The 102,508-nt window shown below is 42.1% G+C and overlaps 7 protein-coding genes across 10 annotated transcripts; 3 read left to right on the top strand and 4 right to left on the bottom strand.

Moving 5' to 3' along the window:
* Positions 1 to 8,331: 8,331 nt before the first annotated feature.
* LOC134206816 (bifunctional arginine demethylase and lysyl-hydroxylase PSR) lies at positions 8,332 to 10,411 on the bottom strand. The gene is made up of 5 exons (XM_062682546.1): positions 10,099 to 10,411; positions 9,679 to 10,037; positions 9,262 to 9,606; positions 8,934 to 9,122; positions 8,332 to 8,870 (listed from the first exon to the last, which is right to left on the bottom strand). The coding sequence occupies exons 1-5, from the start codon at positions 10,178 to 10,180 to the stop codon at positions 8,658 to 8,660; spliced, it is 1,188 nt and encodes a 395-aa protein (XP_062538530.1). The 5' UTR covers positions 10,181 to 10,411; the 3' UTR covers positions 8,332 to 8,657.
* Positions 10,412 to 16,934: 6,523 nt separating this feature from the next.
* LOC134206815 (zinc finger protein 2-like) lies at positions 16,935 to 18,830 on the top strand. The gene is made up of 3 exons (XM_062682545.1): positions 16,935 to 17,152; positions 17,372 to 18,352; positions 18,408 to 18,830. Exons 1-3 carry the CDS (start codon positions 17,045 to 17,047, stop codon positions 18,780 to 18,782), a joined length of 1,464 nt encoding a protein of 487 aa, XP_062538529.1. The 5' UTR covers positions 16,935 to 17,044; the 3' UTR covers positions 18,783 to 18,830.
* Positions 18,831 to 35,917: 17,087 nt separating this feature from the next.
* On the bottom strand, positions 35,918 to 36,967 carry LOC134212982 (myeloblastin-like). The gene is made up of 2 exons (XM_062691401.1): positions 36,877 to 36,967; positions 35,918 to 36,675 (listed from the first exon to the last, which is right to left on the bottom strand). The coding sequence occupies exons 1-2, from the start codon at positions 36,934 to 36,936 to the stop codon at positions 35,929 to 35,931; spliced, it is 807 nt and encodes a 268-aa protein (XP_062547385.1). The 5' UTR covers positions 36,937 to 36,967; the 3' UTR covers positions 35,918 to 35,928.
* Positions 36,968 to 37,027: 60 nt separating this feature from the next.
* Positions 37,028 to 38,495, bottom strand: LOC134212974 (uncharacterized). Its single transcript, XM_062691388.1, has one exon. It carries the CDS (start codon positions 38,151 to 38,153, stop codon positions 37,206 to 37,208), a length of 948 nt encoding a protein of 315 aa, XP_062547372.1. The 5' UTR covers positions 38,154 to 38,495; the 3' UTR covers positions 37,028 to 37,205.
* Positions 38,496 to 47,479: 8,984 nt separating this feature from the next.
* Positions 47,480 to 48,443, top strand: LOC134212968 (GATA zinc finger domain-containing protein 14-like). The gene is made up of 2 exons (XM_062691375.1): positions 47,480 to 47,982; positions 48,069 to 48,443. The coding sequence occupies exons 1-2, from the start codon at positions 47,971 to 47,973 to the stop codon at positions 48,330 to 48,332; spliced, it is 276 nt and encodes a 91-aa protein (XP_062547359.1). The 5' UTR covers positions 47,480 to 47,970; the 3' UTR covers positions 48,333 to 48,443.
* A 924-nt stretch (positions 48,444 to 49,367) lies between these two features.
* LOC134206807 (ubiquitin-conjugating enzyme E2 H) lies at positions 49,368 to 96,990 on the top strand. Of its 4 annotated transcripts, none has more exons than XM_062682537.1 (3): positions 49,368 to 49,476; positions 65,295 to 65,576; positions 93,383 to 96,990. In XM_062682537.1, the coding sequence occupies exon 3, from the start codon at positions 93,451 to 93,453 to the stop codon at positions 93,997 to 93,999; it is 549 nt and encodes a 182-aa protein (XP_062538521.1). In that variant the 5' UTR covers positions 49,368 to 49,476; positions 65,295 to 65,576; positions 93,383 to 93,450; the 3' UTR covers positions 94,000 to 96,990. The 4 variants fall into 4 exon arrangements, with proteins under 4 accessions (XP_062538521.1, XP_062538523.1, XP_062538520.1 ...); XM_062682536.1 differs by lacking the exon at positions 49,368 to 49,476 and adding an exon at positions 54,350 to 54,751 and having other exon boundaries at positions 65,095 to 65,576; XM_062682539.1 differs by lacking the exons at positions 49,368 to 49,476; positions 65,295 to 65,576 and adding an exon at positions 54,348 to 54,751.
* Positions 69,325 to 70,347, bottom strand: LOC134207220 (uncharacterized protein K02A2.6-like). Its single transcript, XM_062682941.1, has one exon. It carries the CDS (start codon positions 70,345 to 70,347, stop codon positions 69,325 to 69,327), a length of 1,023 nt encoding a protein of 340 aa, XP_062538925.1.
* Positions 96,991 to 102,508: the final 5,518 nt, after the last annotated feature.

Below are 102,508 nucleotides of genomic sequence, written 5' to 3'. Positions count from 1 at the left end.
CACACATAAATTTTGACTATAGCATTTCCCACATAACGGCTATATGAATTTGCATAGCATATATGTGTAAACACACATAACCCTTATTAACTAATAACCTTTATGTGGATTTTCCAATAGCGGGTGGTTATTAACGCACACATAAAATTTATTTAGAAATTTCTTTAGATTTTTGCCAATAAAAATGTGTGGATTTTTATTAGTGTAGGAAAATTTGGAAGAAATCCCTTATGCAATCTCTGGAAGAATTTATTTGAAGAATTCATAAAATAATTGCCGAAGAAATTCATGAGTATTCATTTAAAAAATTGAAGAGTTGCTAAATAGTTTTTGAAAAAACTCCAAATGGAATTTCTTGAGAAATTGATTAAGAAATATCCGGAGGAATCGCTAAAGAAACTTCCGAAGGAATTCCTTAACGATTCTGCTAAGGAATTCTTAACAACATTTTCGTAGAAATTACTGAAACAATTTTTTTGTATGCATTCCATAAGGAATTTTCGGAGAAATTTTCCGGAAGAATACATAAAGTAATTTTCCAAGGTTTTTTATTGAAACTTTTCGGAGGAATATCTGGAGGAATATACTAGGAAATATACCAAGTGATTTTGGCGCTTTGGGGATGTATTCAAGCCTTCGCAAAAGCTTATGTGCCACAACAAACATAATTTGCGAGTCACCTACAGGCAGTGTTGCCTTACACTCTGTGCAAGAAATTCTGCTCTTTGATTTTACTCCATCTAAACGATGGACATTTAGAAAATTCAAATAGCCTTGTATTAGTTGCACTTACTTAGTTAAGATTGTAAAATCGTGTGGATGGAGTAAAATCAAACAGCAGATTAGTTTGCACAGAGTGTAGGACAACACTGTCTACAGATTTAGGTGCCCGACTGAATGAGGCTTTGGCTTAGACGATTTCCAAAGACCATTTCAAAAATTTTTGTATTATTCTACTTAGTAGATTAAATCTACTAGATACAGCCTAATTCAAATTCACAACTAATCAACCAACCAATTCATTATACAATGTTTGTCACCACACTGTCTTAGAGGCACCATCACTTGAGGTAGATTTGAAATTGAATTCTGACGAGTTCCACCTCAACAACATTCTAACAACTAACTAACAAAAACAATCATAACAGGAGTTTAGTACTATTCCAATCAATTCCACCACGTTGTATTGTCTTACAAATAAGTATTTCGTCTCTATAAGGCCATCTTCAGTGTCTCTTACTTTACTCGACTCGACTCAAGTCAATTGATTTTTTTATTGCGATTAGTCATCGGCGTGGCAAAATTATGATCGGCGGCGCGCCGACCCAAAATCGCCGGCGGCGGCGGCGTGAGTAAAACCACCGGCGGCGGCGGCGCACAGGTCTAATTTAACATATTAGACAATTTACGAACTCCATTTCTCGCGCTTAGTTTCATAGGGGCGTAACTGTATTGATCGATTTCTTTTCGTCGATGTTTTCTTTTTATTATTGTATCGAATTGACATAGTTTGTCGATGATTTAATGGTTTGGTGTGATAAAGGATGATTGTATCTTGGACCATAATCAAAAATCACGGTTGTAGCTTTTGAAACAATTGAGTTATTAACAAAATATAAAATCGATTAAGAGAAATCGATCAATACAGTTACGCCCCTATGAAACTAAGCGCGAGATTTGTTTTATCAAAACCCAGATTAATCCACCTAGCGGTGATGGTAAGTATTTTGGACATAACTTCCAATCCCATAGTCCGATCTGGCCAATTTTCAATAAGAAACAATGGGATAGAAATCTGCGTCGAATGCAACTTGTTGCGAGGATAAGTGCCCGAAAAATGAGTGACACTTTTGCTACATTTTGGTACGTGGGTGCGCACACACACACACACACACACACACACACACACACACACACACACACACACACACACACACACACACACACACACACACACACACACACACACACACACACACACACACACACACACACACACACACACACACACACACACACACACACACACACACACACACACACACACACCGGTGCAGCAGGGACTTTGTCCGAGGGCTTGACGACCCCTCCCCTCCACTGCGAGTTAGACCGGGACCATCGTCCCTAACCCCTAATCCCAAGGCGTCAAGTGACCCGTGCCGAGGGGATGCATGGCCAGGGGGGTGAAATAATAAGCTAGGCCTTTAACGGAGCCTGTGGGGTACCTGGGCACCCTCCACAGTAATTGTCCCTTACCGCGTCATGCTGGGCTCTGGCGTGGTGGACCTCTTTTCCCGAGCAACTCGTGGGACCAAAATGGAAAACCAAGTCAATTCTTCAATTAGTGGTAGTAGTGTAGGCGACAACCCCTTCGCAAGAGGTGGGTTGTTGAGGTCTCCGCCTAGGAGGCCAGAGGCACTAGTCGGCAGCTCAGTGCGCAGCGCCAGCGTGGGTCACTTAATCTTCCTCTCGGCTAAAAAAACGCCGGTAGAGGTTATTGACGGCCCATGGCTTGTGGAAGCGATAAACCGCAAACGCGATGGGCTTTCGGCCTTCGAGGTGGTGACGCAACAGCTGGACGCCATCATCGACTTTGCGTCATCTAAGCATAATATCAGTAAGGACCTCAAGAGGAGCTTGCAGAAACTTCGAAAGACGATGCTGGACACCAAGCTGGAGAGGGCGGTCGGGACGGCCAAGTGTAAACCCGTGAAATCGGTGGAGTCGAGGTCTACCCAGACTGAGGCCCAAGGATTCGCGGACTCGGGCAAGGTCGAATCGACCGAAGGCGTGGCAGCGAAGACGGTGGTACCAAAGTCTACCCAGACTGAGGCTCAAGTATTTGCGAGTACGTCGGGGGTGACTGCTCCAACGGAGCAGACACAAAAACGGGGGAGACAGTCTCCAGGGGATGAGCTCCCTGGGGGCCGCTCCAAAACGCGGAGGGTTACTACCTCGAACAAGGGTAGTGGGGCTGGGAAGCTGAACCCCGGCCAGGTACCTCCAAAACCGGGGGCGGAAGGACCTGGAAAGGTCCGTCCACCCAGGAAAGACGGCGGTAAGGGGTTACGGCAGGCTGAAAGTTCTCAGCCGCACCAGACCAGGGAAATAGAGGGAGATGACGCCTCGTGGACCCTGGTCAAGAACAAGAGGAAACCGAAGACGTCAAGGGCCGAAAAGAAGGCCCAGGCGAATGAGGGTAGCAAGAAGTCTAGGGTAGGCGCCAATCGCTCCAGGGGCGATGCCCTAGTCATCAAGGCGGACGAGGCTAAGTACTCGGACGTCTTGAAGGCGATGAGGAGTGACGTCAAGCTCGGTGAACTCGGCGCCGACGTACGTCGAATAAGACGTACCCGGATAGGCGAGATGATCCTCGAGCTGAAGCGGGGCGTCTCGCAAAAGGGCGCCGCCTACAAGAAGTTGGCGGAGGAAGTCCTAGGCGAGACGGTCAAGGTGAGGGCATTCACTACGGAGGTGAATCTAAGGGTTAAAGACCTGGACGAGATCACCGAAGTCGAACAGCTCGTCACGGCACGGCGGCGACAGTGTGAAGTGGAGACGCCCACCGCAGCCGTTCGGCTACGGAAAGGTCCGGCAGGGACGCAGGTAGCATTGGTTCGGCTATCTGCAGCGGACGCCTCCAAGGTAGTCAAGTTAGGGAGCGTCAAGGTGGGATGGTCGGTATGCCCTGTGGACATATACGAGCAACCTGAAGTTTGCTTCAAGTGCCTGGAACCGGGGCACAAGCAATGGGACTGCAAAGGCCCTGACAGAAGCAATCTCTGCCGACGCTGCGGATTGGAGGGACATAAGGCACAATGCTGCACGAACCCTCCCAATTGTTTGATTTGTTCCAGCAAAGCTGTGAACAGCAAGCACCCCATGGGGGGTTCGATGTGCCCGGCGTCTAAGCGTGTTGCGTTTTCTCACGTTTTCGCGCAATGCGTGACCACATGCTTGCCACATGTGGTCTGGATACTACCCCAGACAACCTAGTTCGGAGGATGTGTAAAGATGAAGTTGGCTGGAACGCCGTTTTATCGGCTAGCGCCCAAATCGTCTCGAAGCTACACAGAAGGTGGCGCGTGGACTCAAGGATGGCTAGTTCAGGCGCAAATAAAAGGTGGTCCAAGGGATCGGAGTCGGCTTCATGGGTCATACCGGTGGTGGTCATGCTCTGTGGTCGAACTCGATACTTTTATCAAACAAGTGGCCGCGCGAAGAACAACATGGTATCGTCGCTTTCGCGGCGTCGGTCAACCGGGCGGGTTCCGAGCCCGAGGACGGAAAGGGGTCCTCGTCAAGGCTGGGGCAGGCGTAAGCACCGCGTTGGCATGTCCCTCTGTGTGCTGGCGAATAAGCCCTATCGCAGAAAGGTCAATTTGGGGTGCACGCGGCATCATTATTGTTGATACCAGTCGTGCAGAGGGAAGCAGGCGCGAAGTCGACCCTTCCCACTTTCCGAGGACATAGGGCGTGGTAAAGCCACCTGGAAAGCCGGCAACGCGCTGGCACGATACCATGGTATTCTTCTAAGCGAGTTACGATGTTCGGTGCTGCAAGGAGACGCAGCTAACCTCGAGGGTGCGTTGTGCACTGGCCCCCCTTTGAAGCATTACTTTCTGGTTGTACCGAAGGGACTATGGGCTTGGCGGCAATGGAAACGGTTTAGCGGGTCGGGGATGTAGTCCTGCCTCCCTCGTTTGCTATTGGAGGTGATCCCCAACCCCGCACTTCCTGGACAACCCAGGATGTCTGTTGAGCAGATTCCCCCTCCATTGCTTAGGAAGAAAAAAAACACACACACACATCGGAGCAAGCGCCTTCTTTAAAAAACCCTGATTGATCCACCCAGCGGTGTTTGTGCCTTTCTCGTACATTAGATATACTAAAAAAAATGAGTGAGAACGTGTTTTTTGTATATAAATCGTATTTTGGTCTTTGGTGACTTTTGATCCCATAGTCCGATCTAGCCAATTTTCAATAGGAAACAATGGGACAGGATTCCCCGTCGAATGCAACTTATTGCAAACAAATCGGATCAAGATAAGTGCCTAAAAGATGAGTGAGTTTTATTTTGCGCACATACATACACACAGACAGACATCATCTCAATTTGTCGAGCTGAGTCGATTGGCATATAACGGTTTAGGGTCATTTGGCCAAATGCCGTTTGGCCGAAAGGGTCATTGGGCCAAACGGCATTTGGCCGAATGCCTTTTGGCCGAATAGTTGAAATATCGGACAAGCGCTTTCTTTTGAAGAATATCCACCATTATTTTAATCCGGGCAAGCGCAAACTTTTAAAGAAGGAATCACATTCACCATTTCCTTAATCTGGGCAAGCGCTTATTTTTAAATAAGGGATCACATTCACCATTGCCTTAATCCGGACAAGCACCTTCTTTTAAAAAGGAATCATACTCACCATTGCTTTAATCCTGGAAAACGTCTATTTTTAAAGAAGGGATCTCATCAACCATTGTCATAATCCGGGTATTGCCTATTTTTTAAGAAGAAATCACATCCACCATAGCCTTGATCCGGGCAAACGGCTATTCCCGGCTTATGTATGCTTGCTTACGTTTTATGTATAAATTACGTCTTTTCAATTCTATTTTCGACCGGTGTGGTGTTATATTATTTACTAAAAAGCCCCTTTAAAAATTATGAAAATGTCCCTTATGCCTAATGACCCTCCCTTTTGACGGGAATGGTGCATGGTAATGGTACATGGTACATGGTACATGGTGCATGGCAATGGTACATATATAACTGTATACAGTTATGCCAAAATTTCATGGCGATATTTAAAAAAATACAAGAACTCCGTCTTCGACCAGAGGTTGTACAGACTGAATACTTAACACTTAGCATTAGACAATGGACAGGACACATAACACCCAGTGTCTGACACATGTGTCTAGACGATTGACGTCGCTAACCGCACGGTCACGAAGCCCGTTATGAATTATTGTGCATGCTGGGCATGCATGGCAAATAGGAAATGACCGATTCTGGGGAATGTTGCATTCTGGCAAACGGCCTTCTCGGGAATGGTCTATTTTGGCAAAAGACCTTTCTGACAAATGACTTTCTGCCGAATGTCATACAATCGGTTCGGTGTTATATTCCTCACTAGAAAACAACTAAAAATAACAGCAAAGCAAAATTATGAAAAATGTCCTATATGCTAAATGACCCTCCCTTTTGACGCTACTCACAGTTATGCGTTTATGCCAAAAGTTCATGGTGTTATGAATTATTACGAATTTACTTGGCAAACGCGTGCATAGCAAATAGGAGATGACCAAATCTGCGGGGAATGGTGCATTCTGGCAAACGGCTTTCTGTGGAATGGTCCATTCTGGCAAATCGATTCTGGCAAATGACTTTCTGGCGAATGTCATACAACCGAAAGATCAGCTGCTTGAGTATTTAAATGGTAATAACTGGCTGATCGGAACAATCGGGATATTGAGAAGGTCATTCTTGTGATACCGCATTGAACTTGATATTAGCTAGATAGAAAGAAAATGTAGAGCGTAAAAATACGATTGTTGCTGTGTTCTTTGACATAAAACGCACTTCTAAGACAATTTCTCGGCCCTCGTTGTTGAAAACCGTGAAACGCTTTGGAATTTCGGGTGGTGCATACAAATGGTTTAAAAGCTATTTCTCTGACAGATCTCGAAAGACTGCTTTTAATGATTCTGTATCTGTTTCTAGTCCCATGGAGAACACGCTCGGAGTGCCACCGGAACCCGAGGAAGTCCTCTTCCGATTCCGCGCCACACTGGATTGTCTGTATTGGATATTCCATTTCCGGTTCCACTTCTACCGACAGCAAAAAATCACACCAAGGAAATACAATCGTCGCTCGCGAAATGTAAAAACAAATTAACTACAACTATCTCTCAGTTCACGGTGTGATAAATATGCGAACCAGAGTCTATTATATATAGAGTTACGCAAAGAGTGAAGCCAAATCTACCTATTGAACTGTCAAACCGTCTACCTATCGAGCAAAGTAAACAAATGATTGTTGGTAAGCCGGAAGTATTGTTATCGCCTGATGATTATTATGGCGAATTAAAACTCATGAATTGAAATGTATTATATTTGTTCAAGAAACAGCTTCAAAAAACTTCAATACACCCCCCAATAAAGTTGCAACAAGAAACTCACGTGTTTGCACTCTGTAGGTGACTTTGGTTATCGAATTAAAAAGCTTTAGAAGTGATCACTCCCGTGAAGTCACTTGAAGGGTTGAACAAAAATGAAAGTTTTCAACATAATAACAAGAGCATCATTCAGAATAAGAGTAAGAAGATCCTCTTTGCGCAACTCTATATAATAGACTCTGATGCGAACATCTTTTGCCCGACCAGTGAATTTTGCGGCATAAGTGTCACATTCGGGGTTTGATAGAAAAAACGTTGAAAAAAATAGTTGTTTTTGGCAATATTTCAGTCCGGCCCAACGAATATGAATATTCTTCTATAGTTTATTGCGTTAAAGTCAATAAAAAAGCGAAATTTTGCGATAATAGGATGAATGCATTTTGAAACTTCAAATGCGTTTTTTCATTTTTCTCGTTTGTAACATGTGACATTTATGCGTCCGACGGCAGTGCGGGGGTTGCCTATCCGATTATGTTTTTTAGCACTTGTATACAAGTTTGATAAATTTTTTATCATGGCTTGTTATGATTCGGAACAGTTTTTGCCTTTCTCTTATCGTTCAAACCCTGGAAATTATTTATGATGTTTGATGTGGTGTGGATTGGACATAAGTGACAGATCGTCTTCACATCCTTGTTAACCACCGATGGCGTGAGATGTGATATCTTATGAAACAATTTACAATTATTGCTTCCCGAAAATTGGCAAATTTTCTATTCCGTGTAGTTTATTCAATAATCCTTAACCAAATTTCTTGTCTATTTTTTTTCCAACAATCTTGATTGATGCGATTGTTCCGCTTCATACTTTGTTTTTCTTGCATACTCTCAAGGCACAAATACCGATTTCATATCGAATGTTTGCTCATGATTGATTTTTTCTTCGCGTCATCCGGTCAAAAAACAGTAATGAGATGATAACTTTATTTGAGTAGGATGATCATTGGGATTGCTGTTGATTTGCTTGTTTCATATACTGCCGTTATACGCATAACTGTCCCATGTATACAGGGAATCCCAGCAAACATGGGACAAATATGCATATGATGGCAGTATATGTGTACCTACTTGTCATTAAATGAATGCTTTAAATCTCGTAGATACCAATTTGTTGGTGTCTATTTCCATATCCTAATTTGGCTACGCACTTTGCTTTGCTTCCGTTTGCTTTATTTTGTTAAATTACATAGTTTTGCTAAACTACTAGGGGTATCATCATTGTTGTTATCAAATTCATATTATTTTACTATTTTGCTTTATAAATTAGTTCCTAAACCTAAACGATTTTCACTTCAGTAATACTCGGGGCCATTTTTCCACACTATCAGATAGAACCAAGGCCCTTCATCAATAAAATCAAATTCACGTCCTGCCTGAGGAAAAAGCACATGAAATGAAAGAACTTTGATTTGATTTCCGCTCGCCTCGTTGGCCACGCGTCCTACCGGCTGATTATCAAATTTCACAGTATCAATCAGGCCATCATTCCGCCGGCGGTTTTCCGGCGCTTCTTGGTCTTGTGGGCCGAAAGCGATTCCTGACCGCTGTCGGTGTTGCTGCTGTCGCTTTCATCGCTGCTCGAGCTGGAAGACGATGAGCTGGAGTTGCTCGAGCTATCCGACGCTACACCGGTGCTCTGCCCCACGTCGATATCGACCGCTACCTTGGCCAGCTCCGGCTCCACTTCCTGTCGGATGTTGTGAGATCAATTTAAAAAGGCAAACCTTATGATTTTGACGTTTCACCCTACCTGAAGAACTTTCAGCCACTTTTTGGACAGTTTCGGCCTTCCCCGCACAGTTTTGTGCCACACGACGGGAAAGTTTGTTTTACTACAGAAGTTCTGCGTCACCGCTATCGTGTCGTCCATGTTTAGAACCACGTGCCACCACCCACCAGGAACGAATACCGTTTCACCCGGTTTCTGGAGGATCTCCAACTGAAAAATATGATTTTGTTTGCAAATGTTCTCCCACCAAAATGTTATGTCCCAAAACGTTATTTTCAAACGAATCTTCCGCTATCATTAATGCAAAATTGTAGACTTTAGACAGTACCTACATGTGATCGAAACTTACCGGCTTACAGTCGCTTGGCCAGTCCAACTGTTTCGTTTTCGGATAGATTAGATTGAACCACGTAATTGCTTCATCTCGCTGTTTGCCTCCTACTGCTCCGGTTACTTTAAGCAAATCCTTGGGTGTATGTGTGGGAAACAGGCACCACCGTTTGTGACCGCCAACCAGTGCGTTCCAAGCACTGGTCCCCAGCGGATCGATGTGAATTCCCGTCCCGGAACGGGACGGACCCATCACAAACCACCGATACGGCGGTCGGCGCTCTTCTCCGGCATGTTTGAACAAATCATCCTTGAAGTACAGCGGAATGTCGTAGTCCTCCAGGAGTTTTTTTCTTCTGTGATGCTGCAATAAAAACGGTAATAAAAATCCGGAGCTATGCGTTGAAAAGTATCTGTAGAAAGGAATGAGCCATACCTCACCGAAGCTGCTATCGAAAATATACAACGGACTGTCGTCCGTCGTACTCCGCATATACTCGATGTAGTACTTCATCTTCATCTTGACACTGTACCCATCGTTGTCCTCACCGCACTTGAACTTCTGGTTCCGGTACTTCTTGGCGAGCCGTTCCAAGGTCCACTTATACGCCGCCTTCCAGCCATCCGTAATCCCCTCGATAACCACCGGTTTGTAGATCGACTCGAACCGGTCGATGAACTCCTGCGGTGACACATCTTTCACGTGAATTCGTTCCACATTGTCCTCGAATTCCCGGAATTTATCAAACTTCCGGTGGTACTCCAGCTGCACCCAAGCCGTCTTGTCAGCCAGCTCTACAAAAACCACCCAAAGATTAACAACACTCTTGCAGAATAAAATTCATAAAAAACATACCTGGTCGAGCCTTCCTTTTGACCTCTCGAACGCGTTTTCTCGTACGATGAGACAGCTTCACTTCGCCTTCCACCAGGGACATTTCGCAGCTTCCGCGCTGTGATGGAGCTTTACACAAAAAAATTACCTTACCTTGATACTCGGGACTACTTCACTCGTATATGGCCGAATTCCTGATTTGATTTGTCGCAATTTCCCACCGGAATAATGGTAATTTTAATGAGGAGCAATTAGCGAAGCGATGTCCAGTGTTCTTCCCCGAAGCACAGTCCGTCAGTATGTGCAATTTCGACTTTTGATAATGGCGGAATGACAGTTACTCGTATACGCACTGATGATGATTGATGGATGACAGCCGCGTTTGATCGATCATCGGCATGCACTCGATGATGGTTTGTGCACTCAGAGAATAGACCTGTCCACGGGGCTCAAAAGATTACAATCGCTGTTGATTCAGCCGGGTTCCGTTTGTGTTTACCCGTTGCGCTGTGTCCACCTCTGCCCAACAGGTTATGGTGCCCTGGCAAGTTCCGGATAGAGGAGAAAAAGTAATGAGAAATTGTGTGTTCGATCGAGTTTAGAAGACTATTGTGTTGCGTGCCGTGAAACGAAATGGCGGACGTGAACAAGATTTCGTTTGCCAGATTGAATAATCAAAACTGGCAAATATGGAAGTTTCGAATGGAAATGATGTTAACGCGAGAAGAATTGTGGTACGTCATCGAAGACGAAAAGCCAGAAACGGTGTCGAAACAGTGGACGCGAGACGACAAGAAAGCTCGTGCCACTATCGGATTGTTTATTGATGACAATCAGTTCGGTTTGGTGAAAAACGCGGACAGTGCGAAAAAGTTCTGGGACAACTTGCGAGAATACCACGAGAAGAACACGGTTACCTCGCGAGTGTCTCTGTTGAAGAAGCTTTGCGGTCTGAATCTGCAAGAAGGAAGTGATCTCGAGAATCATTTAATGGTGTTGGACGATCTGTTCGATCGATTATTGAACGCGGGATTGGAACTGCAAGAATCCCTTCGAATCGCAATGATTCTCCGGAGCTTGCCGGATTCCTACAGTGGGTTAGTGACGGCTTTGGAAAGTCGTGCCGATGCCGACATCACCATGCAACTGGTGAAGTCGAAGCTCCTCGACGAATTCGAGAGGAGAAAAGAACGAGCTAGTGAATCGACGGTGGACAATAGTGAAACAACAGCAATGAAAAGTGTGGCAGTGCAACGTGCGGCAACGTCGGAGCGGGTGTGCTTCTTCTGTGGAAAGCCGGGGCATTATATCAGAAACTGCCGGCAGTATTTGGCGAAGAAGAAAGAAGGAGAAGAAGACGATAATAAGCCGGAAAACAGATTGAGTGAGAAGCAAAATGCCAAGCGAGTGAACAACAACAACAATGGTGCCGGTGTATGTTTTATGGCTGGATGTGGACAACAACAAGAGTCGTGGTTTGTGGACAGTGGTGCCAGTTATCACATGACTAGTGATAAAAACTTTTTCAAGTCGCTGAAGAGCGTGGATGGTCCCGATGTGATTTTGGCCAACGGGAAGATTGCTGCCACTGCGGGATGTGGTGAAGGCTCTATTCAGTGTTTTGATGGGAGCGGCAATGTGATCAAAGTGAAGCTGAGTGAGGTTTTGTACGTTCCGTCGCTGACGAGTGGGCTGATATCTGTTGACAGGCTGACGTCCAAAGGCTTCACAGTAAACTTTAAGAAAGACAGCTGTATGATTTGTGATGCGACCGGGAAAGAAGTTGTGGTAGGAGAGAAGTCGGTGTGTTTCTACAAGCTGAAGTTGGCCTAACTTACGGAGGACGGTGAAGCACAACAGCAGCCCTGGTGTCGTGTTGCTGAAGTCAAAAGAACGCAATTGAAGCTGTGATGAAGTGAATGGTGAGCCATGACGACAAGGAGGAGTAATCGTTATTTTTTTGGTGGAAAATGTGTATACGAGGCCAACCATTGAGAAGGAGTGTTGGATTAAACAATGTTTGTTCCTCGTACAAACTGGCGGTCTGGCAACACTGTACCCAAAAGTTGTCGGTTCGTAAATTGACCACATGGGTACTAGATGTTAGTGTATGTGTTTCTGATGACAAGACTGTGGGACTGGGGGATACTCCGACGCAACGGAACAACGTAGTTGGCGAAAGATAGTGGCCATAAACTCCGGAAATATATCTCGTGAATAAAAAAGCACACGCGGACACGAGTTACAACTTTATTAATCAAAACGTCAAAACGAAAACAATACTAAAGGTATATAATAAAAAGAGGTGCACGCAAGATGTGCACTAGAGAGGCACGCATTAGAGAGGCGCGCCGTCGTGTATAACGTTAGGGTCGACCGTCGCTCAACTTCATCACTCCTCCTCGACGGTAAGCCCTTAGACTCCTCCTAGCCCCAGCAGCTCTGCCAATTGATGATGCTTGACCGCCCCAAGTGGCTTGGTTAGGATGTCTGCCTTCATCGTCTCGGTTGGGCAATACCGCAACTGCACCAGCCGTCGTTCGCAGAGGTCTCGTACAAAACACTGCTTCGTCTCAATATGCTTGCTCCTCTTACTGGTCCGTTCAGATGTCCGAAACTCAAGCATCCCTGATTATCCTCGTAGACGACGGTGGGTTCTGCCTGTTTCTCGCCTAGGTCTGCCAGCAAACGTCGCATCCACAGAACTTCTTGGCATGTCTCGCCAAGCGCCACATACTCTGCTTCCATTGCACTTTGCCTTGAAAACCCAGCGGCTACCGATCAGTTTCTTCCCCGGAGGAAGGTCACACAGCTCCCAAGTACCGTTTTGCGCGTGCGACTGGAGTTCATCTTTCATCGCTCGCTTCCACGATTCACTCTCAGGACACTTCACTGCCTCACTGTAGCTAACTGGTTCAGCCATTAGCTGCGTAGCCACACCCACTACGAAATCGGAGTAACGTCCGGGCATCTTTCCACGATTCCGACGCGATGGTTCCCTGTCCGCTGAAACACTCTCTGAAGTAAAGTCATTGTCTGGTTCAATTTTCACATCAAGAGGGTCGTCCATCAAATACGAACCACTCACGTCAAAGAAATGTTCGGTCTCACTTTGTTCACTCTCCGACCTATCATAGCACTCATCTTCTTCAGCCTCTTCATCACTCTCCATAGGCTCCACTTCCTCGTCCGCTTCAGCATTCGGCACTGCGCCACGCTTCGGAATTTCATCTGGAATCCACTGAACCTCGTTCTCGACAGGATCACACTGCGCCTTCTCCGGAGACGCTGATTCGCCGTCCATCTCCATGAACTTTGCGTCACGGCTCACCGTAACCTTCTCTGTTGTCAGATCTACAAACCGATAAGCCTTATGCTGCTCCGAGTATCCGATGAAAGTAAGCTTTCGCGCCTTGCTATCGAGCTTCTTCCGTTTCATGTCGGGGATATGCACCCATGCCTTGCAACCATACACCCTCAGATGATCCAAGTTGGGTTTCCGGCCGAACCATTTTTTGAACGGAGTGACGTCCACTGAACGCGAAGGAAGCCGGTTCTGCAAGTATGCAGCTGTCAGCGTCGCTTCGCCCCAGAACTTTTTATCTAGCCCCGCGTCTATGAGCATCGTTCGGGCCATTTCTTGAAGATATCTGTTGCGTCGTTCGGCTACGCCGTTCTGTTGGGGGGTATACGCGGTAGTAAACTGCGCGCGAATACCTTCCTTCGCATAGAAACTCCGCAGCTTTTCGTTCGCATACTCCCCGCCACCGTCGGATCGAATTACGCGTGGCTTCCTTCCGAGCAGATTCTCCACGTAACGCACATACTCCACAATCTTATCAGCGGCCTCAGATTTCTTTGATAGCAAGTACACGACGCAATATCGACTATAGTCGTCAATAAGTGTCATAAGGAACCTGTTTCCACTCGGTGTTGACGTTTCCATAGGTCCACACAAGTCTGTATGCACCAAATCCATAATCTGTGTCGACTTCCGCTCGGCTTTCTTCGGGATCGGTGTACGTGACAGCTTGCCTTCCATGCACGCTTCGCACGCAAGTCGAATACCACAATCCTTAACCTCAAACCCTATTGCAAGCTTATCTTTGGCGATTTTATCCACCACCGAAGGGTCCCTATGACCGAATCGACGATGCCATCGATGTTGGCAAAAATCATTGTGGTGCTTACCTTCAGTTCCAGCGTGCAAACCCGTCTCAACGATCTTCAGCTGGTACAAGCTTCCCGAACGGACTCCCTTGGCGACAACTTTACCGTCACCATCGCAGATGTCACAGCAGTTGTCCTTGCAAACCACCGTTAATCCCTTGGAGGCCAATTTCGTTACAGACAGCAATCCACAATTCAACGACGGCACATAGAGAACATCAGTCAGCGTGATCTCCACGGTACCACCATGTCCATCAACCCCGTACACCTTGCCTTCACCGCAACCAGCCGACTTCACAGCAGTCCCGTCTGCTAGGAACACGTCAGGAGCGCTTGACTCGTCCAACGTTGCAAAAAAACGCCTATCGCTGGTCATATGACTGCTTGCGCCGCTGTCAATAATCCACTGGCTTCGGTGGTTCGATCCGACCATAAACAGCACGGCACTGCTTACCTGCTTCGCTTTCGGGGTTTCCCTCTTCTGGCCTTCACCACTGTCCTGCTTCTGCTTCGCCTGGAACAATCGGCAGTTCCGTCGTAAGTGCCCTTTCTTTTTGCAGAAAAAGCAAGTCTTCTCCGACACAGCAGAGGCACTCTGTTTTACACCCGCTTTCATGACCTTGTTGTCACTCGATGATCCACCGGAACGATCCTTACGCCGCTCGTACTCGTCCAGGATCTTTGACTTTACGAGCTGCAGCGTTAGATCCTCGTCGGGTCGACTCTCCAACGCGGTCACGAGTCCGCTGTATGAATCCGGTAAACTTCGCAGGATCATCGCTATCTTCAGGGACTCTTCCAGGGCTTGACCGGCGTTCTGCAACCTCTCGAAGAGCTCTTCTACGCTGAACAAATGGCTTTCCAGGTCGCCTCCTTCGAGCAGGTTCAGGTTACAAAGTTTCTTCAGAAGAGAAACTCTCGATGTGACGGTGACCTTTTCATGATACGTTCTCAACTGCTCCCAAAAATCCTTGGCAGTAGCAGCAGTCTTCACAAGGTTGTATTGATTTTCGTCGATACACAGTCCCATGGTAGCGCGAGCCTTTTTGTCGTCCTTGTCCCACTGTGCTGCGCCATTTTTGGGCTTCGACGTTCCGACGACGTACCATAATTCCTCGCGGGTCAACATCATCTCCATTCTGAACTTCCAAGAAGCCCAGTTCTGGTTGTTCAGTTTGGTAAATTTTCTGATCGCTTCCATCCTGCACACCAACACACGATCACGCAACGACACGTTCGACAGAAGAAAATAAAACTTTGCCGCACCGACCGAAAACTTTTTCGCGTTTTTACCGAACCGAAAACACTACTTTCGCGCAACCTCCACTGGGCTCATAACCTGTGGGACTGGGGGATACTCCGACGCAACGGAACAACGTAGTTGGCGAAAGATAGTGGCCATAAACTCCGGAAATATATCTCGTGAATAAAAAAGCACACGCGGTCACGAGTTACAACTTTATTAATCAAAACGTCAAAACGAAAACAATACTAAAGGTATATAATAAAAAGAGGTGCACGCAAGATGTGCACTAGAGAGGCACGCATTAGAGAGGCGCGCCGTCGTGTATAACGTTATAGGTCATTGCGCGCGGCAAACCTAACCTCACTATTTTGACAGGTACTGGTCCTGTTGTTTACGTTTCGGACTTAGAACTTTTTTGATTCAAATTAAATCTGCATATTTCACGATGTTGAAGACATTCCGTACATTCCGCATTCAAATATTGGTAATTATCGATAAGTTTAGGTAATTATCGATCAGAAAATTCAAAGAATGATAGAAGTATCTCAAAGTTAAAATAAAGTCGTCTGTAAACAGCAGGACCAATACCTGTCAAAAGTCGTGCGTGACGTCACTGTGCAATGGAGTATAGGGTCGACCGTCGCTCAACTTCATCAAAGACAACTATAGAGACATGTAAATAAACATATATTTTTTATTATGCCACCATGACTCGTACTGCGTAGTTGTTTTATTTCGTCGTCCCCGTGAAAGTTCCCGTGTTGTGTTTTTCTTTCTCCCGCGGCCGGTTCCGTTTGTGTTTACCCGTTGCGCTGTGTCCACCTCTGCCCAACATAAAAGACTTATTGTTGTATTCAACAATATACTTTTTTGGTTCAACCTCACGAAATTTTGCTGCGTGCAGAGCTACAATTTGTCAAGAGGCTCGCTCTAGCGGAGCGACTGAACTAAATTTTAGTCGTTAAGGGATCCATTACTAGCACTCACTCCCTAATAAGAAGTTCAAATTAAAAAAATAAACCCCGTTATAATATATTAAATAATAAATGAATATATTTATGAATGAGGTATTGCCTGATTTTCTCAAAATTGCACGCGGCGAACCCTTGATGAAAGGTACCGCCGCGCTTTCTGCATCCCGTTTACTTGATTCTTATGGGTGAATAGCTTTGCGGTGTATCGTTTGGCGCGGCCGTACCTTTCGACAGTCATTCGCCGCGTGAAGTTTTGTGCAAGTACCCATTTGGGAACATTACAAACGCCGCGCAGTGTATCATATCCAGAAAATCTGACAATATTTACCGTTCATACTATCGGGGATCCACGGTAATGCTTGAAAAGATCGATCAAGGTTCGAATACCAGCTAATTACTTCAATAATTGTACCGAAGTACTTGCACACAATACTGATGATGATCATCAGAATCTTGTACGTCACCAGCAAGAGCTCGCAAACATCAAACGCAGTACAAGATGTCCGACTAGCGATTAGAGTGCTGAAATTTTAAATTGAACATATTTCTACAAGTTTTGCATCCTCAACTCATCGAAATGAGTCTCCGAATTGACATCAGCGTGTGTCGCGTTTGCTGCAAGTCGGATGCTTCGAATTCGATCCTGAAGTACGCCAAAAAGTTTTATTACTGCACATCAATTGAGGTAAGATTTTTGGCTTGTTTATGTTTGATAAGGGGCGGTAGTAGTTCGGGGTGCTACAAGCGCCGGGCATCGAATCGCGGCACGACGACGTTGGCGTCGTGCTAAATGAGGACTGGGCTGCTGAAAATCTGCCTAATAGATTAGGCGCGTCCCGCGCAATATAATACTAGATTAACACGTGTCTAACAGTTGCGCGCAATCTAAAATATTTGATTTTAGGTGGAAGCAAACGATGGACTTCCGGATAAGATATGCGGAGCATGCCTGGACCGGCTGAAGATCGCGGTCGAGTTCAAAAAGAAAAGTGAATTCTCCGATCGGCAGCTTAAGAGCTTCATCAGAAATGTGAACAATCAGTTCATGGCCCTAGAGGGCTCGGACGCGGGAGACATGGAATGTGATGAGGATGAAGAAGTGCTGCAGATGCTGAATAAAGAGCCTCAAAAGCTGCCACAGGATATAATGGTATCAATTCCCAAAAGGAGCGCCAGCTCAATGTGTTCGTCGAATAAAGTTGAACGGCAATCGATATGTGAGGAAGCTGTTTCTACTGAACCGGAAGTAGAAGAAATCGTTGAAAGTAATATGATTCCAAATCAGACATTGGAACCGGATTTGGAGCCTGAATTGGAAACTGAGACCCTGGGGGAAGCAGAACTGGAGAATGAACCAGAACCTGTCCCGGAGACTGAACCAGAGCAGGAACAAGAGAAGTTCCGCGCGGTTGCGGTAATTCAGGAAAAGCCGGTGGTTAAGCCGGAAAAGGAACTTTACGAAGTGGTTGAGCTAGAATATGACGATAATATGATTCAGCATAATGATGTCATTGTTGTTGAGGAACCACAAGTGGAACAACGGGATTCAACGCCAAATGGTTCCGAAACCGGAGAAGAGTCGCAACAGGTAATTTACATTGGATTTACCTCCGATTATCAGGACAACGAAGATGAGGAGGAGATGGATGTCCGAAATTCAGAGGCCATTTACGATATCGCCGAAAAACAAAAGGAGCTACCTAATGCGAATATGGTAAAAGAAAATTATGACCTTATTTCCAAGACTTCGACGGTCAGCTCCTCAACAGGCGGAAGGTTTGATTGTCTCAAATGTCGCAAGTCATTTTCCACCAAAACGAATCTCAACCGTCATGTGCAGTCGCACAATGGAAATAAGCCATTCGTTTGTCCTTTGTGTCAAAAGGTAAGCTAAACGCCTATTTTAACACAAATTACTTAAATAACCGATTTTATTTCAGGGTTTCACCCAGGCAGGCTCACTCAAGCAACATCTGCTCATCCACCAAAACCTACGTCCATTCGTTTGCTCGGTTTGTGATCAAGGCTTCACCCAGCAAAAGTCGCTGACTTTCCACATGCGACGGCACACCAACGAAAAACCGTTCGTCTGTCCGCACTGCTCGTACGCGTTCCGCCAGAAGGACGGCCTGAAGCGTCATCTGCTGGTGAAGCACTCGGCGAACGATGCCAAGATGTTCGACTGTGACCTGTGCGAGAAGTCCTTCAAGACAAAATATGCCATGACGGTGCACCGGAAGCGGCACGACGCAGGCCTGTTGGGTAGCGATGGCAAGAAAAGAAAGGTATTGACGGACGAGATGGTAATGTTTTAACGTAATGCGATGAGATCTTAATTTTAAATAAGTACAATTTAGTTGATACACGTTTGGATTCATTCATTGATCCGAAAGATGCCTTGAGGCTTGTATTGCCTTGATAGATAGCAATATGTGGTGGTGGAAGCCGGGTATTACGAACGATTGCTTTCATATAGAAATAAATTTTGCCTGCCGATTTCGGTTATCATAGTGAGGAACCGGAGACGTTGCCCGTGTCGAACAAGATTTAAGGATAATCAGAAAAAAAAAAAAATTCCGCGGCCGTAGAATAATTTCGGATAAACGAAGTAAGTATACATCGTAGGAGAACAAGCGCTACCAAAGCAGTCACCAGATGCACGGGAGACCCTATAACGGTAAAGTCGCCATTGAGTTAGGTCACGCCAAGGCGTGGGATAAAATCGTTCACCGTGTGTATGGCGGGTTACAAATAATTGATTGGATTCTGAATTGAATTTTTATTACTCCATAGAAGGTAAACAAAATATTTGGATTGTGTTTGGGTTGGATTTGTCACTAATTCAATTCAAGACTACACACATGAATCATATAGGAGAAAAGACGGCTTTGGCAGGTTTTGTTCTGTTATTGTCAGGGGGGGTTTGTCGACCAAATTTTATTAAATTTGGCCACAATATTCTTTGATATGCAAAGAATGTTTAGGCCAAATTTGAGCATAATCAGTCATACAAAACCCCCCTGACAATAATAGAACAAAACCTGCCAAAGCCGTCATTTCCCCTACTTTATTTTTATTTTGAATTGATTTCGGATATCATTCAATCAGAGTACACTGAAACATATTCATCACTATTTTCACTATGCTAAGAAATCGTCGTGATAATATCACAATGAACTTCTCACATGCATGCTGCATGTTTTCAAAACTAATAATTATCTTATTTTTTTCGTCTTTTTGCTTCATCTACTAATCGTTGCGAGCTACAACCCTTAACAAACCACCCCCAATATCGCAATAGAGAAAAGAAGAACTATTATGCGAATACAATCCAATATCGATGAGACGCGAGAAATAGAGTTAGCCAGCCACCACGAGTTGATATCGGTGTTGACGAAATCGAGCTGCCTAATGGGTTTTGTTTTTCGGGCTTGCCGGTGACACATCACAGCGTGGTAAGACAAAAAAGCTATGGAAAAATATCCAACAAGGATACCATAGAAGCAAGGTAAATAACAACTGACTTTACTATACGCTAATCAAAATTCTCCCCACAGCACCTATGATCAATAGAACCACACATCCCATCCCTCTCCCATCCTACTGCTACTCCCTTAGGCAAAATATACTTCCCGTGTATGCCGCAAAACTTGCCTACTATCACTCCCCAGTACATTGGTGTATTATGGAAAGTGTAAGTTCTCGAATTTACGCATCATGTGCATCAAGAAAATGAAAATGAATTGGATTTGGAAGGATTTATATTGGATTGGATTGCGAACGAATATGGATTGGATTTGTATTGAGATAAGATTCTATTAGAATTGAATTGGATTCGGACGGATTTGGATTAGATTAACCCTTTCCCGCCCACGACTTTTTTCAAAGATTTCAATAGGAAGGAATCATCTTTGAGAAAAATGCTAGAACAAAAGTTATTTGGCATAGCCAAAATTAGTGGAAAACGAAAAAAAAAAGTTTTTGATTGTAAATCAATAGTTAATTGATTGTTATCAATAGTTTCACTATTTGTACTCAAAATTGATTATATTTGCAGTCTAATGGAACCATAAAGATGTGTCAAATATTCCTTTTTGTTGTTGAAACAATTCGATTAAGGTTAGAAGGTGCAAAACTCGATGGTGCTCCACAGACACCATGGGCGAGAGAGGGTTAAATTTGAATCAAATTTGGATTGGATTTTGGTTTGATTTGGATTTAACTAAAGTTGGTTTTGGATTTGATTTGAATTGATTTTTCATTGGATTTGAATTGGAACCTGGCGTAGCGACCCGCTTGAGCATCATGAAAATGAAAATAAATTGGATTTTGGAAGGATTTAGATTGGATTCGATTGCGAACGAATTTGACTTGGATTTGGATTTGTATGGGATTGTTAGCCCAGTACAAGCTCCACGGGAAGCTACTTGTGTAGGAGCTTTGGTAGAACCGCTATGTCTGTGACGAGCAAACTGAAGGCCAATGGTTACAAAACTGGCGACGTCCGATCAGAGTCTCTTAATTCTCGTGTATACTGTAGAGTAAATAAGCGACATGTAGAATAAAATTGTTGAACTAAATTAAATTGTGTTTAAAATTATTTAACAACGAAAGAAAATTATAATTTGGTTCCTTGGTCACCCTATTGCATGCAGTTCTGCTGAAAACGAAAAAAAAAGTCAGATGCAGCCCAATCGGGTTGTACGCAAAGGTGACGTAGGACTACGTAGCTATTCGAAATTGATAGTATTTGCCATAATAATTTGTGTCGTTTTATTAACATTGAGCAAACTGCTCGGAGGCCAACTGAATCAAGAAGTCGAATAGTTGTTCCCAGTTGGATGGGCTTTGAGTCTCTAACCGTGGTATAAACATGACTCATTGGCCGCTGAAGCCACTCGACTGGCTTTCAGTCGGGGACATCACAATCCTTACTTTGCCACGAATGCTTACATCGCGGGGGAAGACCAAACTTTGCATATAAATATATTTGTGTTTGGTTTCACGCCACTTCTGATTCTGCTTATTTCTCCTTTATTTCGGCCATTTTTGAGGATGGTGTCCTCCAAAAAGGTCTTTATGCATACAAAAGAAGGTTGATCCGACAATCCGATATGAACTTTCTTTAAAGTGCAAAACTCAATCGTAACTAGCAAATTTGATAGCGCGGCGGAGGGAGATGATGCAATTAATTTGAACGGGTGGAATCACTAACAGCAACCAAGCTACCACGCAAAACCCGATGCCGCCGAAACAATCCATTTTCGCAATTAACTCTTTTTTTCCATAAAATACTGGTCCTGAGAAGAACCAATTTTCTTTTCCCAATGCGTCTTTCCAATAACTAACTGCATCCAAACGCTTGACAGTACCTTGCGTTGAAATTGTCCGATCGCCTTCGTGCTGCTGTGTCCGCTCCGCTGCATCGAATGTCGAACCGAATTCCGATCAAAACGGCTCGCGCGCGCCGAATAGCAGCTTTCTTGTATTTAATAAATTAGGCCCGTTAGCCCCGCCCCTTTGTGATCTAATATGGGTGTAAATAAAATGTGCACTCATAACGATTAATGAGGGGCGGGGCTAATGGAATTACTTCATTAGATATAACAAAGCTGCTTTTTGACGCGCGCGAGCCATTTTGATCGGGATTCCGCAGCAGACAACGGACCTTTCGGAGAATGACAAATTCTAAGAATCTTATGAAATTTTCTCGCAAGATTCCGAATTTGGTTATGAGCTGTTGGTTATCTAAAATGCGTATTGTTGTGAAGAGTAACAGCATAAATTAGACTCAAGACGAAGTTTCTTAATATTACCAATTATTATCTCTTGCCATCTGTCTGTCCGCGCGACGTTCACCGATGGGTGGTTGCTGTAGATAGTTTCCACAGAGGTGGCGTCTTCATTGATTTTATACAAAAGAAGGTTGATCCGACTATCCGAAATAAACTTTCTTCAAAGTACAAAACTCAATCGTAAATAGCGAATTTGATAGCGCGTCGGAGGGAGATGATGCAGTAAATTTGAATGGATGGAATCACTAACAGCAGCAATTAACTCTTTCTTTCCATAAAATGTTGGTCCTGAGAAGAACCAATTTTCTTTTCCCAATGCGCCTTCTGTTCAATAACTAACTGCATCCAATCGCTTGTGTGACATGTGCAAAACACATGTTACAAACTATTTCTAAAATAACGTTCATCAGGATATCCAATTCAAAGTAGACCACCCTAAGGGTTCTCTTGAATATAAAATTCCTTTCTTCCCAGAATCATCCAACTGCTTACGCAACGAGTGCATACGAGTGCATAAGCAGTTCGATGACTTAAAAAGCTATTACAGCAATTCCGACCCGAACGTGTCATGTTGTAAATTATTGTCACCAAGCCAGATGTGGTTCGTTGTTGTCAAGTACCTTATTCGCCTTTCTCCTATTTCAGAACCCATTCAATATGCCATAGCTATTTGTCTCTTTCCTACTCTTACGATATTGATCACTGATTGGTGATCGCCGTTTTCTCCTCAAACCAAAGTGCTTCAAGTGTCTCCAGTAGTTTACATGTTTCAAGAATGGTTTCAATAAAGGAGATCGTTGTCAACCGTCAACAGTGAAGGTTCTATTTTTCTAAATATCACTTCACGGGAAATTGTGTATGGACTTCACATGGCGACCAGTGACTAGGAGCAAATATTTAGCCTTCTCCATTTTTACGAGTTGGAAAATCTGTGTAAAGTGCCTGTTACACAACTAATAAACACTTAAAGTGATGTGATCGCAGTCTTCCAATACTTCTGGAGATCCCAAAATGTTAACGCAAAACCAACTAGAAGTGCACGAAAATCTTCAAAAAGTTTAGTGCCTGATTTAACCAGATAAACTGTTCAAGTGAAGTGATGGGGAAACCACAATCAAAGTCTTCCAGCATTTCTGGAGACCTCCAAGTGCAAATACAAAACCAACTGGAAGTGCATGAGGAACTACATAACGAGCACGAGTTCAAATTAACAATCATACTAGTGATAGTAAGCATCCATCTCGCTATTACTGTTTACAAGCTCTATAAAGAGCACACTCGCACCCAAGCACTAAAAGCAGCCAAAACAGTTGCTGATCTTACCAGCGTGGGAATTTGAATCGTGAAAAACCAAAGTTAAATAATCGAGAACAGTGATTTCTCAGCAACATGGAGCGGCCCACAAATTGGCTAACCGGCAACATGGAGCGGCCCATAATTGGCTAACCGGCAACATGGAGCGGCCACAGGAGGTGTTTGAAGTAACTCAGGAGGTGCATCGCTGCAAAGTAAAACCGAAGATTCGTCAGCAGAAAGTTAATTAGATAAATGTAAGTAAATTTTTATTTATAACCAAATCAAGTGCATAAATGAGTGACATAATAAATGAGTTAGAAATCTTAATTAGTAAAATCCACCAAATTAAGTTAAATTTGAAAAAATCACCCCAAAGAAAATACCTAAAGTTCACCTTAGATGAAAAAGTAAGAATAATTAGGAACACTTATAATAATATTATTGACTTACTGGCTAAATTTGAAAGCAGCATTGAAAGTAACCATTTTAATTTCCTCATAAAGGCAGCTCGTCTCGAATTCGACGAAGCAAATAACTTAGTTATCTTGGAGATCGATAATTTGTTCTATTATTTTTATTAATTCTCTTAAAAATACAGCAACTAGAAAAAACCTTGTAAGCGATAAAATAGTGAAGATGCCAAGCGTGGACATTAAATTGGGAACCGCTCTGGTTAATACCTACGACGGTTCCCCTGCTCAATTAAACGCATTTCTCGACGCTGTCGCACTGTTTGTAGACACCGTCGATGCAGCTTATGAAAATGCTACACCAGCTGAAAAAAACGCAGCTCGAGCTATAGTAGTCCGGTTCATTAGAACAAGGCTTACTGGAGCTGCGCGACAATTCATTGGAGAGTTAAACGACCTCCAGGAAATATTAGACGAGTTAAAGTTACGATGCGCTTCAAAGGCAACATCGGATAGCATCGTAGCCAAATTGAAGGCAACGAAGCAAATCACTACCACAGACAATTTTGCGATGTGGTAGAAAATTAACAAACGAGTTAAAGTCTGCATATTTAAATGAAAAATTCCAACAGACACAGCTGATAAAATGGCCACAAAGCGAGGAGTTGAAGCTCTCATTGGTGGCATAAAGAATCCAGATACGAAGTTAATCTTGAAAGCTGGAAACTTTAGTAAATTTGATGATGCAGTTCAGAAATTGCAAGAAAACGATGTTCCGGAGTCGTCATCATCAAAATCACAGGTATTGTATGTGAGAAATTACTCGAACAACAGAATTAGGGGACGTGGTTACAGTACTCGAGGAAGTAGACCTCGTGGTAGGCAACCATTTAATAATGATCGTTATTACGGGAATTATTTCTCCAATCAAAATAGAGGAAATTTCAACAATAACTGGCGTGGAGGAAATCAGAGAACAAGAGGAAGAGATCTGCGTCAATCCGCTTTTTATGCGCAAGCACTAAACCCAAATCAAAATATGCAACAAATTCATCCACCTTCGGTACAACCCGCAACACAGTCGAATTTTCAACAACCTCATAATGTGAATCAAAACGGAAATATCCACCCTTTAAAGGTACCGCTCGGGCAGCATACACAATAAATGTATCTGCCACCAACTATGTACAGCTAGAATTGGACATGTCTGAGACACGAAGTTCGTTTATTGTGGACTGTGGCTCTGACATATCCGTAATGAAAGCTAATAAGATAAAACCCACACACATTTTTTACCCAGGTGAAAAATGCGATATTGTAGGAATAGGACAGGGTAAAAATTCCACTATGGGTACAACAAACGCAAATTTATTTATAAATGATACTAAAATACCACATAAATTTCACATCGTTGACAAAGACTTCCCCATTCCGACCGACGGAATTTTGGGAAGAGATTTTCTAGTGAAATATAAATGCAACATAAATTATGAATCATGGTTACTTGGCATAACGATTGATATCGATACTTTCGAAATACCAATCATAAATAATCAATCAAATAACATTATATTACCCGCAAGATGTGAAGTTATAAAGCATCTAAACACAATTTTAACTGAAGATAGCGTTGTTTACGCTCAAGAAATAGCTCCAGGGATTTTCTGTGCAAACTCAATAGTGAATAAACAAAATTGTCTTGTTAAATTCATTAATACAACGTCTGAAGATAAAGTATTACAACCAAATTTTACCCCAAAATTTGAACCACTTGCAAATTTCTACTATTGCACTGCTTTATCTGACAATACAAAAACTAGCTCAAATGATCGAGTTCAAAAATTGAAAAGTGAATTAAAAATGCAGAATAATGATCCCAATATTACACGTAAGCTCGAAACTCTATGCGCAGAATATAGTGACATCTTTTCACTCGAAGGAGATGTGCTCACCGCAAACAACTCCTATGAACAAAATATCTCACTTAACAACAATAGACCAGTTTACATAAAGAACTATAGATTACCAGAAACCCAGAAAAACGAAATTAATAATCAAGTTCAAACGATGTTGGATGGACACATAATTCGAAATTCAACATCTCCGTATAACTCACCTATTCTATTAGTTCCTAAAAAATCTACAAACGACGAAAAAAAGTGGCGTCTGGTAGTTGATTTTAGGCAACTGAATAAACAAATCATCCAGGATAAATTTCCACTTCCACGAATAGATGAAATCTTAGATAATTTGGGGCGAGCAAAATATTTTACTACGCTCGACCTGATGTCAGGTTTTCATCAAATTCCACTAGATGAAACATCCAAAAAATATACAGCTTTTTCAACCGAAAATGGTCATTTTGAATTCAATAGACTTCCTTTCGGACTGAACATTAGCCCTAATTCATTCCAACGCATGATGTCAATCGCGTTGAGCGGTCTCTCACCACATTGCGCGTTTCTTTATATAGATGACATTATCGTAGTAGGATGTTCAGTGAATCATCACATAGAAAATTTACGCATAGTTTTCCAGCAGTTACGAAAATTCAACTTAAAATTAAACCCAATAAAATGCAATTTTTTCAAGAATGAAGTCACCTATCTTGGCCATCATATCTCGAAGGATGGTATACAACCCGACAAAAATAAATATTCAACAATTACGAATTACCTGTGCCAAAAAATGCAGACGAAGTGCGACGATTCGTTGCATTTTGTAACTATTATCGACGTTTTAATAAAAATTTCGCGGATATTACCATGCCATTGAACAAATTGCTACGCAAGAATGTAATCTTTGATTGGTCTGACGAATGTCAAAATCTTTCGAATTTTGAAACAAGAATTGTTATCCCCCCAAATCTTGCAATTCCCAGATTATAAAAAAGATTTTATTATAATAACGGACGCATCAAAAATAGCCTGCGGAGCAGTGCTCGCACAGGTACACGATGATATCGAGTTACCAATCGCTTTTGCGAGTAAAGCATTCACGAAGGGTGAATCGAACAAGTCGACTATCGAGCAGGAATTAACTGCAATCCATTGGGCAGTTGATTACTTTCGATCTTACATCTATGGTCGTAAATTTATTATACGGACAGACCACCGTCCATTAATATATTTGTTTTCGCTCAAAAATCCGTCCTCAAAACTAACTCGTATGAGATGGGATTTAGAGGAATATAATTTTGATGTGGAATATAAAAGGCAAATCCAACGTGCTCTCAGATGCTTTGTCTAGAATACAAATCACATCTGACACACTCAAACAAATGTATATAGTTACACGATCGATGTCTAGGAGAAATAACACTAAAAAACCAGACCTTCATACTAAAGAGACTGATCAACTCCATGTGTATGAAGCGCCTAGTAATTTAGATGTTTTTGACTTGCCAAAACTGTCATTTTCTTATAACAGTAATAACAAAAATTACATAAACATGATAATATATGATAAGAAATTTCGGAAGAGACTATCTCCAGTGATAGCGCTCGCAATAGACAATGCCGAAAATTTAAAGTTACAATTAGAAAATATTCTAGAAATAATAGATGGCAGGCCTGACCATGAAATAACTACTGATAATGTAGGTATCGATAATACACGAAAAAAATTCATAATACCCAAGAAGCTAGCAATTCAAAATAACGATATTTTATTCAATCATTTCAAAATAAATTCTTTTAAAGACTTAGGTAATGCAGTTCTTAGGAACGCTACCATATTAATTTATGAGAAGCCCGTTCAAGTAACAAATGCGGAAGAAATCGACAACATATTAAAATTACACCATGACGCTCCAGTGGGAGGTCATCCGGGTATAAATAGACTATATAGAAAATTGAAATCATTATATTCCTGGCCAAACATGAAACAAATAGTTTCAGATTACGTCAGATCATGCGAGCTTTGTACAATAAACAAGCATGCAATATCAGTAAAAACACCGCTATTATTACAACTACACCTCAGAAAGCATTTGACGTGGTGTCCATTGACACGGTAGGACCGTTTCCGCTCACAGAAAAAGGAAACCGCTATGCAATAACACTGCAATGCGATCTTTCCAAGTATGTGATTGCAATACCTGTACCGGACAAATCAGCTGTTTCAATTGCCAGAGCAGTTGTAGAAAAATGTATTCTAATTTATGGCCCTATGAGATGCATTAAGACAGATCAAGGGACTGAATACAAAGGCGTATTTGATGAAATATGCAGTTTATTACAGTTGAACCATACTTGTTCGACAGCTTACCATCCCCAAACAATCGGTGCATTAGAGCGTAACCACAAATGCCTAAATGAGTATTTGAGGATATTCGCAAATGAACGTATAATTGATTGGGATGATTGGCTACCTTTCTATTGCTTCGCTTACAATACGACACCAAATACAGATCACAATTACACCCCTTTTGAACTTATTTTTGGTAAAAAACTCAAATTTTTTAAATTTTGTCAAAACTCACAAATAGATCCACTATATAACTTAGAATCCTACCAGAAAGAACTCAAATTTAGACTCCAAGTAACTCACAACAACGTAATGCAAACAATTTTAAATAGGAAACATAAACGAACTTCTAGTTTAAATAAAACAATTACACCCACAGATATACGCATAGGAGACATAGTATACTTAAAAATCGAAAATAGTCATAAATTACAACCAGTGTACAGCGGCCCATATCAAATAGAAAAACTGAAAAACACTAACGCTATTATCCGAGATAAAAATAACAAAACGACAGAAGTACACAAAACAAGATTAATCAAAAAGTGATGAAAATTATAAAGTTATAGTCACCTTCTCCGTTAGGGGGAAGGGGTGCATTTAAAATCCCATTATCTCAAAATTTATAGTAAATCGTTTTACAAGCAAATTAAAATTGTGAGAGGCATTTGAAGCATAACAAAACAAAAAGAAACTTTCGTTACACTCAACTTTCTTTTTCTCCGTAGGGGAATGGTGTGACATGTGCAAAACACATGTTACAAACTATTTCTAAAATAACGTTCATCAGGATATCCAATTCAAAGTAGACCACCCTAAAGGTTCTCTTGAATATAAAATTCCTTTCTTCCCAGAATCATCCAACTGCTTACGCAACGAGTGCATACGAGTGCATAAGCAGTTCGATGACTTAAAAAGCTATTACAGCAATTCCGACCCGAACGTGTCATGTTGTAAATTATTGTCACCAAGCCAGATGTGGTTCGTTGTTGTCAAGTACCTTATTCGCCTTTCTCCTATTTCAGAACCCATTCAATATGCCATAGCTATTTGTCTCTTTCCTACTCTTACGATATTGATCACTGATTGGTGATCGCCGTTTTCTCCTCAAACCAAAGTGCTTCAAGTGTCTCCAGTAGTTTACATGTTTCAAGAATGGTTTCAATAAAGGAGATCGTTGTCAACCGTCAACAGTGAAGGTTCTATTTTTCTAAATATCACTTCACGGGAAATTGTGTATGGACTTCACACTTGTCGACACCTTGCGTTGCAACTGTCCGACCGCCACTCGATGATTTTTCGCTAAGCCTTCAAAAGTTGAAATAAATTTTCAGCATTGCCACCCACTTCGTGCTGCTGTGTCCGCTCCGCTGCATTGAATGTCGAACCGCTCTCTGTGGAATCCCGATCAAAATGGCTCGCGCGCGCTGAACAGCAGCTTTCTTGTATTTAATAAATTAAGCCCGTGAGCCCCGCCCCTTTGTGATCTGATATGAGTGTAAATATAATGTGCACTCATAACGATTAATGAAGGGGCGGGGCTAATGGAATTACTTCATTAGATATAAGAAAACTGTTTTTCGGCGCGCGCGAGCCATTTCGATCGGGATTTCGCAGACAACGGACCATTCGGAGAATGACAAATTCTAAGAATCCTATGAAATTTTCTCGATTCTGAATTTTGTTATGAGATGTAGTTTATCTTAGATGTGTATTGTTACGAGGAATAACAGCAGAAATTTCACTCAAGACGAAGTTTCTCCATATTACCAATTATTATGTCTTGCCATCTGTCTATCCGAGCGACGTTCACCGATGGATGGTTGCTGTAGAAAGTTTCCACTGAGGTGGCGTCTTCATTGATTTTATACAAAAGAAGGTTGATCCGACTATCCGAAATAAACTTTCGCTTTGAAGCAAAACTCAATCGTAAATTTGAATTGATAGCGCATCGGAGGGAGATGATGTAGTGAATTTGAATGGATGGAATCACTAACAGCAACCAAACTACCACGCTAAACCCGATGCCACCGAAACAGTCCATTTTCGCAATTAACTCTTTCTTTTCGTAAAATGTTGGTCCTGAGAAGAACCAATTTTCCTTTCCAACTAACCGACACCACAATTTGTAATAAATTTTCAGCATCGGCACTGGCGGTGCGGGATCGCCACAGTGCTATTTTTATGGTCAACCTTTTCTTCATATGAAATTCTGATTCGTTGAGGTTGAATGATCTGCAGCAACACATCGAGCACCACCACCAATGCGATGGATTTCCTTTGAAAATGTCATTATCGCCTCCGTGATGCTGTGTCCGCTCCGCTGCGATCACTTTGATGCGTCTGCTCTGCGTAAAATCTTGTAAAACTGAGGTTTAGATCCAAACCCGCAAGTGATTGATTTTTGATGTCTGTGCTAGTGATGCATGTACGTGATTGGTTGGTTGACCTATTTCTAAACTTTTTATCAATTTTCGATAATAAATAGTTAAAATTCAGTATTTTCATATAAATACAAAGAAGCGTTGACTCATCCTTGATCGAATGGTCCAAAAAAATGAAAATCCATCGAGAAACGGCTTAGATATTAAAGTTTAAAGTCTATCATATTTTCGTGACGGTCCCCGATTTTCGCAATCGTAAAGTGTACCCCAATATAGAAAACACAGACGTAGTCCTACGTCAAAACAAACAAAAATAAGAAGAAAAATAATTTGTTTGCATTTGCTGTTTCCCCTCCGTTGATGCTGATTGGTCAATCGTGTCAGCCCGCAACTATATTTAGCGAGCCGTTCCGTTGTCAAGCTCATTCATCAGTCAAAAGCGAACGACGAAGCATCGCAGGAAGCGGAACGCCCGAAGGAAAACGAACACATTCGACCCCTGTTCGTGTGTTGGCATTGGAGGACTGGCAGTAGCGCGGAAACGAAAAGCGGCTGCCTTGCTGGAGTCGAGCCCGAGAGGATAGCGGCGTTGAGCGGCCATACACATCCAACCCCTGCTTGTGTTGGCATTGGAGGGAGGACTAGCAGTAGCGTGGGAGCAAAACGCGGAGCCGAGCCCGAGACGGCAGTGGCGTTGGAGGTGAATCTCATTGTGTCGCATTCGTTGAAGTGAGGCAGCGGCAGCTTCGTTATACCAACCCAACGGTCTTCTGTCAAGCTTCGGCGGCGGCGTTACTGCTGAGAGAAAAGCATCGAAACAACGGCCCTTATCAGGGCCACCGAGGAAACGGCTTGTTGGCAGCACACAAAAAAAACCACAAAGGCCCTTTGTCAGGGCCACTGAGAGGAAACGAGTACAGCGGCAACAGCAACATGCTGACATCCGAATACGACATATACACATGGATGAGACAGTGTGCCGTGAGCTTCAAAAGCTCACGTAGCACCGATTCAGTGCGACGAGAGAATGTAGCGCGTGCATGAAATAACTACGTGAGCGTGTCTCAATGTACGTCTCATGAGACACATCTCATGCGCTAGAAATGCATAGCTGGCGTTACTAAGGCGACGATATTATTAAATGAAAATTTCCCGCCCAAGCTGTTTTACGCATCTCCGCTGTTGTTTGCAAAGGTTTGACATGGCAAACAGCGCATGAGCTGATCGCATTGAGATGTCTCAATGCGACTCACCAATGTTAATATGAGGTACACAAGCTTCGTGAGACTCGCGCGCGCTAAATTTTATGTGCGCGTAGCAGTCGTTGCTCAATCTCATTTTTTTTGTACGCGTGCATGATGTCTGCGTCCGATGAGAAGTGGCGGTGTGCGGCGGTACTCGGTTCAAACTATTGAGAACGGTAAATGAGAACCTGAGACCTGGGACGGGACTTGCAAAGAGGAAAAAATGTAACTTCATCTGCAACCAGCAAGCGCTGTCACGAATTGTCAGATGCAACCAGCACCTTTTTGTGTAAAAGTTTTGGTATCCCTCAAAAAGTATTCCGAATGATTTTGTTTTACGAGTACTTTTTCACTTTGAAAAGTATTCTAGAAAAGCCGGACAGTTAATATTGAACTGTTATGAATACGTGTTTTATTTCCGATAGGAAAATCTTTATAAAAATAAGTTTACAAATCCGTAAATCACAAACACTTTTATTGTGCTCAGAAGATTCTACCCGGGATTTAGGTGAAACACTCAAGGAAACAGTTGAGAATCGATGATCATCGTCTTTGCAGGTCTCGTCTCAGGTCTCAGGTCTCAGCCTGAGACGAGACCTGCAAAGACGGCTTCTTTTTCCTTGTTTTGACACTTGTTCTTCTTTTCATCACAGTTGATCATCGATTCTCAACTGTTTCCTTGAGTGTTTCACCTAAATCCCGGGTAGAATCTTCTGAGCACAATAAAAGTGTTTGTGATTTACGGATTTGTACACTCAAAATAATCAATCCGTTAACGTTACGTGAAAAATCACGTAACCACAAAATCTCAATCATACCACTCACTTTACCTGATGCTCATAAAACGTAAGCGGTGTAACATGATTATTATTCAAATTTTCGTAAAATTCAGCTAAATAAACTATATGATTTACGTGAATTTCATGTCACTGGACATGTCACTTAGATGAGAACTCACTCAGATTGTTTTTTGTTCTGTCAGAAACATTCATCATAACCCTAGTCAGTAATTAGATATATTTTCTTTCCAAGTTCTGATTTCCCATGTGTATGCAGAAATCGATTGATTATGAGGTTTGTACCATTTGCTTGCAAGACCTTTTTATACATTCATACATTTTAAAACATTTTTCAATTATTTGCAGCGAAACATTGCCGAACCACGAAGGAAAAGTTGCCAACAGTAAACTAACCTCAACTGATCATCCCGTAATATTTCCACACAATGTAAATGATTTCCTCCGGCGTTGATCCAGGGGACAAGGGTGGTAAATAGACGTTGGGCATCGACGCGGAGGAATATTGCGGACGTCATGACGAAGTTATGTGAAGGTCCTTTTCCCACATCAGGCATCCAATGGTTCAGTGGAACTGATTTTGTGTATGAGGCCGGTACCGATCATTCCGTACGCATATATGGCCGAGTAAATGAAGGAACGTTTCGTTTTCCATGATGGGAATCACGGTGGTCAACGGTAATCAACCGGTGAAAGAAGCTGATAGGAATAATAGTTGCTGTTCAACGGTTTGTCGGAAATTGTTAGCAAAAAGCCAATGACGGTGATGACCTTCTGAAAAAAAACAAGGCGACGTTGAGGTCTTTCCAGCAGAGCGAGATCCATCAAGCAGAGGAAGTGCTTTGGAAGCTAGTACTGGTGCCCGAACGAGTTGCATACATTGCAGAAAAATCTAGTGAAAGATGCGACTGTCGAATCGGCCAAGCGCATTGTATCAGATGGAGCCGACGTTGGCTGAAGAGGGAGTAATGCGAGCTGAGAGGTGGCTGAAGGAAGCCGAGTACATGCTATACGATAAAAGGTTTCCTATTATACACTGACAAGGAACCACAGGATAACGGAGCTGCTCATCCGAAGCTATCACGAAGCGGCTAGTCATTAAGATACATCGGTGGCTACCGTCTGTCCATAGCTCTGCCACCGGTGCAGCTTATAACTTTACATCAGTAGCCGATTAGTGCGGTGGGTGTTGTAGACTACCTTGGGCCGGTTGCGATGACGGTCGGCCGTCGGGAGGGGATGCGCGGTTCTCCTGCAGTTCGAGCAGTCCACCTCGAGGTACGTAAATGCCGTAAGAGTTTTTTTTTAAACGGGACGAAAACCCCATACGCCAGCAAGAAGATCGACAAGGTTGCAAGGAGGAAATGTACGAGACGAGAAATGTACCGAAAATTTTGTGGTTTCCTAAGTCGAAGGTTTAAGTTCTCGAAATACCTCCCCGCAAAGGGGCGGAGTCTTGTAAACAATGGAAACAAGTAACCCCCCAAGTAACCACTAAGTCACTTAAATTCGATTTTATAGCCGCATTTAAAGAATGGTCAACAGTGCTATTAAGACCGTAATAAAGCTTTAGTGCTACTCATAAGCCGCTTTTGGCGAATTATTCGGCTTATCCATGCCAATACCTGAAAAGTCAAAATATTTAGACGAGTGAAAAGCAAGAAAAAAAAATTAAATGAAAAATATTTATCTACATTTTGTTGCGTTCTTCATTTTTTCTTCCCGTTGGGGACTCGATGATTTTTTTGCTAATTATTTCTTACCTCAGCCTTGAACTTGTGATGGGTAGAAGGATTTGGTTTATGCTGACTACGAGAGTTTGCTATCTGATCCATATCCGAACGATGCTGGGTCATTAGGCCGAACGGTCTACGCAGAAACAAGGCACTATCGAAACGTACGTAAACATAAATTTTCACTGTAAACAATTGACGTCACTTCTATCGCTGCTAGGGACGAAGCAAGCCAACGCTCTACGATTGAGTTTAGCTTTCTTTTGCACTCGTTCATACTGATAGCAATCACGTCACTTTTGAACTGTCGTTTTCTTTACGAGCCTAGGGGCCGTACACTAATTACGTAAGCATTTTTTCAGGGTTTTTCAACCCCCCCTACCCCCATGTAAAATTTTTCCCATACAAATTATTTTTTATTTATATGGAGCGTAAGAAAATGGCTGACCCCCCCTCCCCCCATAAGTGCTTACGTAATTAGTGTATGACCCCCTACCTTGATTCTGTATACCGTGCACATGTCTTTTTCTGCTGGCGAAGTACCACGATTGCTTTGATTGATATTTTGGTGGCTCTCCGATGTTGTTCATACGAAGCTTACTTCGGTGCTTTCAAACCAATTAGATATTGCCTTTTCATAATTAACACCAAATGCAATTTCACTGCCACACACACTCCAAATAATCTAAACGTTGTTTTCACCTGAATTTTCAGGTACATTTTACGTGCACACGTAGCTGCAAATGCTTCAGAAAATTCAGGTGAAACTTACGTGTCCGGTGAATTCTATTCAAAACTCAGGTAGAACTTACCTGATTTTCACGTAGAATGAAATTTCTATCGGAAAATCAGGTAAAAGTTACGTGAATTTCAGGTGGAAAAAATATACGTATTTTTTCAGGTGGAAAGAACGTGCAGATTTTTTTGGGTGCAGGAATCTTCCTCGGAAATGAGAAACAAGCTCATTTATTGTCTTCCACTCATTATGATTGGGTGAATTTTGAAATGGAAGATAACGCTATTGTCTTCAAACTTTTTCAGTAAATCACTGCTAAACTAATTTTTCAAATCTTAGGAGGTCTAATTTGTTTTCCAGGGAGAGCTAAGCCACCACCTTACCCTTCCTTATTTACGCCAATGATTATGAATATGATTAGCGATAAATGATTATATGTAAAATTCTATGATTAACGATTAGTTAATAATGATTAGATCATATTTTTCATATGATTATGATCAATGAATAATGATTAAATGAGCCATTATTCATTACGCATGATAAAATCTATGATCAATCACTTATGCTCTGAGGCAGGGCACGCACAGAACTGCCGTTTATTGAAGTATTCAGTGCATTATGCCAGGTGGATTTTGTAATGAAATGATATTATAATTATAATTAATAATATTATAATTATAATTAATATAATACGCTATTTTTCGTCATTGTTAATAGACAATATATTGTCTTGTTGCGCTTGTCGCATATTCAAGGACTCACATTTATGTTCAAAAAAATAAACCTTTTAAAAAATAATTTGAAAGCATTGCAGTTTATTTCGTAATATTCAGTTCGACAGCCATCAAATAACAAAGAATCAGCATAGATGTAGTCAACACCCTATAATTTGCATCATTAGCTGCTGCTATTTGGGATCTGATCCACTCCCAATGAGTGCGAACACTGACAAATGTTGCCACCTCAATCCCGCATTTATCAGGCTTCCCAAAAAGAACACCTGACAGTGAACCATCGCAAAGCAAGGGCATGCCTGTGTCCCACGAACATACTCCAACGTTCTCCTTACCCGTGCTGGTACAAATCATAGAATCGGAACATTTTTCATCGACAATTCTCACGTATACTTCCTGTAGTCTGTCAACTGGCTTGTCTTCGGTACTGTTCGCTCCCCACCCCGTCAGAATACATTGTTTACCAACATCCTGTTGAAATTCGTTCAGTATCACTGCCCTCAAGTCCAATACTTCCTGCACAAGCTTCAGAATCGCTAGGTGGCCATCTTGGGTAATCCAAATCCGCTCCGCTTGCACCCCAGTAGCACCGCTTGCATTGACCCTGGAGGTTGTTCCCAGAACCAAGCTTAACTCCTCTGGAAAGCGAAGTCCACTGCCATTCAGTACACATTCACCACTGGTCAGGATGGCTTTTGGTGAAACAAGAACCCCTTGACAGTAAAATCCGTCACCGAAGCCCGTAGTTTCCAATGAAGTCAACCGGATTGACACCATATATGGATAGGACTCCGTGGGTGCATTGGTTCCGCCAACAATGCGAGATATCTGAGGAACGGTTATGGCCCGTTTACATATGAGCTAGTTCTAGCGGACAATGCACTGTCCGACAACACTAGCACGAAATTAGCATAATGTAAACGCATATTAGCGTGGACAATTCCTGTTTACATGATGCTAATATCGTGCTAGTATTGTCGGACAGTGCATTGTCCGCTAGAACTAGCTCATATGTAAACGGACCATTACCACTGAACTGCTGCTAGATGCAATTAATAGAGCGAGCGTTATGGTCACCGCTGATTTCATATTACCGCTTTTCAAATAAGACTGAACGTTCGGTATGTGTAGTCGATTGCTTGGTACCCGTTATCTCGAACAAGAACGATAAACAACTTGATTCGGTGATTTTCATTTTATTTATTGCGCTAATGAGTCAATGATTATGTCATTAAAGCTACACAGAGCTAGAAAATTACAAATAGAAAATTCATCGAAAATTATATTAAATTATTTTAATAAAAATCACAGCTAGCTAAAGAACAGACTCATCTTTTCTTCATTTAAAATTAATTCTTCTAATTCGTGCCATGTTTCAAAGCTAACGAAACAACGATTGGCATCATCACTATCCAAATCTGCATAACTACTTGCGAGGCCCCGCCACCTCCACCACCTGTTCCAGTACCGCCGGTTCCGGTACCTCCGGTTCCCCCTCCCGATACCTGCGTCTGAGTCCGGTTGTTGATCCAATCCCTGTGCGTAACTGTGTTAAGGAAAATCGATGTTTCGTTCACGGCTCCACAGCCGCCAACTATGGTGAGGACGCCATGCAAGCGTGTGCTGCACACCAACGGAGCTCCCTCATCTCGGTTGCACGCGCCTCGCCCTGCTGCTAGATCTCCGGCACATATCTGATCGGCTACCAATGTTGCATTCCCGTTGGCACGCGTACAGTAAGTTGAGTTGCTCGATTGAATCGTGACGTCCAATCGCTGTAATGTTGCCAATGCGCTTCCTGTCGTGGAGTTCGCTCCCCAACCACACAGCGTACAAGTTTGGTTCACTGCTGATGCCGACGTCGAGAGCTGGACGGGTGTAAGTGAGGTTGCGTTCTGCACCGTAGCGTTCAACCGGAGTACAGCCACGTTGTTGAGTCGCGCACTCGACACGTACGAAGGATGTACCCAAACAGCCGAAACGCTGCGTAGCGTGCTACCAGCGGAGCTGTTCGAGTTTGCCAAACTGCCCAGCACGATCTGAAACTCGGAAGCATTTCGGACAACATTTCCGTTGTATACGCACTGAGCCGCTGTCAGGACATCCTGATTGGATATCAGCGCACCGTTACACAGAAAATTTTGCCCAACCAATCGGATCGCAACGGCATGCGGACAAACGTTACCGGTGGCATTTGAGCCTCCAACGATACGTGAATCCCATTCAAAGGCGTCAAGGGGTACCGCGGCGAGGACACACAATCCGATAGCAATGACTGATGCTAACATTGCCGACAAACGTGGCATTGCTACGGTGTTTTATTTAGTTAACTTTAACGCATACTAATCGTTGAGGACGGTCAATTTCTAATTTAAAGGTATTACTTGCTGCGTATCTACCTCATGTGTAAATGAATCGTATCTTATCATCGTTGTCGGTGCTGATTAGGCTATTTGACGTCGGAATCAGTACTTGTAATAGTCGAGTCCCCCGTGTGAAAGCGAAAACAGGGGATTTTTCCTTTTCTAGTGACCAAATGAAAGGACCATAAATAGGTCTCCAGATAGCCTTATGAGCAAAAGCAAAAGCCTATCCGGAGATGGCGAGTTCGATTCTCGGTACAGTCTAGGATGTTTTCGTGTGGAAACCTTCTCGACTCTCTATGGGCTTAGATATGCAATGATCTATGGCAGGGTTAGAAAAGCCTTTAATTGTTAATTATTTGGAAATAGAATATTCTACACCATCAGTCGCAGTTCGGTTCCTGTATGGGAATGTAGAGCGATTATATTATCAATTCAGTAGTGAAAGAGTTTTACCTTAAGTGTATGTTTTACCTTAAAGAAGGAGTCGGTACGGAACGACAGAAAGTTTAGATTGGATCGCGTAATTACCGAAGAAGTGGGTTCCAAAGGAACATTCCACCGGTGGCAAGGTATTGTAAAAGAAAAACAAGACGCTTCCGGAAGACGACGAAAGTGACGAGTACATGCAAACCCATACACGACATTGTGTGTGTGGTTAAATTACTGCTACGGTGTATTTATTTGCACGGATAACGTGCTGCCAACGCTGAAAGGGACGTTAGTGTGTGTTCTAAGTAGAATCGCGATTCAAAAACAAGATGTCGGACGAAGAGGATGCGGCCCCGGTTGCCTCAAATTTCTCTATGGAACCGTTTGAGAAATAGAAGAGCAAATGGGCGAGATGGGTGAAGCGCCTTGAAGGAAGTTTTCGGATGTTCAATGTGCCACAAAATCGCCATAAGGACTATCTCTTGCATTATATGGGAGCTACTACGTACGATTTGCTATGTGAGCATTTGGGACCGGGGTGAAGCCATAGACAAAAACTTACGCCGAGATTGTTGATACGCTGGGTGCATTTTTCGATCCCGAACCGCTGGAGATGGTGGATGTTTGGAAATTCCGCACCCGTACACAGAAGGAAGAAGAGTCTGTTAAGGAATTTATTACGGAACTGCACTGCCCTTCTACGCATAGTTGTCCCATGTTAGTTTTCGTGGATTTTGACTTTTTACCATAGAGCAGTCTATTTTGACGTACACTTTTAGAAAATTGTAACAGATTTCGAACTTGGTTCTGAAAATCATTGAAAACAACATCAAGTCTCTTTGTCCCATTGCTTAATTTCTACGCATAATTGTCTCACAGTGATTTAATTCATCATTATGGCGGATTCTGTTATTTTATGGAGCAAGAGATCTTCCAATCTTAGCCTGTTCCACTGGTTAAATGGCGGATATTTGTACAATACTCATTCTAAGCGACATAATCACTTCAACCACGTGGATGGTTCACTTCCATGGATAAAACATGTGGCGACATATGTTAATCCACAGAGAACAGACATGGAGGCTCGAACAAAATTTCTTGTAAAACATGTGTGAACAAACACACCGAACGACCGAACCTCAACGCCATCGACGTCGACATTGCAACTCCCAATCTCATTTTGACAACACGATGGCGCTGGTATGCCCTTGCATGCATAACGACACTAGCGCACAGTGGCATTTTTTGATGACGCTAGCGCTGATTATGTACGGGATAACGGCGACATTCCAAAGTAATTTCAAAATGAACAGTAAAAAGTTATCACAACATGGCGAGTGGAGCTTCAACGTCTATTCTCTGTGGTTAATTGCAGTAGTCATTCACGAAATCATACACTGAACGGGGCTGATATGCGTGGAAACCTCAAAACAAGTGCTCTATTTCTCGGCATAACTGTCCCGCTAAACTAAATATTTTAATGATGGTTATCGCAAATTCTATGTGTGGGTGAAAAAAGAAGAATGATTCCAATGAAATTAATTTTTCTGAATGGTTCTGTGATGTAATAATCTTATATTTCGTTCAGGTTATACATCAGCAATGAAAATTAGCGTTCAATTCCAAATCCCTTTTTCTCATTTGCCGTTTTTTGAATTTGGTACAAGCATGCGCAGAACGGCAGTGCAGCGCAACGCGAAATTTTGCAAGTTCGATGACTACCTGTCGAATTCGCGAAGTCGAAGCAAAATTCTTCTTCACACAAACAATGACAGGATTCGATCACGACTCATCGAGGAGAAGCACCTTATTTACATTTGAGAAAGCTTTTGAGATCTTCCTATCGATGGAGGCGTCAGGAGAGGGTGCAGAGATTTTCGAGAAGCGACTACAGGAAGTTAACTTCACGGATAATCGATCATCACAGGTAACTAACAATACTAAAAAGAAATGTTATCGATAGGGAACTGAGGCCCACTTGGCGAGTGTTTGTAGACATAAAAAGTTTTTGCAAAAAGTTAGGGCATCTTCAGCGGGTGTGCCTCAAATTCCGATCGATGGGGGAACAGTCTTCACCGACTAAAGATTACAAACGATTGAAATCAAGAAAGAAAATGCATACAAACCAAATTAATGAGGGAAGTAATACTGACGAGAAGAGGGAAGAATTTGAGAAATCAGAAGTAGATGAAGTTCTAACTCTGGAGATTTGCAGGGTTGAAAAATCTAAATCTTTGTCGAAAGTTATTCTACCATTAAATGTAAACAAAAGGGTCGTAAAATTCGAGGTAGATTGTGGTTCTCCCGTTTCGCTCATGAGCCTTGATGACAAGAAAGTGTATTTGAATGAATTGCCATTGTGTAAAACTGATGTGGAGATGAAGCTACTGCGGAAACAAAATAGAAGTGTGCGGTTACGTGAAGGCGGAAGTTGACCACGATGACTGTCTGAATCTGATGCGGTTGTTTATTGTGAAAACAGGTCATCCTTTGCTGGGTCGTGAGTGGATGCGGTAGCTGAAAGTCGACTGGAATGAGATTATTCGGAATCTAGTGTCAGTCGTGGGAGCAATTGCTGATAGTACGCCCGGTAAACACTTGTCTGGTGCCGTGGGGAACCTGATTGAAGAATTTCCTCGAGTTTTTCATTCATCAGTGGGAACAATACGAGGCGCGAAAGCTGCGTTACACTTCAATCCTAACAGTAAAACAGGCTTCATGAAAGCGCGTACCTGAGACGAGACCTGCAAAGACGGCTTTCTTTTTCCTTGTTTTGACACTTGTTCTTCTTTTCATCACAGTTGATCATTAATTCTCAACTGTTTCCTTGAGTGTTTCGCCTAAATCCCGGGTAGAATCTTCTGAGCACAATAAACGTGTTTGCAATTTACGAATTAGTAAACTTATTTTTATAAAGATTTTCCTATCGGAAATAAAACATGTATTTATAACTGTTCAATAATAATCTGTCCGGCTATTGTAGAACACTTTTCAAAGTGAAAAAGTACTCGTAAAATAAAATCATTCGGAATACTTTTCGAGGGATACCAATACTTTCACACAAAAAGGTGCTGGTTGCATCTGACAATTCGTGACAGCGCTTGCTGGTTGCAGATGAAGTTACATTTTTTCCTCTTTGCAAGTCCCGTCCCAGGCGCGTACTATTCCGTTTGTCATTCGTGAGATCGTGGAGCGTGAAATAAAAAGCATGGTGGATAGCGGAATACTGAAGAAGTTGAAGAGTAGTGCCTGGGCGACCCCTGCCAGTCTTAAGACAGTCTTAAGTCAATTGAAGTCGGCGGGTCGAGTAAGATTGTGCGGTGACTACAAGGTGACGGTAAATAAATACCTTTTGGTAGACGAACACCCCAAGTCCGAGAAGAAGATCGAGAATCCCTTACGTTGAATTCTTGGACTCTATCAACCAACACGTCAATGTACGGTGTATCTTCGGTGCCGGCGATTTTTCAGCGAGAAATTTCTCAGCTGCTGGCCGACATTCCAGGAGTCTCAGTCTTGCTAGACGACATCAAGGTGACTGGTCCGACTGAGCAGGAACACTTGCGGCGACTGAAGATAGTTCTACAGCGACTGGAGGAACATGGTATGCGGTTGAATGTGGCAAAGTAAATTTGTTGCAGATTGCATCGAATATTGTGGATTCGTTGTGGACAAAGAGAGAATACGGAAAATGAAAAACAAAGTAGACGCTATACAGAAAATGCCGAGACCACGCAATCGTGAACAAGTTAGAGCGTTTGTGTTTTTTTCAACTATTACGGCAGATTTATGAAGAATTTGAGCAGTCGCATTTACCCTATCAACAACCTTTTGAAAGACAATGTAACTTTCAAGTGGGACGATGATTGCGAGAAGGCATTTGTGTGGGTCAAAAACGATAGAGTCTTGGCACATTACGACCCGAAGCTTCCACTCATTTTGGCAACCGACGCCTCGCCTTATGGCGTTGGAGCGGTACTAAGTCATGTATATCCTGATAAAACTGAAAAGCCGATTCTCTATGCATCCCAAACTCTCAACAGATCGCAACAGAATTACATACAAGTCGACAAGGAAGCGTATGCAATTATTTTCGGGGTAAAAAAGTTTTACCAATACCTCTATGGACGCAAATTTACTCTCGTAACTGACAACAAGGCCGTTTCTCAAATCTTTCTGAAAGATTCCAAAGTGAAAGTGTTGTTACAAGACCTTAAAATAGGAAGAAGCGTAGCAGGGTGTGACATATTCGGCATCGACCAAAGCGAATTTTCGATCCAAAAAGGTTGTCTTGCGAGAGGTCTTCGAATCTACATTCCTCCTAAGCTGCGACGCCAAGTACTGGAAGAGTTGCACACGGGACACTTTGGGGTATCCAGAATGAAATCTTTAGCTCGTTTGTATTGCTGGTGGGAGACCATCGACCGCGATATTGAGCAACTGTCAAGGAACTGCCACAGACAAACAGACATAACACATTGAACATTTACTCATCAAATCCATCGTCGTTCAAACACTAACGGCATCTGTTGATTTCAGTTAGTTGGGCAAATCACGAACCATATGGCGATAGTGAGCAAACGTCAAACTCGAGCAAAAACGATGCGAGCGCCACGGGTGATAGATTGGCGAACTAATGAGTATTTGAATTAAGTGAACAATGGATATTTGACGAGTGTTATGTCTGTTTGTCTGTGGAACTGTATAGAATGTGCCAGAATACGTAATAATCCTGTTAAAACTACACCGCACTATTGGGAACAAGCTACGGAGCCGTTTCAGCGTATACACATTGATTTTCTAGGGCTGCACTTTTTTGTGATTGTGGACGCTTACACAAAGTGGCCGGAGGTCAAAATCATCCCCGAGATGACAACCGAAACAACCATCGAACATCTGCGAGAATATTTTGTGACCTATGGTTCCGTCGATCATCGTTAGTGATCGAGGGGTCCAGTTTACCTCAGATCAATTCAAGGTTTTCATGGAACACAATAACATCACACACAAAAGGGTTGCTCCATACCACCCAGCCACGAACGGCCTAGCTGAACGTTTCGTTCAGACCTTTAAAGATAAATTGAAGGCACTGAAATGCGATAAGAAGGACGTCCAGTTCGAGCTCCATTAAGTATTGATGGCGTATCGGCGAACAGCAACTGGAAAGTCGGCGTCAATGCTGGTGTATGGGAGACAGATGACATCCAGGCTAGACTTGCTGGTTCCTGCTAGTGTTTCGGATGATTTAACTCGCAGGGGTGAAGAGAATGTGCGATGTTTCGAGGTGAATGAAAGAGTAGCAGCACGAGACTTCCTAGGATCTTCTAAGTGGCAATTCGCCACGGTGAATTAACGGATGGGGAAGCTTCACTATATGATCGAGTTCGATGATGGTCGAATCTGGAAGCGGTACGTGGATCAAATGAGAGAGGGACCATTGAAGCAAGACACCGAAACGAGTTGTGGCAACCTGGCACGAGTTGTTCAACAAACCTCGTCGAGATACTGATGCGACACTCCAGTTATCCTACTTTAACTGGCAATAACGGTATTGAACAACGTGATGTCGCACCTCATCGAATAACTGATTACCATCCTACCAATAGTTCCCCAGAGCCAATCCTGGAGGAGAATAGCGCATCTTCGAGAGTGATTGTCAAAAAGGTTCCGAGAGAAGCGACTGTGAGAACCCAGATTGTAGACAAATAGGCCCAAGACCCCGAAACCGACACCGACACCGACACACCGACTGTGAGAACCCAGATTGTAGACAAATTGGCCCAAGATAAAAATGAAACACCCCGTAGATCCACAAGAATTAGGAGGCCACCAAAACTGCTTGACCTATGAGGACCCATGTGATCTACTAACCATTTGTGTTAAACTGTATGTTAGGACACGGTTTCTGTTAAGGGGAGGAAAGCTGTTAGAGTTTTACCTTAAGTGTATGTTTTACCTTAAGAATATTTCACGAACAGTTACTGTCTACCACAATTGATTGTCATTCATATGAAGTTAAATAGTAATAGAGAGAATAAACTGTCATTCAGACCGCATCGTGCTTTCGTGCTGTGCGGTTCTTTCTCTCTTTGCGGAAGGAAGTTTTTAATACTACCCGAAGCTATTTTAATTTCAACGGTGCTTCTTAGCGCTATTTGTACCCACTGATCCCGTTACGATCTTTGCAAGGACCCGTGCTTTCGTTTTACGTTGGACCCGGAAGTAAAATTCCGACAAGCGGTGGTAATCCTGCAGGGACACCGTTCTGGGAAAAAACCTCTTGGAAGGTCACGTCTCCACGCTCAGCAATGAGCATTAACAAAAACAAGAGGAAGGGGGAGTCTCTGAATTCTCCACTTCCTTCAAAGAAACAAGGTTTCAAGACCGTCCTGCCCAAGCGCGGAAAAAATAGAAGGAAGCTGGAGAATTCAGATATTCCTTCTAACTCTAATATCGGAAATAATTCTTCTCCAATCGAACTGAGCAATCAGTTCGATTTGATTAATGATGAAATTGAGCAAATCGAATCTACCTCTAGCCCAGGTGATTCGATTCATGCGAAAAAGCAAAGGATTCCGCCAATTGTGGTATCTGTTGCCGAGTTTTCTGGCTTCCGGAATGAGATTTTGAGTAACCTTCAGGGGATCAAGGTTTCATTTCAGATTGCTAGGAAGGGTGACTGCCGCGTTTTGCCTGGATCCTTTGACGATCGCAAACGTCTTCTTCACTATTTAACTGAGAAGCGCCATAAATTCTTCACATACGACGACAAAACTGAGCGATTGTTCAAAGTCGTCTTGAAAGGTCTCCCCACACAGAGAAGAAAAAAGTTGGGATTCCAACATTTTCTACTTGTTATTTTAAAAGTAAGGAAAATCTGGTACTTTTAAGTGCTAAAATAGTTAAATTAAATGTAAAATATTTGATCTGAAAGTTTTTTTCTCAGTGTAGAACTGTGATTTTCCAGCCACCTGGCACGACGCCATGTTTCTGTAGCCAACATCTCAGTGTAAAATTCATGATGGTATGTGTTTTGTTTACAAACATCACATTTGATTCCCATTAGGATACAGAACTGTCAGTGGGATACGGTCGCGCAATGTTGGCTGCAAAACAAACCTATTGTGTGAGATAGGGATGCCACCGGGCTGTGATTTTCACAGTGAGCTCAATCATAATAAAATTTATAAAACAATCAAAATAGTTTAGATATTTCATATTTCTGGCAACCATGCCAACAAGAAATAATATAGGGGCCGTTCAAAAATTACGTCCAAGGTTTGAGGGGGGGAGGGGGGTCAGAGTTTTGTGACAGTTTGTGACAGGGGGAGGGAGGGGGGTTCGTCTTATGTGACGTCCGTCCACAAGAAAAAAATACTGAAAGCATTTTAGAAACAACTTGCATTTTAAAAACATTCAAACTGTTAGTAAGGAATAACTCACTATGTTATTGTGAAAATAGTGTACGAAAAAGATAAACCACAGTAATCGCTAAAATATAAATGAGACATGTACGTACAGGGGGAGGGGGGGGGCAATTATTTGTGACAGTTTGTGACAGGAGGGGGGGAGGGGGGTTGAAAATGCCGAAAAACGATGGACGTAATTTTTGAACGATCCCATAACTGGCAGCTCAAGACAATCTGTCAACAGAAATAGGGGAACGGTTCGCCACTTCATCTCATCCCGGCCAACCATTTCTTCAAGTTTCTTCAAAAATCTTCATATAGATCTTTAAAGGTTTACTTATCAACCATCGATAGCGATCGATGCCATTTCATAAAGAATTTTAAATTGGTCAAAAGTTACAACACGGAAAATTTATAACGATCTTTTCCAAAATATCGATACCAATTGATGCCGTTGAAACGATATGATTTTTCACCGTTCTTCTTTATCTACCTGTCAAAATTTTCGACAAAAACAAAAATCTTCAGAGGTACCTCGAGAGCATGTTCATTGTTCTTTTTTTTTTCATTTATTCGAGAATCGAACCTGAACAACTGTTGAGATGTTGTATTTTCATACAGAGATCTTAACAACTAGACCACGTTATATTCTGATTGGGAGTAGCTAAATTGCATGAACATTCTACACCATATCATTTATTTGAAATATTACTTATATGTAGGGGAATTATTTTCCACCCTTCTACCCTTCTATTCTTATAATAATCGTACACTACCATGCAAAAATAACCATACATCAATTTCGGTCATATTTGAGTAAAATGGTTTTCCATTACGGCATAGCTTTTCTTTGATTATTATAAAACGAAAGCCGTTTCATTCCATAATCCATTTGTTTACGAAAATCTTTATATCCGGGGAAATAAACCCCAAAAGGACAATCGATTTTTCGATATCCAGTGATATGAATCGATGAACTAAAAAGTGATAAAGGGTCAACGGTGTTAATCTATGAAATTCTTTGTCAAAATATATCATTGCTTTGAGATCGTTCTTTATCAGATATTAGTTAACGTTTCATAAATATTCATATCGTTATTGCGATTAACTTAATGATAAAGATGTAGCGGTGTTCATCTTTGAAATGCTTTGTCAAAGTATATCATTTCGTTGGTAACATTCTTTACATGAATTGAGATAACGAATCATTAAGATTTATATCGCTTTTGCAAATATTTTAGGGTAAAGAAATACCGACAAAATTATTTAATTTTGTATAAATAACTTTGAAGTAGTTTGACGAATGGTTGGTCGGGATAGCTCCTATTTCAATCCCATCGAAAACAAAGCAATGGAAAGGAATTTAGTTTGTTGATTATTTTTGTGATTTTTTTCAGCAGTGAGCACGCATGTTGACAAAAAGAAGCGACGAATTTGGTGCTGTATTTCTTTGTTTAGCGATGGGATGGATATATGTACAGTGAGATGGAGATCGGAACATTTTCCCTATGAGTAAAAAATTGTTCGTCACCAAGCAGGTTTTTTTTCTGTGGACGGAAAGTTTAACGGAACCTGGAGATACGGAACAATCGTAACAAATAATCGACCCGACTACAACAACACCGGCAAAATAATCTACCGGACGAAGTACAACTGGCTGCTGACGAAACACCCAAGCTTACGTGCTTTGACGACGATTTAAACGGAATCGCTCTGGTTGGTGCGGAAGAGGCATACGCTGAGCAGAACATATTGATACACTTCCTCCGACGATGATGACTAGCGGTGCGGTTCAGTCTGGATGCGTAGTCACATCGATACATGATTCAATCAGCAGCAGATGAAACAAATAAATTGCAGGAATAGAACTAAAAGATGATTATGGGAATCCACTTCCGGAGGAGGCACTGGCTGATAATATGACTTCACCGGTAAGCTAGCAATTTTTGTAATTCTCTTTTTTTTTTCTTCATTTTATCATCCATTTATACATGCCACAATTATGTATTGCTTGCAGAAGGCTCTCAGACCCTCTATACCGCAAACGACCACGGCTGGATCACTACGCTTCAGCGAAAGTTCGACCCAGCTGATTCGCAACGTATTCATCGAGAATCATCACCTTCAGAACAACGATGGAAATGGACGTGGTGGTGGTGATAAATACTACATGCATCGCCGTAATGAAGGTAAACCAAATCACCATCAGCACAACTACCGCAACAATCAAAACGGCGGTGAGAACCGAGACGGAGTAAATACGCACAATTCGACCAACTAAAGTCAAGGCGACGGCGGTAATCTGATCACAATGCTAGAGTATAAGTATAAAAATAATGGCATATCTGTAACAATGAAAATAAAGTAAATAAATAAAATGATAATGAATAAAAATGAAAATAATCAACTTTGAAATGGTAACATTTGATTATGACGACTCAAATTGAAAGCGCACACTACTTGTTTTAAAAGTATCATTAGTTCATTCAAGTATAAAATACGCATTTAGATTTAAGAGGAAAATGTTATTTTAAAAAGTTGACTCTTGTTAATGTTCTTCCCAACGTGACATTTTTGCAATTGTAGATTTAACAATTCATTACTTTCTACTGAAAATCACTAACGAATTTTCTTAATTTTACTAACGTTTCTTTGGATTTTACCAACGTTTTTTTTTTGTGTGCAGTGATGACAAATCACTGGATGAGATTAAAATTGAAATTTATCAATTACTTGGATTTTCACCAGTCCAAGCAAGGGCCTCATACGCCTGTCACTGGCGAACAAAGCTCGAGTACTCTGCATCGAAGCTTAGAACCGCTGTTAGGGCGCAATCGTTAATACGAACATTTTTATGTTCGGTTAGTTACTGCAAATTTCGAGTCCCTATAATCAAGCAGGTATCTCAAGCATACCACATCGTTACATTGCTGCATGATTGAGTGTTTAATTTTGATAAAATATAGAAAACAAAAGTGTGCATAAAAATTGACTCGCCATAACAAAAAGGTGGTAGAGAATTAACACTGTAGTTTACAGTTTAGAACCAAATCCAGATGTCGCACATGTTGGGGTAGGGATTCAGTGCTCCGCCTTCTCCCCCTGAGTCCAAGTAATTAAGATGAAAAAGAAATCCCATTCTGGTACTTCCCAGAGGGGCATTTCTCAAGAATTTTATTTAGTTCATTTTAACAAAAGTGAACTAAATAATATGAAAAGTTTGGAAAAGGCCTGTATTATGTCTCATGTCCGTGTTACATGGGAACATTTCCGCAGGCCTGGGGGAAATTTCCAAAACCCTACCCAGAAAAGATATTTTAGTTACTAGATAAAGATTGTCGCTGTCGTCGCTGTCCGGAACATCTTTTGCTGGCGAGGATAGGGGAGCTAAATGTCAAAGAAGGAAAATCCATACGATTTGACAGGTATGTAGCGACAATCTTTATCTAGTAACTAAAATATCTTTTCTACCCAGTGCCGTAAGTGCCAAAAGTGGGGTCATGGAACCAAACATTGTCACATGGATGCTAAATGCATGATTTGTGGTGGAACCTCTCACGCCAAGGACGCATGTCCTGTGAGAGAAGATTCCAATAAATTTAAGTGCGCAAACTGTGGGGGCAATCATAAATCCAATTTCTGGGAATGCCCTTCACGCAAAAAAGTTTTGACTTCCCGTGCAAAATTGATGACGGGAAATTCCAATCGGATCCCAGATTCGACGGGTAGAAATTTTTCAAACGCTCAAATTTCGAAACCGGTTACCGGTCGAGCAATTCATACCCACCACAATTCACAAACAAATTTTGCCGCTCGTCAACGAGTAGCAAGCACTTCAGTAAATTTTTCCAATGTACCTACGTATGCAAACATCTCTGCTGGTAGACCAAATTTCTCTTCTCAAAATGAGGTTTATACCCATGTCCCAACGGAAAATAACGGTCATGTTGCCGATTCAGGTAGCATGACTGCTTCCGATTTTGATTTTTTAACTGAACAATTGCATCACATGATTGATGCAATGTTCAAAGCAAATACCATTCCTGAAGCTCTTCAGGTTGGTATAAAGTACACACAAAAAATTGTTATCGGACTCCGTTTCAATGGATCCAAATAATTGTGTGAAAGTTCTAAATTGGAATGCCCGCTCTCTAAAGGGTAAGGAAGATGAATTATTCAACTTCCTTTCAGTTCATAATATGCATATTGCCATTATAACTGAAACGTATTTAAAAACCAGGACTCTCCATTAAAAGAGATCCAAACTATTTTATCTACAGAAATGATCGTCTTGACAGCGCCTGTGGTGGGGTCGCCATTGTCATTAATAGACGTATCAAACATAAATTATTTTCTTCGTTTGAAACCAAAGTTTTTGAAACCTTGTGAGTTTCTGTTGAAACAAATTTTGGACAATTTTCCTTCATTGCAGCCTACTTGCCTTTTCAATGCAATGGGCAGCAAAAGAATTTGTTGAAAGCTGATCTTCAAATTCTGACTCGCAACAAATCAAAATTCTTCGTAATTGGTGACTTCAATGCCAAACACCGTTCATGGAATAATGCTCGAAGCAATTCCAATGGTAAAACTTTATTTGAAGATTGTTCTGCGGGATATTATACTATTCAATATCCCAATGGACCAACTTGTTTTTCTTCCAGTCGAAATCCTTCTACAATTGATTTAGTTTTAACGGATTCAAGTCAGCTGTGTGGCCAATTGGTAACTCATGCTGACTTTGACTCTGATCACCTTCCTGTGACATTTGAAATCTCACAAGAAGCCATTTATAATCCAATCAGCTCTACTTTTAATTATCATAGAGCTGATTGGGATTCTCTCAAAACGTATATCGATAGGAATTTTGATGTTGATATTCCTCTCGATACCAAAAGTGATATTGATAATGCTCTCGTATCTTTGACAAATTTAATTGTCGAAGCCAGAGGCATTGCAATTCCGAAATGTGAAGTTAAATTCAACTCCATTATTATTGACGACGATCTTCAGCTACTGATTCGTCTTAAAAATGTGAGAAGAAGGCAATACCAAAGAACTCGCGATCCCGCGTTGAAAGTTATTTGGCGAGATTTGCAAAATGAAATTAAAAAACGTTTCGCTATTCTGAGAAATACCAACTTTGAGAATAATGTCTCGAAGTTGGATCCCAGTTCGAAACCCTTTTGGAAATTAACAAAAAATCGTAAAAAACCTCAAAAGCCAATTCCAGCGCTTAAAGAGGGAAATAAAATTTTATTAACAAATGGCGAAAAGGCTCAGAAACTTGCTCAGCAGTTCGAGAGTGCCCATAATTTTAGTCTAGGTCTCACTAGTCCAATTGAGGATCAGCTTACACGAAGCTTCGAAGACATTCTCAATCAAAAGAATGTTTTTGACCCTTCGTTGGGAACCAATTTGGATGAAGTGAGATCTATTACTAGAAAATTTAAAAATATGAAAGCCCCGGGTGATGATGGTATTTTCTACATACTTATCAAAAAACTTCCTGTGAGCTCTTTATCCTTTATGGTTAATTTATTTAACAAATGTTTTCAATTGGCATACTTTCCAGATAAATGGAAAAACGCCAAAGTTGTTCCAATTTTGAAGCCGGACAAAAATCCAGCTGAGGCTTCTAGTTATCGCCCAATCAGTTTGCTTTCTTCAATAAGCAAACTGTTTGAAAAGATTATTTTAAATAGAATGATGGTTCATATTAATGACAATTGGGTTGTTTAGCTCAGAAAAATATCGAATTTTTGGCAGTTTAACATAACGAGCATGCTTTTCTGATCTCCAACATATTTTTATTTTGTTTGTAAACCTTTTATTTACATTTCTATACAGCAAACAATAAGCCATTTTAATCGATAGAATGACACTAACATTCATAGAATGACAGTTAGCCCATGCAGCATAAGAACAAATTTTTAGTCCCATATAAATTCAAAATGCAAATTAAAAATAGTTCCGGGGCTCCAAAAATTCTGAAAATTTGGGGTTAGGCTCAGTTTTTAATGCAGATTCAGAATATGTAAAAACATATATACCCCTAAACAACCCAATTCTATTTTTGCTGATGAGCAATTTGGTTTTCGCCATGGGCATTCAACCACTCATCAGTTATTAAGAGTTACGAACTTAATTCGGCTCAACAAATCTGAAGGATATTCGACTGGAGTTGCTCTTCTTGATATAGAGAAAGCATTTGACAGTGTTTGGCATGAAGGTTTGATCATTGACGAATATCAAAATATATCGTCAATGGTTTGATTGTAAAATTGATGAATTTTAATTTTCCTCTGTACATCATTAAACTGATCCAAAATTATTTATCAGATCGCTCGCTGCAGGTAAACTATCAGAATACTAAATCTGATAGATTACCTGTAAGGGCTGGTGTCCCCCAAGGCAGCATACTGGGGCCCATTTTGTATAACATTTTTACTTCTGACTTACCTGATTTACCACCAGGGTGCCAAAATCTTTGTTTGCAGATGACACGGGCCTTTCAGCCAAAGGGCGAAGCCTTCGTGTCATTTGTAGTAGATTGCAAAAAAGTTTGGATATTTTCTCCACTTACTTGCAAAAATGGAAAATTTCCCGAATGCTTCCAAAACTCAGCTTATAATTTTCCCACATAAGCCGAGAGCTTCTTATTTGAAACCTTCTAGCAGACATATTGTCACTATGAATGGGGTTCCAATTAATTGGTCTAGCGAAGCTAAATATTTAGGACTTCTGCTAGATCAAAATTAACTTTTAAAAATCACATTGAAGGCCTTCAAGCCAAATGTAACAAATATATTAAGTGCCTATATCCACTTATAAACAGAAAATCAAAACTTTGTCTTAAGAACAAACTTTTGATTTACAAACAAATTTTAGACCTGCCATGTTGTATGCTGTGCCAATATGGGCTAGTTGTTGCAATACTAGAAAGAAGCCACTTCAAAGGATTCAAAATGAAATTTTGAAAATGATTCTGAAGTTGCCTCCGTGGTATAGTACCAATGAACTTCATAGAATTTCTAATATTGAGACATTGCAACAAATGTCCAACAAAATAATTTCAATTTTAGACAAAAATCGTTGCAATCTTCTATTGCAACAATTAACTCCTTGTACCCTTAGTATAAAATAGGTTAAGTTTAGTTTAAGTTGAAAACATTGTAATTCCTACATGGTTCAATTCAACCAGAGGAAAAAATTCTAACTGCCAGAGGCAATTGAAATGTATTAATAATAACTAAAAGCGTAACATAGCAAATAAGGATGATAGTGTTAAGAAAACACGGAACACCTACACTCAAAATAATCTACACATTAATGGTACGTGAAAAATCACGTAGCCACTAAATTTCACTCACACCACTCATTTTACCTGATATCTATAAAAAGTAAGAAGTGGCACATGGTTCTTGACTGAAAACTTTTTTAATTAAACCAAAATAAACGGTATAATTTACGTGAATTTCACATTAGTGAGCATAAGCTGAGAACCTTGCGCAGCTTGATGTTTAGCTGTCAAAATAGTTCAACACGTCAGTCATTGCTGAATAACAATTTATTATAATTCTAATTATCTATAGTCTAAGTCTAATTATCTATAGTCTAAGAGCTGAATGCATGTATTAGATAATTAGCAAATAAAATTAGTTAAAAAAAAAAAACCTGCCGTTGAGTTGTGAGCAAACCAACAAGCAACATGCGTTTTACTTTTTCTTAATGCCAGTCGTCATTTTTAGTGTTGGTTACAGCAAGTAGAAAACCGAATTAGCCGCCACCGAAGTTGGATTTTTTCCACAATCCATACGTTAAATCTAATTTCGGAAGTGGTGCGCTGTATAGCGCATCACCAAATGAAATCAGCGCACCACTCCCGAAGTTAGGTTAAATAAGCGTGCGTATTGTGAGAAAAATCCAATTTCGCTAATTGCCGATTTCGGTTCTCTACTGAATTGATAATAGAAGTAGAAGAAGATATCAAATAAAAGTTGCTGTGTTTTGGAGGTTTTGGATATTCTCAATTATAATAATATTGTATACAATGGTTAATTAAACGCGCTTCTAATCTTGGTATTAAACAAAATACGATTCAATCACATTCAATCACAAAATGCAAAAAGTCTACTTTCGCCCCGTTTTACCTTCGCTGCACTCACCTGCATTTCCAGAGAATGGGTACCAAGCACTCAAAGTGCGAAATTGCAGATGCCTTTTGTTTTGTTCCTCTCTCATTTTCGCCAATGAATCGTTCGTGATATTTTGTGTTTACTGTTCGCCTTCTACTCTGTTCTTCTGTCGTGCAAGTTGAACACAAATCGAATTCAGCCATCAGATCAGCCCCCAAACACGAAGCTACAACTACTTTTTCGTGACTTTGTGAGGTTTTGTGTGTTTTCAAATGAAAACGGTGCTCACGTATGATTTGGTGTTTTTCCTGTTGTGTTGGTTGATTGAAAAGTTTGAACAGTGAAGGCAGTGAAGTAATGAAAGGAAGGCAGCAAGAGAAGAGTTCGAATTTTGTTGCGTTTGAGGATGGTGTTGCTCCCAGCAGTATAGAAGTGCAACGAGAGAGAAAAGAGCAGATGTGATTGTATTCTTCAGCTGTTTTCACCCATTTGGCTATTTTTTGTCAAGCAGTGTGCAGTACTTGTGGTTTGAGAAAAGTGGAATTCAAAGTCCCGGAAGTCGCTGGTAAGTGGCATTTTTGCTCTCATTTCCATCATAGATGTGAATTGTTTTAAATGAGGTCACTGCGTAGATTCGTGAGAGGTTTGTGTATTGTGGAAAATTTGGGCTTTTTTCAATGTTCAATATTTTTGCTTTGCCATCTATCGTAACTTGCTGGGCGAACAAAGAAGCGCGAAAAAGACAGAAATAAAATGCTGACTGAAAGAAAGAATGAAACAGCCGAAGTTTATTTTGCTCAACTTGGTTTTGTGAGTACGTGTTGTGCTGGTGGTGAGTGATTCTTGTGTTTAGGCTGAGTGTTTATGGAGGGGTGGCGAGGGATGCCAGATGATATAAATTCACAGTCGAGTAAAAATGTCTTCATTGTTAAAACTCTAAATTTCAAAATCCAATAGACGAATCGAAGTAAAAATTAAAAGAAGAAGACACGGTGGTGTTAACTTTGAAACTTTGACAGATCCTGCAGCACAGCATAAGAAGATAATTTTAAAATGCTTATAATAAATTCTATACAAATTGTAATGCGGGGGTAGCAGGGACTATGTCCAAGGGCTTGACGATCCCTTCCCAGGCCATCCCTAAGTAACCAAAAGTCCCTTTAAGAGTGCTGGGCAAGATGCGCCACCATGTTATTGGGTGGCAGCCAATCAACGCAAGGATGTGCAAGCTGAGGATAAAAGACCGATTCTTCAACTATAGCATCATCAACGTGCACAGCCCACATGAAGGGAGATCCAACGACGAGAAAAAAGCATTCTACGCAAACTGGAGCAGACATACCACGGATGCCCTCTGCGGGACGTCAAAATCGTCATCAGCGACAAAAACGCACGGGGGGAATGTATAGACCGGTCATCGGACCACAAAGTCTGCACACTGTATTGAATGATAACGGACAACGATGCATAAACTTTGCAGCCTCCCGCGAAATGGTAGTCCGAATCAATTTCTTTCCCCGCAAAAATATCCACAAGGTCACAAGGATGTTACACAGAAAGAAAAATCATTTATCAAATTAAAAAAACCGTTGGTTAAAATGAAAAGTTGCGTTGGTTCTTTTTCGTAGAGAGTCCCGTGTGATTAAAATAAAAGTACGAAAACTTTTGTTACACCCATGCTTCAAAAATGGTATGCGGCTCTGAAAATAAAAGTACAAAACTTTCAAAATGACAACGTAATTGTCACATCAAAATAGTAGAATAAAAGTTGAATATTTTCAATTGCAATGAAGTTTTAATTTCACCAGAAAGGTTTTTTTATCCCTCCTCCATTCAAGTTTTCTTTTCAAATTCAATTGAATCAATCGATTTTTTCTTATTTTATCAATATTTATTCATCTGGGTTGGTTTAAAAACATGCATGCAACATGTCCTTGGCTGTCGTGTCCACCTAGCACCTAAACCAGCCCGAGAACCAGTCATCGCAGCTCTATTGAAACCACTGGGTGCTTTTTTTTAAACATGCCATAGTTCTTCTTCCCGTCAAAAATATTAAAGTAAATCTGTGAAGCAAATCAAAAAAAAATAAATTAGCGTACAAATTCATTCACGCCATAGCGAAGCACCAGATTTGGGTGGCGATTTTGAGGAATCATAATTGGTGCACATTGGTAGTACACTGGATTTTGTTTTTACGTGATTTACATTTTCTCAATTTTCCACTCATCTTAAATGTTTAACGTATATTAATTATCACGTGATTTTTCTTTGATTTATTCTGGATTTTTTGAAACATGTTCCGAAGAGTTTGGTGGCAAATTGAAGTCACACGATCAAAAACACGAGCGAAAAAAAATCGTGTATAAAAACAAAATCCTGTGTATTTACATCGTTTCTTTTAATTAAATATTTGACTTACCTCTTCGTTTCGGAATACCAGCTCAGGGATTTCATTTATTCTTGTCACTGCACAGAATAAAAAGTAATAAAAACGGCGCGAACACCACAACAAAGTTGCGACTATCAAAATTTATCGAAAGCAGCTGTGCCTGTGGCGTATGCTGGTTTCCTTGCCAATGTTTTGTTTTCATTTGCCGCTGTCATGCACTGCGAGGAAAATAAACAGATAGCCCGGCCAACCATTTCTTCAAGTTTCTTCAAAAATCTTCATATAGATCTTTAAAGGTTTACTTATCAACCATCGATAGCGATCGATGCCATTTCATAAAGAATTTTAAATTGGTCAAAAGTTACAACACGGAAAATTTATAACGATCTTTTCCAAAATATCGATACCAATTGATGCCGTTGAAACGATATGATTTTTCACCGTTCTTCTTTATCTACCTGTCAAAATTTTCGACAAAAACAAAAATCTTCAGAGGTACCTCGAGAGCATGTTCATTGTTCTTTTTTTTCATTTATTCGAGAATCGAACCTGAACAACTGTTGAGATGTTGTATTTTCATACAGAGATCTTAACAACTAGACCACGTTATATTCTGATTGGGAGTAGCTAAATTGCATGAACATTCTACACCATATCATTTATTTGAAATATTACTTATATGTAGGGGAATTATTTTCCACCCTTCTACCCTTCTATTCTTATAATAATCGTACACTACCATGCAAAAATAACCATACATCAATTTCGGTCATATCTGAGTAAAATGGTTTTCCATTACGGCATAGCTTTTCTTTGATTATTATAAAACGAAAGCCGTTTCATTCCATAATCCATTTGTTTACGAAAATCTTTATATCCGGGGAAATAAACAAACCCCAAAAGGACAATCGATTTTTCGATATCCAGTGATATGAATCGATGAACTAAAAAGTGATAAAGGGTCAACGGTGTTAATCTATGAAATTCTTTGTCAAAATATATCATTGCTTTGAGATCGTTCTTTATCAGATATTAGTTAACGTTTCATAAATATTCATATCGTTATTGCGATTAACTTAATGATAAAGATGTAGCGGTGTTCATCTTTGAAATGCTTTGTCAAAGTATATCATTTCGTTGGTAACATTCTTTATATGAATTGAGATAACGAATCATTAAGATTTATATCGCTTTTGCAAATATTTTAGGGTAAAGAAATACCGACAAAATTATTTAATTTTGTATAAATAACTTTGAAGTAGTTTGACGAATGGTTGGTCGGGAGATGTATTGTTGTGTTGACAGATAAATAATTTTTAGGTGGAATGAGAGAACTTTTAATTTGTCGTTGAGAACAGAAGAAAAAAAACTTTTAAAACAAAAAGTAATTTTGAATGAGACGTATTTCACTTTCAGTTTTAAAAAAATGAAGCACTTTTTAAAAGCAAAGTGTAAAACTTTCTGTAAAACCACGTTTGTTTTTTGTGTGTATGGATCATTTAGTAATCTGCGTTAGATCATTAAGCAGTTTGTCAATAGCTCATTCCAGCTAGGCTAAATTTGAAAATGTATTATATGAAGGACTTCTGGTGCAAAGGTTTATCTATGACTCTACCTAACAGTTCGTTGTTTAAATTTCACTAATAACGGAGCAATAGCCCTAGTAGCTGTTACTTATACGCTTATACTAATTGATTGAAATTTTGTTATCATTTAGTATGCGTTACTGCAACTAGCATCTTAATTCCTTATAAGTTAGGCAGAGTTGTATAAAAACCTTCGCACTGGAAGTCCCCCATACAACACATTTTGAAATTTAGCTTCTGGAATGAGCTAATGACAAACTACTAAATGATTGAACGCAGATTGTTAAATGATCGATAACATCCTTGGTGCATGGAGATCACCTAACCAAGAAACGGAAAATCAAATCGACTACGTTCTAATCGACGGTAAATTCTTCTCCGACAGTACGAACGTCCGCACTTACGCACTTACTTACCGCAGTGCGAATATTGAATATGCCTGCGCTCAAAACTCTCGACGCTGTACAACACGCGTCGAAGTCGAACGCCACGGCTTAACATTGGGCGGCTACAAGACGATAGACAAGCCCAAGAATACGCGCAGCAGCTGGAAGCGGCACTTCCAACGGAAGAGCAGCTAGGCGTAGCTTCTCTCGAAGATGACTGGAGAGAAATTCGATACGCCATTGGTAGCACCGCAACCGCTGCACTAGGCACGGTGCCCTCGGATCAGAGAAACGACTGGTATGGCGGCGAATGTGAGCATTTAGTTGAAGAGAAGAATGCAGCGTGGGCGAGATTGCTGCAACACCGCACAAGGCATGATACAAACGGGCGCGGAACAGACAAAACTCGATTTTCCGGAGGAAAAAGTGCCACAAGGAAGATCGAGTGAAGAGACGGAGCAACGGTACCGCGCTAATAACGCACGAAAGTTCTATGAGAAGTTAAACCGTTCACATAAGGGCCACGTGCCACAACCCGATATGTGTAAGGACATAAACGGGAACCGTCTTACAAACGAGCGTGAGGTGATCCAAAGGTGACGGCAGCATTGCGAAGAGCACCTGAATGGCGATGTGGCAGACAACGGTGGCGGTATGGAAATGAACCTAGGAGCTCGCGCGCAGGACATGCGACTTCTGGCTCTGAATCTCCTGGAAATCCAGGAGGAAACGGCCGGCTGAAAACAACAAAGCCGTGCAATCACATTGCTGAACGCCGCCTACAAGGTACTCTCCCAAATTTTATGCCGCCGACTAACACCAATTGCAAGACAGTTCGTGGGGCAGTACCAGGCGGGATTTAAGGGTGAACGCTCTTCCACAGACCAGGTGTTCGCCATACGTCAGGTATTGCAGAAATGCCGCGAATACAACATGCCCACTAGGATGGTTCAAAAAATCGATTTTGCTCCACAACCCTCATCATATTCTGAGTGTCCTCCGAAAATTTTAGCTCATTTGGATTAAAACTGATTTAGCACAATCCGTTTCAAGTTTTACATGCAAATTAGTATGGGGAAATTTATTTTTCCATTACACTGATTATGGCGATTTCTCATTAAGCGCACACGATAAAAAATATGCACGTCCATGAGAATTGTTTTGCATTTGAATTTGCACTACATACTTTAGAATCCAATCAATATTAATAGCTGACCATTTCAAAATCAAAGACCATCACTTCCATTTGACGTGCACAATATTTTGATTGTAAAACCAATAAAATAAAAAAAAGAATCTCCGCAGCCCAGATTTGAATAACGTGCCATCGCTTGAAAGTCCTGCATCTTACCATGACTCCATCTCACACTTCAAAAATCCTTGTGCAGAAAGCAGAACAGTTGTCATCTATTTTTAGAACAATAGAGCTTGCTGACGTTTACTCATCCTTCTCTTTCAAGCGCATGGGGAGCATAGGATTTGTTTTCATCGGGAAACGCTTCCGAAGCGTTTCCCGATGAAAACAAATCCCATTTTTTCTGTGCGCGTGCAAGAGAAAGATGACTAAACGTCAGCAAGCTCTATATCAATATTGATCATCTTTCAAATCCTTTAATAATCTTTCATCTCTGAATTCAACAACGTATCACTTCCAAATTCAGTGAAGACATTATTGGTGCTGATCAAAGTGCCAACCATTTCAACTCCCAAAGAGAAGCACTTTGATCAATAGTGTTGATGTTTTGGAATTGTCTATATTTGAGGCACTTTCGAAATGTGTGACATCACTCCAAAATCAAAGGAATATCACTACCAATCATATAGTGATTGTAAAGTTGGACATTCAAGAGAAAGAACATTTAAATTGAGCGTGCTGATTATTTACCGTGCAAGTTAAAAGAAAACTTACATAGCTAAAAGGAATACATGGAATCATGAGCTTTCACTCAGCGAAAACCGCGTCTTAATTAATCGTTCCAATAATTAGTAATATTATTCTGTTGGCAAGTCTATCTATATAAAAATGAGTTTACATTTCCTTTGAGGCAATATAACTCACGAACGGATGGACCGATTTCCAAAAAAATCTCACCAATCGCTTCGTCTTGGGATCAGCTGAGTTTATATATTTGATGTCAACCGCCAACGCATAGAGACGTTTCTATAGTTATAAGTCTCACAATATCGAAGGGTCCACTGCGTTTCCTATCGAGCTGAGATGATTCTCTCTTGGCACGCTGGGACAGGACATTCGCACAACACACCCACTTGATCTGTGGAGAATATCGGCTTTACGAAAAGTTGTTTCTTACTGGATGCAGATCTACCGTCGGAGACCACTGTTGAAAAAAAAAAGCGTAGCAAGCTTTGCCGCGGACGGTTGACTGCCAAGTTCTTTAACACGCTTTTTTTTTCTATGTTCTATGTTCTCGTATTTCAAGTTTTTTAAGTCAATGCTTCCTAATTTGAATTAGAAACGTGTGGTGTTGAGTGCTTAAATGGGTGCTAAGTTTATTCAAGAACAGAAGAGGATCATCGCAGTTTTCATCACGCAAGGGAGTTTTTTTTTCATATGGCTGGTATTTATGTTGGTGTGAAAGCAAGCTGGCTTTATATGGTTCAGAAAAAAATATTTAAAAACACACATTATCTCTGAATTGACAACTCTATGCTGATGGCACAGCTATTTGAGATATTATGTATATTCATTACATTTATTACAAATTTACACTTATCGATTACAGTATACACGATTTATCAGGATCTTCTTTTTAAGAACTAATCAGTCTGGTTAGTGCTGGCATAACTGCGGGTGTTCCCATAAAGGTAACAAATTCAACATTTTATTTATATTGATGGCACCAGCTTGAGTTTTATTAATCAAATAGAAATTAGCAACGCACTCTCAAATTATTAGTTAATAATCCTCCATGGCAGTCAGCATGATAGAAATATTTTGATGACATTATTGAGTGACTTGATTTGCTGAAACACGAAATTCGACAAAAATTTATAAAACAAAATGCGAGATAGTTTAGTCTTATGGTGTGAAGGAATGCATAGAAATAATAATTAGGCTATAGTTTCAAGACTCGTATACGTAATGGATATTCTATTTGCTACTGTTTCGCATGTTGCTTTCATTGAAGATTACTTTAATGAAAAATGTTTGATCTTTCTCGTAAATTGATGTGTTCTGAAAAAATTATACAAATTATGAAAGTGGTTGATTTGCTCAAAACTTCACGTGTCGCCGCTAAACTATGAATCAATAACATTGTGATGTTTTCTCATGTGCGGTACGTCATTTCCTGAGTGGGGCCACGTAATATTACTATTACAGAAACACCCAGCATACATTTTTCAGTGGCAGATTATGTTAGAATTATCACAAACCAATTTGCATTCTAATACAGTCAGAGGCGCATCCACGTTCCGAGTCGTGGGTAGGACAAATGGAAAATGCCGATTTGGGCTACAGTCTGGTATTAGCGGTAACATTAAGCGATTCATATAAATTCGCAGGTATTACAATCCTACTCCAGTAACATTTTGGTTTTATGCTGGTTTTATGAAGATCATGGAAAGCAAATTATGGTTTTGAAGATCGTTATTAAATTAAAAATGTTACTTGGGCAGACTATTGTATGGCAGTAGCATCACTTCCATCCGTTTACACAAATAACGATTTTAGACATCTAAGACATCTAAGATGGAAGCAAGGCACAGTCGAGATCTGTCCTGGTCACGTTCTTGTGAATGGCGGAGGGAAAAGAATTATTAATTGGGACATCTATACTTAGAAAGGAGCTACGTCTTCTCATCGGTGCCACGGGAGGTTATGGAACAGTTAGTGTGGTATAACGGTAGGAATAGTTTTGGTAAAACGTGAAACTCAAAAATAACTAAGACATACAGAATAGGAAAAGGTAAAGGCTGTGATCGAACCCATGATCTTCTGCTTATAGGCAGAAATGATAGCCACTAGACCACTGAGCTTGTCTACGAATTGAGTAACAATTCTGGTAATGAGAAATCGATGCACATTCTAACTATACCACTGAAAGTAAAACTTTTCCATGTTGATATGAAATCCGTTTCGCTATGGGAAAGTTAAGTTTGCCATTTAATCAATTTTAAAAATAATCAGGACATGAAAAGTTTTTTTTTTTTGTGTCTTTATTAAAGAGACTTTCAGCCCGAGGCTGGCTCGTCTCCGAGCACATGAAAAGTTCTTACGTCCAGAATTTTTATATAATTTGAGAAAATATCCTTGATTTTTAGGACAAATATTGCTTTTCCATTATCGATTATCGAACATCTCCTTACAAGCTTCAAAAAGAAGTCAGGGGTAACAGAAATTTGAAAAAATACTCAATGGTTTTAATTAATTATTGCTAACTGCTAGGATTTCTTATTATAGAATATGTACAAATTATGGCGATACAAATCAAACTACCAAAAATCGCACGATTGCCAAAGAATCTGTTTTGGAAGCTTGGAATCCCTTACGTATCAGATTTATAGCGGACTTCGGTATGTTTCTGGTTTCTCAAATTTCAATAGATCTATTAAGGTTTAAAGAAAAGTTTTTCCGTAGGCTTCTAATAATCGTGCTTTATCATAACTCCTAAAAAAAATATTCGCAGATTTCTACAACTTCTATTTTACCTCTGTAAAACGTGTATAGTCTAAGAAGTAAAGTTTAGATATCTATGAGCGCTTTAGGGATTATAAAGTGCCTGAAGTCCTAAAGAACAATCAGTCTTTTTCTCTAGGATCCCAAAAACATCTATGATTATTGTTTGGACTCTGTTAAACTTTAAAATAACCTTCTGTTAACACAAAATTTCTTACCATCGAATGACTTCATATGTTCTTACCATAATCATGGGTAGGACAATGCTTTGACTGTCCCACCCAGAAAAATTCATGCGTAGGACATGTCCTACTTGTCCCACCCACTCCCGGCGCCACTGAATACAGTAGTTACATAGTTCTTAGCTACCAACGTACTCTACCGGAGCTCTACCGGAGCGATTGATTGTCTGCCCTTACGTTGGGTGAATAATGTCATAACACAATACGTCGTAACTGATATTTACTTTGTTCTCGCGTCAATATTAACATTATAGTTACTTCGATTACATCACTTACCAAGGTGAATCCTGATCTAAGTAATGAGGCTTCCTCTACCTACTTACAATACTCCTTCCCGTAACAACCGTAGAGATGCAGACGATTCGTCGGTCTCTAAAACGACGGTTGTTACAATAACATTCCTTCCCTTCCCTCGATGATCGTAAGGACGTGGCCGGCGCCGTTATTGACCCATTCAAAGTTGAGCTTTCGGAACTTGCACATTGAGGATGGAGAGCTAATCCCAAGTCCCATCTGTTGGTTCCCTGTGCAATTCCGCTAGTTCTGGTCACGGAGTAGCAACTACGAATTGTACGATCATCTCATGCTCATGCTCATGCTCCTATTTACGAAAAGTTGTTTCCTACTATATCGGGAATCAAACTTACCTCCCTCACAGCACGCAAATGCGCTTAGACGACTGAGCGACCCTAATACGACCAAGCAGCCCAATTAAATTGATAGGGTAAATGATATATTTTGGACATGTACATATTTTGGACAAGCCTGAGCTTCTTCGATCAATTTTAGATAATGTGTAGGAAAATTTTTATCGAAAGTATGATCATTGCATACTTTTACCTCAACTCTAGCGGCTCCTGATGAGAATTCACAAATCAACTATTATTTATCTTTAAAACTATCTAAAATGTAAAGCTTTCTACCAAAGTTCCTGCTGGACGCCAGTATGCAGGAGACCATGCATTATAGGACTCTTCGTAGCATGCACCTGAAACACGTTTAAATTGGTTCAAACGGCAATCTTGAGGTCCTGCGGTCAAAGTTTAATTGTAATTGAGATACTAACATATTCCAATCGCTTAACATGAACTTGAGACGGATGAAAAAGGAGTGACCAAAATGAAGTTATGTTTTTATGCATCAGACATTTATTGGTCACCCCATGTACAGTACATGGATGAACCATTAATTGCCAACTTTCAGGCTGTTTTCAATGATATCGATAAGATTGCGAAACAATGTTAATTTCTGGCTTAATCTATGTCAGTTAAGCAAATAAATGCATTTAAATGAATGTGGATACGTGTAGGTAAGTCATACCATTGAGATCTGTAGGTGGCCATTTTTAAATTAGGAGAAAATGACTCTGTCCAAAATATATGCATTTTCCATGTCGAAATTATATATTTGATGTCCAAAAAGAAAATATTTCAGTTCGCAGTATATCACAGTTTACACCTAGTAAACGTAATTTACTCAAAAATTGGGCAATGGAGACGCAAGACTAATCATAGGTTACGTATTTGGATAAACCTAGTGGTTTTCAATTGTTTTATACTATTCAATCTCGATATATTTTCTAATGAATGTCCTGTGCTTGTCCAAGATACATCATTTACCCTACTGCTCAGCTAAATAATTTTTCGATCATTTTCTATCTTCGCAGGCTCCATCCTGACGACATTGGCATCACTTCCCATAATCAAATTGCATCAATAATAATAACAACATCGAAACAAAGCAGTGTATCACTCACTCTCTCGGGCCAGGGTGTGTTGTTGTTTGTGTGCTAAATTTGGGCAAGCAGACCAGAGCTACACAGAGCCAGTGGACAAACGAGATCTTTGTAGCTGGGAGGGTCGATAGTGCTGATGTTACAGACAGAGAGGAAGGCCCCAGCAAAGTGTTTTCGTGCGCAGAAGGAAACGTTCATCATCGTTCTGGTCCGTCGTGGGTATATCCCACATAAGTGCGTGGTGCGACATTGTGTTTAAGAAACGACGACATAGTTACCTACGTCTCTAGTGAATTCGTTTGCCAATCATACGTCCCAGAAACTGGATTATCTCGGGATCGTCGCAAATATCAAGTTGAAGGTCGGCAATACGAGACTTTTCGGGTTCGAGTGTGATCCATCCAAACAACCAGGTAACTACAAAATAATCTTTGCTCTGGTGGGACTTCGTTCCTGGTCGTGTCAATGGTGGCTATTTATTGCCTCTTGTTTGTTGATAATGGGAAATGTTGGGTATGGTTCGACTTTATTGTATAGAGCGTCGAACGAACTTTACCACCAACAGTGTTTTTGTTGCTCCACCATGTATCAGTGAACGAGTCAAATATTATGTTTGTCTGTTTCTAATATTGTTTTCGTGTTTGACTCGATTCGATTCCGATGCACCACTCAGTGCTGCTCTGGTGAGAAACACTACGAAGAGTGATTGATTGTGATACATATTTGCTTCGCGATTAAACGCATCTATCGCGGTTACATCAGGTTCAGGTTCACGTTCAATTTTTCGACGAAGACAACGAGAGGTTACTTAATCCGAGGAGAGACACGCAGTTTGGCAAGAAAGCATTTGAACTTCGCAATCGAACAAAACGTGTCACTCTGAGAGAAGTTTTATTTTCGATTCAATTGCGTTGACAGGTAGGCATACATATGTAAGCAGGCAAGGACGATTGGCTCGGCGGAGAACTGAGTATAGATTGAGGGGTGGGTGATGGAACGGAAGGACGAAGGCAATTGTGTGTACAGGAATGGAACAGTGAAGGCTCGATTTCACCCTTTGACGTATATCGATTCGTACGTTGAAACAGAGAAGCAAAAAACGGTGCCAATTGATTCTAATCGAGTTAATGCTTCCGCAAAACTTGCGTTCTTTAGGGCTCTTGTCTTCGATACGGGTGGGTGATATTTACCACCCCTCTTGATACTGATTGTAGCGGAAATTCTGACAATCTTTGTTGTAAAAATGCTGCCCGCATTCTCCTTTGTTTGGTGCATGCATGCTGTTATCTATGCTTCTTGGTGGTTTTGTTAGAATTCAATATAGATATAGGTACATCATTTGATAGACTTTATTATCCTTTTTGTGCAACCAACAATAATTAATTTTATGGCGAAATAAGAAAAAACAATATTTTATAAGGGTCTATCAAATTTTCCGAATTAAGTTGTATTAAATTTAATTTGGAAAGAAAGCCAGAGCTTTAGTAATCATTAGAAATGTTTTTGCAAGAAGTATATAAATAATAGTTATCATATGTACTCCGTCTTCGGCGTTTTTATGACTATAGAAGACTGATTCGCTTAGCTTCCTTGTTCAGTCATCAGACTTCCAGGCTTCCTCCGTTTTTTTATAGTTACATACTGTAATATCAATATCGTCGACGAAACTAAATAGCTGAATGAACTATGTGAAAATCGTACAACTCGTGTCAATTCCTGCTTTTGTAAATAACACAGCTCTTGTGGTCGTTCAGCATGATTTGCATACACTCCTGGCTTTAATGTATTAAACATCAGGTACACAATACCATCACATTACAGCTACGATCTGTGTGTTTCACAGGAACTCGAGAATGGTAATGAAACTCGAGTTAGGCACATCACGGTATCTACGGTCGCCTTGACCAATTGTATCAGTTTATCCGGAATCCCGTGTTGCTGTTGCTGCACTCGATCGATTGTATCATATGCGGCTTTGAAGTCTAGTGCTAGTCGACTAAATTTGGGAGGGTATCTTGTAGGCGGCGTTCAGTAATGCAATTGCGCGGTAGCTGTTACAATTATGCTTATCGCCTTTTTGTAGATGGGACACACGGACACGACACCTTTCACTTCTGCGGATACTAACGGCCCACCGGTCAAAAATATGCATTAAACAAATATTTGATCGCCCCAGGAACTGCTACGACCCTTCTAACGCACGCCTAAAGCAACAATTTGAACAGATGGTTCATTTGAAAATACTCAGACAATAATCCTAGCCATCAGCAGCAAGGCTATTCATGTGGGCTTTTGCTGATCCTGTTGCAGAACCGGGAATTATTACTCGTCTCCGATGCAGTGTTACTATTGCTGGTCTTTCGAACACACGGTAAAAGCGTAAAATGGTGTGCCGAACCCTTGCGGGAAGTGCAATCTGAAGAAGGAACACCAAACCAGAGCGTCACAGACCGTCCGCTCTGCAGGGAAGTTTTGCAAAAAACATGCTTTTGAGCTAAAGAAGTTGTGATTCAGCATATTCGAACCGATCAAGGAATCCCAAGCCCGCGGTGAATACGAAGTTCGATCAGGAGTAGACCGAAAATGAAATCTGTAATCGCCCATTGTTGGTGCTACTAAAGATGCCGAAATCGGATAACTGAAGGCGGTAGTATATTACTCCAACTAGACTCATGGAAGATGGTAGAATCCTGGATTCTATCTCCAGGTGCTACAAAACCACAGTATGAGCTGTATGAGTCTCGAAACTGTTAACAACACGGGACCGGGGTATCTTTATAGTATGTGGGTGACTCCTTTTCACCCGCTTCATCTGAAGAAAGGAAAAATTCTGTCTTGTTCGGCCCGATTGATAGAAGGCTCCGAGACCCAGTGTTATATACCAATTGACTCAGCTCGACTAATTAAGGAGATGTCTGTTATGTGTGTGCGTGTGTATGTGTACGCAATTTTGTAGACACACTTTTTGGAACTTAGCATTGACCGAATTACTCGCAAAAAGTTTCATTCGAAGGGGAATCCTGTCCCATTGTTTGCTATTGAAAATTAAACATATTGGACTATGATATCATAAGTTATGGCTATGATATCATAAGTTATGGCAAAACAGGCTAAAAACACTCATATTTTTTTATTACTTTTGATTTTGCACGAGAAATGCACCAGTCCCACAAGGTGGATTAATCAGGGTTTTGCTAGTAACGTCATCGGCCACCATCGAGCTTGGGTCAGTTAGATCAACAACGTGCGAGGCACCATCATTGCCAACCTTGCCAGCTGGTGGAACCTTCGCCCGATCCGTGTCACACTGGAAAACAATATTGCTCCCTGTGGCTTTACAACTAAACCGATGGGACGTGCTTTTAAATCACACTCGAAGCCGAACGGGACATACATGTTCACGGAGCTCACCTCGGTGATCAACCTTGAAGCCTCGTCCAAAAAACTCGTCAAAAACCCAGGTGGCGTGCACTTCATTGCTTGAACGAAGAAGCTATAACTCCGCTACGATCTGTATTTTGGAAAAGTATCAAGCAGCCCGTAGCAATTTCAGAAGGTCATCAAGGTAGCGAAAAAATAATTTCGAACTAAGTTTCTCGACTACATTATTAATGAGAACCAATCCTCCTCCGAGCACTGGCGGCGAAAAAATATACGAAATGAAAAATGGCTCTCGAAGTAAAAGGTACATCAAGAAATCCAAAGATCGTCGCTGATGCCCTTTCAGAGTATTCCCACGATCCAGGATCCAGACTAAGGCCGGTGTGGCCTGTGCAATACATAAAAGTCTTCTCCATTTGTTTTGTGGGACACATGTGGTGTAGTCTACTATTTATTCATAACTGGTTTATTGAAAAGATATTTTAGTTACTAGATAAAGATTGTCGCTGTCGTCGCTGTCCGGAACATCTTTTGCTGGCGAGGATAGGGGAGCTAAATGTCAAAGAAGGAAAATCCATACGATTTGACAGGTATGTACCACACATGTTTCGGACAGCAGAACAAAGGGAACAGTAGCGACAATCTTTATCTAGTAACTAAAATATCTTTTGTTTATTGTCCTTGATGCATATGTAATAGGGTGATATAAATACAACATCCCCCCTTTTTTTGAAAAGCAACAAATTTACGTACATTAGTAATTAAGGCAAGTAAAAAAAATTACATCAAATAATCTGAAAACCGCTTCGGCTTAACTACCTCTCGCCTAGGTCGAGCTGCTATAGACGACAACGGGATATCACTCTCTTCTATGGCTGCATTGAGCCTGCCATCCATGCCCAACGCGCGAGACGACTGCTGTTCAGCCTGTGGCGGTGACCAAGCTCCAGCGCCATGTGGATTGCCCTTGTTGTAGTCACGTCGTTCAAAAATACGTTTTTCTGGAACATTCGTCGAGTCACGATGCTCATTATCGCCGCACTGCCTCATTGATTGCTGATGATTCAAGTTTCCTTGTTGCTTAGGCTGCACATTATGCTGATTTTCTACTTGTGCGGCTTGGCTAGTTGTTGGCACTGGTTTTACGTGTACTGCACTTCTACGATATACAGCACCCTCATTCGTTTGCACTTCACACGATTGATCTTCATGTCGCCGCCGCAAAATAGCTTGTTCCCATGTTGACTGCAGGTCAGGCCTCCGTTGTACCAAAACATTCGCTCCAATCTGCAACTCTGGTAGCTTCTTCGCTTTCTTATCGTAGCTCATCTTAGTAACAGTCCTTTTATGTCGGATACTTTCATCCACATGAGACGCTTGTGGTGGCCTTAAACGGTTAGTTACAACTGGTATTGTACTCCTAGTATCTCTTGAACATAATCTTTGGTTCGGACTTAATCCAACGGCGTTCGGAGTATTGCGATGCTGTTGCAAAGCTCTCCAGAAGTCTGTACCGCTTTTTGCACACTTTCGGTACAGTTGCTTTAATGCTTTCACTGCCGACTCCGACTTTCCATTTCCTTGTGCATGATAGGGAGACGAGGTTACAGGTGCAAAATCCCATTGACGTCCAAACTTAAGCCATTCTTCATTGTCAAACTGTGGACCGTTGTCTGTGACCACCACCTCTGGACTGCCGTGGCGAGCAAAATTACGTTTGCAAGCACTAATAATGGTTGTTGTCTTAGTATTATTCAAAAAATCTACTTCCACAAAATCTGAGTAACTGTCAGCGGTTACCATTATAGCGATCTTTTTACCTTCCGTCTGATTTCGCCGAGATCAATATTTACTCGTTGTAAGGGATATTCCGGAATCGGGTGTGTTGTCATTGGAGGTTTACGTTGTTGTCCACTGAACTCCATACATACCATGCAGTTTTTAATGTAGTTTGCAACCTGGTCGCTCATGCCTGGCCAAAAAAAAAGACTCTCTAGCCGCACGAAGAGTGTAGTCAATACCTAAATGCGCTATGTGTAGATTTTCCAGTACGAAGGCTTTTGGGTACCAAAACTCTTCCGCTTTTGAAGATTATGCCTCGATATGATGACAGTTCGTTCTTCATCGCCCAGTATGTATGCATCTCATCATCAAGATCTGCTTTCCTTTCAGGCCAACCTTCATTGAGCAATGTCATCAGTTTGCTTAAAGTCCAATCCTTTCGGGTTTCTGCTGCGATTTCTCCAAAACGGTAATCCGAAATATTAATAAACTCCATTACGTTGATGCTTTCGATCTCTTGGAACGCCGCGTCCACTTTTCCGCATGTATTAGCTATTTCGTTCGGAATCGATGTAGCTGTCCTGGAGAGCAAATCAGCTATATGCATTTCGCTACCCTTTCGATAGCGCACGCGAATATCGTATCGCTATAACGTCATCCTCATTTTCTGCAGCCGAAGTGGTGCATCCGTTATCGGCTTTCCAAAAATATCTTCCAATGGTTTGTGGTCCGATTCCACTACCGTATACCGCCCTGCTACGTATTGGTCAAATCTTTTGCACGCGAAAACAATGGCCAAACATTCTCGCTCGATTGGTGCATAATTACTCTCCGTCTTGTTGAGCGTTCGAGAAGCATAAGCTACTGGTCGCCCGTCTTGGAGTAAAACACACCCAACACCACTCATACTCGCATCGCATTGAATGACAAGTGTTTCTGCTGGATCATAATAACGTAGTATTGGTGCTTCCGTTACCAACTTCTTGATAAGCAGAAAGGCATCCGCTGCCTCTCTATCCCAATCATATTCTGCGGTATCACGAGTCAGATTCCGAAGGGGAGCACTCACTTCAGATAGCCTTGGAAGATAACGCCCCAGGTACGTTACTAGTCCTAAAAATGTTAGCAACTCTTTTTTATTCTTCGGGGCTTCGATGTTCAATACCGCTGATATTTTTCCAGGATCAGGTTTTACTCCTTCATCTGTTAAAATGTGCCCAAAAAATGGAACTGATGTTAATGCCACTTTCGCTTTTGCTCGGTTTAGCTTCAATCCTCTCTCTCTGCACCTCTGAAGAACTGCTTTTAAATTCTGATTGTGGTCCAGCATAGCCGCTTCCAGCGTATCACCACATCCAAATACTACTACATCATCCGCCAAGCAACGTACTCCTCGTATACCCGCAATAACCTGCTGCTGCGCTTCTTGAAATACCTCAGGTGCGCACGAAACTCCGAACGGCATCCGCTTCCAACGATATACGCCCATTGGTGTCCAGAAAGCTGTCAAATCAGCACTACGTTCTTCCAGCTCGAGATGCCAAAATCCGTTCTTGGCATCGAGAATGCTGAATATTTTTGCTTTTGCGAATTCGGGAAGTAGCTCCTCTATAGTAGGAATCTGATGATTCATTCTTCTAATCGCCCGGTTGAGCTCCGCCGGATCCACACACAATCGCAGTTAGAACCAGATTACTCAACCACTCTATGTGCTTGTTCACTGGTTCTACGATTCCTCTTTTCTCCAGGTCCCCAATCTTCAGCTTCAGTTCCGGGAGATAAGCTAATGGAATACGTCGCGCCTTCTGTTGAACAGCTGTAACAGGTCATCGATTTCAATTTTAAATTTCCCTTCGAACCTTCCGTCGCCTTCAAAGACGTCGTGATACTTACGTAGTATCTGTTCACAGTCTTGATGCAGTGTATTAACGTTGTAGATGTCATGTACCTTTATGATGCCAAGGTCTATAGCTGACTGCGATGACAGTAAAGGTGGTCGAGTTTTCTTGACAATCACAAAGGATAGCTTTTTGGTTCCATCCTTGAGCAAAACTTCCAATTCTGCTTTACCTTTCGGTTTGATTATTTTACCAGAATAGCACCTTAACTTGAGCTTCGTATCGCTAATGTTCGGATGCGGCAATATGCACACTTAAAATTTTCCGCCGATCTCGGCTGTGCAAATCTCGGTTAAAGTTCGTTAGCTGAAATATCGGCTGAACGGACGTATGATTACGGCGGCTCCTTTGAGTGCCGCAGTAAACAAATTGCTTTTTCAGCTGATATATCAGCAAAAAGTCACGAACCGAGCGCTCGGCTGTGCGGATCTCGGTAAAAGAATCAAAAAATGCCGAGCTGGCGCTTCAAATCGCGATAGCATAATACATTCACCCTCGCACCGGTATCAACTTGGATTTCCAGAGGTTTGATCTTTCCCGTTCCATCAACTACTTTTAATTTTACCATGATTCTGCTAGTGTCTTTCAAATGACCACTATCCACTTTTGCGATATCGACAAATTCACATTCTTCCTCGTCTTCTGAGCTCTCCGTATTCCCATCAGCGTCCTCGAACTGCTTCACGTGTCTGCTCTTGAATTTGTTTCTCTTGTTCTTTGCACGGCACACGCTTCTGAAGTGGTTCAATTTTCCACATACTAGGCATTTCTTACCGTAGGCAGGGCACTTGTTTTATCCTTCTGATGCTTTCCACCGCAATATTTACAGTTGTACCTCGAATCTCCTGGTAGTTGTCACTTTACAAGTGTCTATCGTAGATTCTGCGACCGCCGTCATACGTTCATATTTCTTTGCCAAATCTTCGATCTGTTGATGTTCGTTGACTTTTTTCACCATATCATTGACCGAAATATCACCTGCTCTTAGCAACTCCTTCCTTACTTTATGGTCCCGAATTCCAGCAATCAGTCGATCTTTCAAGATTTCTTCTTGCTGTGCCGCTGTATATCCGCAGGCTGATAACTTCTTCTTCAACCGTGTCACAAATTCTTCTATCTTTTCTCCATCGCTCTGGCACATAGTGTTGAACTCCGCTCGCTCCATACGTTTGTCCCGCTGGGGAGCCAGATGCTGCTCAATTTTATTCAAAATTGCAGTCGGTGTTGCACGATCAGCTGCCGATAGTTGTAATTCTTCTACCAGCATCACACCATCTACTCCCATGACGGCCATCAGCGTTGCTATTTGCTGGTTAGCTGCTTTCTCCTCCAACTCCGTAGCGACGGCGTAGTAGTTCCATTGCAACTTAAATATTTTGATCGCCTCTCTGTTATTTTCCCCCAGCTTCAGTGGTAGAGGAACTGGGATGTTAGCCATTTTGAGGTTATACTTTCACTTGCACTTGAAAACTAAATTTTCGTTGCTATATTTGACCAAATTCCGACCCGTTCTCCCGGCACTATCGACTCCCGACTTCTCGCTCGCGATTCCAACCAACTTCGTGATTCAATCAACGCAAATTGGCCACTTCTGACACCATGTTTTGTGGGACACATGTGGTGTAGTCTACTATTTATTCATAACTGGTTTATTGTCCTTGATGCATATGTAATAGGGTGATACAAATACAACACCATTCAGCTCGGTCCATGGCTGCACTTCGCCAACCACGCAGTCTGCGTAGGGTCCGCAAATCGTCCTCGACCTGATCGATCCACGTTGCCCGCTGCGCAACTCGCCTTCTTGTGCCCGTCGGATCGTTGTCGAGAACTTTTTCACCGGGTCAGTAACATTCAGTAACGACATTCTGGCTACGTACCCGGCCCACCGCAGTCGTCCGATTTTCGCGGTGTGAACAGTGTTGGTAAAAACTCAAAATCTCAAAACTCATGGATGATTCAAATCAAGCGTGAGTTGAAACGCACCCAACTCAGCACCTAAAGACTCATGGATGAGTTGAATCATCCATTTGAATCATCGTAGATTTTCTTTTGTTCTCCTTCGTTACAAAAAAAGTGAATTGACGTTTGTCGCATCAAATATTAGACACTCTTTTATTTATAAGCAAAAACTTGCCCCCAAATTGATTTCAAATGCGTTTTTAAACCAAAATGATTTTTTGGCAAATGAGTGAAATGATGCGTTTTAGCATGAAAAATTCAATCGTGATGCATTTCATTAAAATCGCAGACGATTTCGTTCGCACGGGAGCGCTCGTTGATTGAGATTTATGAGTGATTTTACCAACACTGGGTGTGAACGATGGATGGTTCCCCCAGCAGCTCATGCAACTCGTGGTTCATTCGCCTCCTCCACGACCGGTCGCCATCTGCATCCCACCATAGATTGTACGCAGCACTTTCCTTTCGAAAACTCCCAGTGCGCGTTGTTCCTCCACGAGCATCGTCCAGGTCTCGTGTCCGTAGAGAACTACCGGTCTAATGAGCGTTTTGTAGATTGTCAGCTTGGTACGGCGGCGAACTCTATTTGGTCGGAGCGTTTTGCGGAGTCCAAAGTACGTACGATTTCCTGCCATGGTGCGTCTTTGAATTTCTCTGCTGGTATCGTTATCGGCGGTCACCAGTGAGCCCAAGTACACGAATTCTTCAACCACCTCGATTTCGTCACCACCGATAGAAACTCGTGGTGGGAGGCTTACATTGACCGCTCTTGAGCCTCTTCCTATCATGTACTTCGTCTTCAACGTGTTGATAACTAGTCTAATCCGTTTGGCCTCGCTTTTCAGTATGATGTAGGCTTCCTCCATCCTCTCAAAGTTACGTGCCATGATATCAATGTCGTCGGCGAAACCAAATAACTGGACGGACTTCGTGAAAATCGTATCACTCGTGTCAATCCCTGCCCTTCGCATTACTCCCTCCAAAGCGATGTTGAATAGCAGACACGAAAGACCATCACCTTGCCGTAACACTCTGCGCGTTTCGAAGGGACTCGAGAATGCCCCTGAAACTCGAACTACGCACATCACCCGATCCATCGTCGCTTTGATCACCCGTGTCAGTTTATCCGGAAATCCGTGTTCGTGCATTAGCTGCCATAGCTGGTGCCGATCGATTGTATCATATGCGGCTTTGAAGTCTATGAATAGATGTTGTATTCGCGGCATTTATGCAGTACTTGGCGAATGGCGAACACCTGGTCCGTGGTGGAGCGTTTGCCCATAAATCCCGCCTGGTTCTGCCCCGCGAACTCTCTTGCAATTGGTGTTAGTCGGCGGCATAAAATTTGGGAGAGTAGCTTGTAGGCGGCGTTCAGCAATGTGATTGCGCGGTAGTTGCTACAATACAGCTTATCGCCCTTTTTGTAGGTGGGACACACGACACGTTCCATCCACTCCTGCGGCAAAACTTCCTCCTCCCAAATCTTGGTAATATCTCTAGCCAGTGCCTCACCACCATGTTTAAATAGCTCTCCTGGTAGTTGGTCAACCCCAGCGGCTTTGTTGTTCTTCAGCCGGCCAATCTCCTCCTGGATTTCCTGGAGATCCAGAGCCGGTAAAATTATGTCCTGCGCACGTTCTCCCAGGTCCATCATCATACCGCCATCTTCGTCTGCCACATCGCCATTCAGGTGTTCTTCGTAGTGCTGCCGCCACCTTTGGATCACCTACGATCGTTCGTAAGAAGGTTCCCGTTTATGTCCTTACACATACACATATGTCAGACTGTGGCACGTGTCCCTTACGTTAACGGTTCAACTTCTCATAGAACTTTCGTGTGTTATTAGCGCGGTACAGTTCCTCCGTCTCTCCACGGTCTCCATCTTCCTGCTGGCGCTTTTCCTCCGGAAAATCGAGTTTTGTCTGTTCCGCGCCCGTTTGTATCGTTCCTCGTTCGCCCTCGTGCGGTGTTGCAGCAATCTCGCCCATGCTGCATTCGTCTTTTCCACTAACTGCTCACATTCGCCGTCATACCAGTCGTTTCTCTGATTCGGGGACACCGTGACAAGTGCAGCGGTTGCGGTGCTACCAATGGCGGATCGAATATCTCTCCAGCCATCTTCAAGAGACGCAGCGCCTAGTTGCTCTTCCGTTGGGAGGGCCACTTCCAGCTGCTGCGCGTTTCCTTGGGCTAGTCTACCGTCTTGTAGCCTCCCAATGTTGAGCCGCGGCGTCCGACTTCGATGCGTGTTGTACACCGTCGAAAGTTTTGAGCGCAGGCATACTGCAACGAGGTAGTGGTCGGATTCAACATTCGCACTGCGGTAAGTGCGGACGTTCGTGATGTCGGAGAAGAATTTACCGTCGATTAGAACGTGGTCGATTTGGTTTTCCGTTTCTTGGTTAGGTGATCTCCATGTGACCTTGTGGATATTTTTGCGGGGAAAGGAGGTGCTTCGGACTACCATTCCGTGGGAGGCTGCAAAGTTTATGCATCGTTGGCCGTTGTCATTCGATACGGTGTGCAGACTATTCGGTCCGATGACCGGTCTATACATTTCCTCCCTTCCCACCTGTGCGTTCATGTCGCCGATGACGATTTTGACGTCCCGCAGTGGACATCCATCGTATGTCTGCTCCAGCTGTGCGTAGAACGCTTCTTTCTGGTCGCCGGGACTGCCTTCATGTGGGCAGTGCACGTTGATGATGCTATAGTTGAAGAAACGGCCTTTTATCTTCAGCTTGCACATCCTTGCGTTGATTGGCTGCCACCCAATCACACGTTGGCGCATCTTACCCAGCACTATGAAGCCGGTTCCTAGCTCGTTGGTGGTGCCACAGCTTTGGTAGAAGGTAGCCGCTCGATGCCCGCTTTTCCACACTTTCTGTCCTATCCACGACGCCACGACGTCGAAGTTGCGGGGATGTAATTCATCGTAAATCATCCTGTCGCAACCTGCAAAACCTAGCGACTTGCAGTTCCATGTTCCAAGCTTCCAATCGTGATCCTTTATTCGTCGCCTGGTTCTTTGCCGATTATATCGAGTCGTATTATCTCTTATATTGTTCGTAATTAATGGTTTCCAGGCGGCTTATTGCACCTGTACAAACTTCCTGTTTCGTCGGAGGGTCATCGTGTCAGGTCTGTTTTGTGTTCCACCTTACACCAGGACTTGGGTTTGTGCGCTTTGAGCGGCACACGGTCGCTTTGGTGGGGCCTACTTGCGGATACGTGCAATTTAACAGAGCCCACTGTCAAACCTCACCACATCCTAGGCAAGTTCCACAACTCGCAGATGGTCTGGAAGGGATCGTCAAGCCCTTGGACATAGTCCTTGCCGCCCGCGAAAAGTATTAAATCATCTTTATAGGGTCGGTTTCTCTAATAAATTTTAATAATTTCTTCTCTTCGTTAGGATCGTTGCACAAAATTCCCTTAACTGTAGTTCCTAAACTAGCTCTACAATCTAACCTTTACAAAAACAAATGTTCGGCCGACAATGTCCATGTCATCCGCGAAACAAATAAATTGACTGGATCTGTTAAAAATCGTACCTCGGCTGTTACTCCCGGCTCTCCGCATGACACCTTCTAGCACAATGTTGAACAACAGGCACGAAAATCCATCACCTTGTCTTAGTCCCCGTCGCGATTCGAACGAAGTGTTCGCCCGAAATATTCACACGGTTTTGCACACCATCCACCGTTGCTTTGATCATTCTGTTAAGCTTCCCAGGGAAGCTGTTCTCGTCCATAACTGTCCATAGCTCTACGCGGTCTATATACTGTCTATGCCGCCTTGAAATTAATGAACAGATGGTGCGTTGGGACCTGGTATTCACGAAATTTTTGAAGGATTTGCCATACAGTAAAGATCTGTTCCGTTGTCGAGCGGCCGTTGACGAAGCCGGCTTGATAACTTCTCTCGAACTCATTTACTAAAGCCTTCAGTACACTGTTTGTCATGATGACAAATATTTGTCAAGTTTATCCGGATATCTATCAGATTGACCAGAAATCGACATGGATATCAGGCTGACTTGACAAATATTTGTCATTATGACAAACAGTGTACTGATAGCTTAATGGTGACATTAAGGATGGTGATCGCTCGAAAGTTCTTACACTCCAGCTTGTCGCCTTTCTTGCTTTGTTAAAAACAGTGAATTGACGTTCGTTGCAGAGAATGTCGCTTCAAATTGGCAAATGAGTGATCGAGCGAGACGACTCGATGATTCAGATATGTGAATGATTTTACCAATATGTTCTGCGCGGCAGAGTTCCGCGTACAAACAGTTAACAGAGGAGGTACTTGGTTATGGGGTCCAAGTGAGAGCCCTATGCCCAGTAGAGGTGATCCTGTGCAAAGGACTAAACGAGATCACCAAAGCCGGAGACCTAGTGAGCGCACTGAGAGATCAGGGTAGAAAAGAATTCCAAGATATGGCAAGTCGAGTGCGAACGCAAGTTGCAAGTTGGGTCTGTCTCATTTGGAGAATTAAACTGAAATTAAACTTAAAAGTGACATTCCAATAATTATCAAATAACCCTGCTTGCAGAGCAAGATTACTTTTGACAGATATCGAATCATTTTGCATCGATGTCTTATTGGAATTGCTGGGTAGCACCAGCCATTCTTATGTCTGGGTTAAGGGGGAAACGCAATGGAGTGCGGCAACGGAACGGCAACGGCAGGATGCGGCAGCTGTCACTTTTGAATACACGGCAGTATATGGAACGGCACGCAATGATGCGGAACGGCAAATGCGGAATGTACTAAAACCGCATATTTTTTGAAAATTTTCAAAAAATGCGGCAGCGGTATTGCGGAAAGATTTGTTTACTTTTAGCATGAAGTGATTTTATTCAAATTTGTATTATTTTCAGTAGCAGAGAACTTCAGAGAAAGCATAATCAGGACCACTTGATTAAACTGGATTGCTGAAAATGAATAAAATTATTTATGGAAATCGTGAAAACCTCGAAGAAACAATAATGATTATATATTAATCATAAAATCGTCGTTCTACTTGTCTTTATCCAACAAGTAAATCCAATTTCAATAGAACATCCACTATTCATCCAAATTAAATTCCTGGAATTGTGAGTTTGAGTTCTCAGATCCTTTGTATTTCCGAGAAAAATTTCATGTAAAATTTTCTCTTAATTTACCATGAAAATTAACTTGAGCTTTGTTGGATAATTATTCTGAATCTACAAGGGATTTCCACTGATTTTTAATTAAAAATTCCTATGAAATTCCAAAAAAATACCAAGAGAATTCCTTTCAAATATCAAGAGAAAACTTCCTGAAACTCAGAAGGAAATTACTCTGAATGGAAATGAAAATCGAAAATTAAACAAATTAATTTGAAAAAAAAAATCAAATAAATTAGGTAGGAATTTCCACTTCCTTCGAGAGCTCCTCCAGGAATTCCTTCGGAAATTCCTCCAGAAATTCCTTCGAAAGCTCCTCCAGGAATTCTTTCGGAAGTTCCTCCAGGAATACCTTTGCAAGTTCCTCTAGGAATTATTTCGGAAGTTCCTACAGGAATTCTTTCGGAAGTTCCTCCAGAAATGTCGAAAGTTCTTCCAGGAATTCCTCCGGAAGTTCCTCCAGGAAATCCTCCCGAAGTGCTCCAGGAATTCCTTCGGAAGTTCCTCCAGCAATTCCTCCGGAAGTTCCTCCAGCAAATCCTTCGGAAGTTCCTTCAGGAATTCCTCCGGAAGTTTCTCCAGGAATTCCTCCGGAAGTTCCTCCAGGAAGCTCCTCCAGCAATTCCTCCGGAAGTTCCTCCACGAATTCCTCCGGAAGTTCTTCCAGGAATTCCTCCGCAAGTTCCTCCAGGAATTCCTCCGGAAGTTTCTCCAGGAATTCCTCCGGAAGTTTCTCCAGGAATTCCTCAGGAAGTTTCTCCAGGAATTCCTCCGAAAGTTCCTCCAGGAATTCCTCTGGAAGTTCTTCCAGGAATTCCTCCGGAAGCTTCTCCAGAAAATCCTCCGGAATTTCCTCCAGCAATTCCTCCGGAAGTTCCTCCAGGAATTCATCCGGAAGATTCTCCAGGAATTCCTCCGGAAGATTCTCCAGGAATTCCTCCGGAAGTTCCTCCAGGAAGTTCCTCCAGCAATTCCTCCGGAAGTTCCTCCAGGAATTCCTCCAGAAAATCCTCCAGGAATTCCTTTGGAAGTTCTTCCAGGAATTCCTCCGGAAGTTCCTCCAGGAATTCCTCCGGAAGGTCCTCCAGGAATTCCTCCGGAAGTTCCTCCAGGAATTCCTCCGGAAGTTCCTCCAGCAATTCCTCCGGAAGTTCCTCCAGGAATTCCTCCAGAAAATCCTCCAGGAATTCCTCTGGAAGTTCTTCCAGGAATTCCTCCGGAAGTTCCTCCGGAAGTTCCTCCAGGAATTCCTCCGGAAGTTCCTCCAGGAATTCCTCCGGAAGTTCCTCCAGGAATTCCTCCGGAAGTTCCTCCAGGAATTCCTCCGGAAGTTCCTCCAGGAATTCCTCCGGAAGTTCCTCCAGGAATTCCTCCGGAAGTTCCTCCAGGAATTCCTCCGGAAGTTCCTCCAGGAATTCCTCCGGAAGTTCCTCCAGGAATTCCTCCGGAAGTTCCTCCAGGAATTCCTCCGGAAGTTCCTCCAGAAATCCCTCGGAAGTTCCTCCAGGAATTCCTCCGGAAGTTCCTCCAGGAATTCCTCCGGAAGTTCCTCCAGGAATTCCTCCGGAAGTTCCTCCAGGAATTCCTCCGGAAGTGCCTCCAAGAATTGCTCCGGAGGTTCTTCCAGGAATTCCTCCGGAAGTTCCTCCAGGAATTCCTCCGGAAGTTCCTCCAGGAATTCCTCCGGAAGTTCCTCCAGGAATTCCTCCGGAAGTTCCTCCAAGAATTCCTCCGGAAGTTCTTCCAGGAATTCCTCCGGAAGTTCCTCCAGGAATTCCTCCGGAAGGTTCTCCAGGAATTCCTCCGGAAGTTCCTCCAAGAATTCCTCCGGAAGTTCCTCCAGGAATTCCTCCGGAAGTTCCTCCAGGAATTCCTCCGGAAGTTCCTCCAGGAATTCCTCCGGAAGTTCCTCCAGGAATTCCTCCGGAAGTTCCTCCAGGAATTCCTCCGGAAGTTCCTCCAGGAATTCCTCCGGAAGTTCCTCCAGGAATTCCTCCGGAAGTTCCTCCAGGAATTCCTCCGGAAGTTCCTCCAGGAATTCCTCCGGAAGTTCCTCCAGGAATTCCTCCGGAAGTTCCTCCAGGAATTCCTCCGGAAGTTCCTCCAGGAATTCCTCCGGAAGTTCCTCCAGGAATTCCTCCGGAAGTTCCTCCAGGAATTCCTCCGGAAGTTCCTCCAGGAATTCCTCCGGAAGTTTCTCCAGGATTTCCTCCGGAAGTTCCTCCAGGAAGTTCCTCCAGCAATTCCTCCGGAAGTTCCTCCGGAAGTTCCTCCAGGAATTCCTCCGGAAGTTCCTCCAGGAATTCCTCCGGAAGTTCCTCCAGGAATTCCCCCGGAAGTTCCTCCAAGAATTCCTCCGGAAGTTCCTCCAGGAATTCCTCCGGAAGCTCCTCCAGGAATTCCTCCGGAAGCTCCTCCAGGAATTCCTCCGGAAGTTCCTCCAGAAATTCCTCCGGAAGTTCCTCCAGGAATTCCTCCGGAAGTTCCTCCAGGAATTCCTCCGGAAGTTCCTCCAAGAATTTCTCCGGAAGTTCTTCCAGGAATTCCTCCGGAAGTTCCTCCAGGAATTCCTCCGAAAGTTCCTCCAGGAATTCCTCCGAAAGTTCCTCCAGGAATTCCTCCGGAAGTTCCTCCAGGAATTCCTCCGGAAGTTCCTCCAGGAATTCCTCCGGAAGCTCCTCCAGGAATTCCTCCGGAAGTTCCTCCAGGAATTCCTCCGGAAATTCCTCCAGGAATTCCTCCGGAAGTTCCTCCAGGAATTCCTCCGGAAGTTCCTCCAGGAATTCCTCCGGAAGTTCCTCCAGGAATTCCTATGGAAGTTCCTCCAGGAATTCCTATGGAAGTTCCTCCAGGAATTCCTCCGGAAGTTCCTTCAGGAATTCCTCTGGAAGTTCCTCCAGGAATTCCTCTGGAAGTTCCTCCAGGAATTCCTCTGAAAGTTCCTCCAGGAATTCCTCTGGAATTTCCCCCGGGAATTCAGGAGTTCCTCCGGAAGATCCTCCAGGAATTCATCCGGAAGTTTCTCCAGGATTTCCTCCGAAAGTTTCACCTGAAGTTCCTCCGGAAGTTCCTCCAGGTTTTTTTTTCCGGAAGTTCCTCTAGGAATTCTTCTCGAAGTTCCTCCAGGAATTCCAAGGAGAACTTCCGTTCCAAAGATATATAGGAGTAGCTTCCGGGTGAATATCGGGAGGTCCTTCCAGGTTGAATCTTAGAGGAATTTTCGGAGGAACTCCTGGAGAACTTTCGTGGGATTCCTGGAGGAACTTCAGGGGGATTTCCTGGAGGAACTTCCGGGGGAATTCCTGGAGGAACTTCCGGAAAAGTTCCTGGAGGAACTTCCGGAGGAAATACGAGAGAACTTCAGGAGGAATTACGGGAGGAACTTCAGGACCAATTCCGGGGAAATCCTGGAGGAACTTCCGAAGGAATTCCTGGAGGAACTTCTTAAGGAATTCCTGAACTTCCGAAGGAATCTAGATGAACTTCCAGAGGAGTTTCTGGAAGAACTTCAGTAGGAATTTCCGGAGGAACTCTTGGAGGATTTACTGGAGGAACTTCCGAAGGAATCATGAGCAACTTGCGGAGAAATTTGTGGAGCAGCATTCGGAGGAATTCCTGGTGGAACTCCATTAGAACTTTTGGAGGAATTTTCTGAAGAACTCTTAGAGGAACATCCAGAGGAACTCTTGGAGCAACTTTCGAAGGAACTCTTGGGGAAACTTACGAAGGATCTTTCGAAGGAATTTTCGCAGGAACTTCTGAAGGAATTCCTGAAGGAGCTTCTTAAGGATCTTCTGAACAAATTACTGGAGGAACTTCCGAAGAAATTACTGGATGAACTTTCGAAGGAATGTCCGATGGAATTACTGGAGGAATTTCCGAAAGAATCTTGAGGAGTTTACGGAGGACTTCCTGGAGAAATTCGTGGAGAAGCATTCGAAGGAATTGTTAGAGGAACTTCCGGAGGATCTTTTGGAGGAAGTTTCGAAGGAACTTTTGGAAGAATTTACGGAGGAACTTTCGAAGGAATTTTGCAGGAACTTGCGGAGAAATTCCTGGAGGAATTTCCGGATGAACTCCTGGAGGAACTTCCGGAGGAACTCCTGGAGGAACTTCCGGAAGAACTTCTGTAGGAATTTCCAGAGGAACTCTTGGAGGAATTTCCGAAGGATTTCCTAAAGGAATTTCCGAAGGAAGTTTTGGAAAAACTTTCGACAGAATATTGAGGAACATCCGGTGGAATTCCTGGAGGAGCTTTCGGAGGAATTCCTGGTGGAACTCCATGCGGAATTTCTTGAGGAATTCGTGGAGGAACTTCCGAAGGAACTTTTGCAGGAGCTTCTGGAGGAATTTCTGAAGAAACTTAAGGAATTCCTGGAGGAGCTTCTGGGGAAATTCATGGAGTAACTTCCAGAGGAATTTTAGGAAGAACTTATGGAGGAATTTCTGGAGGAACTTTCGCAGGAATTCCTGGAGCAATTTCTGGAGCCACTTCCGAAGAAACTTCCGAAAGAAGCGCTGGAGGAACTCCGAAGGAATTTGTGAAGGCACTTTAGAAGGAATTGCTGGAGAAACTTCCAAATTAATTCCTGGAAGAACTTTCTGTAGAATATGGAGGACCTTCCGGAGTACTTTAATTAGTGTTTTTTTATCGCAATTAAGTACAACAAAACGGAACTTCCTTTAGAACTTTTTGGAGGATTTTGCGGAGGAATTCCTAGACAAACTTCCTGGGGAATTCTTAAAGGAACTTCCGAAGAAATTTCTGGAGCATCTCCATGTAGGAACTTCCAAAGGAATTCCTGGAGGTTTCTCCAGAGAAATATCCGGAGCGATTTCAGCAAAAACTTCCGAAATAATTTCTTGATGAACTTCCGGTGCAATTCCTGAAGGAACTTTCGAAGGGATTTGTGGTGGATCTTCTGGAGAAATTAGTGATGGAGCTTCCTTATTGGAATTATGTACAATACTTCTGAGCCTCTGCAGTTCCTGCAGGAACTTCCAGCGGTTCAAGACATCAAAAAATAGTATTCCTACTGTTCTGATCGAGGTTCTGATATAAAGCAGTCACTGAATCAATTAGAATTAATTCAAAAGTTTATTTAAATAATTGAAATTAAATAGTCTCTAGAAATAATTAAAATCATCTTTGAAAAAATCAGAATTCCTTTAAAACTTGAAAAGGCATATAAAATCTGTCCGGAAAATCCGTATGCATTGCGTTTTGCAACTGCGGCAATGGTGCGGAATTTTTTTAGTACAAACCGTCGACAAACCGCTTGCCGTTGCCGTTCCGTTGCCGCACTCCATTGCGTTTCCCCCTTTGGGGGAAACGCAATGGAGTGCGGCAACGGAACGGCAACGGCAGGATGCGGCAGCTGTCACTTTTGAATACACGGCAGTATATGGAACGGCACGCAATGATGCGGAACGGCAAATGCGGAATGTACTAAAACCGCATATTTTTTGAAAATTTTCAAAAAATGCGGCAGCGGTATTGCGGAAAGATTTGTTTACTTTTAGCATGAAGTTATTTTATTCAAATTAGTATTATTTTCAGTAGCAGAGAACTTCAGAGAAAGCATAATCAGGACCACTTGATTAAACTGGATTGCTGAAAATGAATAAAATTATTTATGGAAATCGTGAAAACCTCGAAGAAACAATAATGATTATATTATTAATCATAAAATCGTCGTTCTACTTGTCTTTATCCAACAAGTAATTCAATTTCAAATATCCAACAAGTAATCCAATTTCAATAGAACATCCACTATTCATCCAAATTAAATTCCTGGAATTGTGAGTTTGAGTTCCCTGATCCTTTGTATTTCCGAGAAAAATTCCATGTAAAATTTTCTCTCAATTCACCATGAAAATTAACTTGAGCATTGTTGGATAATTATTCTGAATCTACAAAGGATTTCCACTGATTTTTAATGAAAAATTCCTACACGCAGAAAAAACTACGCTAAAAACAAACATATTCTAGGTAAACCCAAACATAAATTCAGCTTGTTCTGGCATCAAAAATAAATCTGTTTGGAACAAACATATTGTTGTATTTGAAGCGAACGAAAACTTTTTATTGAATCAAATATGCGTTTCAAGTTGTTTTAACCAGCTAAATGTTTGAAGCAAACATAGATATTATTGTTTTGGTTCGACCACTCATAATATTTTCTTATCAATTCTACCATTTATCATATTCTGGTAGCATTTGACTACCAGATTTCACAATTCCAAACGTTCATATTTCATTTACTTACCTTTCTGTACCTGAAAAACATTCTTATCATCAATTTGGAAGCAAAAAACATATGCTTTTACTTTTGCTCCTGCTCCTCTGCTGACTTCCGATCGGATCGGATCCGAACTCGAGTTTTTGTTTACTTTTGCAAGAGCGAGCGAGGGGCTGCCCACTAGTGTATGTATAAAACAAACAGGGATTTAATTTGGTTTTAAAAATAAATATGTTTGATTCAAACATATTACCATATTTTGGAAATAAATATGTATATTTTTGAAGCAAATGGATGAAATTTCTATCCGTGTATGAAATTCCAAAAAAAAACCAAGAGAATTCCTCTCAAATATCAAGAGAAAACTTCCTGAAACTCCGAAGGAAATTACTCTGAATGGAAATGAAAATCGAAAATTAACCAAATTAATCTGAAAAAAATATTGAAATAAATTAGGTAGTTCCGCTAGGAATTTCCACTTACTTCGAGAGATCCTCCAGGAATTCCTTCGGAAATTCCTCCAGAAATTCCTTCGAAAGCTCCTCCAGGAATTCTTTCGGAAGTTCCTCCAGGAATACCTTTGCAAGTTCCTCTAGGAATTCTTTCAGTAATTCCTACAGGAATTCTTACGAAAGTTCCTCCAGAAATTCGTTCTGAAGTTCCTCCAGAAATGTCTTCGAAAGTTCTTCCAAGAATTCCTCCGGAAGTTCCTCCAGGAATTCCTTCCCAAGCTCCTTCAGGAAATCCTCCCGAAGTTCCTCCAGGAATTCCTCCGGAAGTTCCTCCAGCAATTCCTCCGGAAGTTCCTCCAGGAATTCCTCCGGAAGTTTCTCCAGGAATTCCTCCGGAAGTTCCTCCAGGAAGTTCCTCCAGCAATTCCTCCGGAAGTTCCTCCAGGAATTCCTCCGGAAGTTCCTCCACGAATTCCTCCGGAAGTTCTTCCAGGAATTCCTCTGGAAGTTCCTCCAGGAATTCCTCCGGAAGTTTCTCCAGGAATTCCTCCGGAAGTTTCTCCAAGAATTCCTCCGGAAGTTTCTCCAGGAATCCCACCGGAAGTTCCTCCAGGAATTCCTCCGGAAGCTTCTCCAGAAGATCCTCCGGAAGTTCCTCCAGGAAGTTCCTCCAGCAATTCCTTCGGAAGTTCCTCCAGCAATTCCTTCGGAAGTTCCTCCAGGAATTCCTCCGGAAGTTCCTCCAGGAATTCCTCCGGAAGTTCCTCCAGGAATTCCTCCGGAAGTTCCTCCCGTAATTCCTCCGGAAGTTCCTCCAGGAATTCCTCCGGAAGTTTCTCCAGGAATTCCTCCGGAAGTTTCTCCAGGAATTCCTCCGGAAGTTTCTCCAGGAATTCCTCCGGAAGTTTCTCCAGGAATTCCTCCGGAAGTTTCTCCAGGAATTCCTCCGGAAGTTTCTCCAGGAATTCCTCCGGAAGTTCCTCCAGAAATTCCTCCGGAAGTTCCTCTAGGAATTCCTCCGGAAGTTCCTCCAGGAATTCTTCCGGAAGATTCTCCAGGAATTCCTCCGGAAGTTCCTCCAGGAAGTTCCTCCAGGAATTCCTCCGGAAGTTCCTCCAGGAATTCCTTCGGAAGTTCCTCCAGAAATTCCTCCGGAAGTTCCTCCAGGAATTCCTCCGGAAGTTCCTCCAGGAATTCCTCCGGAAGTTCCTCCGGAAGTTCCTCCAGAAATTCCTCCGGAAGTTTCTCCAGGAATTCCTCCGGAAGTTTCTCCAGGAATTCCTCCGGAAGTTCCTCCAGGAATTCCTCCGGAAGTTCCTCCACGAATTCCTCCGGAAGTTCTTCCAGGAATTCCTCCGGAAGTTCCTCCAGGAATTCCTCCGGAAGTTCCTCCACGAATTCCTCCGGAAGTTCCTCCAGGAATTCCTCCGGAAGTTCCTCCAGGAATTCCTCCGGAAGTTCCTCCAGGAATTCCTCCGGAAGTTCCTCCAGGAATTCCTCTGGAAGTTTCTCCAGGAATTCCTCCGGAAGTTTCTCCAGGAATTCCTCCGGAAGTTTCTCCAGGAATTCCTCCGGAAGTTTCTCCAGGAATTCCTCCGGAAGTTCCTCCAGGAATTCCTCCGGAAGTTCCTCCAGGAATTCCTCCGGAAGTTCCTCTAGGAATTCCTCCGGAAGTTCCTCCAGGAATTCTTCCGGAAGTTTCTCCAGGAATTCCTCCGGAAGTTCCTCCAGGAAGTTCCTCCAGGAATTCCTCCGGAAGTTCCTCCAGGAATTCCTCCGGAAGTTCCTCCAGGAATTCCTCCGGAAGTTCCTCCACGAATTCCTCCGGAAGTTCTTCCAGGAATTCCTCTGGAAGTTCCTCCAGGAATTCCTCCGGAAGTTTCTCCAGGAATTCCTCCGGAAGTTTCTCCAAGAATTCCTCCGGAAGTTTCTCCAGGAATCCCACGGAAGTTCCTCCAGGAATTCCTCCGAAAGATCCTCCGGAAGTTCCTCCAGGAAGTTCCTCCAGGAATTCCTTCGGAAGTTCCTCCAGCAATTCCTCCGGAAGTTCCTCCAGGAATTCCTCCGGAAGTTCCTCCAGGAATTCCTCCGGAAGTTCCTCCAGGAATTCCTCCGGAAGTTCCTCCGGAAGTTCCTCCGGAAGTTCCTCCAGGAATTCCTCCGGAAGTTTCTCCAGGAATTCCTCCGGAAGTTTCTCCAGGAATTCCTCCGGAAGTTTCTCCAGGAATTCCTCCGGAAGTTTCTCCAGGAATTCCTCCGGAAGTTTCTCCAGGAATTCCTCCGGAAGTTTCTCCAGGAATTCCTCCGGAAGTTCCTCCAGGAATTCCTCCGGAAGTTCCTCCAGAAATTCCTCCGGAAGTTCCTCTAGGAATTCCTCCGGAAGTTCCTCCAGGAATTCTTCCGGAAGATTCTCCAGGAATTCCTCCGGAAGTTCCTCCAAGAAGTTCCTCCAGGAATTCCTCCGGAAGTTCCTCCAGGAATTCCTTCGGAAGTTCCTCCAGAAATTCCTCCGGAAGTTCCTCCAGGAATTCCTCCGGAAGTTCCTCCAGGAATTCCTCCGGAAGTTCCTCCAGGAATTCCTCCGGAAGTTTCTCCAGGAATTCCTCCGGAAGTTTCTCCAGGAATTCCTCCGGAAGTTCCTCCAGGAATTCCTCCGGAAGTTCCTCCACGAATTCCTCCGGAAGTTCTTCCAGGAATTCCTCCGGAAGTTCCTCCAGGAATTCCTCCGGAAGTTCCTCCAGGAATTCCTCCGGAAGTTCCTCCAGGAATTCCTCCGGAAGTTCCTCCAGGAATTCCTCCGGAAGTTCCTCCAGGAATTCCTCCGGAAGTTCCTCCAGGAATTCCTCCGGAAGTTCCTCCAGGAATTCCTCCGGAAGTTTCTCCAGGAATTCCTCCGGAAGTTTCTCCAGGAATTCCTCCGGAAGTTTCTCCAGGAATTCCTCCGGAAGTTCCTCCAGGAATTCCTCCGGAAGTTCCTCCAGGAATTCCTCCGGAAGTTCCTCTAGGAATTCCTTCGGAAGTTCCTCCAGGAATTCTTCCGGAAGTTTCTCCAGGAATTCCTCCGGAAGTTCCTCCAGGAAGTTCCTCCAGGAATTCCTCCGGAAGTTCCTCCAGGAATTCCTCCGGAAGTTCCTCCAGGAATTCCTCCGGAAGTTCCTCCAGGAATTCCTCCGGAAGTTCCTCCAGGAATTCCTCCGGAAGTTCCTCCGGAAGTTCCTCCAGGAATTACTCCGGAAGTTCCTCCAGGAATTCCTCCGGAAGTTTCTCCAGGAATTCCTCCGGAAGTTTCTCCAGGAATTCCTCCGGAAGTTCCTCCAGGAATTCCTCCGGAAGTTCCTCCAGGAATTCCTCCGGAAGTTCCCCCGAGAATTCAGGAGTTCCTCCGGAAGATCCTCCAGGAATTCATCCGGAAGTTTCTCCAGGATTTCCCCCGAAAGTTTCACCTGAAGTTCCTCCGGAAGTTCCTCTTGTTTTTTTTCCGGAAGTTCCTCTAGGAATTCTTCTCGAAGTTCCTCCAGGAATTCCAAGGAGAACTTCCGTTCCTAAGATATATAGGAGTAGCTTCCGGGGGAATATCGGGAGGTCCTTCCAGGTTAAATCTTAGAGGAATTTTCGGAGGAACTCCTGGAGAACTTTCGTGGGATTCCTGGAGGAACTTCCGGAGGATTTCCTGGAGGAACTTCCGGGGGAATTCCTGGAGGAAATTTCGGAAAAATTCCTGGAGGAACTTCCGGAGGAAATACGGGAGAACTTCAGGAGGAATTACGGGAGGAACTTCAGGACCAATTCCGGGGAATTCCTGGAAGAACTTTGGTGGAAATCCAGAAGGAACTTTTGGGGGAATTCCTGGAGGAACTGCCGAAGGAATTCCTGGAGGAACTTCTTAAGGAATTCCTGAACTGCCGAAGGAATCTAGAGGAACTTCCAGAGGAATTTCTGGAAGAACTTCTGTAGAAATTTCCGGAGGAACTCTTGGAGGATTTACTGGAGGAACTTCTGAAGGAATCATGAGCAACTTGCGGAGAAATTTGTGGAGCAGCATTCGGAGGAATTCCTGGTAGAACTCCATTAACTCCTCCAACTTTTGGAGGAATTTCCTGAAGAACTCTTAGAGGAACATCTAGAGGAACTCTTGGAGCAACTTTCGAAGGAACTCTTGGGGAAACTTACGAAGGAACTTTCGAAGGAATTTTCGCAGGAACTTCTGAAGGAATTCCTGAAGGAGCTTCTTAAGGAACTTCCGAAGAAATTACTGGAGGAACTTCCGAAGAAATTACTGGAGGAACTTTTGAAGGAATGTCCGATTAAATTACTGGAGGAACTTCCGAAGGAATCTTGAGGAGTTTGCGGAGGACTTCCTGGAGAAATTCGTGGAGAAGCATTCGAAGGAATTGTTAGAGGAACTTCCGGAGGATCTTTTGGAGGAACTTTCGAAGGAACTTTTGGAAGAATTTACGGAGGAACTTCCGAAGGAATTTTTGCAGGAACTTGCGGAGAAAATCCTGGAGGAATTTCCGGAGGAACTCCTGGAGGAACTTCCGGAGGAACTCCTGGAGGAACTTCCGGAAGAATTTCTGTAGGAATTTCCAGAGGAACTCTTGGAGGAATTTCCGAAGGAAGTTTTGGAAAAACTTTCGACAGAATATTGAGGAACATCCGGTGGAATTCCTGGAGGAATTCGTGGAGGAGCTTTCGGAGGAATTCCTGGTGGAACTCCATGCGGAATTTCTTGAGGAACTCTTGGAGGAACTTACGGAGGAATTCGAGGAGGAACTTTCGAAGGAATTTTTGCAGGAGTTTCTGACGGAATTTCTGAAGAAACTTAAGGAATTCTTGGAGGAGCTTCTGGGAAATTCATGGAGTAACTTCCAGAGGATTTTTTGGAAGAACTTATGGAGGAATTTCTGGAGGAACTTTCGGAGGAATTCAAAAGCCACTTCGAAGAAACTTCCAGAAAGAAGCGCTGGAGGAACTCCGAAGGAATTTGTGAAGGCACTTTCGAAGGAATTGATGGAGAAACTTCCAAATTAATTCCTGGAGGAACTTTCTGTAGAATATGGAGGACCTTCCGGAGTACTTTAATTAGTGTTTTTTATCGCAATTAAGTACAACAAAACGGAACTTCCTTAGAACTTTTTGGAGGATTTTGCGGAGGAATTCCTAGACAAACTTCCTGGGGAATTCTTGGAGGAACTTCCGAAGAAATTTCTGGAGCATCTTCATGTAGGAACTTCCAAAGGATTTCCTGGAGGTTTCTCCAGAGAAATATCCGGAGCGATTTCAGCAAAAACTTCCGAAATAATTTCTTGATGAACTTCCGGTACAATTCCTGAAGGAACTTTCGAAGGGATTTGTGGTGGATCTTCTAGAGAAATTGGTGATGGAGCTTCCTTATTGGAATTATGTACAATACTTCTGAGCCTCTGCAGTTCCTGCAGGAACTTCCAGCGGTTCAAGACATCAAAAAATAGTATTCCTACTGTTTTGATCGAGGTTCTGATATAAAGCAGTCACTGAATCAATTAGAATTAATTTAAAAGTTTATTTAAATAATTGAAATTAAATCGTCTCTAGAAATAGTTAAAATCATCTTTGAAAAAATCAGAATTCCTTTAAAACTTGAAACGTCATATAAAATCTGTCCGGCAAATCCGCATGCATTGCGTTTTGCAACTGCGGCAATGATGCGGATTTTTTTTAGTACAAACCGTCGACAAACCGCTTGCCGTTGCCGTTCCGTTGCCGCACTCCATTGCGTTTCCCGCTTTTATTTGCTAATTTTCGAACTGTCACTTTTAAGTTTAATTCTCCAAATGAGACAGAGCCTAATGGAACGTACACACGGTCAAGCAGTTTGACCAACATTGACTCCACCTCTCGTTTATTCAAACATCCATCAAATTTTACCAACAGCGACACGAACAATCAATTTATTCGACCAACAATATCACACACGAACGACCGAAGCATGAACTCAAGCATCAACCATCAAAAAATATATGGGGGTTTGTGCAGCTTCACTACAAATGCTCAAACATGTTCGGCGAATCTTGACTCCACCCCCAACAACTCAAACCAAAATCAAACCGTTTTAATTTTTTTTCCAACCAGGCCGCCAACTGTCAAATGGTTGTTCGAACAACTTCACACACGTTTAAACAAAGCAGCATGAGAAGCGTTTTCTTGAGGCGGAGTCAATGTTCGTCAAACTGCTTGACTGGTGTGGCGTTGCATAATGCTACGTACACACAGTCAAGCGAGACTGTCTGACGAACAACCATTGATTAACAACTCAGAAAAAACTTGATTTGGTGTCGTGTGACATTTGATGAATAAACTGATATTCGATTCGTTCGTCTGATGATGGATGTTTGAATAAACGAGTGTTGGTGAACTGCTTGACCGTGTGTACATTCCATAAGAATAAATCAGCAGTGATTCAAATCGTTCAGGGCTGTCAGTTTGAATATGAATCTGAAACATTGAATTTCCCAGCAGCTGTTCTAGATTCAGTTTTATACCAGTCAACTGTCAAAAAATAAAACTGGTATAACGCTCCGTTCTATTTTCTGCAGATTTGAACCACGATTGAATCACGAGATTCAAATATTTTTCAATTGTTTTGGTGTATGGATGCGTCATTTTATCTACGGATCAATCCACTTTGCAATTCCGGCGCCTTTCTTGGCAGTAACGTAATGATTTCAATTAATTGAAAATTTGAAAAACATGAATAGAACACTGCTGGGGAAACCAGCGAGTTTGTTCTATTTTGCTCCAGATGCAAACTAGAATAGTGGTCGAAAATTTAGAATCAAACTGAATCACTCCTGATTTCACCCTTAGTATCTTTGGTGGAAGCCAAGAAGGTGCTGAATAAGGCCAAGCTAAAGGTAGGTTGGTTGGTATGCCCGGCGAGCAACAAGGAACAAAACTGAGATTGCTTTCCTGTCGGACCCGTACTACATTTCTGTTGGAATCGGTAACTGGATTGCGGATGACTTCAAAACTGTAACAATCTGGACGTGTACCCCAACCAGGAAATAATATATAATATCATCTCCTGATGATGAGGGTTTTGTTATATCAAAAGTAAACGGTATTCCACAGGGATCGATCTTAGGACCGATACCTACTGTGGAACATCATTTGTGACATATGTGAAGCTTTTTATAGAAGTCAAACCCCACCACGCCTAGTCAAGCTCCACAATTTGCAGTGGCTGGGGGAAGGATCGCACTTGGACGAAGTCCCTGCTGCTCATTCGTTGTATGCTTTTTATTTAATGTAGATGTAGGTACGAACAAGACACCAGTGATATAATCTGATTTTTTTTCTATTTCTAGACTCAACCTGGTAGTACACCAGTCACTTAAATCTTCCCCAGAGCGCCGGCGGTCCATAATTATCAACCATGTCCTCTCCCAGTGCCGGCAAAAGACGGATGGACACTGACGTCATAAAACTGATCGAAAGCAAGCACGAGGTTACCATCCTGGGTGGACTGAACGAGTTCTGTGTCAAATTCTTTGGACCCAAATCGACACCCTATGAGGGTGGCGTGTGGAAAGTTCGAGTACACCTGCCGGAACACTACCCGTTTAAATCGCCTAGCATTGGATTCATGAACAAAATCTACCACCCGAACATTGACGAAGTGTCCGGCACGGTATGCCTGGACGTGATCAACCAAGCGTGGACAGCTCTGTACGATCTGTCGAATATTTTTGAGTCGTTTCTGCCTCAGCTGTTGACCTACCCGAACCCGGTAGACCCACTCAATGGGGACGCCGCTGCCATGTACCTCCACAAGCCGGAGGAGTACAAGAAGAAGGTGGCCGACTACGTGCGGCGGTACGCGACAGAAGAAGCCCTCCGCGACCAGGAACCTACCGAAAGCACCGACAGCGAATCCAGCATGTCAGATTTCAGTGAAGACGAAGCGCAAGATATGGAGTTATAACAACGGCTAGCCACGATACTAACCAATTATTACTATTAAAGCTAAATCACATCTACTTATTACGGCCGCCGAGGGTGAGAAAAGAAATCTTTTAAGTGAATTCAATGTTTAACGCGTAGGGTCTCAACAGAACATATTGGTCATACACTCACACACACAAACACACGTTAACTCAGCATGTACACAATTCGGCGAATATTGGAGTGGAAAACGAAAGTAGAACATCATCTAATAAATCAAGACACACCAATTCAGCACTCATCTCAGTCGAGCTCTCCGTACTGGTACAGTTAAGTAGCAGAGGGCAGATCAAATCTATTACAAACCAATATTAGAATATAACTTAATAATACCAAAAAACTGGCCGCGCAACCATGGACAAACAAAAGGAGGTAAGTAAAACACTCATTTCGATGTTCGGTCATTCTTAGGGTATATGTGTGTGCGTATCAAACTACGAAAATACACTCACAGAATTTGTAGTCGATCCCTGTGATCGCTCCCCGAACATAATGTTTCCTTTTAAGATTTAAGGTATCTCGGTTGCTCGTTCCGCGTTCTGGTCATCTCATCTAGAGCAGAGTTAGGACACATAATAACACGAATTTAGATGGTTTTCTTCCTGTTTTAAAGCTAAACATGTGCTGCTTTATCTCGAATGGTAGTTTCCTGAATGTTTCGGTGTCTATCCGTTAGGACCAATAAACGGATGTTATACCGTAATTGATATCGAATGTTTATCAAATTAATCAGATTGTTATGCTTGTGATATTTTTTTTATTCAAAAATAAATAATACGAAAGGGAACGTCCACAAATTACGTAACGCTTAGAGGGGGGAGGGGGGGTTGAGTGGAGTGTGACGATTCATACAAAATTTTCAGAAGCTTCATACAAAAAGTGTGACATAGGGGGGAGGGGGGGTTGAAAAAGTCCAATTTTCGCGTTACGTAATTAATGGATCTTCCCAAAGACGCTTTCGTCGTGTTCGTCCTTACTGGATAACATACTAGTATCGGGAGATGTTCCTAGGATGCGTATCAGTCAATCATTTTTCCCTCAAGCGATAGAGCACGTTTTAGCATAATATGCTGAAACAATCGACCCTAAAGAAGTTGGGTACCAACCACTGGAAAAATACAATCGGAAGCCAAGGTCACAAAATCTTAATGATACCCAATAGGAGAATTGCATCGCGGACAACTGAAACCACAACCTAGTTGTCCCATTCTATCAACAGGGTACATCCGATTTAAAAATTAATTCAGATCCCTCTGATTAAGTCTATATGCAAGGCGATGAAGAGGATAGTTAATCGCCGGTTTATATATTACCTGAAAAATAACGATTATATTGACCATGATCCTGAGCACGATTCTCGGGCAAGACACACATTTTATCACTCTCAATCAATTTCTCTGAAGTGCCGTTGAATGTTCAATGAACTTGCCACGTTGGATGGCGCCTGGATATCAGTTTCTTTTGACCCTGCCTGAATTTTCTTTATGTTGAAAAGAAAAAGATCGAATGCCATCCGGTCCCCAACTTCTACCAGATCATCAGTGTGAAAAACGTAAAAACCCTCGGAAACATGCTACCGCCGGAAAAAGACGCATTAGAGGAGTGCGACTGTACACAATGTGATCTACAGGATTCCGAACGAAAGTTGCTCAGCGAAAGCGCGCCACATAGAAATGATGTCAAAAAAACACAGCACAAGGATTGCCATTCATTTCCATTTCCATTGTTCCAATGATAGACGAAGCATGTGAGATTGAGGCAATACAGCAGATGATTAGAAGATGACCGAAAGTTTCGACAAAAGTTTCTGCGAGCCGCGTCGTTTCGAATTTCTGCTCTACCGTACACATGGTCAAAGTAAGTTCAATAGAACACAGTAAAGATGGCCTACACATTGAGTGCTCCGGACCGGAAAACGTTAATTTTGTCGTTGAAGCGAATAACGGTGTCATAGGATATCCTATTCCGGTTTTTCGAACACATTTCGTGGACGGCTTTTGACTTAAACCCCACATAGACTTCAAATCAAATGCGCCAGCTTATGCAACAGCCAATTGAGTTGAAATTTTCAGAGAATGATTTTCCCTACCCAAAGACCCTTGTAGAATTCGACATATTTTTGATTCCTGACCCAGTCTAATGGCAAGTTTACGAAGGATTGAATCCAACTTGTCGATAGAAGTGTTCGGTAAAAGGACATTCAGGAACCTGACAATTGAGAGAAAAAAGCACAACGTTTAAATTGACATTCGACTGCGCTATGTAGACATAGGCATTGATCATATTCAGTTTCTTTCGTGAATTATTTACTAATGTTGTGCAGTTTAGGCTTTAGTAAATTTTTATTCGCTCTTCTATTTCAAATATTACGTTAGGATTACAAGCTGAATAATATCTCATTCGAATTATCGATATGACCAATGTCAGCAAGGGCTACCTAACATGTTACAAGCCCATAGTTCAGAAGTGCTAGTGCTTTTCCTTTCTACTAATCATACGTGTGGCAATAATTATACCTGAACGCTTCGGTTTCTCATTCGAAAAAAACAGCAACCTGTAATTTCATATTACTTCAATTGACAGTGTAATACTGAGTGTTGAACGTGCGGGAGAAGATTGTTTATTATTGATTAATTATTAGTATATTATTATAATAAAGTAGAAATGTAATGAAATAAGAAATAAACATAACACTTAAAGAACAAGCTAATTTACTAAAATACAAATGTGAAGGCAAACGAAAATAAAAAATAAATTTTGAACAAAACAAAAAAAAAAGAATTTAAAATGTCGAATAAAAAAATCAGAAAAAAAAGAAAAAGAAACATAAACAGTAGTGATTAAGTGATGTTTGTAATTTCGATGAAAGAACATTATTCTTGGAGGAGTGAGTAGTGACAAACAGAAGCATAAGATAAAGAAGACGCATATTTAAAAAAAATATTGAATAAAAATCGTGACGTAAAAATTAGTCCACCGTCTTTTGTTTTGCGATGACAATGCAGGATCGTGAAACCGGGAAAATGTCACAGTGTAGCCTGGAGTGTAAGAAACCGGCAGATTCTTCTTCCTCTCTGCACTTTCATTCGCTAAGGTGTATGACCTTTCGACACCGTGTTTCCGTAGCAATAAGTGCGTGAGCTATAGGCTCTTATGCGCTAAGCTTCCCACGAACCTTGGCAAACAGCTGTTGTTCAGCACTCCAATTCCGCTGTAGTATGATCTGTCAGCGATTTGTATCCGCTTTAACATTTTCTAGATGATGTTCTCCTGTGAACATGCGTATTATAGCGTATTATGGTTCCAGTTGAAAATCGAATTCCTTACTCGCAAAAATCGATTTTATTCGATTTCAGCTCATGTCGCATCATTGCGCATCTACCCGGGTAGAAGAAAACAGCAAAATAATATCAAATTTTACTATTAATATATGAATAACTGAATAGCAAAATCTGCTATTAGTTTGTTTGATATAGTTGCTAAAATAGCAAAAATAATAACAGACATTGCTCTAGCAAATAACTCATAAATAACTCATTTTGCTATTATAATAACAAACCAATAGCAAAATATTTGAAGAAAAGAAAATATCAAAATCAGTTATTATTGGTATGTTGAAAATGCAAATGATAAATGAATAGCAAACTTTGCTATGATTGCAAAATGTGTTCTTCATTTGTTGTTCTACTCTTTCTTACAATAACATATAAATTACAAATTTTACTATTATAACAAAACTTGCTGTTGGGATGCTATTTTATGTTATTTATGAATAACATAAGAATAACTAAATCTGATATCATAGCAAAATTTGTTCTTATTATGTTATTTGTTTGTTATTCATCTCTACCCGGGTAGTGCGCCTTGTTCAAAACCAGATGCGCTGTACAGCGCACCAGTTGCGCAATGATGAAATCTCGATTGGGTGGAAAATCGATTTTCGCGAATACAAAAATTCGGTTTTGAACTGCACTGAGAATACAATAATTGAACCCTACCGCAGGGGTACACGTTTTGGTGAATGTGTGGAACGCTTGGAATTTTATTTCTCATACAATAATGTGAAAAACAAAGTAACCCGGGACTGCCGAGATCCGCGTTAACCGTCGTTGTCATGATATCAACAAACAACCGAGCGTCCTCGTCGAAGTAGCCATAGCAACACATAAACAACCAAAGGGTATAAAAAAGAAAATTTTCACTTCATGCTTGTTCAGCTCTATTTCAACCAAGTAATAAGTTATTCCTAGTAAACCTAGTTCTAACCGTGTTAAATCCGTGTTTCTCTGCTACAAGTCATACCTCTTGTCATACCTACATGAGGTTATGGGCACCCTGAAGGAAACTGCGCACGGAATTCCCCAGTATTCCGGTGGACCTGGTTTTGAAAACTGGAATTTTTGCGTGAAGATGTTCCTGGATTCGGCTGGCGTGCTGCGGACCCTGACGGAAGATTTGCCAGAAGAGGACGAGGTGAACTTCAACAATAAAGATCAAAAAACGAAAAGCATGATCGTTGGATTATTGGTGGATGAGGTTGTGGAAGTAGATCGGGACAAAGGCAGCGCGAAGGATATGTGGTCAAGCTTGAGCGCCGTTTTCGCAAAGAAGTCTGTGGCCAGTCAAACGCTCCTGCGGAAAAAGCTTGGTCGCCTACGGATGAAGGAGGGAGCATCGATGCGGTCCCACCTTTTGGCGTTCGACGATTTGGTAAGACAACTTAAAACGGCCGGTGCGAAGCTTGAGGACGGAGATCTCGTGTCCCAGCTGTTTTTAAGTTTACCGGACTCGTACGATCCCATTGTAACGGCGCTGGAAAACATTAAGGAAGAGGACCTCAATTTGGATTTGATCAAGCAACGGTTGCTCGCGGAAGAGCAAAAACGAAGTGGTTCTTTCGGATCAAGAAGGACGATAACGGACGTATGTAAGCATATGTTTTCTTGCTTCCAAATTGATGATAAGGTTCAGGTACAGGAAGGTAAGTTAATGAAATATGAACGTTTGGAATTGTTAAATCTGGTAGTCAAATGCTACCAGAGTATGAAAATTGGTAGAATTGATAAGAAAATATCATGAGTGGTCGAACCAAAACAATAATATCCATGTTTGCTTCAAACATTTAGCTAGTTGAAACAACTTGAAACGCACATTTGATTCAAAAAAAGTTTTCGTTCACTTCAAATGCAACAATATGTTTGATCCAAACATATTTATTTTTGATGCCAGAACAAACTGAATTTATGTTTGGATTTACCTAGAATATGTTTGTTTTTAACGTAGTTTTTTCTGCGTGACTGCCTGTACGTCAGGTGGCGAGACGGCGACGAGGTGTACATTATTCTGTACGTCGATGATCTCCTGATTGCGGGAAGAAACTTGAGTTCCATCAACGCCGTCAAGAAGAAGCTGGCATTCGTGTTCGCAATGTCAGACTGCGGCGAGTTGCGGCATTTTCTTGATATGCGGATCGACTACAACCGTAGCGAAAGAACGTTGAGACTGTCCCAGGAGTCTAGCATCACGAAGGTGCTGAATCATTTCGGGAAGAGCGAGTGCAATCCGACCAGAACTCCGATGGAGAAAGGCCTCCAACTCAGTACTGGAAAAGGTCGTGATTGTCGTAAGACAGAGAGCAGGCGACCAAATGAAAGAATCGTGGGTTCTTTGATCAATTTTGCATGAAAGGCAGTCATGAAAGGATGTTGTGCTTTATTTTAAAATTAAAATTTCTAAATTATTTAATAGATATATGCAAAAAATAGTGACCAGTCGATAAATTAATCATACTCCTTTAATTCACCGAGTTGAAAGTAACACAAAAATAAAGCAGATATTGCACACTTTCATGCCCTGTCACGGAAAAAATATTTCTTGAGATTTTTGTAGCATGCCATTCATCCTTCGCGTTTCTATAGATATTGAAAGGGGCAGATATGTAAACATCGCGTGATATCTCTCTTTGAAAATGAGAAATTACAGTACTGCTCCAACTGCCACGTGGTGGACTTAATGCCGGTGAACCCTATTGAGAGCTTCTTGGAAGCCCGATGTACATTTTGCTTTATGTCAGGCCAGATGTGTGTTACCCTGTCGGGTACCTCGGGCGGTTGCAGCAAGATTCGTCGACCGTACATTGGAACGCCTCGAAGCGAGTGGTGCGATACTTAAGCGATTGGGCGGCCGACCTTAGGTACCGAAAGTCGGTAAGCGGGTTCATCTTCAAGGTGTATGAGTGCACCGCGTCGTGGAGCAGCAATAAGTAATCCACCGTATCGTTGTCGTCTAGCGAAGCGGAGTATGTCGCTCTTAGTGCAGCAGCGACAGTGGCCGTATGGATCAGCGGCGTCTTGGAAGATTTGCATGTTGCTACCAACCCGGTGACCATTTTCGAGGAAAATCGTGGCTGTGTGTGCATGGCCAAAAATCTGGAGATCAAGAGGACCAAACACATCGACGTGAAGCATCACTTCATCCGGGATCTGGTCGAAAAAGGTACGCTGAACGTCGAATCCATTGGCACTCGTGATCAACTGGCTGATCTGTTCACGAAGCCTCTGGAAGCCACCCAATTCCAACTGCTGACATCAAACCTAGGAATGTCGGAATGAAAGGGGGTGAAAACATGTGAAAAACAAAGTAACCCGAGACCCGCGTTAACCGTCGTTGTCAGGATATCAACAAACAACCGAGCGTCCTCGTCAAAGTAGCCAAATTAGGAAAGGTCAAAGTAGGAAAATTTTCACCCACGCTTGTTCAGTTCTATTTCAACCAAGTAATAACTTCCTAATAAACCTAGTCCTAACCTTGTTAAATCCGTGTTTCTCTGCTACAAGTCATACCTTCAAGAAATAATGTGACATCAGATGCTAGAAGTGCATGCTTTATTACGCTTGGTGGTCCCGTTGTAACAATTTTTATTTTATACAAACATAAAGATGCTTGTTGGAACTAGAACCAACGGGATTGAAGGGGCGATTTCCGCGATTATAATCTCCACGAGTTAAACACGTTATCTGGGTGTATGACAGCGGCGGATTATAATTCTCCTAATGGAATGTAGTTGTAAATACATATCTCTTAGTTCACAATTCACAGGTTTCATATACATTTGCATTTAAGTAAGAATAAGGTTTTTAGACTTACGTTTAGTCCCCTAAGTATGCTCGTCTGTTCAGCGTAGTCGTAGTTTAGATCTAGTTTATAATGTATAATGTTTCATTTTAGTTCGGAACAATTCAATAGTTTGGGTTTGCTTACCGTGGATGTAAAGTCGTACAACAGCGTGAATATAGGGTTAGAAAAAGGAATAACTAATTGTGGCGATTTAGTACCTAATTTTAAGAATTCATGTTGTAATTTTAAATAGAATAATATCTAATGTTTATAAATACCTAATTCAAGCAATCCAAGTGTGTAGATTAGGTTTTAACATTATATAATAAGTTTAAATGTTTTAGCTTTCGCAATGTGCAATTAGGATACGTTGTATGTTTTGTTTTGATTTCTTTTTCATCTTTCTGCTTACGATATAGTACTCTACCTGTCCATTGCTTCTAGTCTCTTTCGTCGGTGTGTGTGGCCCAAGATCCCTGATGAAAGGTGCGCGCTGGCAGCCGGGTTGCCAACACTCCCCCCGGGTACGTCGGCCACCAGAACGACTTACTCATCTTCGCGCACGACATCTAGTACCGCCAGCTTCACCACCGGACGTTCGTAAAAGCCGCTAGCAGTTCTAACAGTTGCCGACCTTATTTCTCCATCTTTGCTGCGGCGGGTCTCGATAACTTTCCCTTTCGGCCAACAATTCCGTGGTAGCTTAGGATCGGTAATGATTACTACATCGCCAATCTGTACAGGTTGAGCACAACGTGAATGCTACTTTGTCCTCCTGGTTATTTCTGGAAGGTAATCTTTCAGCCACCTTTTCCAGAATACGTTTGCTATGATCTGTGATGACAGCCAACACTGGCGTACGGCTACAGAACTATCGTCTAGTGTAGTGAGTGGTTTCGTTCCGTTCGAACTTCCGAGAAGTATGTGATTTGGAGTGAGTGCTGGAGAAGTATGGTCTTCTATTGGAACGTGAGTCAGCGGTCTTGCGTTCAAGGTACTTTCGATTTCGGTCAAAGCATTTCGTAGTACTTCGTCAGATGGTTTTCGTGGTAGATTCAACGACGAAAGGTTATTTTTCACGCTGCGGATCAATCTTTCCCAGCATCCGCCCATGTGAGGCGATAATGGGGGATTAAAGGAGCACTTTGTTTCTGGGCTTACAATTTCAGCCATTATTGCCTCATGGTTTATGTTTTCCATTACGCGAGCAATTTCACGACTTGCCCCCACAAAATTAGTTCCTCGATCACAGTATATATGGCAGGGCAGACCACGACGGGCGATCATGTTACGGATGGCCATTACACAGGAACTCGTACTTAAGGAATGTGCTACCTCAATATGCACAGCGCGCGTAGTCATGCACGTTGCCA

The sequence above is a fragment of the Armigeres subalbatus genome, chromosome 1 (assembly GCF_024139115.2).
Source record: "Armigeres subalbatus isolate Guangzhou_Male chromosome 1, GZ_Asu_2, whole genome shotgun sequence".
Taxonomy (NCBI): domain Eukaryota; kingdom Metazoa; phylum Arthropoda; class Insecta; order Diptera; family Culicidae; genus Armigeres; species Armigeres subalbatus.
The sequence above is the reverse complement of the archived record's forward strand: the minus strand, read 5'-3'. Positions and strand labels throughout refer to the sequence as shown.

What these genes read in the sequence shown, in the direction of transcription:
- LOC134206816 (XM_062682546.1), bottom strand. Translation starts at nt 10,180, where the DNA reads ATGTCCCTGGTGGAAGGCGAAGTGAAGCTGTCTCATCGTACGAGAAAA. An exon ending in CAAAAGGAAGGCTCGACCAG is followed by an intron (nt 10,038 to 10,098) that starts GTATGTTTTTTA and finishes TGGTTTTTGTAG; the next exon opens with AGCTGGCTGACAAGACGGCT. An exon ending in AGTGGCTGAAAGTTCTTCAG is followed by an intron (nt 8,871 to 8,933) that starts GTAGGGTGAAAC and finishes AACATCCGACAG; the next exon opens with GAAGTGGAGCCGGAGCTGGC.
- LOC134206815 (XM_062682545.1), top strand. Translation starts at nt 17,045, where the DNA reads ATGAGTCTCCGAATTGACATCAGCGTGTGTCGCGTTTGCTGCAAGTCG. An exon ending in ATTACTGCACATCAATTGAG is followed by an intron (nt 17,153 to 17,371) that starts GTAAGATTTTTG and finishes ATTTGATTTTAG; the next exon opens with GTGGAAGCAAACGATGGACT. An exon ending in TTTGTCCTTTGTGTCAAAAG is followed by an intron (nt 18,353 to 18,407) that starts GTAAGCTAAACG and finishes ATTTTATTTCAG; the next exon opens with GGTTTCACCCAGGCAGGCTC.
- LOC134212982 (XM_062691401.1), bottom strand. Translation starts at nt 36,936, where the DNA reads ATGAAATCAGCGGTGACCATAACGCTCGCTCTATTAATTGCATCTAGC. An exon ending in CATCTAGCAGCAGTTCAGTG is followed by an intron (nt 36,676 to 36,876) that starts GTAATGGTCCGT and finishes ACCGTTCCTCAG; the next exon opens with ATATCTCGCATTGTTGGCGG.
- LOC134212974 (XM_062691388.1), bottom strand. Translation starts at nt 38,153, where the DNA reads ATGCCACGTTTGTCGGCAATGTTAGCATCAGTCATTGCTATCGGATTG.
- LOC134207220 (XM_062682941.1), bottom strand. Translation starts at nt 70,347, where the DNA reads ATGGTAACCGCTGACAGTTACTCAGATTTTGTGGAAGTAGATTTTTTG.
- LOC134206807 (XM_062682537.1), top strand. Translation starts at nt 93,451, where the DNA reads ATGTCCTCTCCCAGTGCCGGCAAAAGACGGATGGACACTGACGTCATA.